The sequence below is a fragment of the Xylocopa sonorina genome, chromosome 4 (genome assembly GCF_050948175.1).
Source record: "Xylocopa sonorina isolate GNS202 chromosome 4, iyXylSono1_principal, whole genome shotgun sequence".
Taxonomy (NCBI): domain Eukaryota; kingdom Metazoa; phylum Arthropoda; class Insecta; order Hymenoptera; family Apidae; genus Xylocopa; species Xylocopa sonorina.
The window spans coordinates 10,421,296-10,524,549 of NC_135196.1; the positions used below are offsets into that span (position 1 = coordinate 10,421,296).

General features: G+C 44.1%; 2 protein-coding genes across 2 annotated transcripts; both read left to right on the forward strand.

Annotated features, from left to right (window-relative positions):
• The first annotated feature begins 11,547 nt into the window (after positions 1–11,547).
• On the forward strand, positions 11,548–95,927 carry LOC143423164 (uncharacterized). The gene is made up of 15 exons (XM_076894287.1): positions 11,548–11,664; positions 11,824–12,250; positions 49,766–50,043; positions 50,849–51,087; positions 52,315–52,529; positions 52,780–53,035; positions 54,520–54,774; positions 55,081–55,211; positions 87,490–87,630; positions 88,023–88,175; positions 90,583–90,732; positions 93,745–93,912; positions 94,918–95,239; positions 95,347–95,709; positions 95,790–95,927. Exons 2-14 carry the CDS (start codon positions 11,908–11,910, stop codon positions 95,627–95,629), a joined length of 2,934 nt encoding a protein of 977 aa, XP_076750402.1. The 5' UTR covers positions 11,548–11,664; positions 11,824–11,907; the 3' UTR covers positions 95,630–95,709; positions 95,790–95,927.
• On the forward strand, positions 95,782–96,834 carry LOC143422660 (uncharacterized; the record flags this gene model as incomplete). Its single annotated transcript, XM_076893461.1, has 1 exon — positions 95,782–96,834. A coding segment is annotated over one exon (969 nt), but the record flags the coding sequence as incomplete, so codon positions are not given.
• Positions 96,835–103,254: the final 6,420 nt, after the last annotated feature.

Below are 103,254 nucleotides of genomic sequence, written 5' to 3' on the forward strand. Positions count from 1 at the left end.
ATTTTTTTATAAAACGATCGCCAGTTTCCCAGCACAGCTCGAACGACGTTAACCCCGCATTGTCCTCTGGATAATGGCGTAGCTCAAATTGATGTCACGTTTGGAATACTCTGCCAAGTTTCCCTTGTAGTTTACACCCCCTAACCGCTTTGAGTGAACTACACGATGGATTATGCTTTGGTCGGCTAGCGCCACATGTACTTTCGATACACGCGACCCTATATTCAAGTGGGCTCGCACTGGAATAGTTGATCGTTAAAAACGAACAAATTCCAGGTGCTCGCAGATATTTTTCGCGATTTTGTCACAATTTCGTAAAATAATAAATGCTCTTTAACTAACTTTCACGTCGTAATCCATCGCGATAACTGGCTTGATCTATTCGATACAATGTACTCAGGCGCAATGGCAGCAGCGATATTAACCGACGAGAATTACTGGACGAGCTTTGTAGTATTTGGATTATAAAATACAGCGGTCAGTGTATATTCGGTTACATTAGAGTTAATATGCTGGAAACGATATTATTTCCATGCATCCCCCGCGCGTAGTGTGTTTATAGCTTGCTAAACTTTCTCGTTGCTTATAACTTGTTTGAATAATTATTGTTTCAACAGAATTCCACTTGGCATTCTCGTTGCCCGTTACACGTTTTGTCCCTATAACGTCCTATTGGACGTTGTTATCGTCCGTTGGTCCTTGCGTATACGTGCGCCATCGCACGTGCGTCCTGTGCACGGTCGTTGTATGTTTCAGAGTGCCAGTGCAACGTTCGCCAGCTACATTTCGTTCAAACATCGAGAGGAAGCCGTACGCGATGCTCGAATAGAAGAAAATTAAAGTTTTTTCATTAATTCCCCGCGCGTATAGAAAATTGAGAAGTTGGGTAGAGATTTAACTTGCTATGAATATTCTCGTATAACTTGATGAAAGAATAATAGTCAAGCTCGCGGGGATATTTGATTAATGGATATAAGTTAATGAAAGTGAAGACTTAAAGTAATCTGCCGCCCCTCTATCGCGATTCGAATTGCTCCATTCTAAAGTTCTCGAGTTCTATCCAAACTTTCATCCCTTTTTATATTTTCTATTTTCACTCGAGTCACGCTGTTTTTATACGAATCAGAGAGTCGATGATATTATCGTTCAAAGTATCTGTTACTACAATTTCTCGAAGGGGGTTGAACGGGTCTCGCAGCGTCAGCTACCCTCCACTGTTAATCGATTTCGTTTCGCGTGCCCTTTCGCCGACAGAATTTCAGTACCACCGAGCGGTTATCCCGATTAAATTCTGATTAGCCGTTACCGTAACGAAAACTCGCCGTGAAAAAAGGAACAGTGGAACGCTGGCTTCGTTTCCGTAGCGGCGGTTGCCGTGCGACGATCGATACAGAAGCTGCGGCGTTTCCGCTTCCGCGGAAAACTTGGTACGTCGATTCGAGCGATTCGCTGACAACGGCGTGTCTTCCGATATTCACGTCGAGAGACTCTTGCGGAACTCGAAACGCGAATCTCCACGTTCGATTCCGCGTCTGCCTCGCCCGTTTCACCCGTCCCGACTGCCGCCGGACCGACTACGCAGAAATAGGGGAAACTTGATACATATGGGAGACCCGGAAATTGCCAGGCGAAAAGTTTCAAAGGACGTGTTTCGTAACACGTGATCAGTCGATAGCTCGAGGCTGTTGCTGTCGCGTTGCGAGATGCGCGGCATGGTTCGAAATATGAAAGCTTGAACCGCGCGGACTGCGAGGTAGGCGACAAGGGGCGGTCGAAGAAAAGGAAGGACGTTCTTGGATCCACTAGCGGAGTCATTAAAGCTAGCTAAGTAGCAGGTCCGTAATTTAGACGCGAGAATAATGGAGCCAGCGAGGAACGTTGATACGTGGCAAGTGAACGGTCAAGTGAGGGCTCGCGAGGAAACTATTGTGATGCGATCCCTCTAGTGGGCAAGTATAAATAGGAAGGTCGCCACGAGGGCCAATTTTGATGAACCTTACACGAGTGCGGCTGTACTCGAGCAAATTTCCGACGCGCATTTCTTCAGACCTCTCGCTTTAGAAATTTTCCACGCGAAATTTCCTCGCGTGCCACGATCGCAAAAAATGTCCCCAGACGTGGGAACGTGTCGCTTGACGTACGAGTCTCAGCTCCGACGGAATTCTAAATTGCATTTTTTTTTCGTCCGACAAATATCACCAACGATCAAACGGGCGGAGGAGGGTTTTCTTCATAAAGTCGGATGGAGGTATTCATACGCGAGACGCGAATCAACGGGCGTCGTAGGCGTCGGTGGGACGCGTCAAGGTGATAGGACGGTTTCCGGTGGGGGTCCAGTGAATAATTCGGCCAATATTGTCTGGCATTTCGAGCGGGTGTTACGCGGCGACGTCTCTCGAGGCGTCGCAGAAGCGTCTGTTCCTGCACGGCGACGTCTCCGGTTGCCATAGCGACTCCAGCCGGAGCGTATAGTCCCGTTGGGCTCCGATATATTCTGGAACAGACTGTGCCCGCGTACCAACCCCGTCTCGAACAATATGACGTCCCGTGCCGTTCCAGCTATCGTTGTCTTAATGTATTGTTTGCGATTTATTGTGTAGCCGCGATGCGATTCGATTTATTCGCGAGCGCGGCGCTCCGAGGCGAGCCGGAACGCCAGGCGGAAATCAGACGCGAAACGTTCCAAGGACAGATACGATTTGTCCGCGCGCAGGAAGTTGCGTGGCGCGAGGCTGCGATCCAGATATTACGCGTATGTGGCGGTGAACGTTCGGTTTCGGACGTTTCCGTTCGCCTGGCAATCTTGCAAATCTAAAATCAATAGCTCGCAAGAGTTCTGAAAAGTGGAATGCAACTAGATTAGGCGGTGCATAGTTTTTTTATGTAATTAAAGTTGGAAAAGATGAAAAAAATGGTTCAAAAAGGGCCACGTTTTTAACGGAAGCGATACACTATGTTTCGAGTGAGTATTCGCTATTGGAAAGAAGTTCGAAGCGTTTCTGTACTCGATTCCGAATGGAGAGGGTGTGTTTAATGGAGCGTGGAGTCGGATTGTCCAATAGTGCATGGACACGGAATATTTAACGGAATATAGACTGTTAAAGGGAGCGTGGGAATTCTCGATGCGGAGCATGTAGTTTCAGCAAGTTTCAGAGGAATCTTGACCCATCAGGGGTGTTGCTAAGCGCCTCGAACAATGTTACCGGACAGAAGTTACACGCGTCGTTGTTCGAGAGTTCCATTCTGCAGATATGAATTTTCCTGCGAATGTATGTCCTAACGATACACATCTCTACCACCAGCTGCCACTTTTCACGATGTCGTTTCTAATTCTTCCAAATTTCTCGTTTTACGAGATCGAGTTCAGCCTCGAGGGGAAGCGGAACCGCGAAACCCCCGAGGAACGCGTCCAAAGGATTTTCAATTCACAGCGGATCCATGCATTCTGATTCGTCTCAGAACGCAACCACGACCCTCTCGCGAGATGCCTGTTTAATTAGAGTTGAACGAACAACGACCTGTTCCACGGAGGACTTTACGAGCTCCAATATCGTTCGAAGCGGCGGGTGCTCGGAACGGAAACCGCTCGAGACGTTCCTCGCGCGAGTTCCGGTATAAAGTGCTGCGAGGAGCAGGACTCGCGAAGTGGCGCGGAATCGATGGTCCCTATCCGTGAACGTGAAACGATGCGCTCGAATCATAATCGCCTCTGCTCGATACGTCGAACGGGTCCTCTCTATAACTTCTGTATGGCCGCGTGTGCACGCCGCCGTTGAATAGGGAATCCCCGTGTCATCGGAATACGAGCATCCCCCGAACGGCTTCATATTTGATGGCAACGGGGCGCACACGCAGTCAGAGCCGCTGGGAACGGTGATTGTATTTGCGACAATGAAGAGTGATCCCCGGCGAGTCGAACGCCGATGAATCTGTTTCGAGAACCCGTTAGACCGATATTGCGGCTCCCAATAAACGACGCCGGCATCGCTGGCTCCTTTGTCATCGCGCGTACGAGATTTCGGGGTAAAACGACCGCCTGTTTAGTTAAGTAGACCATTGCCTCGAGTCGCAGCTGCGCTCGCGGTATTCGTGGCGGCTGCTGCTGGGACAACGCGATCCGGGAACCCGGAACTTTCTTAATCGCGCGTTAACCAATGGGAAATTGTATCGTTTATTGGAACGTGGAATGGTATTTTTATCTGCAACATGCTATCTGATATAAATTTCAATTTCGTTTCTCTTCTGATAGCAGTTGAACGCGATCCTCTCACGGAGACAGTGGTGCGAAGTGAATTTAGTCAGACGCAGTGTCGATGTCTCGTTTCTCGATGAATAGCACGTATTTCATTGACGATGTGCTGTCTGATGCATAAATTTAAGTTCGTGTTTCTTTTAATAATATTTGGACGCGATCTTGCGACGGTGGTAGTGGAGTAAAGTGACTTTAGTCGAACAGAGCAAAGAGTAGGGCGTTCCGCTAATAGCTGAGAATCTTTGCGCCAACAGTGGCCAAGTTTATTTCGCTCGAGCGACCAACAGCGTCTCCCATAAATTTGATCTCACTTGGGAACTTTCGTATTCGCATAGAACGTGGCTCATTAGTACGTTCCGCGTCGCATCGGTACCACCGCACCGATCCACCACTAGCTTGGGTAGTTCGCGACGTTTTATGGATGTTTATACTTTCGTCGGGGTCGACGAACGAGCCAAAAGCAAAATCTCGTCCAATCATGGAGTCCGTGCGCGCGATATTTCCGGTGATCGCGTTAACCCCGTTCAGCTCTCGGATTCGAATTTTTCCCGCCGTTACGGTTTAACAACGGGATTACTGTTCCGGCTGGTTTATATTCTAACGGCGTTCAACGACCGCAGCTAGATTTATAAACGGGTCCACGGTCGATTTGGGTCGCTGAAGTTATAAAATAGCGAACACTGGGACGATAGAATTACATGAGAAAGGTATTTAACATGAGAAAGTGGAGTTCTAGTTTTGATACGTCGAAGGAATGCCACGCGATTTGAGATCGCACTATTTGAGATGCTTCTTCTCGAGTTTTTCAATGCGTGTTCCTTTCATCAGCCGAATAAATCCTATCGTTTCTATATACGTATTAAATTCACAAATATCCGTGACCATTTGCGTTAATGCGTTGAAAGTTCGCGTCGCTCGCGTCCGTTTCTGAATGGAGCGATACGCGCTACGAGTTCACACGAATATTAAATTCGAAACAAACTTGATGTATGGAACCGTGTTGTTTTCAAAATTAAGAGAATGCACACGCTCCAATTATAGTCGCGCGCCTGTGTCGAGTATTGTAAATGAAACGCAACGCGTACGCGGTATACAGGGAACAATGCGAAAGCTGTTCGTTAATGTCCGTATATCTCGATTCTATTCAGAAATGGCGTTTAAAAATTTTGCAGCTCTGACAGATTAACAAATGTCAATTGTCGCGTGTTATTACTTTTATCCAACGATGATTAGTATCACCACCAACGAGGAACATCGTTCAAAAATACGACTATTGCCCGCATTTAGCGAACGCGTTCTTACTTTGATAGAAAGCAGCAATTAAAGCGTCCGATGCTTTCGCGACCCATGTTTTTAGCAATAGCTATTAGGAACGTTCAGCTGCAAACCTTTTGAAAAATGATTCACCTTTTTTGCCAACGTTGCATCAGGTGCAGCACTATGTTCGAGGATCCAGTATGTCTAATAGATGTCTTTAGAGTTTGTTTGGTTGGTATCGTTCTTCTACCACAATAATTGTAACGCAGCCATCGTTTCTTTTGTAAACGAATAAAAGTTGGATCGAATGCCTCGACGAATCGACCGATCCTTTCCATTGTGGAATTAAAAATGCCGCCAAACAGCGAATATTTACAGCGACCGAGAGAGTTTCGAACGCTCGAGTTGCGAGGGATGACTGCATACCCCGACTTCCGGAAACTAGGCTGCGGACGGAGAACTGCGAGGTTGCTCCAGGTTTTAGCTAGCCGTAGCTGCGAACGTCGTCTGAGAATGTTCATAGAATTTCCCTGAAATGAGCGCGAGAAAAAGTAAGCCTGGCAGATATGAGGTAAGGAAAAGAGGACGCATGAGAGGGGAAGGCGCGAGGATATATGGCGTGAAAGATGCGTGCACAAGTTGAGAAATATGGCCTTTAAACCGGCGACTTTTCGTCGGCCAACAGTTTCATGCGGGAAGCGAACGCGTTACGAAAGTACTTACACACGAGTACACAACCGTGCGACGCGATTAACGCCAGACAAACCAGTTTTCGGACTGACACGGACAATGGCTTTTTGTAAGTAAAAACGTAAAAGGATGGTCGTCTAACGTCTGTGATCATCGTGGCGAACACGTGACGAGGCTACTAAGGCTTGCGCTTCGAGGTTTTACTATTATGGAGCCGCGAAAGAAATGAAGAAAAGCGTCTGTGTATATAGTAAGACAGTAACCAGTAGGTAGCAGGTAACAAATGGATGGTAACTGTGAAAACAAACGAGAAGCCTCTCTCTCAGTAGGTACAAATCAACGAACAAGCTAGAAATGCTAAACAGCTGACAAACTGCAGATTTTAGATATCTTCTGGGGCTGAGAAAGTGAAACACAAAGCTTTCGTACGTATTTAAAAATCGCCGCGAACATCTCGAGCGGTCGAACGCGGCTGAAATTCCATTGGACGTGAAAATTTTCGGAATTCTCTCTTCCGAATCGCGCGAGTCGACAGCCATTTTCCGCGTCTCGAGCAGATTGAGAATATCCGGTTCTTCCGTCGAGAAATAACTCAGACAAAGCGGCGGCGGTTCCCCGACGCTTTCCCGCTGTCTGCGCCGAGATATTCGCCTCCCTTTGTCCGCGGAATAATTCGATATATCGCGTGCTTTTGCTCGTATCACGATTGTCGAGTGTCAACTCGGCTGTCAAAGTGCCCACTCCCCTCCTCCATTTCTTTTTTTTTTTTATAGGTAATCGGAGAATAATAGGTAGAAATAATACGTCAAGTGAACCGAACGCGACAGCTGAATGCCCTGATGTATAGCGCGCTTGTCCGTCCTCTGTTTCCGCGCTTACGATCGCGAGAGGCGAGAATAATGGTACCGTGGTTCGCCTGCGAATAGTTTTGCGATATACATTCGCTCGTCTGAAGGATATTAATGCGCACCTTCGCCCCCAAAATATATCGGGTCTAATGTATTCCGTTTTAATGAACGCCTCGATCGACGAGCAACGGTTTCATCGCGCGATCGTTACGTGCGACTTCCTCCGCGATCGGAGAACACGGCTCGACGCGGATATAATCCAGCGCGCGTCTCGAGGATAGCCAAATTTCCAAATCGCAAAATAGCTGAGCGTGGAATCCTCTGTGAAATTAGTTTCAGGCTTTTAATTTGGAATGTCAGTATCGGTAACGCTAAAGCGCTTTGCGTCCTGTTGGCGGTCGGTCTATTCTATTGGGTTTCGAGCTATTTACCGCTACCAGTTCTGAGTGATCCACCGCAGGTTCTAGTTCGATTTGATTTCCCCTGGTTTCGGCTCGCACGGTGATATCGTGCTCCGGTTCTCAGTCTGAATTCGTTTCTATCTCGGATATCACCTGGACTGTTGCTGGCAACTCGTTCAGAATGATCTTCCTAACGATCGACTGGGTTTTTGTCCACGGTTTTCCCTGTTAGAGACACAATGCTGCTCGCTGAGCTTGTTAGTCGGCATTTCGTCGGATCTGATTATCCGTTGTTTCATTCGATCGTAATTATAGCAGAGTCGAATGTCTAATTATAATTGTTGTTACATTAGCCAATTCGACGGTGGTTATTTGAGTCTATTGTTCAAATGATAGCGAGGAAACCGTAGGAAATATCTCGTTGAAACGCTTCATAATTGAATCCATGGTTGTTTCAAGTATAATATGATATGCGATGATTATTAAGCATCTTTCAGTTCAAAATGGATCGAATGTATCTGGTAACACGGTTAAAAAGTGCAACACGATTTAACTCTCGACGTCCCTATTGTTTCTTCTCACTTAAGTTTGTTCTTAAGTCTACTTTTTACCACGGTGATCCCCAAGCAACCTTCACGCACGATGACTAGCGTTCCACTTTGTAGAGAGCTGGGGATTACGAGAACAAGAGGTCTGTCAGCTCAAGACTTATAGCTAATACACGTGTATCCAACACATTTTCAAAATTGCTGCTCTCTATCGAGGAAGCGTTCGATCTTTTAAGCGTATCGAAATTTTGTTAGACAGACGACACAAGCGACGCGAGAGAAAATGAAATGCAAAGAAGCATCGAATGATATATTCGAATTTAAACTTGGTTAACGGGTTAAAATTGAATCTGATTTTTTAAATTATTCGATATAAATATCATTCGTACGTGACGCGCGACACTGCATTCCTATCTCTTTCACGGCCGACGTTGCGTGCTCGCAACGCTGTATTTAAGTAAATAAAAATAAACGATAAATGCGTTTTATTCCGTGGGACTGGTTTCACGTTTGAATGTATTGTGTTTCGCTTAGTCAGTTGAGTGTAAAATGCAGTTAAAAGCGAATAAGTCCAGCGCGGTGTTCTACAAGCGCTGTTTTGACCGTCGAGGATTTTTGGTACGATTCCCGTGAAAAGGGGTAACGTGATATTTACGCGGTAAAATTCCGTTTAAATAAATATTGCGTGTACGCAACTTCGAGTTCGTTAATCGGGTCATTTGGCTTGTTAGTTCGAAATTTGTTAAATGGAGCATGAATAATTTAGCGACTGCTTCTGGTTGATCAACTTAACTTTATTCAATAAACTGGGCTTACTGATCAAGTTTGTGGATTTACTTTAAACATGGCCGATACAATAGTTTCACTGATGAAATTTGGATGCTTTCAATCCTTTTCGCAATTAACTTAAATTGTTAATCTTGAAAAATTTGTCTCTTTCCTGTGTTACTTTCACTTCGTTTTGATATTTTTCGTACAAAACACGACACTCAACGCTACGTGGACTTTAATCATATTTTCAACCTTTTATTTCAATGAAGAATTTAAACATTCCCACGGACAGAATTTTTTTTTTAACATATGTAAGTGAATGAAAGGGAGTACACGAAAAAGGAGATAAATAATACGACGCAGACGTAAGTCGAGTAAATAACCCGGTCGTGCGGGCGATATCTGAAAAGCTTTGCATTCTGCTGAATGAAATTCAACGGAATATGTAACGAAATTCTGACTGCTTGAGAAAGGCGAGTCAGCAATCTCACCGTGTGACTGAAAATTTTACATTATTCACAAGGTGAAAGTATTGCGTGCCAATATTGACGGGGGATCTCGTACGGCTCAGATGAAAAGGTTCGTATGAAAACTTACCAGATGAATTCTGTGGCAACAATTTCACGTCTCACTTATTTTCAACAATTTTATCGCGAATTTTTTTTTACATCTTCGTATCACCTCTGAACCTAATAAAAGTTAAATGTCCCCCTTAAAGGCGGAGGAGTACAAAATTGAATCGTGGAACTTGAACGAGGTACGAGGAGCTTTAACACATTAGATTGTTCGATTTTCATTGATACCGTGATACGGAGGTAATTGAATAGAGCAGTAAAGGGAAGTGCAGCGAGTAAATTTCATAAAGTGTACGTGATCATCTTAAACTGAGAAATAAAACTCGATACGACCGAGACATTCCGATCTAAGCGACAAATTTTGAAGAAGTACCTGAATTTTCGATCGAACGAGCGACTATACCCTAATTTATCACCAAACTTTGTATTAATTCAACACAGCCACTTATTCTTTATTATTCATTGCGATCTTAAGAATTTTATAATTTCTTCGCGAAACTAAAATGAGAAATTTTTCAAAAGAAAAAGTTGAAATCCTTCGAGGACCATTTAGTATTTAGAGAGTATTTAATATTTATTGTAGGAAATGTCTGCTACCGTGAATTGACGAACGATTATGTTTACGTTTGTGTCTTCGAACGAGGTTCTTGGAATTTTTGCGAACGATGTTTCGAACGTGACGTAGTTGCTCTGCGATCGCTTACAGCAGTCAGTCTGAAGGAGGAATCCGACCAAGGTGGTTCGTACGCGTATATAAAGCGCATTTCATTTTAAAACAGGCAAATCCCTATATTTTTGAGGGCTTATCTGGGATTGGTGTTACGAGGGACGTGAGTGCATCCGCTATTTGCTGCGTGCGTGTGTGCAAAGTGCGCGAACTTGTGACTCGTGCAAACGGTAGCCATGTGCGAGATCGTTGTTTCACGCTGCCCAGTATTAAAGGTAACAAATCCATTCCATATATACATAGAGCGTGTTTCATTGGAATAGAATGAATCTTTCTTTCTTGATTAACGCGAATTCGTATATTATGAGTGATTCGATAGTGTGATTGCCAGCAATGAAAATGTTTACGTCCTTCTAGAAGAGCGTGTGGGATACACTCGGAAATTTAATGGCGGGACGTCAAGCTTACAATCCCTCTGTAAATATGAAGCAATTCGGTCGAAATTAGTCCGTGGAGAGAGGCGAAATTGCTGAATTTCCGAGCGGACTTAATTGATCGACTTATTAATGCGTTCGGGGGTGACTCTTGAATTCATCCGCCCCCGGAGCGGCATCCCCCTCTAAACGAGCGCAACCGAAGCTTTTGTTTTGTTAATATCGAATCACATAATTCCCTCTGCCGGCTCCAATTCACCTACGAGTGTTCCTGACACGCGAGCCTTACTCTTGTCAGATCGAGGCCAGGGGTAATTGATACCAGTCATTTTCCTAAGGCTTCTTCCAATTCCGTGCCAACTGCTTGCTCATCGGTATCTTGTTGGTGCGATTGCTTTGAAATCCAGCCACCTAAATCCTCAAGCTGTACAATATTGTACTTGTATACTTTTAATGACTCTGCGAGTGTGAATCAAATAACGAATATTCCCAAAAACGAACGATTTCCTTCGCCGTTCGATTCGATTGAACTTGACCGATCTTCACTATTTTCAGGTGCCCTCGTACGACACACCGTTCCGGCGGAAGTTAAGCGTCTTGACCGGTGTCAAGCGGACAGAAGTCGAAGGGGGTGCCATCGAGTACGTCGCAGCGGCTCGTCGAAGGAGAAGTGCAGGCAGGCACGTGACACGAGTGCCGTGGCCTGAGACACTTGTTGCACGACTGCTCTATCTCGAGGAGTCTGCCGCAGGATTAGCGAAATAACGAGAAAGTCGAAAATAAAGGGCAGCAGAGAACGTAACGGAGGGAAAAGGAAAGAATCGCGCGCGTGTCGTGGATCGTTTCAACCGAACCTCGCGGTTCCTCCGACGAACTCGTGGCATGTCGATCGCGCGTCCTAGGACGACGCTAGGGATGATCGCTCGCGACTCGTCGCGGGGCCACCTCGTCGTGTGATGCTGCCACGGTCATCGCCGTCGATTCGTCAGCTCGCGAGTGTTCGCCTGTCGCGCGGTTCCCTCTGGCTCCAGTGAAGTCCGTTCCAGGAGTTCTGTCACGAAACGCGATCCAACGAGTCGATACCAGGGCGAACGGGGAATATGAGCGTGATCGTGCGTACCAACCGGTGACACCGGTTGCGATCGCTTGTGCGTGGCTATCGTCGCTGGTAACTCGTAGTCGGCGGACGACTATCATTGGGACGACGGATATCCTCATTTGGTGAGATTCTATTCCAACACTTACGAGTTTCGAGCCAATCCCTAAGATTACCATTGAAAAATGACGCTTCACAATCACGCTTCGTTAATACTCGACCCTATGTCTTGCGACTGGACCCTCGACAGATCTAACCTGGAACGCGTGATTTAAAATCCGCAGGCGGATACCGTCAGGCGCGTAGACCGGTGGGTTCGACGAGGCCAGGAAGTAGAGAAGACCGGAAGGCTGGATCACCTCCGTGGAATGTCTTCAGGCGCCAAGCGGCTGGTGCAGTCGCTTCGTGGCCGCAGCGGTGGTGGCAGGGGCAGTGGCGGTGGCCGTGGCGATGCTGGCGGCGGGGAAGGCAGCGGCGGCGGTGGCGGCGGTGCGAGCACCAGCGCTACCAGATTGTGCCATTACGATAGCGGTCACGAGCTGGACGAGATCTCGGTGGTTGGCGCCGCCATCAGGGGTAGCGAGGGCCTTCCCACTCCCACGACGCCCTGCCATTGCGGAGGCCTCAAGTACGGCAGCGGGCAAACCCTTTACAGCATCGCCGGCCTGGTGCCCCCTGCGCCCGCTGCACCTGCGCATGGAGCCCAGTCAGGTGAGTGTTTTAGTTATGCACGCGAACGTTTTGCCTAGCCTGAACAACACACCGGGCAAGCTCGAGGACAAGAAACGAGGAGCACTTTCGCGCTCCGAAGAACGCGTTGCCAGGGCTGACGTGGCGCAACGCGAGCCTGAGGATATGATTCTACCTAGCGAAGTGCGATGCACTGTTCTATTGTCTCGTGATTTGGTATTTTTTACTGCGATAAATCTTTAGTTTCTTCGTATCGAGCTAGTTGGAGGTGATAGGAACATCTTTGCCAAGCAGATTTTCTAGGAAAAATCTTGGCGTAAATGTATGCGGTGGAAAAAGTTAAACGCCATTGTTGCGCTCTTCAAATGCGACGTTGTATCACTTTGCGTGCAACGTGCGGCCTCGGCTTCGAGTTGTTGTTTTATGCTTCGAAGTAGTTCAACCATTGAATTTCAAAGTTTAAATTCTTTAAAGAGTTTCGAAGTGGCTGTTAAAATCCTCCGCAAATTTCATTTAAACTCGTTTTACATATTTATCGTTTACTTTTTAAATGTTACCGCGATGATACATAAATACGCGAACGTCCCGCAATTTTTCAACTATCTCCGAATGCCAGTTGATGGCATGCAAATCGCAGATTGAGTTAAGAGAATGGTAGGGAAACAGGTACTTGTGACGGAAATACTCGCGCAATGCATCACGTGGCAAGTAAGCCCCTTGAGTACTTTGCAATTCCCAGACGTCATTCCCATAGATCGATCGGTCCATATTTCCTTTTAAAATAGTTATAACCCCGCGTAACCTGTTTTTCCAGTTCTTAAAATAAAGGGAACCGTGGAAAAACTGTGACGCGTTTTCCAATTTGCATCGAGATTGAGATTTCCGTGAAACAAGTACTTTCTCACCAGATCGCAGCTGTTGAGTTCGTAGAATCGATAATTTTCCACGTTAAAAATACTCGTCCTTGAAAAATTTCGTTAAACCTGATCTCAGATAATATTCGATCACGTTGAAACGCAATACGTCATTCGCAAGTTCCTGGTCAGCAACTACCAAAAAATTTTTCCGCCGCTGTTTGCACAAAGGTATTTCTTGTCCAACAATTTCGCTGAAAAGAAATATGCACCATTGTGGCGGTGCATGCATGCTGTTCCTGACTGTCTCTGCACGGTGTTACGTGTAAGAGTATAAAGGATAGGGATTTATTTCAATTCCTGTCCAAGTCCGCGCAGATTTTTATTTTTTCGGTTGAATAATTCATGGAACCGTCATCCTTGCGTGCGATACGCTAGGAATTCTTTTAATATTTGAGGAATAGCTTTTTGCGGTCTTTAATGGCGCCTCCTTTTGTCGTGCAGCGTGTCGCGAAACTGGAGCACACGTGTACGTCTACGCACATCCTCCAGATTTTAGGTCTCATTATTTTAACTTTAATTAAATTTTTTGTACCCGACGTGGTAATAATTTTATTAATTCAAAGGACGAGATGGAATTTGTGTTTATAATAGATTCCAGTTTGTGCGGCGATGAACGAAATTTAATTTATAATAATAATGACTAGCAATTTCGATGTGACTGACAAGCAAAGTACTGCGGAAATCCTTGATATTCAGGGTACAGTAGCTGATAACTGAATTTCGATTGTAGCTGGTCTGTGCTTTTGGAATTTCTCGGAATTAATTTAAATCCATGAATGAAAATTTGTTTCGACGCTATTATCGTCTCAGATTAAAATTTAAAGTCTATGGGAAATTTTCGTTCAATTGATTATTCGTAAATTATTTTCTCGTTCCCTAGAATCCGTAGAAATGATTTCCCATAGAAACTTTCGATAGAGTATCGAGGCGATCATTTCTTTTTTTAGACGCCTTTATTACGTGGACGCTAAAATATTCAAAGCGTATGAAAAGCGGATGTTCTCGGTTCAGACGAGTTTCCGTTGACCATTCTCAGGGAACGTTGCTGTAACACTTGCAGAGTTCGCCTTCCTACTTCTAAAAGTTTTAAGCGCGACGGGCCGAGCAAGAAAGTTCACGTAGGCAAGTGTTCTGTCGTAAGACATTTCCTGAAATGGTCGTCCATGGTCGAACAAGGAACTCCATTTCTAACTGGACCAATTTTCTTCCGTCGATCTCAGAGAATTTACGCCACTCGCCGTACAAATCTCTTGATATGAAAACCGTTCATTCAAGCGCAAACAAATTATTTTTAAGCGTCGTCTTCTCTTCAGTTCTCCATATCGTTTCGTATTCCTAACCGATCGAAGCTCTGACGTGTACAGACATGTTATATACATTTTCTAAAACAGTAAAACGCTACTGTTATGTGGCAAATGTATCATAATTGCGTACTCAGAGCCTCGGTTTCTCGATTAGAGAGTTCATAACTGGATTTCGGGGGTGCGATCACAGTCAGTCGCATCGCGCGTGGGGATGGTTCTCAAGAGGTTCGCGCTCTTAACGAGTCTATCGACTGGCGTGATTTCACGTTTATGATTCATCACTGGTATTGAGTAGAATAGTTAAGATGCTGGAAGCGTAAGACCCTAATTCTCAATCGAAACGTAGAACAGGATTCTTGGTCGAGAGTTGATCAGAAATGGCGCGGTGCAAGTGTTCATCGCAGAAACATCGCAGTGGAAAGCTCGACTTCCTTATAGACATATATCTTCGAATAAAAAAAAAAAGATCGCACATCTCGCGCAGACTTTGGAGGAACTAACGAAGTAAAGTAACCTCTATCGTCGTCCGTTCCAAGGAATTGTTTAATTCCCAATACTTAAAGGAACATCCATTTAATCAAGCGGCTCCAGAGAAAGGTAACGCGTCGGAAGCGAGCATTTTCCTGCAGAAAAGTGTGCATACGAAGTACGTGCGGCCAGCGGCATCTGCTTATGCTGAAACATTCAACGGAAGGCTGGCGTGCTCGTTGCTCGGTATCAGGGGGAAAAAAAGCTGCAGTTTGCGTTGCTGAGTGTGCACGTATACATAATACAGGCAGGGTAATGTCTCTCGCGGGGATCCAGCAAGCGCCTACGATACGGGGCTAGCACTTTTCTCTGCAATTTGCCTTTAGATGTTATCCGCAAATTATTCGCCGTGATTTGCTCGCTGCTACGACGTTAAGTGCGTGCATTTCCGGGCGATAGCCCGCCGCGTAAAGGTTTTTGCACCGCCGAAAGCTATCTCGTTCGGCCAGCTATACGGAACCCGTCCGAGCGGAAATTTCTTCTGATGCACTTTCCGTCGATGCACACGCGACTTCGGTTACCTAGAACGCTTCTCTGTAATTTTTCACGATTCTCCGTTAAAAATCACCGTCTACGACGCTTCTCTGTTCGAGATGCAAACGTAGAAGTGGAAATAAATGTTGCGACACTTTAGAGAAAAAGTTCGAGGTGCACGCAACGACGAAACGAGCGCGTGGAGTTCGTTAAACTTTTCGCTGTTCATACGTCACGTTTTAAACTACTCTCTCTCAGTCGTACCTCGAGCACTCTGGGAAATTTCGAAATACCGCACGCGGGAACGTGGAAACCGTATAAAACTGACGTCGCCGCTTCGTAATTAGCGATATCAAGTCGAATAGTTTCGTTGTATAAACGCCTTCGAAGGGCGGCGCGGCGGCTGGCCGCACCGGCAAAACCCAGATGTGATATTTCAGCGACGTAATTAAACCCGGCCACGGCTCTGGGCATCGCCGGGAAGTTACGAAATAATTTGCGAATTCGCGCGTTAGCACCCTTCGCCGGTCGAGCGGAAAACCGTGGCGAACTTTTCATCGCTTCCGGTTTCTTGTACCAGCCCCGCGCCTCTTCCATTCCTATCGCTGTTGTTAACTTATAACGACCAACGTTTTCTTTCGTACTCGCGCTTTCAATTTGCGATTAATTATTTATGGGATTCGTCCTCTGCGAGCGCGAACGGATGCACGCAAGTATATATATCGTGCGATCAGAATATGCGCGTGTCTACAGCTGAACAATTTTGTTACAACGTAACGTAAAGCTTGGAAGCCGGGAAATTCCACGGCATGGAATTTCGTGCAAGGTTTCTCCAGCGACATTTACGACTTCCTGAACAATAGATGTGTGAGGAACCATAAACATTTCCCGGAATTTTTCAATGCGCATACCTTGGAGGGGATGATTTCGTAGCTATACCGCATAGTTTGCGAGGGAAAAACGTTGATCTATATTCATTAATCAAATCTGGGAAAGTATTCGAAGGTAAAATTGTAAGTCTACGTGTTACAGACATTTGCAGCGATAGATAGCCGTCAAAATGAAATTAGGGCGAGACGCGTACGATCATTGGAAACGCATTTCATTGAAAAATCTCTCGTGACGCAGAACAAACGCGGAGAAGTTCGAATCGATCGCAGGTGCGTTCTGTTCGCGATATAACGTCGGTCCGTGATCCATTAGCGAAATTAATTTTTCTCTCCTCGCTAATAACGTTCGATCGAGACTGCAGACACGCGGAATAATTAGTGCAAGGTTCGATGGTTCTTGAAAAATTTTGCACGCCAAGTAGACCGCTAGAGCGTGAAAACTGCAGGTGAAACAAACGTAGAAACCAACAGGAACGAACGCACAGGCACTGTCGTGGAATTAACGCGGTATCTAGCCGCGAGTCGAGCGACGAAACACGAGTCGAGGCATGAAAGAGCACGTCAGCTCTGAGAGCGATCGGAATGCAAAATGGGCAGGATAACCACGCGAGTTAGATAACGTACAATCAAAGCCAGGCCTGCTAATGATCTTATCGGTGAATCTGCCAACCGGCCGTTACTGTTAACGGCGCATTCGGAATGAGAAATCGTGGACGTTAATGCGATTTTGCGACAGCCGTGCATCGATCCTGCCCAATGGATACGGGCGTCCATATGCATGACGCGATCCACGGAAGTAAACTGGACCAATTAAATTGCCAATTGGATAATCGGCTCTCGTTCATTTTCCACTTTTCCCTCGCACGCTTCTCGTCACGTTTGTTACTCGTCGCTGGCGTCATCTTGCACTTATCTGTTTCTAGAATTGCATTTTAAATTTGACACAAATTAATTAGCACATCTTGCAATAAGATTCTGATCTGTTACGGAAAGGAAGATCACGCTTGCGTCGTTTACACATGGTTACAAGGTTAATCGTCAATCGAGCTAGATGTTCTGCACTTTCTTTCGTACTCTACTGCATGATAGATGTTAGAACAGAGATGATGGGAATCGAAAAGCACTTTATTACCCGTCGTACGATATCACGAAGGATTTTTCAATTATACTCGCGGATAACATGCAAACTTCGTGTACCTCGGAAAGATTCAGTAGTAATAATGGAACACGGGAAATCGGCTTAGGTTCCGCGCCACAGAGAACTCGACTGTATCCAGCTGGCGTACATCCAACGTCCTTTCATCGCTTGCTCGTGTTTGAATTTTAAATCGCTACAAAGCGAACCCCTACATTCATAAATCTATTTTGTAACCTGATTGAAAGGTGTGGGGGTTGATGCGGCGAGTTAAGACGGTTTCGGAATGCGGATTGATTCTAGCTGACTTAAGATATTTTCCTTACACTTTAACTAGACGAATTACAAAATTTGCAACTCTTCTATGCGACCAGATAAGTTCTTAAGTCACTGCATAACTTCCTCCAGTTCCATTCGAAGCTAAGAATTTTTTCAACGAAGGAATACACGAGTGATCGAAAGAGATCCAAACGTTTAAACAGCTTTAATTACAGTATACGTCGCGTCGTATAATTGGTGCAATTTTGTAACTTGGTTAAACAACGGTGAACGAAACGACAGGAAGAACGTGGCGAGTGAAACGAGTATAGACAACTGGAACGAGGCGGAACGCAGTTGCGATTGCACCCACGATGTCTTTCCGTCCTCGATTTTATGGTGCCCGGGAAATTCTTGCTGTCGAGTTGTCAACGAGTTGTTAACTTCCTCCGTCAGCAGGATTTTCGTCCGCCTGTCTGACTGTTTACGCTTGCTCCATTTGTATCGTAACACAGTGGCTTCGAGCACCGCCGACACCGCCGTGAAAACATTTCCTCTCAGGTGGAATTTAGACCGCGTGCCGTCACTCCTCTTTCAAATCGTTGTTGGCACGAATTTTTGTCCACCCTTCAAGCGCAGACACAAAGGACGAGCCGGCATTGTCGTCAGCCTGAATGTAACCAGAGTAATGACAGTTATTCCATAACGATAGTTGCGTCCAGAGCCGCGATCTCGCTGGAACGATCAACATATCGCCGATAGATTTCGATGTTCGGCTAATTGATCAGGTTCGAAAGTGTCTCGAAATATTTCGTAGACGTACGATTTACTGTGACCCATTTCGCGCGATGCCTGAGCGATATCGGTGTTGTATAATTAGCATAAGAGCTATCGATTAATCGATAAGTTAATTATACTTTTAATCACGCGATACCGATGTTACAAGAATGCCAGCACGCAACACGTACAACATTTCATCTCGCTGTCACCTGTATTTTATCCAGAATATCGAGCGACACTGTACAGCTCCAATTACAGAAAATTGGTACCGCTATATTGTATATCACGAAAATTGCCGCATGAACGCTTCTATTGATGCGCATGCACATTCAGTGCTACAATAGATGTATCGTGATACGCGTACCTCTGTGAAAGAACCTTTTCACTCTGTATCGCCGTAAAAAAAAAGGGAAGAAAGAAACAGGTTGCGTAGTATCGCTCAAAAAAAGAAGACTCGAGGGTGTCCATCTACCACCGAATTGCAGCAACGGGTGATACTCGCACAGACGCAGAGGAGTGGTTGTCCTTGAAACGATAGATCCTTTGACCTGAGCCTCAGCAATCTTCCGTTCGCTCTCGAAAGAAGTTCTTGGTTCTCGCCTCGATTACAGGCGATAGTCTCGTCGTTCATTCTACCGTACAAACGATACTCTTATCGCAGGGTTACAAGTGTCTCGCGATTTCTTTCGCCTCGGACAATTTACTCGTCGCACGCGATCCGACCACTTGTGTAAGGATATCAGGTGAAATCTCGATTAGTCGGCTGGTTGAATCAAACGAGACGCGAACATCGTGGATTAAACGCTCGGAAACTAAAGAGTTTCCGCTTGATCCGCGGCATCGCCGGAGACCGTCTCGTTCAGACGATGGGGGAGTTGTGTAACCAGGTTACACTCACCTCGAGACGTTGCGAGTCGTATCGATAAAAGTGCTTCCTCGGAAGCTGCTCGAATGGCTGCTCGATGTACTCGATCTAAGTATCTTTCTCTCTGTCTCTGTTAATTACAGCACGCGGTGTGCAAAAAGAAAAAGTAAATCGAACGACAAATATTAGATTTGCAATGCGCGTTCGAATAAAAAACCTGTCCGTTTCAACGATATTTCTCATTCGATTCACTTTTACAAGTATCAAGGTAAATGGCCAGTCTCGTTTCTCCATTTTTCTCGATTTTCGGAAGCCGACCTCTCCGAAGCCGCTCGATTTATCCACGAACAAACTGGCTTCTGTGACAGGAGTATTTTCGTGGACGTGTCGAAGAAACGATAGACGTGAAAGTCAGCGTGAATCGTGTGCAATTTGGAAGGTATTTAAACAAACAATCGTACAAATTTAATTGCACCCTTGAGGTTCGCAGGGTAATTAGTCGAGCCGATCGAGACGATCGGTTCTCGTTAAACTGTACTCTAGACGAAGAAAGAATCTTTCAGCGAGTCCACACGGGACTGGCAAAATTCCGTCGCCTATTCCTTCGAGCTTTTCCTCCTCGCAGCGAGAGCAGACGTTTTTACGGCACCTTTACCGATCCTTTCTTTCCTCCCCGTGGAAGCGGACGATTGCCTACGTGGCGCACACCTTCTCCAGCTCCTTAAGACCTCTAAATTTAACTCTAACCTTATCCAACTTCTTGGCTTCCGTTACGATCTCTGTACATATTCTCAGCAGACCTGTGGGATCTAAACTCTCGCCGTTGCTACGTCTTCATCGCGAACTTCCACTGTACGCTGCTACTCCAAGTGTCTATACAGATTTAAGTTTTCCTCCTTCGAATCGTTCGAACGAACAGACGGAAAAGAAAATGTCTAATCTCCATCGGAACGAGTAAATGATATGATTCCATATAATTCGATATTCGAAATACCCTTATCACTCTCGCTTCGCACAGTTTTAGTTAACGCGAATTAATTCGATCAGGCCAATTTTCAGCCGGAGATAATTCGCGGACACGCTAGGTTGGGAAGAAGGTCGCAGCTCGTATAACCGATCCCATGGAAATTTCTCAAAGCCTTCGTCGTCAGATAGACACCTGCTGCGTGTCGATTCGATTTAACGGTAACGAAGTGACGCCCTGGGAGCTGCATTAACGCCGCTAGCTCGTAGCGGGATCCAAAGTGAGGCTCGATGGGCCACGGTGTCTAGCGGATGGAAAGTATGTACCAACGACGCTTTAAGAAACGAACAGATGGGCTCCGGCTGAGACCCGTTTCCGGACGGGCGTTCACAGTGGATTTACTTACCTCCGCTCCATTGCAACCTCGTTTCCGCCGTCCCTCATGAAATTTTGCTTCAACCAGCGCGCGACGCGAACGTGCAAACGCCTGCTTTCAATTATATTTTAATGCCATAAACAACGCCAGAACTATGAACGCGAAATGCCAGAGGCGCGACGATTGTTCGCTGCGGAATCGCGTGAGGCTGTTTTATTGCAGCTGCTCCTTTGGGATACCATTCAGGAATGTATTGATTCAAGAAGGGGAGCTCTTTTTCCTTCTCTCATCGCTCATGCGATCCTATAAGACACAGCAATAGGGAAATCGAGTCTCATCGATGATTCTTTATATCCAAAGATGTTTCGTAGAACGTGAACACGAATGAAATAAATAGTATTCGTCACGATCGCATCGCACCGCGTTAATTGCAAATAAAGTAACCACAGAGTTGCTCAGGAATTCTCGCATGTCGCACGCTGATCGACCGCGAAATAAGCATCCCAAATGGATCACGAGATTCCGTTTAAAAGGATCGCGTAAAGTGATCTGACCCGCCTAGCGAAACGCGGAGCAGCCTCGAACGTGGGCAACGTTACATCGATTAGACCCTTGCGGAAGATTAATGAAGGAGCTTGATCCTTTCACACGGCGACGGTGCTCCTCGTTGGCTGGCCGTTTGTCCGCGGTAATGTAATTGAGGATCGAGCAGTGCTTTCTTTGTACCGCGTCTCATTGGGAGGAAACCGAGTCTGAAAGATAGGGTGGCTGGCATAAAGGGACCCGAGGAGTGGATCTATGAAATGTTAAACGGCTGGCGGGGCCTCAAATGGGATTGCGCGATCATGTGTACGCGTGATTAACGAGAGCTTCAAAGTTTCCTGCGGATCAACCGAGCGTACGTTCGTAATTCACCTGACCCGTCCTCCTGCCCTCCAACGGAGTTCGATGATCGATTAACGTCCGTGGCGAACCGTCATCGTCTCGCGCCCCTTTGTTCCGTCTTTTCTACGTCACTGTGGAGCATCGAGGGACCCATACGTGGACCCCAGTGCTCGTAATTATTCCAACGATCAACTCGTTTACTGCTTTTCGCTTCAACCTCGTCCATTTTTGTTCTACTCCGATGTGCTGGTTTTTTCTTTTAATAATATCAGCGTTTTTTATACGTTACAAATAACGCGCTCGTGTCTGAAAGCTTTCGCACGAGAGTAGAATAGAAGAGAAGAGTGGTACGTTATTTACAGGACTCGACGTTTGGATGTAACTGTGCACAATGTTCCTTCTCTCTCGCGCGAAGGAGGTCCTGTACATTTTGTTTATTATTATACGCGTTAAAATGGAAATTCTATGCGGAGATAGAGGTATTTAAACTGAAACTAAAAAGTCCTTTTAGCATAAATCTACATCGTTAAAGAGGTGGGGCAGGGGGATTCCGGGGCGAAAATAATGCTCTCGTTGGGATTAGCTTTTTAAAGGGCACAAGATGTGCTAACGCATCTCTGTTTTGCTTTCGTTGTAAAGTGGAATGAAGGCACATTATAAAGCATAAAATGCTATCAAGGGACTAGTACACGAAATCTAATTAAACAACGTTTACCTTCCTAGTACCGTTTTACTCGGTCGGTTCTAAACATTTTCTCGTAAGCATCGTGCGTTTACAGCAAGGGAGAAGACGAAAAGGGCCTCCGTTTTACGCGGAACGTTCGAAGCTCTGTCTGGATTCTAATTCAAGGAATTGGATCGATGTTTGACTAGTTGGTTTTGGGCAGACTCGGACAGTGACTGATGTTATCTGGGCAATCGATCTTACCGCTCAAACGTTTCGCAGGAGCGTCCAGGGTTTTGATATTTGTCAGAGGCAATCTCTTGGATCCTGGCAGATTATCGTGGCACCCATACAAACGCATCTGATCAATGAGAAGTAGTGCCAGCATATGGAGCTACTTTCTATTGGGCCATCGTCAGCCTACGGTTGCGTCTGTGTCGTAAGAGGCGCCAGGATATCCGAGATATTGCCTCTGTACTTTTACGTACGACGAGAACTCGAGCATTTAACGCAATTTACATTCTCACACCGCGATTTATCGATGCGAATCGGTGCACTTGGCATCGACAGCAGCGAAGGAACGGTTCCTCGGAGTCGTATATCTCCCGATCGATTCGTGATCGAGAGAGAAGAGACTCAGCCCTGTGCATTTGTTGCGGTGCCGGGGGAGACAAAGGTTTTATAGGCCGAGCAGTTGGCAAGCGAATGGACTTCGCTTGCGAGAGTTTCGAGCGTTTTAAATTCGTCCAAGCCTCTCGTCTTGTTCAACTTTGCGAACTGTATTTTCGCTCGAATAGCAAAATTATGGTCTCGTATGATATTTTACTAAAGTAGACAGAGGATCGTCTGAGTTCCAAGTCTATGATCTTTGGTTACTCTAGCTTGGTCCATCGTGGAGGTATTTCGGCTTCAAATTAGCCCTCCTTTGATTTCGAGTCGTGCAAAAGTGGAGTGGCTTTTCGTACGTACGCGCGATTAGACTTTTTGATGTACATCATTCTCGTATTTATAATCGTCGGTTGAAGATAAACTACGGTCAGCTGTATAAATCGCTATAATGGATGTGATAAATGAGGCGAAGTTGGAGTTAGGAATAAAAAGCAAGCGCGGAGCTCGTTTCTCTTTTTGAAGCGGCGCAATTTCCCAAGGAGTAAAAGGAAAGAATACGACAAAGCTGGAAGTTTGAACGCTGCTAATGGCCGGAGGTATCGTCAGAGGCAAGAAAATTTCATTGAAACGCCCAGTTTCTGAACACTATTCAATTACTTTAGTCGCAACTGCACGGGCGACCGTCTTGCCGCGCGCATTTGATCCCATCTTCGGGGGAAACTTTCGTGTATTGGATGTCAAGCTCGCGTTTCAAGTAAACGCGTGAACAATTTCAGGATAATTTGGGTCAGGTTGCACGCCTCAGGGATAAACGCAATCGTTACTCGCTGTGATGCACAGCGGCAATTAATGGAAAACATAAGTTGTATACGAATGACACTTTTCCTTCTTTCTTCCTCCTTTTTCTCCTATGTTACAATATTATTTTATTATCTACGAACGGCCATACCATTCGAAACCATACGAAAGCATCGTTATCTAAATTCCATTCTTCAAAGAAGCTTGCCCCTCTGCAAGCTCGGCTTATCTCAGCTTCGAGAAGTGTAAATGTGTCCCTAGCAGTTTCTGAAACTTCTCGATCGTGTTTGCAACTTCATTTTCTTGATGAGATAGTGTTCAGTCCTGTTAGCCGAAAAGATTGTCCAAACTTTAACCATTCCACCCATGGGTCCTGACTTGGGAAGAGTAATAAGACACAATAACGAAACAAAAAGGTCCGTTCCATCTATTTTAGATTTCGAATTTTCACCGTGCCTCAACTCAGTTTAAAAAGAAGCACATTTCTCTGGATAATCTCGAATTAATTAGCGGACCGTGTAATATATTCATACCTCGTCCTCTACCTTTTTCTTCTAAACTTGCCATTTCATTGAGTCGAGGATTTAAAGAGAAGATGATAAAACGCGAGGGATTAAAGTATATCCCTCGTGAATCTCTCAGTTTTCCCTTTTATGCCAGGTCCAACACCCTCCCGCAAAATCGGTTACCTCCGCAACAGAGAGAGAGAGAGAGAGAGAGAGAGAGAGAGAGAGAGAGAGAGAGAGAGGCAGTTCTCGAACAAATTCTACTCCTCGACTCCACGAGTGATCCAGTTCCCTGGGTCTACATTTCGGTAGGGTTTGCTTGTGTATTTACCGAACAGTCAAATCTCCTAATCTCTTTCATCATTATTCTATTCGCTGCCAGCTGTTTAACGTTTGCTACACCCTCAATGGTCCCCGCTCGGTGTGCTCGCATTAATCCTCAGTACTCTATGCACACTCGAGACCAGCGGCTGCGATAACGGTCTCTGACTTGAAAGCAATCAACCTCATTAGTTGGCGCGCCAAAGGCATACACAATTCGCACTTTAGAGTCGGATACAATAGAGAGGCATCGATCGCAGCTAACCAGTGACAAATACGCTGTCATTTACGATACTTACTTTGCTACCAACACGCGCAAACCAAAAGTATTGCTCGTGCGTTCTAATTCTTTTTTTTTTTTTATCGTGCAAAAAGGACTCCTCTAAAATTCTAATGTCGTTGAAAAAGAAATCGCAGCTCTTTTTTCTCGTTGGAGAAAAAAAATAGCGGGAAAAATTGAGAGGAAAATACATTCTATTGTCGGCGTTGTTTTTCTCATTTGGAAATATTCGATATACAGAGGGAATCAAAGCGCGCGGAACACGTTATTGTTGTCGATTCTATTTTGGGACAATTTTGTCAGCGGTCGGAATAGTATCGAAAAATGGTTTCATATTTTCAGCGATTTTCAATTCAGCGTCCTTCTGGTGGGATACAACGGTTACGTGGTTCAACTATCAGTCATTTATGATTTTACCATTCAGTGGAATTTCATTGAATTCCATAGTTTTGCGAGTCTGCTGTTGTTAATTTGTCAATAACGTTGATGAATATATTTTTAAAGTCCAACAAAATTGTAGTAAATTTCGATACAATTTCCTGTTTATTGCACGTACGCGATTACATCTTGGGATATTAGAAAATTCTGACTTCACTACTCGCGCTGTCCATGTTCGAAAGCAGAGATAACACGCGGAAATTACACTCACGGGTTCGTTTTCTGTGATACGTCCCATAGGGGTAATTCCGCTTCAGCTATTACCTCTATCTGCGCAATCTAAGCGAGGCACACGAAATCCAAGAATTCGCAGCCTGCACTGCATTCGAATCGCGCATCACATTCTTGCACGCTGTTCTTCTGTTCTTCTAAGCAATTATTAACGACAGACATCGATGGAATACATACAGCAAATAAAGTTATTATTACCACGTCGAACGTTACTTAACGTATATTTAATGTTCATTCAAAAATAGAATATTAAAAACGAGAATCGATTATTTGTATGGCTCTCAAACGTGAGAGCTTTAATGAAATTTTCCCCGTTCTGCGTGTGCCAGCCAAAATTGTATTCGAATGTAATTACAGTGCATTTTCGCGGAGCAAATCGCGCGCGTGTGAATCGCGTGTGAATCGCAATGCATACACAGAGGATACCTTTCCTTTCGAAAATTCAGCTCGAATACGTGAACCAAAATGCCTGGCGTATATCCAGCCGGTTGAATCGGAACTGTACGCCGAGTTGCCCAAAACGCATTCTGTCTGACTCGCGCAAAGTAGTTCCTCCATCTATCTCTGCGAATAACAACCGCAATAATTGTTTCATTTTTCTCTTCTACATTTTATTCAATTCAATTATTTAACATTCATCCTCAGATTTGAAGACAACAATAATTGTTCGTTACACGTATCGTCCTTTGAGTACAATCAAATTACATATAACACAAAAAAAAAAAAAAATGACGACACGCAGTAGAAAATATAAAATTCGAAAAGCATCTCGATGCACGGTCTGTTAAAGTGATAAGAACCCTGAATGACGAAGGATAAGCAGTTCGAATTGAACCAAGCGGGATACGTGAACGGTGGCGATTAACAAGACTGAGAACGGATGATTATTAGAACCCGTCTGGTTACGCGCACGTCGCTTATAACTGTCAAAAGCACGAGAACATGATAACGGATGCTTGTACGCGGCTTCCTGCGTATTTCGAGCTACGAAACGCGCGACTCCTGCGCGTCTGTCTCGCTGAATCATCCCCTGCGAATTTCTCCTGCACGCGTTGGATCGAAATCCATCGGTTAACCGGGATACGGTCGACTGTGGTCGAGCGTCACCCTTCTATGCAGATCTCGAACAGTCTGTACTGGCCAGAAAGATCGGATGGCTCGTTTTAACGCGTCCTTTCGTTATTCTTTGCGCAACAAATCGTCGCCCCTCTTGTGTCTTGAATACACAGAAATAGGTCGAACACGTAGAACAACGTTGGCTTTGGATCGTTCTCTCATTCGTATTCGAAAAACTAGCGACAAGGGTTTCAAGCAAAAGCAGGCAAACAGATGTCACTCGACGTCGCCTGGGGTGCAACTTTGTCACCGAGTGAGCCAGCAATAAATCGCCCTCTTAGCAACCCGGGATACAAGCTCGAAGCCTCGCGATAGTTTCAGAAATTGTTATATAAATATGACAATACATTCGATCTGCTTTGTGGTAATATTGAAAAACGAGTCACGTTAAAATTCGCTGTTGAAAATAGGGTTATCCGTCGGAGCGATCTTAATTAGATACTCGTCTCCACTTATCGGCGACTATTGATCCAGTAACTACCGGACCCTTCCCAATCTATCATAGAACGCCGATAAAAGAGCAGCTTTCTCTGCTTGAACGTGGCTCGCGGTTCAAAGAGCGGCAGCTCTCATTATCGTCCGGTTTTCCCGTTCTTATCTCGAACCTCCTCGTTGCTTGGAACCCCCGATTTTTCCTCCACTTAATTGAATCCCGGTATCTTCGTGGTCGCGACGATTCGACAGAGGATTCCTGGCTGTGCTCGAAGAGAGCAGCTTCGCCGCGAGCTAGAAGAATTCGTGGAGAGGAAGTTCCGGCTGTTCCAGCGAAGCTTCGCCCGCGTAAACACGACTTTGCATTCTGTCCACGCGCGCCTCCCCCCGTGCATGATAGCGTATGTAGCTGGCTGCATCCTTGAATACCAAGTTATTGCTGAACAGACGCGATTCCGATGGTCGAAAGTTTGCCACCGGCTGTAAGTGCGTGTAGCATTGAAATAAAAATGGGTAATGTCGTAACGGTTGCTGAAAACGGACTTTGTCTCGCGTTCCTCTGCATTCTGTACATTTTAGGAAGTTCATAGAGGTCGCAGATTGGTCGTGAATTATGATTCTTGTCGAGGTATTTGGATTTACGCATGGCTAATCCTTTCATCTGCTATGAGAGTGCGATGATGATAGAATTAATCGATGTGGGAGCGAATGAAAATTATTATGGTCTTTGAGGAACTTAACTTAAGTTGCTAGAGTAATAAATTGCTCATACGTCGCTTGTGACACGAATTTTGTAGACAGAGTTTGATATCTCGTAAGCAATTCGTAGGTTCGCTGTGGTCGATGTTATTTAGTGCGGCTTGTGGATGCTAATCAGTTGTTCGATGACCACGATGGTCAATCGTGGCATTAAAGTGGCCATTAACTTTGTAACAAAAATATTATTCGCTGATTATCGAAACTTATTTCATTTAAATTTAATCAATCAGCCTTCTTTGCGACGATAAACGTATTGTAATTTATTCTCGAGGGCCATTTCGCTGATGCGATCATACAAAACGAATTCCCACGCTTTAGTTTCGCGCACAAATCCCATCCATATTCCTGGCACTGTTAAAAACCTGTTACAAGATCCGAAATCTGGCCACTGGTGAAACTTCAGCAGCATCGCGAGCACGTAAAGAAGTCAACGTTCACACGAGCGACCCCAAAAATCGCTCTCTTTCGTCCTCAGTCGTGCTTTCCCCTTGACAGTATCATTTTTTCCACCGTGGGCAGCTCGCAACGCGCCGCGAAACTAAACGGTCTCTAAATTTCTCACGACCCGTAAAGTCGTTACTGCAGCGCGAAATGTTCCCTCTAACGGTTTCAACGCCCGCTCGTTTAAGCCGTGGAGGGACAGGGGGGTGCCCGTTAAATCGGAAAAAGATTGATTCGGTCAGCTCGTTACGCCTCGCGGCTACTTCTTTCGCGCGAGAACCAAGATTTAGCCGTTCTTTGCGGATTTAACGATACACCCAACGGGGATCCACGGAGTGGTGGAACTCGAAAAGCACGCGGACGATCGATTTCCGTCGACGAGAGAGCGCTCGGACACGAGAAAGGAAGCCGCGAGAGTCGGAGGATAAAGATGATGGAACCACCGCTGATTTTGGCGAGCCGTATTTCAAAAGAAGAGTTCGAAGTACTCTACAGTCTACAGAGTGGTTGAAGAGAAGCGTGGAATAGAGGAGAGAAGTGTCGGATACCGGGAATGAGGTGGATGAGGAATTTAAAGAAACGTGTAAAGGGTAGCGCGGCGGACGGGGAACGAAGAAACGAGGCAAAGGGCAGGGGAGGGCGTTTAATGCTGAGCTTGCTAGCGAACTCATTAGTAAGTCCGCTAAGTCTACTTAGCGGACTGATGCATTAAACGCGAGGATATTCAAGCCAAGTTCGAGACCTGTGTGCGCGCGCGAGATGGAACAGTTGCGCGAGTGAAGACGCGCGATCGCCACGAGTGAAAAATTCCTGTAACGCGACTAAATAGACAGGACAATAGCGTGGATTCTGTTCTAGATCATCGATCATTAAGACGAGACTGCGCCACGATCTCTTCCTTCGTTTACACTTCTTCTATAACGCGATAAAAAGTTATGTAACTCGAAGTGTATTAGGTAACACCGGAAGCAGCTATCGAGACTATGCAGGGTAGGTTATAATGTCATTTATAGTTGGCAAAGTGGCTTCAAGGGGTCGATTGATTTTGGACATTGAGTGGCTGTTAGGGATAATCGCTTGGAAAAGGTTTACGATCAGCTTCTGGGGAAAGTATTGAAGAAGAGAAACAGAGAATATCCGCAAGATATCCTATCGTTAAATTGTTATCCTTTCTGATAACACACGAGACCTCAACGATAGAAATTAGAAACGTACAACTTTGATTTCACATATTGAAACATATCCACCAATTACTAACGCAGCGAACACTTTAACCAGCTTCGTGGCAAGAAGGCAAGAGAGATCGCATATAAGCACATTTCCTCGTAAATGGCTAGCCCGGAAGAGTGACGGGAAAAGGCCGTGCGAAGCGTGAAAGGACGTATGTGCCGAGGGATTCATTTAGCCGAACGCGTATTTCCTGCCAGGGTCGTATCTACGCCGGCGATCGTTCTCCCGTGGAACCAGCCCCTATAACGGATTATCCAATGAACGTCAGGTGGAAATCAAACGGCACGTACTCTCAGATCCGAGCGATAGCTCGCGCCCCTGATTGCTAGGGGGTTGGTATTGTTTGGGGCGGCGTGGCAACGATCGCGTCGATACGCCGCGGCTTCTAAGAATACCTCGAGCTCGATAAGTGGAGTTTGACGATGATACGGTTCTCTACTCGCATTGTACGAGAAAGATCAGGAAGTCGAGGGGGGGAAACCGCGCGAACTTTCCTGCTCGCGCGCGATACAGGAAGCGTGACTGAACGTTCCTTGAATTTACGGCAGATCGAAAAAATTGCAGCGACAGTGTAAGAACGCGTGCTTGGTAAACTCGGAGAGTCGTCATCGGGAAGTTTCGATGCACGGAAGGAATCGATCGCGAGACGATCGTGGTTTTTGCGAAACTTGATCGAGGACAATGGCGAGACGAAGCGGGCAAACGGCAGTTTGGTGTCGCGGATATTACACTGCAGAGGCTTGTGAAGTACCCGAGAGTAATAGCGACGAGGCGAACGAGTCGTTTACATGGCGTTGCGAGCGTTACGATTTGAGGAGTACCTGTTCTGCAGGTACTAGTGTTCCGACAGTGTACTCGGGGGTACAACTGGTAAATTGGAATGGTTTGCGGTTAGGCAGCCGCGGAGGCGCATTGCGAGCGTTGCATATGAAGACGGAAGCGTTACGACTCCCGTGGCTGCTCTTCTGAGGAGTATGCGCGATTAGAGACGCCTTCGAAGATGGAGAAATTGAAAATGAGGTTCGCAGTCTGTATCTATGTATTCGATGATTGTATAGGGTAGAGTTGGAAGGTAGTTACACACGCGTACCTATTCCTTTTTTTCCTAGAGAAGCTTTATATTACGATTAATGTAGTAGTTCTTCTTTCCGCACAAGTCGCAACAGCTGAATTCCGTACGATGCACGCATCGCATTAATCTTACGTAAAAGAAGCATGCACGTCTTCGTTTAAATCCACGTGATGCTTATATCGAGAAAAATATCGTCCCACGTACTTTATATTCTCGTATCTTCCGTCTGACCCATCCCACTTGTATAGAAGGCGATAAATTTCCATTATCACGCACTATATCCTATATCCGCAATAGTCCTTTGAATTTTTAATATAAATTCTCTCGTACACCATTAGATTTTTATCCATTTTGTCTTTTAGAGAATTCTACTCGGAAATGGATCGCTAAATCCGAACACTCCCTTTTCGTTGATCGTTTTTATCTTCCACGTTCGCGTTATTTTTACACGAAGCCCACTGGAAAAATCTGGGCTGGCCCATCGAACACCGTTGCAAGTCTGGAGGGCGCTTGCGAATCAATGTCCCTTCCGTCAGGACTCATAAAACACTCGCGAATGACGTCCTCGAGCGGAGCAGCCGCGCGTCCAACGGACGTTTACACCCTCGACGAACCGAGAGAGCTCGCCCCGCGTATGGACGGGCAGTTTTTCGTGCCCGGAACCCCGCATCCCCTGGAAAACCAGCCGCCGCGCGTTTGCCTGTTTCACTTGCAAATCTCCGCGCGGAGACGCGATGCGGGTAAATATTGGCACGCGGAAACGTTGACGCTGAGAATTCCGGAGAGAGGCGAGAGCACACAGGGGACTCTCGTTGGAGCCGGCTGCGTGTCAATACCGTCAAAGAGGTTGCACGCGCGACACTTTGAGTAACTCCCGCTTTTGTAACCCCTGCTGATTTATTTGACCCCCGCGCGGCGATACACGCGTCCACGCGCGCGCGTTTCCGCCCCGCTTCGTTCGTCGATGGTGGTCGATTACCGTGCAATATCGCGCCACGGTAATTTGACGTATGGCCCGCGCGATTCGAAATAAATTGATGGCGAGAAGCGTCGATGATAATAATTGCCGATATCGTGGATCGCGAGTAAATAACCGGTGGAAGAAATTCGCGGACACGAGGGCTAATGTACTCGGTCCCGTGGCAGGGGTTGAATGTCGATTAGCCGTGTTAATCGCGACACGCGCGCCAGTTCGTCCATAAAATTATACATTTCCAATAATCGTGTGTAACGCGATGTTTGATTTTGCATGGAACAAGTTGGTTCCGTGTGGATACGTTGGACTACGATCCGCAGGACGGTGCATTGTTTTAGAAAAATGGCGAAAATGGCGCGGCGCCATTTCTCTTCTTCATTGATCATCCGTAAGCAGACACGGCCCGACTCGACGCTCGATGGTGATTTAGATGGCATCCGTGCATGGTTCGCGGTCGGTGGACGTTGTTCCACTGACATGAATATTGCACCGTGACTCGCCAAAACCGACTTGGCACGTTCGCCAAAGTTGCATTCCGCGTGCATCCAGAAAATTGTTCCGAAAGTAGCCAACATAAACCTGAATATAGAGCGCCGCTATAAAATAGTTATTACCAGCGTTACAATTACTTATGTCGTGTAGACGTTTATTAACCGCGATAAAAATGTACGATAAGGTCATCGTTTGGACAAAATGGTAGCGAAGAACGTAAAAGAAAAAATGGATCGATACGGTTCGTTGTACGCTTGGATCTTTTTTTTCTTTTAATATTTGCTCGAAGTTTACTGAAAAATTTACGTATCGATCTTCTTAAAGCCTGTTTAAGTATAGATGTTGGATAAATGAAAGGAAATTGTGTTCGCGGAGGATCGTCCGCTCGAGCCGGTTCTCGAGTGGAAACCGTTGCTCGTTTGTCTCCGTTTATCCATTTATCGTGATCACTCCGATCAAAGGGTAACACGGTTTTCTGGGTTAAACAAGTTCGAATAAAGTTAGCCAAAGTTCCCAGGTGCCTCGAAGCCGAGCCGTGGCTGCAACTTTGCCGGAACTTCGTTCTGAAATTGTTGGGGAGCTTTGACCGCAAGGTGAGCTGTCAAAGAGGGGCGCGAGACCGGAAGCGCGAACCGCATTATTAGCTCGCGCCTCTGTTTCAGATAATTGCCACGTGCTCGTTGCGAGTATTTGGCCAAGTTTCGTTCGGCTGCAACGGAACAGAGAAAACTATAACGCTCCCCCTTTTTTCTGTTCCATTCGTTTTGCCAACTGCCGGCGGAAGTTGAACGTTCGTCATGTATCCCGTTGAAACGTACCACTCGAAACGACGCGTCTATTAACGTTTCACATCTGCAGCCTTGTTCGTGACGCTCAGATTTTGTATTCATTATTTGTGTCCCACGTTCCTGTCGTCGTTAATTTGTTTTTAAAATTCAGACACAATTGAATTTATATTCAATTTACCGTTTATCGTTTAATATTATATTCTGTTTCAAACATTAATAGACATTCGTAATTGTCCCTACTGAAATCGTCACGAAGCAGAGTTGATGACAAATTTAATTGCTGTTTTTTGAAATTTTTCTTTTAATCTTCTCACGGAAAATCTGACTACGTTCCTACTTAATTTTAATATAAACCCAGAGGGGCTTTAATCCTCTCAGGAGGAATCGTAGAGAAATTCGTAGTACCGCGTTTCTTAAGAGCAGGACCCTTTCTGGAATCCCTTTTCGAATATTTAGTTCCCTTTTTGCAGCCGTGAGAGTCCTCTTCAGGATCTACGAGTTCAATTTAAATTCTTTTCAGCGTTTCTTCTTATCCTCCTTTAATCGCTGCGTCAATGCTGACTCGTTTATGCCTCCTGATATAAACAGTGATCTATATAATCAAAGTAGAAAGGTTCCATATCGCGCGAGTTGCGTCAATCCGTAATACACCAGGCTGGTAGCTGTTCAGTTTCACATCCGGTTATCCACGCGAACTTAACTCTCCAACGGCCCTCTAACTCCGCGTTACGTTCGCGCGTATCCAATAGCACCCCTCGAACGTACTTTCTCCCTTCAAGTTTTCCAATCTCCTAGCAGCCTGTCGATTTGCATCGGGCTCGTTTGCGTATATTCCAGTGGCACCTCGAATTCACATCGGGTTCGTTCGCGGAGTTCCATCCCACCGTTGCATCCTGATCTCGCGTCACGTTCGTCCACGCGTGACGAATCGCGTCCCCATCGCTCCCAGATTTTACATCCAGTCTTCTCTCATCTGGAAATAGTAATTACAATAGGCTCAGTAAATATTGAACGATAATCTTACGGTAAATTAATACGATTCGAGATGAGAATTAACGCGCTGAGAACACAGGGAACGATCCTCTTTTCGTCCTTTGTGAGAATTTCGAACGCGAACCTGGTAGAAACTGCGAGCAGTAGATTAACGGAATCGAATACCAGAGTGCGAAGGTATCCCCGTTATTTTACAAGGATCAAACATTTCGCCTGCTTTTAGTTCAGCCGCAGACTCGTTGCACCGAAATTATCTTCAAAGCCAAGAAATTCCAGCGGCCCTCGCGCCGTTCGAAGGAAGAGTCTGCCGTTCTTCGTATTAATTATTGTTTAATCCGCATTGCTGCTCTCGCGTTTCAGCTTCTACGGCTCAGTGGTGTCTGGAAATATACATTTCGTTTTCTGGTTTACATCGTTTGAAGTGTGCAAGATATTCTAGTTAATATTGAAATTTTAAACGATAAAAATACGAATCAGCGATGCAGTAACGATGGCCTACACTCCACTATATATCGCAACATTCGTGGAGAGATTTTATATTCCGTCTGCGACAGATTCTACTTAGCTTCTACTTGCATTTTTTTCTCTCTCTCACGCTCGCAAACCGTCTTCCGCGAAAGCGATTATCCGTACGTTTACCTGTAATGGATGCGAGTGCACGAGATGCACTTTCTCCTTCGCACATCCACGGAAATAGACAAAAGTGTTCAGAGGAGTTACGATCTGCGACTAAGTCCACTTTGCAAATCTCGAAAAAATGGAAATTCGCTACGTTCCTTCGCGAGACACGAAAATGCGGACTCGCTGAAATTTTATTTACAGAGTTACATCTCTTCGCATTTGTTCGCAGATTTATTCACGTTTTGTAAACTCATTGATCAAATTTTGACATTACAGAGATTGAAATGGCTGATTTCATTTTATTTTATTTCGCAACGCGATCTTCTTTGGCTTTTATTCTGGAGATGGAACTTCGCTCAGTCCTCGAACGCATCTCGTACACCCGATACACACGCATAATGCGTTTATTTAACTTTAACGACCGCGCCCTCCTCGGAAAATCGTCTCTTCCGGATATTTAATTTATAGTCCGCGTAATAGCATCACCGTACCTCTCGTGGCCCGTTTCTTCTTTTATTCCAGAGGTAATTAATTAGCTCGTAAATCATCGGAGCTAATCAAACTCTGTCGAGGGTAAAGTTGCAATATCAGGTTCCCGTTCGCGTTTATTCGACGAGGCAGAGGCCTTCTTTCGCGATCGACCAATTTGAATTTCGTGCACTTACACCCAGACACGACCAGGAATATTCCTCGTGGCGGATTTAGAGAAGTTTCCATCCGATGCGACGAGGCTCGATCAATCGCGCAGCCGGAAATTACTTTTCGAATGGTCGAAACCAATTAAAAATATTCCCAACGTTATTTAACTCATTGCGACGAGGTAGTCGCGACGCGTGGCGTGGAAGCCGTGAAAAACTACGAACAAAGGCGTTACACGCTGGCAAATGTGTTTGGACATTCAAACAGCCGGAGATGCAATTTATCGCGCAGCGATGTGTGGCTTGGAAACGTTGTTATCGCGCTGAAAATGGTGTTAGCCCAACAGTTTGCTCCGTTTTATAGCAGAAATCTGATTTGAACTTTTAATCATTTCGGATTGATCGAGCAATTCGTTTTTAATTATTCATTTCGTTTCAGTACACAATAAACAATTAATCGAGACGTTAAGAAAATAGCATCACATTTTAGAGATGAACGGATCTATAAATATTTATTAGATATATTTGTACAAGTCTCTTGAAAAATGTCGTCGTCCATGAGTTCGTCGAGTGAAGTGAAATTCATTCATCTCTCGCTAACTTATCGCTCCACGCACAATTCTCGCGTTCAGAACACTCTCCGCAGCTTGAACCACAGAAACGATAGTCCGCTGTTCGACTGGTAGAGTTCAATTGGTACGTTGTACCGTTAAACGAACGGGAACATTAATTCGACTAATTGAAATTCGCGGATCCGAGGAGCGACGCGTTCGCCGCGAGCGTACCGCGCGCTTTCCGCTGCGCTTGTAATTGACGGCTAGGCGAGAAGAGAGAGGAGGAGGGGGAAAAAAATGAAAAACAAAATTTGCCTGCGAGACGAAGAGAAACGACGCCAATTAGTCCGCTCGTCGATAAATCAATGCCGACTTGGCCAGCTTCGGGCAGAAATTATTTTAAAACACCGGCCGCGCCAAGAAAAATGATCCTCGCCACGCTCTGGCTTTTATCAGGCTCTCCACCCGTTTGTGTTGGTATCTTCGACGTCAGCCAGCGGTGTGAATTGATCGCGAACCTGGCAGACGTTGAATTTCGCGATTGAATTATTCGGAAAAATCGAAGATCTGCCGTGGTGTTCTTTGCATTCGTCGAAGAGGAAAATGGAATTATCGGGACATGAAAATGTACATCGTCTGACGATTCGACCAGAAATTTTATCGTCTCCGTAGAAATGACTAAATCGTGTTAATTGTACGAACGGAATTAGTGTTCTGTCTAGGTCAGATAATGTGTTACTTAGCTAGCACGAGCTTGGACACGGTCATGGACTCTGACAAACTGCCCGCCATCCAATTTTTCGCCACCCCACTTACAGTCCTGGCCAAGACACCCATATGGCGTTCGAGCAATTCAAGCGTCGTGTACACCCTCGTTCAAAAGTACAGAGACATTTGTCTCGCTGTATTAAACACCTGAGGAACGTCGCGATGTCACGTTCAAGAATTTCGATTAGTACTGTGCACCCTAGATGTATACTTTGACAATTTGTTGAATAGTTGTTAGGATTTATTTTGAGAAACTGGAAATGGCACTACGTCTGTACAAGTAGATCTACTGTCTGTACTCTCCACTCTAGGCTCAGAGGTGTTTGCCTCTGACTAATACGGATGTGTTTTGGGCACGGTCCTCCGCAGCCACCCCTTTGAGATTGAATTAACCCACCACCTATTTAGCCCTGGGCACGGTGGCTTGTACTTTGCAGCCGATTGACCGTAGGGCCTTAGTATCACCTCGTGGTTTCTGTATCATAGTAGGTTAGTTATAATACCCACTGGCCGGGCCCTTCGTTAACCCTCCATTGTTCAGACTTCCATTCGAACTTCACAGCGTATCAAGTGCCCTGCGACTTGAGGGCATCCCTCTGTTGGTTTTGGTACCCATCGGTTACTGAAGCTCTGACGATGGGCTACTGACGATGTAACGCGAGACATGCACCAATACTCGATTTCAGAAATGGTATAATTAATTTACAATAGATGAACGCATCTGCGTTTGCAACAGTTTGGAACTAAATACGTTGTAATGGAATTCTTGATAAAATTGGAACGCATGTAACTTTGGAGAGGGTCTAATTTAAAAAAGGTACCTTTTTAGTTTGAGAAAGATTCGAACATAAATTGGAACGAATATTCAAAATGTCTCACGATTTCGCGCGAAGAACTGTATATACTACGATAATACACACGCATACATATTTGCTAATGGAGGGTTTTGAGAAGTATTCACCCGTTAAGGAATATTTACGGGCTTTCTACATAGAGGACACCCTGTATGCACGAACCACTTCGTTCGCATTGCACTTCCGGCAAAAGAGCAACAATGGTATCCGGAACAGCCGCCATTCTCGTCGCCTTTCATTCCTGCGAAAAAGCCTGGAATGCGATTACACCGTTCCCAAGAAAAGGATACCACTTTCGGTTCGTTTGACATTCCCACTTCGCGTTTGCCTTCTTTGAAGTATCAGAATAATGCTTCGTGTCGATTCTAAAATTCAAGTGTACAGTTCGAGACTTACTGTCTCACGTTTCGATCATTTTATACTGACAACCGTGTCGATCGCTCATAAATTTAACCCATCTGAGAAAAAATAAGTAGAAGCACTTGCAATTAGTCGTCCATGCCGTGAGTAGAAGTAACTTTTCTTGTTCGTGAGATAATCCTCGTGGATATATTGAGCTTTGGAAGCTCTCAAGGTTACGTCGAACTCCTACCAGCTAAAACCTCACGGTGGCCTTCCTCGCGCTCTGCAGCGGAGAACCGGAAACTCTGGCGAACGCTTCTGGTTCTCCACTTAAGTAGAAGTATCTGCGATTGATCAGCCGCGCTGGTAGATCGAGTTACTTCGCGCAAAGCTATTTGCCTGTACGAAATTTCTTTTCTTTTTTCTCACTCGCGAGACCTGTTACGTTCCCAAAGTAAATTAATTCCCACGGACGTTTCGTATTCGAAAGTTTCTGGTTCTCGAATCGTCTAACAAACAGCTGCAAGAATTGCAAACACGGCCGGCAAAATAAGATCCCGGCTGGCAATGAGATTATATCTTGGAACGCGGCATGATAAATGGACAATTTCGCGAGGGCGGTAGAATCCAATTGGACAAACTACGAAACCGAAGAAAAGCTTGAAACGTTATACCTCGCGGCTGGTGAGGCTGCGGGGCCGGAATTTAATCTTGGAAAAAAGCTGGCCACGGCTGTAAGCCGTGCGACATCGAACGAAACGCGAAAGAGAGGGGCTGCGACAGGATGTTTGTATAGAGAACGAAATTCGTTTTATTTTACGCAAGTTCGACCACTCTTTCCCTCTTCATTATCACGTTTTGTTAATTGATCGAAAATAGAGAGATGCTGGTGCAACTAATAATTTCTCGTTCTCGATATGCAAAATTATAATCGTTTAGTATAACATAAAGACACGCGTAGAATATTTGGAAATGTTTCTGTACGAATATAAACGTGACGGAGCACAATTCTTCGTATTGCCTCTAAGTCAATAAAAAGAGAACCGTATCGTTCGAAAGAGGAAGTATAATTGCAGCTAAAGTAACCGAACCATTGAAACGGCTCGATTAAACGCTGAAACGACTGGCAACTATAACCGCACCCGTGCGACACAATTATAAAGGATTACGACAAAATTGCAGTTCGCAATTACGTTTAATAAGGTTAAGCTGTTTCCAATTGCGGCAACCGCGGTTCAAGTTATAAGTGTACGACGGGGCGTTTCTAATAGAATCCCTAATGGCGATCTGCGATAATGGGGGCTGTCGTTGGAAGACAGATATTCGAACTCTTTTTGCTCGAACTTTGTAGGAATTTCTACAAATTTCTCGATTCGTAGAAAACTCTCCCCGTATCTTGTAAAAATTTATTACTAACAATTAAAAGTGTCCTCCCTCCATCAGTAAATAATTTAATTATATTCAATACATCTTTTTACTTTTCTTGACTAAAATTAATTGTTACTAAAGTCCAATACTCGCGTGTCAGTTGCTATTATTTCTCAACGCATTGGAAGGCTACCGTCGATCGTAAAATGTAAAATTGGGGTGGAATTTATGTCCCTCCGGTATGCGCGAGATAAATAATGGAGCCATTTTGTAATGCTGTTCAATATATCAGGAACCAATTTGTGGATTGCTTGGAGCAACCCACGAAACTCTAGAACCCGTTTCTTCGTTAGTAGTAACGTTACAACTAGTTCCCTTTTTGCGTGCACGAGCACCGCTTGTTCCGCGAAATAAATTTATAATCTGCTGAACCGTGGCTCCCGATGTTCGGTGATGTTCCCGTGAAAACATTTCTGCGTGCAGTTTACATGCTCGCGTTTCATTCCGGTTAACGTAAATAACTGTGCACGCCCCTGCCCTCGCCCCGCTCGTAACAGTGCTGCTCCTTGCTAATAAATTATCAAGCAATCTCGCGAAACCATTTTTCTAACGATTTCTCAGACTATCCGTACGGCACTGTTTCGTGAATTATTGAGATCTTGATCAAGAAAATCTCGCGAGGAGAATTGGGACTACCGAGCTCACCAATATCTTCGGATAAATGATATAGAAGTCCGAAGAACGTGCCAATCTCAAATAACCCAATTAAAAATTACACATTCCTCAACGATGACAGTAGTTAACAATGCAAAGTCAACTTTTATCGAAGAATACACCAAGAAGGCACGCGAATTTTTTTACAAACGATAGCTCAGGTGATAGCAGAAAGCGTCTCGATTATAACGCGCTTTGTTTCATCCCGATATCTCAAACGGTTTCAAAGATATAGGTGTTTAAAGATTGAGCGTCCTGGACGCGGCGAGGCCTCGAGCGCGCCGATTTATGAATGACGGTCAGCCATCTTTAAACCGCCGTGACCCACTTCTTTTCCTGGAATGCATAGTAAATAGTAAAGTACCGTTACGCTGTCACATGTAACTGACCAGCGCACAGCTGATCCGCTTGGGGTAGGTCAGTGAATGAACGTGCGAGCGAGACTTCCGAGTGCGTGACAAGGACGACAATAGGAAACTATTAGAAATTACCCCTGTCTTTACACGACGATATCTCGAGAACCGGAAGAGATATCGACGTGAAACAAAAACCGTTTTACAGAGGAAGGTTCCTCGTTTCCAACCACCTCAGTTTCATTGAAAAGTAATTGGAAACACAGAAATAGAGGCTCCTGAAAGTTTCATTAAATTTGATCCATATTAATGGTACGTTTAAAAATATATTAATTGCAAAAGCGTGTAGTTTTAAGCAAATATATTTTATAATAATTATGCTAGCTACTATTAACGTTGAATGAGAGAATAAGAAAGGTTATAGAACGTTTTGCTTGTCTGAGGTTGATTAGCAGATGTTAACGAACGTGCTCTAATTCAGAGAAAAATTGCGTGGAATTCAGTTTCTATTCCATCTTGTACGTCGGTCGGTTAGTTGTAGCAGAGTGTAGTGTTGTAGTTAGTATCAACTATTTCAACTTCGTTCGACCAGATTTCGGGTAACGCGACAAAGTTTTTTAATATACCATTTGGATCGCCACGAGTTCCGCGATAAAGGGAAGGTATTGCGTAGGAAAATCGTATCCTCTGATTTTTCAGATTCTAATTCAATCCCAGGAAAGCACCAGCCGGCTTTCACCGCGCCTCGTTCGAGCTGTTCCTCGCGAGGAACGCGTTAACGCGGCCCGACTCTTTTCTATGGATATTGCGCGATCCGTCAGCATATCGTACCGGAATTGATGTTGTTTCATTTCTGTTTAATTCCGTTGCCTTCAACCCCTGCCGGGGCTGGATTGAAAATTATTAGACGCGAGATTGCAGAGTTCTTTTATCTGTCCAGGCAGATTAGCTGGATGCGCAGTTCCGCGCTGATTCTTTCAACTTCAATTCGTTCCATAGTCGCAGCTCGTCCTCCACTCTTTTTTCTCTTCGTCGCAATATTTACGATCCTTCATAGAACTTTGTCACTTCGCGAGTAGAAAACGATACTGCCCTCGATTAAGCGGAAAGTGTTGCAGCGTTTATGCAGGAACACGTTTCATGTGAAATTATTACAATGTTCGTCTCTGAAGAAAAGATACATTTTACGCAACACTGTTCGAACTCTCGAGTTATCTCCTGATCGCCAGTTACCGTTTTATATGTGCAAAGTGCAATTGCAATCAACGATACCCGTTCATTTAATGATTTAGTAGCCTCGAACGTACTACACTTTCGTACGTTCGGTTTTCGGCCCAGCCGAATTCGTACGACCGCAAGTGAATCAGGAACGCAAAGCCGATTACGCGGTCAAGATAATTATTACCGCCGCTTGCGTAGATAATTATCGAACACCACGATATTATACTGCCGATCTAATGAACAGTCGTCGAAACGCGGCGAGCGCGTTAAGTATTCTAAGCGTAGGTACAATTCTGCGCCACGTTCATTTCATTCCATCGAAACAGCTGGAAATATCATAAACTCGTACTACTCGCTTTCAATTCTCGACACTTATCGCGCGCATATAAACATAATGATACGATCGTCGATCGTCTCGCCTCTATCTCTTCAATGATTAAAATAATCTCTGCCCATATCCTCGTACGTTTTGCTGCAGTTTAGGAAGAAATTTCAGTAAACACATCATCCAAGCAAGATATACAAAGCTTCTACAGAGCTAGACGAGAAACGACATTACTTATGGAACGATCTAATGAATCCTGGACATGCCTCTGCACTCGCTACCTCAGGGAGCCTAAGCAACGCTAAGTGCTAGTAATTAATCATCCTGTAACTGCAGGGACGTTACATTGTCTTGACTGTACAACTCTGCTGTCCTCGTGTCTGACGACGTGGCACAGTCTCACTGACAAGTTCTACCGCTTTCATCGTCTCTTCATTTCCCCTCCTTCCTTCTCTATCTTCCTTATTTTTCAAAGTACATTTCGCACGTTTTCGAGTATTTGGTGAAACATGCGTCCATCGTAGATGCCATGGATTCGTCACGCTAGTCGTGGATTTTTACGAGCAAAATTAGATTCACCTGCCTGGTTAGAGTCTGGTTTAATACACGGTTATACTACTAGCAACTACGATAACGTTTGTTACGTATAGTGGGTACAGTTCAGGGAACGTCTTACCCAGTATCCTCGCGAAGCTAAATTCCCCTCGTTCTCTCTCATAAAGGGCGGTAACTTCCGCGTTGACATTTTTCGCTTGCTCAGCCGGCACGTACGTCCAAGGATGAAAGCTTATCTTCTCCCGCGAAATATACTCTCCGCGGATCGATTTCGTCCCTCTAATTCGTTCGTTTTCTTTTCTGCTCCCTCGCGAGAGCGCGACGAGTTGGTCTCCATCCGAGTTTCCAACTGCGAAACTCGCAGAGGGACGATATTTACTTGAAACGGCCGACGATTTCGAGGTACGAAGGCTGGCCCTTCGGGGAAACGGGAGGCGCAAATGAAATTGCGCGAGATGCATAAATCGGACGTGGTACTCAGCGTTCCTGTAATCTTGCCAGGAACGCGACGGGGAAATAAAAGTGCTGCTGAGACGTGTCCGGCGGAAATACGTCCTGTTTTTCGAATTACGTTTAATATTCTATATACCCCGCTGTTTTGTCTCGTTACGGGCACTGGGTGTCGAATTAAATTTCATTTTCGTTAATCACGATACAAATCTGACGCGTGAACCGCGATCCTTACGTGTCTTCTTCTCTTTGTGGCATAGAAAACGTAATATCGAACTTTTGCAAAGTTTACCTCTGTATCCATCATCCTCGAGACTTGTTCGATTTCTGAATTACAAATTAGCGACAAGAATTTGTCGAAGCTCCGCGTGTTGAACGCGTCTCGGGAGAAGATGTTTCCTTAAGCCAGCTCTATACATGGCGCAGGACCTGCCAAGGGGTTCTAATTAAAGCAAACCTACCGGTTAATCCGCTACGGTCATCCGTACACACGTTCATCCGTTACTCTTGGAGATAAGCTTATGGTATGTTAATCATCTGCGAATTGGGTATACCAAATTCTGTTCAGAACGAAGTTTGGGTTCCCTCGGATCAGGAACTATATAATTCCTCCCCTACCATGCGAGGCTTTCCATTGTTCGCGTATCAGATTCGGTGGTAACCACGTTTTGACTGGCAATGGGATAATCGACGATCAGATTCCGTTAGTGTGCTCTTACGTGGCATTTGAAAAAGCAAACTGTGAATCTCGTTTCCGTTCCGTGTCGAGGACAATGCAACGGTGCACGTATAATACGTTCAATTGTGGCTAGTTTGCACGGTATTAATATCGAAGCCGTGGTGTACCGCGAGGCGGTTGATTTGTATTCGACCGTGAGTTCGGATCGCGGCAACTTTGACTAATTAATAGCGCGTCTAGAAATTGTAGAATGATTTCCACGGAAATTTCGCAACATTCAACGGCATTCATTCTTTGTCTAACAAAAATCGGCAACTTCTGCGTCAGGTTGTCGATTTACAAATCTGTTTCAAAGAGCATTGATTCGTCGCGGTTAGATTCGGCCTGCGATTGATCTCCTCTCCTCGTAGCTTCCTGCGCGGATCAAAGCGCGTGTTTTACGTTTATTTAAAGGAACAGCGTTCGCGTTGCGGGCGAAACGGAGAGTGTGATTGTTTTTACTGGACGTGGAGAATTAATTTAAAGGATTGGTCATGGAACAGTGAGGAATAGGAATGCTTTAGAGGAAGGATCGAGGGGCGGTCTTTTAAAATGGTTCACGCTCGAAGCAGCGGAAAAGTGTTTGTTTAAACATATGAAATAATAACACGGCACGCCACGATGCAATTCCGTTACTCCGACTCGTATATCTAGGTACACGAGTCCCCCATCCATTTGTTTGTTTGTTCGTTCAACGTGACCACACGTTGCACACGAACTCGTGTTTGATCGTCATTGTTTGCATTTATCCGAACGCACGTCGCACGCGCGTTATTAATTAATGTAATTAAAAAAGAGTCGAAGCCTCTCGTGCATTTCTAGCATTTCGTCGCGCGAGATATCTTCGTGATATCGTAGGATCGTGAAACCAGCGGCGAGTAGAGGATGCGATCGTTGCGATTAACATTTTCAATCGACAAGCTCTTCCGTTCAAATTTCACACTCGAGCATGCAAAAAAACTTGGAAACAGCAGCGCGATGACGCGTAAATTCAAAACACCGCTTGCCAGCTAAATTTCATCCTGCTCGGAACTTGTCTCGTTTATTAAAGATCCGGAAGCTCGTGAGCCGAGCGCGCGCACGACTTTCACAATCCATATCCCACTTTCGCCGCTTCCTCGGATACGAGGCCGCGTCGAAGCTTCTCTCGATCGATGCCGCTTCTGTTTTCAATTTCTACCCGGGAAAAGTTCTCGAGCGACGCGCGAACGCGAGCCACCCTTGTCGCGCCGGATGTGCCGCAAGAATTGCTGTTTCTCGCGGATTCGCGTCACTCCTGTTCGTCACTGCGTTTCGATGATTCGAACTGGCAGAGGTGCGAGTCAGTTTGGGGAAGCAGACGCAAAAATCAGGCCCACGGATTCACCTGAACGAGCAGCGGCTACGGAAAGCCGGATATCGGGAATACGATACTCTCATCGACGAAGTTCTCGAGGTGAATACACCCTTTGGAAAAGTTGTCTCGCTTCTGAGGGGTGCGCGTCGCGGAGATACGGGAAATGGAATGGCGCCGGACGTATCGAGGCGGGACGGATTTGAAAACGCGTTAACGAGATACCTTAAAGCGAATCGAACGGGAAAAGAGCTATTTTGTGGAAGTTCCTTCGAGAGGAAACTCGATGGCGCCGCTCGAACGCAGCGAATTCGAAGACTTCGCGCGGCAATTTCTGTAAAGAAATTCACCGCAACATGATTTTACTTCACGAATTCGTATTTACGGAATTTTTAGATGTAGTTGGAGTAACGCTTTTACCGTGTCTCTATTTTGCGCAAGATATATTCATCTATAAGATTGTATAAAAGGAACAGCTTACGTTTTGTTGGATCTATGGATTTGTGAAAAAGTAATGAAATTGAAAAACAGGGAATTTATTGCGTCATGTAGACGATAACTGTGTATCAAAGCAACGAAGGTACACGCATTCTAATTTCCCTTGCCGATAATAAAACAAGCACTGGAGTCAGCGAGTACCGTACGAGTTCTCCACATCGCATGCTATAAATCAAAGAGTGAAGAACGATTAACAAGCAATGAAAATAGATGTCGTCGCAAGGAAAAAAAGGATTCGAGCTGTAACGTGGCACAGCGAGGGAGAAAAGAAAGAGCCTCCTTCGTTGAGTGGTTTATTTTACAAAAGAGAGGTTCGTCGAGGTTTTCGCGTGTTTGGATTAGTCTGACACCGAAGCGACGACACCGATCTTGCTTTGAACTCGGACACCGCGAAGCCAGGCAAGAAAAAAAAAAAACAAAAAATAGGGGCGCAAAGTGAAACGCTGAGAGAAGAAATAGGAAAGTGGAAGAGTCTTCAGCGACCCGCGAAGGAGACGCCCGCGTCCACCAAAAAGTCAAAGAAAAGAGGGTAAACTGGAGGTGCCACCAGAACCGACGAAGGTAAAGCGTTCGCCTCTGCTTGGGGAAAGAGTGGCGAACGATGGGAAAAGGGAGAAAAATCCATCCATCGTCCCTCCTCTTCGTCCGTGGATCTCAAAATAATGAACGAATCCTGCGAGCCCTTGAAGCAGATACGAACTCTTCGCTTGACTTGAACTTTTTTCGTAATTCAAATTTTCGAGACCAAGGGGGTCTGTACATCGACCTCCGTGTTGGTTTTGTTTCGAACGCGCCAAGGCGCAGTTACCAGGGTGCATTTGTTACAGACGCGAGTTACCAGCGTCGAGTAATCTGTAAAATAAAGGGAAGTGCCCGTGGAAAAGTTGCGAAAAACTCCGCGGTAGCCGTGAACGAGGGAAAAGGGGCGAAGGGTGAGCCAGCTGCGTGGGTCGTGAGCGAGGGAGGCCAGGCTGAAAGACGGAATACGATCAGACGGGGGTGGCGAGATGAATGGGCGCGGAGAGCGCGAAGAAAACAAGTAAATGGTTAAACTTGGAGGGTGCGTCGGCGTGTGAATGCGGAGGAAATTACGGAGGCGTGAATGGTAGGAAGAGAGCGAACGGATGATAAGCAATACAGGGTGGTGTAAGGGGGTTAGACGCCTCGGGGATCCGCGAGTTTCCTTGGTCTGCGGTACAACGACGCCTCTGTACGGTGCAATGTCACGACTGACGCGAGGAAAACATGATTGCAACGAGTCCTGGGTGACCCAGAGAGCACTGATCTAAGGATATGCTAAAATTATCTATGTACTTGCGAAATGGAAAATCTTATCGAGGGTAGAAGAATGTGAAATATACCGAGAGACTGTTGGCTGCTTTGCATGGAACATGTTGCGAGTTAGTCTATGATGAACGAGTAACTTTTGTGCCTGATGTCCAGGATTTTAGTCGGATCGAAGCACGTTTCAGCGCGATGCGAAAATAGGGAAGTTTAAGTCGCCATTTTTGCCACTTCACTGGCCTCGAAATTGATAAAAAACAAATATAGAGCCTGGGGATGAGAGTGATCGGCAAGTTTTATGAGAACCAGGATTTTTGTTGGGATTGAAATACATTGTAGTCCAGGTGAAAATAGGAAAGTTTTCAGTCATTGTTTTAATGGTTCCAGTTGTTCGAGTTGTCTAGAACGTGTAGCCTCGAAAAATTGCCAATTTTCATCGAGACTTTTTGCAACCCACGTTCTCTTTCTCTCAGCGTGGAATTTTTAATTTCAATTTTAATTAACTAAATGAAAAGCAACGTTTATGGGGGGGGGGGGGGGACTCTGTGAAAATAAAACGAAAGCTCACCGTGCAGAGTAAACATTTTTCGATCCGAAACATTTTCACCGCAAAGGATAATTGTTAATTGGAAGCGTAACGCGGGATTTCGACACGTGCCCTCCGCTCCTGGATCCCGATTTTTCAATCGAATTTTTATGGATACCGTGCAACATCTACGACGGTCATTAATATTTCCCGGAATGGCAGCATTTGAACGCTGAGTTATGGTGGCGGTCATAAAAGGGAACTCAGCTTCGGGGATATCCGGTATGAAAAACTGGGATGGAACGTTTTACGATAATAAATGAAAGCTGTAAATTAAACGTTACGAGGGATGCCCTGAAATCTGGTTTTATTTCTGAACGGCGAGTAAAGTACGAGGCCATTCTCCCGAGTAGGAGTCAAGAATTCAAATGATCCTGGACGTTATATTACCTATTGTGCTGTCCAGAATTTCATTGTTCAAACCGCCGTTGTCGCCTGTGGCCTCTGTGAACCTGTCCTGCGCCAAGAATTAAAACACACTCGCACTGTGCGCATCTATAAACTCATTGCCATTGTAAAGAAGCGCGCAATAATTCTGACTTCAGACACTGGTCTTACCAGAACAAACGCAGTCGTCCGATTGGCTGACTCTATTCAACGTCATTATTTTTATCATCGCACAGAGGCAATCATACATTTGTATCTGTACTATACCAGGATCGTTGAGGAATATCGCACGCATTTACATTTCGCGCTATATAAAATCCAACGTTCGAACCATCATCGAAATGTGCACCCCTATTTCGTTCGTCATACTTTTCTCGCGTCTTCGTCCCCAACAATCTCCATCAATCTGTTGACACGCGCTGTAATATATCCAGATACTCGAGAATTTGTTCGTTACAGCACTTGTTCCTTTCCAACGACGAACAATTCGAAATGCAACAAAGCAATATAGCAAGACTGCCTCTCGAGGATTACTCTTAGTTTCATTAGTTCGATTCTCTTGGCTGCGGATGGAGAAAACGGACAGGGAGCCACGTGAGAACGCTATCGCCTTTATTTTTCATTCCCGCCGTTTCCGGTCTCTGTTTCGCCAGCCGGCGATCAATACGAAGCCAGAATCCAGCTTTGACACGAATTAACGCTTCCGTGGAATGTCAATGGGTTCGTATTTAATTGACGTACCGTCGCGAACAGCACGACGGCGGAGTGCAGTAATAAGGGTGCAACTTCATTATCATTTCTGGCTATTCACGATCGATGACAAAGCTCTGATGATTTCATAGGCGCGATTATTATATCGTGTCATTCGGTTATTATTTCTGGCCGTTTACGTACGGTGACAGTTACGAAAGCTTTAATGACGGCGCACGCGGAACTATTATTAATGTATAACTTCATTATTGTTTCTGAGTATTTATGGCCAATCGCAAAGCTTTGGTGATTATGTAGGCGTAATTGTATTGCCCTGCATTCACAGTAATAATATTAATAAATGTTGGATTATATCATATACATATACTGACTGTATAGTTGAACGTGTAAAGCTCGTTGCATAAATATTAAACCATTAGTAACTAACAATTAACCGTGCATCATACAGGACGTCTCTAAAGTGATCACTTAGTTTGATGAAATAGTGGAAATCTATATAATTGTTGCGTCGATCTAATTTTACATCTCTTGCTGTACAATACCCAAGTATTTTCAATTTTTATTGTCGTGTATATTTCGAATTGCAACGGAGATTGAAAAGATTTCTGTAAAATTTCGCATCACCATCGCAAATCTCCTCCCGTGTTTGTGCACAGATGTCGTGCATAAAATCTCGATTTTTTTTCATTGGTTAAACGATACTGCGCGTACACTGTGCTGCTCGAATCAAAGTGTTCGATTCTTGTTGTAAAATTTCAATTTAAATATCGCGTGCCTTCTTTCTCTGCTATTTGTATGCTTCAGTTTTGTAGCTGGGAATAGAAGAGGCCATTATGCAGATACCACAAAGTTTGACTTCGATATCCGTTCGATATCCTTCGATAACTTTATTAATTAGTTAACTTAAAATTCTCAAACGAGAGTAACGTTTTTTCATAAATTCGAAATAAAGCTACGAACGAAATTGGATCATAACGTTATACTACAAAAGACTAGTCACGCTGGTAAAAAATTCAACTTTGCACAATTCGAGCGATTGCTTTGTTCCGAACACGGTGAAACATTCTCTCGATCTTTAATTAGAAACGAACAATGAAGTTGAATTTTTTCACATCCCCTGAAAAGTAATTTTTTGACAGATGCGGCATTGTTCTTCCGAGCCAGGAAATATGTACGTGAATTCAGATACAATTTCTCTGAACTACATTTCTATACTTTTAATTTCCACCTTTGAATTGTTGAATAATGCTTTCACGTTAATAAGATTTAACATTAACTATTTCTAATAAAAACTGTCATTTCTAATAATTAATACGATAAACAATTCAGTAGAGAAATAACAAAAATTTCTCCATAGCCAAGAATAGTAACTCCTTCAAAAAAAAGAACTAAAAAATGGGATATCTATCCTCGAATACCTTCGTTTTCCACCAGCCACGCTGCAAACCACTCCTGACATCCTACGCGGCAACCTTGCTAATTATTACCTCATCCATCAAACCGAGAAATTCAACGCCCGAAATCGATCTCTTCGTGCGGTTATACGATATTCGACGACACTTTGTACGCGTTATTCGAGCGATAGCCGTCGAACGGATACTAATCGACAGCTCTTAATGGCTGGCTACCCTTCTTTCCTCGTTGGCAGCCTCTGAAAATAAAAAAAAAAGGCAAGACCAAAATAACAACGAGAACGAAAGAAGGAAAGAAAACGCTTGTTCTTCGATTTTTCAGGCGTGATCGCTGGGAGTGGCGGTGGAGGAAGGGATCGGTACAGCGATGGTTCCGCTTCCGCGTTGAGCTACGGGGGTGAGAAGCTTCGCGAGGACAAGCAGGCTAGGGTGCTCGACAGCAAGTCTCGAATCAGGAGGGAGAAAGAGGAGGACACGAAGAGCGCGGACAACGTTTCCAGGAGCGCGCTGCCCTCCAGGCAGAGTCTTCTAGAGCTGGTCAGCAGTAAATGCATGAGCCGCCACACGCCCACGCATCATTACTATCATCAACAACAGCAGGTTCGTTTTAATCTAATTATTACGTCCATCGATGAGACTAAGCTCGACGGAAGCGCGAAAGGGGGTTGAAAGCACATAATTTCATTATTTTCATCGGCCTCCTTCAGATTTTCACGCGCAACAGTTCGTTCGTTCGGTTGAAAGAATTACGACGGAAACATTTTGCTCGGATAAACGGTTGATCCGCGACGGTGTGCCCAGCAAACGGTATCCGTGATTTACTTCACATTATGAGAGCCATTTATGCACATGCCACCAAATCGCACCGCCTCGCGAGGACACGTAACAATCGCAGCTGCGTTCGAACAGTGCGAATTTGTAACGTGACACGGGACCAGCGGTTCATCCGTTAAAATGTCGATAAAACGTGTAAATTATTTACAAATTTTACGGACCTCGATACTTATCCTTCCCCGATTTACCAATCCACACATGCACGTGGCCGTACGTAACCGACGCAGCTCTCCAAAATTCTAAGAGCAATTTAGGGGATGAAGCATCGATGAAAGAATACTTGCACTGAATTATAAATCATTGTTCCATTCCATTGCCGAGTTACAATAAATTTGATCTCTAGGAAGTTCAAATAGTTCCGTACACACAGGCACGTACCACGTAATAAGAATTACGAAGCACGTAACAATAATCCCTCGCTACGAATTTTTCAATCGACCCGCCTCATCTCCCCCGCGTCGTATCGTTCCAACTATCGGTCCCATATAAACGGTATCGCCTCTCGAACTTGGAATGGACACCTGCGACGGGAATTTATCGGCTCGCAAAAACTGTTGGACGCTCGGTGCAGGTGTATTCAGTGCCGCAGCGATACTTCAGCTCGTCCCGCGACTCGCTCCAGGCTGCTTACGTGAACCGTGGCGCGAGCGAGCTCGACCTAAGCCGGAAGCCGAAGAGGAGGGACCAGCTCAGGGGTAGATTCAAGCTACCCTACACGGTCACGCTGACGCCTTCGCGCGACCAGTCGCACCTGCACACGCCAGCGTCCGTCAATCATCTTAACAACGCCAGCTGCAACGGCACGGAAACGTGAGTACACTCGTATCGATCCTCGATATTTATTTGACAAGTGCTCGGACACTTTAACCTGTTCGCTGTCGATCAAGATCGTACTCGCGTTAAGGCAAGGTTTCGTCGATTGCGAGCTTGTATCGTTGCGAATTTGAAATGCGTTAATTCTGTTGCATCGAGAAGCGAAAAGCAATAGCTTGGAACAGAAATGGAAATACGTGTATATTGAATACTCGTGTATTGAGGGACTTATGAGTGTATTCATTTTGAATGGAACAAAGTTTTAAGTTATTTGTGTGGAGAAATGGTTAGTTTAGGGGATCCTTTAATTTCGATATCGTGGAACGAAGGAAATATTAATATAGTTGTATCAGTATTCTCCTGAATGAAACGCGGTGCAATTGATATTGAAATGAAGCGATGTTTTGATATCGGATATCTGCAAATATGACGGATAATCCAAAGATCCGCGATCCGGAGTAATATGTATATAACTTCCGAGCAAACGCATTCACCTTCCGGTATCCGCATCGCGAGCTCAAATAAACCGTAAAATAAGTATTACCGACTCTTCGCGCCACCACCTGAGCTCCACACTTTTTCACTTCCGTCGATGGGGTCTTGCGTGAAAAATTTTATACGCTACTGATCCGTCGCAGTTACGTCGAAGGAAAAGTTTAATGGGAAAATCAATGAGAAACGGCGATATCAAGCACACTCGCTTACTGTTAAATTATTGCTCCGCCTGTGTTTGCGTTCGGTTCGCAACATCGATCAGAATCAATTGCGAATATCCCCGCACGGCTACGAACACAGCGAATAATTCGACGCAACGAAATAAACTCGATCCTCCGTCGTTCCGGCTAAGGCAAATTCGTTTCGATCGCGCGTTTCATCCGGCTTCAGCGTCTCCGATAGGAGGCACTGAATTTTGTGAAAAAAAAATTGCGATTTATTCGCCGCGATTCTGCTCCAGAATGACAAACGTCCGGTAAAATGGAACCTCGCATTGCTTCTTTCATTTTTAAATTCAATATCGTTCCGTAGGCTCGTTTATTTAAAACTATAGAAACTGGAGCCACGCTATACGCAAAAGAATTGATTAATGCAAGAGGGTAGACGAGAAACGAGACTTTCCGTCTACGAGACGGAATAGAAGAATTTTTGCAATTAGCGATAACAATACTTATATATCGTACGAGATTACTATCGTTTCTTATGAGTCGCATCGTTATTTTCCTGCAGCAGGTACACGGTGCAACAGCAGCAACAGCAACGCGGCAGCCGAGGCTATCCTGGACAAGCGGGGACGAAGGGTTTTCGTACGGGTGCTCCTAATTGGTCCTTCATATTCGATCCCGCGGGCCGTCTCTGTTACTATTGGTCGATGGTAGTGTCCCTTGCCTTTCTCTACAACTTCTGGGTCATCATCTACAGGTTCGCCTTCCAAGAAATAAACGGTTAGTCTGGTTCCCCATAACTCGATTGCGAACTCTGTCAAACACTTGCGACGCGAATCACTTTTCTCGCTACTTCTCCTCTCGTTCTCGACGAAATACTCGCGGCGCGTGTAAAATGTCCGCTTTCCGGATACCAGAATCGCACGATCGTCTGTATAAACGAGCAGTTGGCATTTTGTCGTGACATCTGAGGCCAGCAGGTACGTGTGTTTCATAATAACTTAACGATGCCCCGTTTTGTGTTGCGCAGGAGAAACGCGTTGGGTCTGGTTCTGTTTGGACTACTTCTCCGATTTTTTATACGTACTGGACATAGTATTTCACATCCGAACAGGATACCTAGAGGACGGCGTCTTGCAAACGGACGCGACGAAGCTACGGAATCACTATACAAACAGCACTACGTTTTACATGGACATCCTATGCCTGCTGCCCCTCGACTTTTTATACTTATCTATAGGATTCAACAGTATACTTCGAAGTTTTAGACTCGTAAAGATATACCGGTGAGTGGTGATCGTCGCGAACGATATTCCGTTTACAAATCGTTTAGCGATAACCATTGAAGATCTAAGGGATGATTCTGGAACCCGAACTAACGAGGTACCAAAATTTCTACGGTTACTGGTATTCGTTAATTGGCCATGGAATTTAATCTAGACGCCAGAGAGAGAGCCCGAATGCATAAATTTCACGTGCGTCCCCTCCGCATAAATTAATGTTACTCGATAAACGTCAACAATTAACCATAACAAATGACTCATTACCATTGCACATTTCCCGCTACGTACTTATGACGTACCCTTCGGATACTTCGTTTGCATATTTTCTCGTATTTCAAGCGCATGAATATGCGCAGTCTATTTATTAGTCGCTGATAAATACGCGGTTGATCAATCGTCGGTTATTATCAATGGCGTCGCGCGACGAAACCACCCCCCCGTTGCGAGTACGTTCCCGTGCAGACGCGTACACGTACCATGACCCAAGGGGCGCGTAAACGAACCCATAGACCGGTAATCCAACTCCATTCGCGCGATATCATGTTTTGTGGATTTTGTGGATAACCGTGCGAGGCTGTAGGAGCCTGGCGAACGTTCGCGGCGATGGGCACCAATCGACGGTCCCTCGCGTACGGTTCCAGCAATCATCGCTTGGTCACGCGCTGTCTCTCGCGATTATCAGTCGATGTAGCCGTGGTTATCGCGATAGATAGGCCATAGATCGTTGCCCGTTTAAGGCGCAGCGACCTATCGCGATTACCAGTCTGAAAGATTGGAGTGCCTCGACGGCGGCTGGACTTCGCTACTTCGAACAATACCTGGAGTAATGGCGGAGTAGCTGGATACTCCCTGGGATTCAATATCTGGGTGTTGTTCTTTCCACGGAGTGCGAAGTGGCTGAGTGTTAACGAGAACGCCAGTGTGACCGGGTGGTGGGTGTTGACCCGGCTCTGGTATAGCCAAGAGGACCAGGGTGGGTCGTTCAAGGTAGCGCGCACACGTTTGCCGTGCATTTGCGTTCAGACCTCGTGGATACCAGGTATCATCGGGTTTGAGAAGGTTTGGACATCTGAAGCGCATGGAAAGAGGATGGTTTTGATGGAATAGTCTACAGTGATGACTAGTATCAGCTTCATTTCTTTATTCTTCCAATGGGGTGTGAATATAATTGATTGTGGAAGGCAAAGTGGTTGAATGGTGACTTTGTTCACTCCTATATCGAAATTCAAGTCAAAGCCTCAAAGTTCCACAAATTAAATTGATACAGAGTTTATTAAAGCAAGGAGAAAGGTAGAAGACGAGGTAATAAAGAGACTACATAGTTCCGTTTAACGCGACACGCGGTCGCCGAACGAAAATTCCGCGGCAGCGATTGCGAACAAATTCTTAGCGCGATATTTTAATGGGAATTTCGAAACGATAGACGAAATTTCCCTGGTAATACTAGCGTAATCTGATGCAACTCCTTTCGTTCCATTGTTGTACAGGTTCTGGGCGTTCATGGACAGGACCGAGCGGCACACCAACTATCCGAATTTATTCCGCTCCACCTCCTTGATACATTATTTACTGGTGATCTTTCACTGGAACGGGTGCCTCTATCACATTATTTATAAGAACAACGGCTTCGGCAGTAAGAACTGGGTGTTCAGCGACTCGGAGACCGCGGACGTTGTGAAACAATATTTGCAGAGCTACTATTGGTGCACGCTGGCGCTCACCACCATCGGCGATCTGCCCAGGTAATTTCATTTTCTAGTTCACGTGCCCTCGTGTTAGTGTCCTTTCTCCGCGCGATACGGAAATGAAAACTTCTGAAAGAGTCGTAGATCTCGGAAGGAATAGAGAACTTCTCTTAGAACGATAAATGAAATTAATAATTCTGTGATAGACCAGGAAAAGAAGAATACAAAGATTGATGAACGATTTACCTAATTTATTTCAACTATTTACAGTACACGGTTGTACACAAGTACGAGACAGTCGAACAAATATACAAACTCTAATCGAGAAAATACACCTCTCCGTGCGCTCTCTTTGATTCCCAGGCCAAGAAGCAAGGGCGAGTATTTGTTCGTGATAGCTCAGCTGCTATTTGGTCTGCTGCTGTTCGCCACGGTACTAGGACACGTGGCCAATATCGTAACTTCCGTCAGCGCTGCCAGGAAGGAGTTTCAGGGTGAGTGAAAAGCAAATCCAATTATTTCTCCTGCACTCGATCGTTCCCGATCGGTGGAAAACGTAGTCCACCGACTGCCACGATTCCGGCCGTGATTGTTTCGTTTAGACGAACGTTCGTCGCGCGCGGCTAATCGGAAGCGTCGAGCAAAAGTCCGCTGGGCAACTTGGCCCGGATGATAAAGCAACGGAACAGCGAAAATACCTAGCAATTATTGGAGAAGACAGTCTCGCCTTCGTTTCGTAAAAAATTAGGCAATAACAGGAGAGAAATTGCCAGCATCCCTTACGATACTCATTAAAATTGCAAAGAGCGATTCTCGATTCTGTTCGCGCGTCGAAAGCCAACGACCGCCAAATGCTCTCAGACATTTTGCCAGCTGGCAATTAGAATTTCAATTAAAACTGATAACGAGCTCCGTGGAAAGTTCGCATTCGACGAGCTACGGATAGTTTTATATTCAATTACCATTGCTGGTAAACGGGACGCGTGATTTAGACGCGACATTATACAAACTTGCCTCGAGAAACGAGAAAGATTTCTCGACAGAGGCAAACGCTTATTAATAGAAGAAGCTCGAAGAAATAAGGAAACTCTCGTTAACTTCCTTCGCGATAATTCAACTATTCGACGAGGGGGTTCTGTCGATCGTACGGAATACGGCTGACGAGAGACCTAAATTTCATTGTCGCAAAGCAACGCGTGTTAACGTCTTCGACGATCCACGGTAGCGAGATTACGGGAAAACTGCAATGCCACGGTTCGAGTGGCGCGGCGAGATCAGCGGCACGTAGAGTTCGCGTAATACCTCGCGCAGCTGATGTTTCCTTCTACCGCGTTGGGTTTTCCGCATCGCGAGCACGGCTAAATATTTATCGAGTACACCAGTTATTCAGCTCCTAACGCAAGATTGAAGATCGGTTATCCTACCGTTGCGTCGATTCAGCGATACAACTTGCTGAGTTCTCGAAAAGCGCCACGACTGAGGGGAGGCTGGGATCTCCACATCGGAGTTTGTACAGGATGAATAACCGTCTCGATTATTCGCACGCATCCGAAATTACGGCTGAATGTGTCTTGAATAAAATGGAAGAGGACACGCGCATCGAATAATCGTGACACGACGAAGAGAAATAAAACCTGGAGAGATCCATTTAATATATACATGGATCGAGGGGGCACTTTTGTCTAGCCCTGTTCGTTCAATGTACGTATAATGCAGGAACGATACGCTGAGGGATCGTAACGTTAGCTACGATAAATTAATCGCTCACACTAGGAGTTATACGCCTGAATTAATTACGCTTTAATCCTGCCGTAATCCTACTTCGGGGAAGTGGCGACCACTGTGGTGGTGGAGGCTTCCCCTTGATCAGCGATGGCTCGCCGCTGTTGCATCGTTGCGGGGCGATACGTCGTCGAGTGGTTCGCAACATCTATTCCCGTTCACGCCTGCTTATTAAGTTCTAACGTTTCACTTGCACCGCGTGAAACACTTTACGCGAGTAGATCGACATGAAAAACGCGCACCACCCTCCTCCACCCTCTTAATACAACCGATAGAGCGTCGTCGACGGACGAAGATGAGCGAGGTTTTACGCAACAGCGTCGCTGAGCGATCCGCGGCCATAATCATTACGAGATACAGATTGCCCGACTTTTTTCCCCTCTTCCGTGATAAGAACTCATTAAGCAGCGTTCTAGCCAGGCGGGTGGAAAACACGAAAACAACGGGCTGCGCCCTTCGCCTCGCTCAGAGGATCATTTATATAACCCCGCGAAAACTTTGAAACGATGGATCGAGGGACGAACAACGAGGGACCAGTCGGTCGATATTTAATGACAAATTTCGGAAATTACTCGGATATCGAAAATCCCTTGGCTTCATTAATTTCGTTCCGTGGGAGAACGAACTGATTTCATTCTACCTCCCTTCTTCGTTATTCTCGTTTATTGTTTCAGGATAAAGCTTTCATAGGGGATAGAAGAGGTTGATTTATTATCGAGCGAAACTGTGGAATAATATTTCGTAGCTTCGTTTTCATTTTTCTATGAATTTAGTTGCGATTAGTTACTAGGAATAATATGGAAGACAATGGCGTGCGCTCCAAAGGGGGAATTTTCTCGAAGAGGAAGGGCAGTTTTCTAGTAAAGAGCTCGTTAGAGGGAAAGGTATTTGTTATAGAGGAGCTAACCCGCAAAAAGTATTTTATAGGAAAAGAGATAGTCTCCGGAAGAATATTTCCTCGAGGAATAAAACTTTTTAAGGGGGAAAGGTTTCGGTCGAGTTGGACATCCTTCCTACAAGAACGTTTTCGAAGATCTATTATTCTATGGAACGGAAACTTTCTATTCTCGATAAACGCATTCATTCTTCTAAATATATCATTCCTTCAAGAAAAAATTGAGCCAAGTGCCGCACGAGTACCACGTTAAGAATATTAAAAATAATTGGAAGACGAGAATGGAAGCAACTATCCAGTTCTAATAGAATCATATTTCACCCGCAATTTTACTGTACAAAATACTTTTTCGATACAGCTGAAACACTCTCGCGATTAATCCTTGAACCAACAACGAACAACCCCAGCCACCATGCTCTCGAGTCCCCTCACCTTGCGCAAGAGTTCTGGAATCGTGACGCGACGGGGTCCCAACTTTCCCGCGTATCGGTTCGATGAACAAACACTACACCAGCCAAGAGCGAATCCGATTTTGTAATACAATCATTGTCTAACTTGGAGAGGTAAACGGCTGCTTCCAAAGTGTGCCTACCAGGGTTCGCACCTATCATCTATCTTAGCCCCAGCGATATATCTTCCGCGTCCTTCTTCCCCTGACACCCTATCTCCTTTGTTCGGATGGAAAGATCCTATGGGGCGGCTATTAACAGCCAAATGGTACGAGTGGAACCGAAAACCGACAGAGGAGGATGATCATCACCGTCCTCTGTGTCTCTGGCCCCTGTTATGGCAAAGCTTAGCGCGCGCAGACAGCCGCCACGACTCTGGTACCTCGTGTGACATTAACACAAGCGCAGGGTATGCTGGAGGAAGCGGCCTCGTTTCTCATTGGCTGGCTGCGTTTCTGTTAACGTCACACGAACCGCCAGAACGGCTGGGAATACCTGTACGCGTACCTGCGACACACACCATCGCGCCGTTTTCCCCATTGTCTTCTTGGAAAAGTTGGCCCGCGCAGACGGGGATTGTCCGTGTCAGCGTTCAACTTTCTATCTCGGTTCCTTATTCGTGACTTTCATTCTCCGAGGAGGCATCATTTTCTTACTCGCGCGGCTCCTCTTCCTCCACTTTTATTTCCAAGCGTCGGACGTAAACGAAGGGTAACGACAATCGAGCGGTGCACCCATGGTCCGCGCTTTGTACTTCACGCCTGGTGCATCGTATTTCATGCATCGTGCCTCGCGGTTGATTACTCGTGCCTCGTGCCTAATGCCTCACGGTCCACGCCTCGCGCCTCACGATTCACGCGTCATATTTCACGCTCTATGCCTCGTCCTCCACGCTTCACGCTTCACGCACAGAACACTGACTGAACGTCGCGAGAGCCTGACACCCCCTGGACAGCGACGGAAATTTGATAAATCGTTAATCGAACGTCACTTAGTTCGACAAAAATTTGGATTTTTTAAAAATATTATTCTCGTTTGCAATCCCTCGTCTTTCTGTCTCTGTTCCTCGCGAGTGACGTCGAGAATTATTTGAAACTCGGCTAGGGCCAACGGTTTTATTTATAACGAGTCACGGGACAGTGGAGAAGTTAATATTGTAAACGCAATTTCGGGGAACCTCGAGGAGGGACGCGAAATAGTTGGCGGCGATCTCGTAATGGCTGGATTCCCGTTCTTAGGCTGCACAATTTCCTTTGGGGAATTGGACTGCCTCTTGTCGGGGCGACGTTGATGGGATATAAAATTTCATTTGGTACCAGCCCGCTTAAATCCACCCGTAACTCTCAATGCCAGTGGCTTTACTTTCGATAAGTCCTTTCATCTCTTTAATTGCTATTATCGTTATGCAGTCGACGTGAAACACGGCGACGTCTGTGTAATCATATTTAATGAAAACTGAAGACTATCAGCGATGCTGTGACGCATGATGTTCGTGTTATAAGTTATGGAAAAATTTGTTAAAATTAATTTACTCGTCTGAGGTTATTATAAATCTACATATTGTATCGTGTTTCATCATATGGAAATGAAACGTTAACAAGTACCATTATTAATCAGAACGTTAAATACCGTATCATGGTAGACTGTTGGAGGCACTTAACTCTTATTGCGAGCCACGATAGCGATTCTAAAGTTGACGCAACAGAAATATCGCTAAACGTGTAGCCACCAGCTGGAACAGCGGTGTAAGTTAGAATTTAATCACAATTTAATTCGTCGTTACAACTGCGGAATACAATTAGAAGTTGGCCCGCCGCTCGTAATGTAATCCGATGCTGGGAATTTCGGATAGGTTGAACTATCGGGTTAAAATTCGTACCGCAAGTCGAAACGTGGTCGTATATGCAAAACTAAACAATGGTTTGCATACACAAAACATCGAGCATGCATTCCTCTGCAACGTCCAACTTCGACATTTGCGTATCCGCGCGTTGAAAAAACTGTCGCGGGTAATGATGGAAAATTCATGGGCTCTCGGCGGACGAAAATATTTTACTTCGCACAGCATTTCTCCCTCGGATATTTTTTGCTGCCTGCTAATTTACTGTATCGACATTTTGATGATTTCAGCGGGACGGTAAAATATTACGGAATCTGTATTTTTGCTACGCTCCCGCCCGCTGTATCCGGCAGCATTTAGTTTTAAATTGTACACAAATATCGGTAATTCCTTTCAGTATTTAATTACTGATATTTATCTTCATATAGACAGAGAATACTTTAATTTTTCGTACATATTACACGAGTTTCATTTAGATTATATGAAGAGCAGAAAGAGTGCTTATCCTTATAGAAGAAATTTTTACCCCTTTATAAGACCTGCTGCATTCCGTGTCATTTTATCTAATAGCTAATCTTAAGGATCGTTAATGCTTAAACCTCTTCTTTTCACTGCGATCTTTACTTTATCTCCCTTAAACTTACATCCCTTCCAAGTCGTAGAGGGAACGAGATAAAACATTATCTATTCCGCGCGGTGTGTGTATTTTCATTACATGGAAAATTAAAGTCAAACAAAGAGCGCGATAAAGCATGTACACGTGGGTTAAATAGACTATAATAACATTGGCTCGAATCACTTTTGCCTCGTGAACGCTGCCTCCGATAAGCTCAAACATTAACAAAATTAATAGTTTATTATTTTTCATCTGATGCATAGAATCACAAAGGCAGCAAGAGAGAGAGAGAGAGGGTATCGCTACGTGGAGAAGCACAAAGTAAAGTTCAGAAATCAAAGAGAACGCGAAGCCCACTAATTGCGGACGAAGCAGCTCTGCAAGGGTGGCCGGACAAGACCAAGAACTAACCTACCTGTACAGCCGTTGGGACGTCCTTACTTTAGTTCCAGATATGCCCAGGTTACCTCCATTACGTCTTAAAGTCCTGAACATCGGTGATACCTTCTCTCTCTCTTTCTCCGTCTCTCTCTCTCTCTCTCTCTCGCTCACTCGCTCTCCGTCTGCGAGTAATTTACTTGTAAACTAGTTCGGACGTTTTGCCCGCTGTACGATCAAGCCGAGGCTTTGTGCGATAGGAATCTAAAGGCAGCCTGTTAAGGACATTGGGACGCAACTCGTGAAACTGGTCGGTTTCTTCTCCGCGGGTTTCCATCGTCGTGTGCAAGGCGAAACGAGTTCTGTCCTTTTTGTTGTTGGACCAAGTCGCGACAGGATAGTAATTGATACGTACGAGTCTCAATGTATTTTTCTACACATTTCTTACACTTATCGCAGCAATTGTAAATCGAAGAATTGAAGAAAAAAGAATAACACGCGGTAGACTTCATTAGTTGATTAATAATTATGTAAAGTCGTTCTTAGTAGTCGTATTTAACGCAGTTTTATACACGCGTACGCTCGCGCACGATAAATATATCGAGGCAAAGCAGTCGATACTCTGAAGTCGAGCAAAGTGAATTGGAATTATTTATCACAGCTGCAGATTCCAGTGTTCGTAAATCAAGGAATATGCTCGTCCCTTAATTTACTTTGCAGCGCAACGGAGGGCTCGCGAGTCAATCGGACCAATCGCGAAAAGACAAACGGCTTCGACGAATCGAGAACCCCGCGAATTGACGAAAAAGTACATCAAAGGTCCGTGTACGGCGCGATCAAATAGGAGAGGTAACCATGGTCCGTTGCGGGGTGGTTGATTTTACGTAATTAGCTGGAGAACGTAAACCCCTTCGGCTGGTGAACTCGTTAGGGGTAGAGTAACTCCGATAGTTCGTTGATCCACGGCTCGCGTTTTGCCGCGGTGTACCTCAGTACGCCAGCTGGCTGGCCTTGGTTCGCCCGATATTAATTTCATTAATTATGCACCGCCGTATTACGATATTAGCACTAGGCCAGCCATTTCGCTCAGCGGCATAATTTTCTCGGAGACCGCCGGAATTACCACGGCCTCTTTCTGGTTACATCGAGCAATCGGTGGGCAGAGGGATTCCGACGTTGGAAACTGTTGATTTTCCCGATAAAAGGTGATCGAACGATATCGTTTTACAAACACGCTGCTTCGAAATTAATGGTTTTTTCTTCTTTATTGAGCCAGATCGATAAAATCCGGTTCCATTTTAGGGGTGGGTTCTTCAAACGAATTTATTCCAGCCGGTACCAGTCAAATCCAGCGATCCTCTTGGTTTAAATTTTCACTTTTTCGAACAGTGATCGTTCAAAGTCTGAGAAACGAATGCTCTCCGCTCTTTCGTTCGTAACAGATCGAAACAGGCTAGTTACGAATCTCATGTATGCGCGCACAAGAAACAGGGAGGGTTCGATCCTCCACCTACCGCAGTCCGGCGTGTTCGAACGTGAACCGCAACGTCCGTGTTGTCCGCAAGGGAAACTGTTTTTCCAGCAACTTAAATTCACTCGCGCGGAAACCGCCTCCAACCGAAACTTTCCCGCGTTCCACGTTTGTTCGATAAACACGCCGCATCAGCTGTCTGAACTTTATTGCCGATACCGGAGGATACCGTTGCGAACGCGGATCCACCTAAATATGCGATATCTGAAAGGAAACTCTGGCTATAAAACGTATACGCGGGGAATATTACGTTTTGCGGGGCCAAGGAATAAAATGGACGCGAGTGCTTTTAGTCATGGGAAACGAAGAGCGCAAGCTCGTCTTACTTTTCCCTCGAACGTTGACGAACGCTTTTTCTGTGACTAACTGGCGCAGAATCTTTTCGTATAGCAAGTCAGATTAATCTGAATCGATCTAATTAAATTATAGTCTATTCTGGTTCGACAATTGCTATTTGTCAAGCTACAATATATAGATGCTGCATAGCGGTACGGCTCGAACTTGCTCTTGAAGCACCTCCAAGTTTATCTTGGGAAACTAATTATTACACTCCTGCCTTGTATTGTAATTAACTTCGTTAGACATCGGTTAACAACCTGTGATTATCTACGTGAGACTCTCGAATGCCATTGTTAGCCTAAATATTAATGACAATTTAATTTCCAGTTCAAATATTAGATTTTCTTCTACTCTTTGTCGTTCCTTATTTTTTCTTAGAATTGACAAACTTCTGCTGTGTAGCGAATAGAAAAAGCTGGCGTTGAAGCTTTCACTGGAGGTCTCATTTAGCGTCAACGTTCGTAGCTTTCGGCTTAATCGCTTTAGTCTATTGTTCGTTGATGCGACCCGAAATTGGTGACAGACCAAGTGTCCACGGTTACAAGAGGTGATTTCACCGTGCCGTCGGCTAACAGACGGTCAAAATCGCATGTGCCCCAGAGCTGTTGGTTATGTCGTTCCTGGTAGTGGCTCGGAAATGGTAACACGTACCTTGGAACCTGCGAGGAAATGATAGTGTAGCTTGTTCGAACCGAACTACGCGTAACAGAGTTAAATTACGGGAGACGTCGTATCTACTCGCGAGGATTACCGTTTACACGCGTCCCTGCGTACCTTCCTGCCTGCGATCGCTACTTTTGCACACCTGAATTTATGGCATCCGATAAACTATTACAATCGTTTATATATACTATCTAAATTCATTTGCTAAATAATCCAACGATTTGTGAACGAAGAATTTTATATTTTCGTAAATTTACTCTTTTAAATCTTATCGAGAACGAAAAGGGGTCGCGCATCCTCATCCCTCTTTCGATTCTATTAATATTCTATTCAAAATAAGAGTTTGTACGTTAGAAAATTATTTTTCACTATTTTCGTATTCATTTTTCGTTATTTTCTGCTCGTTTACCCTTCGTGGATTATCCTCTTCAGCATCGCACGCGTCACGCCCTCCAGATCGTACTGAAAACGTGCGCACAAAATGACCGTCGTCCGATCGTACGCGTTTCGAAGTATCCACCGAAAATATTATCCTTAATACGGTCGATGGTTGAAGGAGCAACGTTTTAATATTATGGGACAACGGTGGCCGACTGCGAAAACACTGTTCGTACCCTCTCGGCTGTTCGAGCATCTCGTTCACGCGGTGTTTCCCCACCGGCTCTCATTTGCCTCTTCCAACAAGCTTTTTCGAGCCGATCGCAAGCGCAGAAACGCGCTCGTTAACGGCTGAACGTAATTACCCCGAATGTAATTACCAACGAGCGCAATTACATTTCTATCGCGGCGGAGTCCATCGGTTATCGCCAGCAAAAAACGAACAGTCGTTATGCAAAATATTCTGGCCCGCGGGACCAGCGGCGAAGGAATCCGATGGCTAATGGCCGAGGTGGAGGTGTACTCGCGTATTTACATAATTAAAACGTGTTTGTTTTAATGAGCTGAGAACTTCTCTATTATTGATAGCGGTCGACGACGACTGGATACTCCAGCGAAACGTCACTCTTCGCTCGCCTCGTATTAACGTGTTTTCCGCGGTTAAACGATATCGTGAGAATCTTGTGTATTAGTTGTTGGTGTATCGTGGAACGTGCGAAACGTTTTCGAGGACTATGAATGGAGATGCACCTTAAAACGGTACGAATAGGTACGCTCTGAGAGTTCGATACTCGTTACCGCGAAGTAACGTGAAATTCGCATCGTCAAATTTACGTGGACGATCTCTTTCATTTTAATTCTGTTCTGCTGATGAAGTAACCGCGTCTCGAAAAAATGCGAAATTAATAATTAACGACGTTGATCATTAGTTAGCATTTCTTTCCCTTAATATCCGTTTTCATGGTGGACGTGTACAGGTTCTCTACTCGTGTACTCGTTAAGTCAGCTATTCAACGGTTTCTCTGCTGAAAATGTATAACGAGTAAAAAGATACAAATTAATCGTGGATTTTGTAACGGTAATTAAGCTTTCATAACGGGGAGGAAAGTATGAACCAAGATCGACGAACGGAAGAAGTTTTATTCAAAACGGAGTTGTTAATTAGCTTCCGCTTTTCGGAAAAATTCGCAACTTCCCTTGAGAGTAAAAGAGATTCGTTCGTATCGATCCATCCGGTTCATTGGCGATGAGAAACTCGTGGAAAAAATTGATATTTAATGTATATAAAAGTACGAAGGACTTTCTAAAATTTCCAATCGTACCCAGATAATCGCGTCAGGTCCGCGCGTTCATCTTTTCGTCCTCAATAAATTCGTTCCGCCCTAACAGCTTCGCGAAAATCGTATCGACGTACTCTGCACGAGAACTAATCCTCCAAGCGGCTCTCCGATCTCGCATCGCGTACGTTCGCGCACTTTCTAACCAGCCCCTCGACTTCAAGTTCGTCTGTACCTTCCAATGCCCCGACTTTGCGTCTAATTCGTCTACAACTTTCTATCCTAGCGATTCCCCAATCTCGCATTCGGATTTGTCCGTGAACTTTTTCCTCCATCGCTCCCCGATCTCGCATCAGGCTTATCCTCGAGCGAGTCGATTCCGTCAAAGTTGTTAGCGCGAGAATTTTTCAGCCCCTCGCTCCTATCGAATTTCATATAATTCATAAAAACAGAGAATGGAAAATGCGATGTGAATTCGAAATATGTCCGCAAAATAAGAATTTCAATATGTACGTATAATTTTTAACATCGGAAATATAATCTGCTCGGTGTGGTCGGTGCGTTTTGATTAAAACGGGAAAGATCAACAAAATTACAAATATCGCCGGTTTCCGATGTAAACGATCGAGGATACACGGTATTTTAACGGAAATAAACAAAAATGTAAAATGAATTGCCAATAGGTATTTTTCAAACAAATTCGATACACCCGTGAAATAATGATTTAACTCGAAGCTTTTCATTTCACGTGGATTGTATCGTATCCTATCTCAAATAAAATCCCAAACATCAGGGGAAAAGTTATCGATTTTCGCGTGGAATGACTCTTCGACGAATTCGAGCATTATAAAGCGAGGCCACCAGAATACCACTCGACTAGTGGCATTCGCGCGTGCATTTTCCGATTGCAACCTTATCCAAATTCTCTAATTCAAAAGAAAAAAAGACAAAAATTCACGAACTTTCAATTCGTTTCTTGAAATATTCCCACGTCCAGCTTCCTTCGACTACTCTCCGTAAAAAACGATTGAAACAGCGGTTACATACGCGCGTGATGGTCAAACGTAGGAATCTATGCGATTGCAGTTTTCATACTGTTAGTGCAACAGTGTGCATTGCATACAGGATGGAACAAAAATATACGCCTCGCGTATTGAAGCACACGTCACAGATATTGTACAAACCAATACATTGTGCACGAGCACTTTTAATCCGACAGATTTGCATCGTGGAAATTTATACAAAGCATGTGCGTCGGGCTTAACATTTAAAATTGAACAAAAGACGAACGTGTCTGTGACGCGACAACGTATGCAACATGGCGAGGTAAAAGTCGCTTCGCTGATTCTGTTCTATATTTTTTTTACTTAAAATTCCCGTCTCACGCTGCAGCCACTCAAAATAATGAATTAATAACATTGAATCTGAAAAGCAGAGAAAAGATTTCAGTAAGTGAGTTACTTTTCAAACGCATCCTTTCTTTTCGAAGTCTTTTTTAACTCTACAAAGCGTGTTAATGTATGCAGATATAGAATCCTTACAAACGTTTTTCTAAAAAGCATCAAAGACTTAATCCATCGATTAAATTCTGAAAACATCTAACACGTTAACATTCCTTGGCAAGGTGGAGCGATTTGTATGAAGAAGACTTCGAAAATGATTTACGGATAAGAAAATTCGCGGTACGCATCGCACTCACAAAATGGCCGACCGGAACACAACGAGCCGTGACGAGAGTCTCGTAACGGACGATACATCGATCCGTGAACTGAGTCATCGATCGAACCACGAACCGAATCAAATGTTAAACAATCGTAACAAAGCTATACCAGACAGTTTCGATTGCGATCCCAGCTGCGTGTCTCCTAGTTCACCGGATGATCCAACTTTGATCGTGCGTAACAATCGAGCCTTCACAGCCTTGATTGAATCGGTCACGTATATAGCATTTAATTAATTAACGTTACAATCATCGACGATTAAAGTACATTATATAAAAAAATGTGAAATTAGAAAATGATAATCATATGAAAGGTAATAGAAATATTTAGGACAATTGAAGGAAAGATGGCAGATGAAAGGAAATTCGATGCTTTTATTAGTTAACATTATGAATCTGCCATTTTCGATGGGATTATGCAGTTCTATGAAACACATTCCGTAGTTCGACCCGTTTCGGCTGGAATCAGTCATTTCTGTCCGGCTGATAAAAATGTGGAGCACGCTTTCGAAAGTATTTCTATTATGAAACAGGAGTTGGTCCCACGGACTGCGGCGTGCAGAATATTCGGGGCAGCACTTCGATACCCGAAGTAATTCGACGAATACCTGTTCCATCAAGTTCTTCGCCCTGTGCCAATGAGCTCTAGATAATACCGGATATTTCGAAAATTCTTGTGCACGCCTCTGGTCAATATTGCCCAAGCTCCGCGTCTCCATTTTATTCTTAAACAGATTTACCGTCGACCATGTTCATTACTGGTCACCCATTTATAAAAAAAAATTGTTGGACTAATCTGTATATCTATAAAAAGAAGAAAAGTCTCATTTTGAGAGCGTTAATGGTCTTTATCGAGTGGATAATAAGGCTTATAGTTATTGACATTGCTACTGAACAATGGAATTTATTTTTTGCAAAAGTCTTATTTCTTTGTAAGTCGTATTGATATATTTAATTACCATTATCAGCCAATTGAAACGTTTCGGACACCCGCCTGTGAAGGAAGATGTAAGTACGCTGATGATGCATCGGTGAAGAAGAAGAACAAGAAAGAATATTCTAAAGAGCACGGATACTGTTCTAAAAAGAAGAATAGTCGTTGATCCTTGTCGAAAGGAAGAAGTTCTGAGTGGCGAAGATAGATTTTAAATCGAACTGAAGCAAAGATTTCGCGTTTCTTCTTTTCACTAAAAAGTGAGTTCTTCTTTCGTTCAATAAAAAAAAAGATATTGATTTATGCTTTTATTACAAAAGGTTAATAACGATGCCTGTCATTGGTTGCACCAAAGAGAATAATTGCAAGAAACTTGCATTCCTAAGAAAAATGATGCTCGAAGAAGCTAAGGCTACAGGTTCGCTTTATCCGATAATAATCAGTTAAATATTCAGTTAAATTTTCACAAAAACTGCCACGTGAAGATTTGATCTGCTCAAACATAAAAGAAAAAGATAAGATACCTACCACAAGAAACATAATGTCACGAATTTGAACCTAGAGAAGCATAAGAACAGCGGAGAGGACACTAGCTCGCAGAATCCCGAGCAAACATCCGCAAATTTGGCTGGTGCTGAATTCGTTAGCCAGCCGAAGGGTGGTGAACAGCCGGAAGTTGAGCAAGGCCCGCTCGAGGGGGAAGAAGTCCCGGAACTTCATAAAACAGCTGTAGAAAATAAAGCCAACGGAACCGACGTTTAGAGAGGTTGAAAGTTCATCAACACCCCAGCGAAAGGATCCAAAAAACACAGACGAAGAACGCTCGTAACTACTCTTCGAAACGGTTCCTCTAAACCCCTTTAGGTAATAATCTCTTGCTCGCTTGAACTGTAACCCTTCGTTCTAACAATTACACTGAATTTCGTGAGCCACTCATCCACGTGGAGTAGTTTTAAAAATAAGTAGAAAAAGAATTCGTACACGTTTTGTTAGCCCATCGACTGTAGACTCGAAATTTACTTGAAAGCACCCGCGAACGCATTCGAACCCATCGCTACCTCACCCCTCCCCATCCCTCCACTTACCGCCTAAGATTATATCGTATCAAAAGCCCTTCTAACTCGCTCCTATATCCCTTTCGCCAGTGTCTTCTGATCCGAGAGCTTCACTTTCACCGGGCAACGACACCGTCGCGCCGCCCCCGACGTCGCCCCGCACTTATCATAAATTTGCATCGCTCGAGGAGGAAATCGCCCGAGGGAAGCGCCGCGGCACCCTCCAAGACCGAGAGACTCGTTTAGCCGCGTAATCACCGGAGGCGGATTAATTCGTCGGCATCGAGAAGTTCGAGCTCGCGAATCCCCGCTGCCGAGCGGTGAAGCGACGAGGGGGTGAGTCGAGGCAGGGGTGGACTGAAACCTTTTGTGCTTAACGATAGCTCGAACCGTGCCTAGGTAAATTTACCGACTCGTCCGCTAACTAAGGGCGTCCCAATTGCCGATTTCATCCCCGTGACCCGACTCTAAAAAGGACCGCGTGGATCGTTGTCCTCTCCCAAGTGGACACGAGCTCCTTTCGCTTCCTCGTGTTAGCTGTTGCCTCGCGATGACGGTTGAAAGACCAGGATCGAATTAGCGAGATCGTTGAAGCGCGATGCGACGACTTTGAGGGACGTGCAACGATCGGAGGAATTCTTCTCCAGAAGAGACGCAGCTGGGTTTACTTAAGAATATGGAGAACGAGTCGAACGAGCTAGAGGACGTGGAAGGTACTATACGGAGTAAAGTAACGAAGTAAATTGCTCGCGATAGAAATTGCTTTTCTTATGGTATCGCGAATTGAACAGTGGATAACGGTGGATAATGAAACTCGTCTGCGAATTGATTATGTGCATAGCTCATATTAAAGTGAATAAAATATATCGTAGAAACGTTCGAAGAAGCGATCGGGGAGGCAAAACAGAAAATCGAAGATGAACTAACAAAATCAGAGACTACGAACGAAACTGCGATGGGCAAAAGTGCAGGTTCGTCGTGGAGGGACGAGTCGATACAATCGTCGTTGGATCACCGATCCTCAGAAGCCGATCAGCGAGGGTGGGACGAGGACGCGAAAGAGAGTGAGAGACGGTTTCGGAAAATCTACCCCCTCGAGAAGTCAACGCGATAAGATCGTACAAATAGTTTAAAGTAGCGTCGAACGGTATTGGCGGGAGTCTGTAACCGGAATATTTCTTATCCCCTTCTGTGTCAGTTGTAATCGGCTTTATGAAATTTCGTAAGCAGTCGGGGATTTAAACTCGTGCGAAGATTCCCAAGGCGGGCTGCGTCTCCGTCGGGAAGCCGGTAGAAAAGATCGAACGGAATTTGAATTTCGCCGCGTGTAATCAGCTTCGAAAAATTTCATAAACGACTGGCTAACCGAGCTTCGAGCAGTCGTACTGGGATCCTGCGAGATACTTTGTTTCGCTAACATTTCCAAGGACTGTAAAATGTTATTATCACGGTCTGGCTCGTCGCAGTTCGAATTTAAATGAAATAATTTCCGCGCGAGATAGGGTCAATCATTAAAATCGCTGCGTTCGTGTAAACGTAATTTAATTGTAAATTAAATTAACCGTTAATAACAGACTATGAAATTTAACGAGCAATTAATGATAATAATTGATAAGTGATACTTGTATTTAAACAATATCTGATCTTCGATCCAGTTTACAGAGGAACGACTTCTTTCGCTGCTTAAAATAAAATTCGGTCTACGTAAATAGTTAATGTATCAACCCTCGCATCGTTCCACTTCTCGAGCTCGGTATAACGTACGATATTCTCTGGAGTCGAAATTCGTTTCGAAAGTTTTCAAGTTCGACGAACTTCAGCCGCGCGAAGTCGAGAATCCACCGGTCGCCGATGAAAAATGAAAAAAGGAGCGTTGTTTACAATCCCAGAGGCAGTTCTCAGATTCATTGAAATAAACTCGAAGTTATCTTCCCGGCACCGGTCTCGTGCTCCTCCGGCAAACGCGGCTAACGGGATGAAACAAAATGTCGCGGATCCCAGTGCGGCAAATTATATAACTTACGTATGACTTGGAGCACGGTGTATCGACTTTTTGTACAGTTTTGTCGAGCAAACTCGAGAGCTGTGGGACTACGTCACTGATCTTTATACACTGGATACAGAGTGTAAAGCTTATAAGCATAGAAAGCTTCAACAACGATTAAAGGGACCGCCATCTCTGAATATAAACCAACGGCACTCTGAATTGACGTTAAAGTAGTTATACATTGCACATTTACCTGCACAAAAGTTGAGTTACAGAAATCATAAATGCAGTACGTGTTTGCACTTGGAAGCTACTTCGCATTGCGTGTGCCTCCATTCAAACGGCATATGTAACGCATTCTGAAAGATGGAAGTCCTTATAATCGCGATAGGGACAAGAGACGCGTAATCCAGCGACTCTGCCCTCAATGGTTCAACTTCAATTTTGCCCTCACAGGGTTTGAAACGGCCGTCTTCACTTTGGCCACGTTCGCTGCGGTTTTCGCTGTCTACATTTACATCGTATACAGCTTGAGCAGTCCACCAACTGAGCTGCATCGAATATAAGAACGATTCGAACGATGAAACGATCGGGAAATCGACGAGTTCGAGCGAAAGGGTGAATTGTTCGCCATGCAAATGATGTACGCGTAATCGAGGCATCAAATATACACGTACGAAACTTTTGACGGAAATGAGATTCCATTTTATCGAAATTTGTATTATTGTAATAGGGGTAGATCGTTAATGGCCGCGGTTACTTTTATAAATGATCGATAAAATGACGGGATGGAAAAGTTTCCTCGTTTTCGGCTGAACGACGAGGAACACCGTCAAGTCACACATCGGCCGGTCGACACGTTCGCTCTGCCCTAGATTAATTACTGTTCCTGTCGCGTCGCGTCATTCAATTAGCGGAGCTAATTAAATGGTTAACAGGAATTTCGTATCGCCGGATTAAACGTCTTGATTCCACCGATGGGGAATTTGAAAAATGTCGATTACGTCGGGGAAATTGTAATTGAAAACGATATCGAACGAATCGATATTATTTCTCAACTAGAAATATTCCTTATACCGGGTAATTCGTGCGATTGGGATACTTCTGATTGATTCGATTCGTAGTCCGACTTCAATCGATAGGACAGTCCTCGATTGTAGGTGGTACTCTCTTTTTATTGATTTTCTCTATCATCAGATAGAAATTCTATAGAATTTCAGCCACAAATGTAATACGTTCAACTGAATACCACGTATGTACATCTCGTTTCCATCACCACCGCAGATTAATTAAATTTCTACGTTCCTTTGACAGAGAATGATGGCCCTACACCCTCTCCCGGCAGAGAGGACGCCCATCGTCTCTACCATTCTCCTCGAGATCGCTGAAACCTGCAGGAATACGTAAACATATCGCGAAATTTCAGAAACTCAACTTCGCTCGACCAAAACCAAAGTTTGTCCAACAAATTATGCTGTATCGCGATTATGCGCGTTTTATCGGCTTCGCCAATAACGAGGTGAAGAGATAAGTAAAAATGGGTTAACGGCAGGGAAGTTTCAAGATTTTATTTGCAATGGAATATTCCTCGGGAACTTGAAAACTTTTCAGGTAAAACAAAAAGGAGGGGAACAACTCTCGATGATAATTTCTGATTAACCGGACACTCGAAACTTTTCTCGGTTACTTCGTTGCCTGCCCGATCTTTCGAACTTTATTAACTCGCCGTCAGATCGGGAATTGGATCGCTCGAATTGGATCTCGACCACGTTCCCGAGACGAGATGCACCAAATCTGAATCGCGCGTGTATCCGCGCGCAGGGACGGGAGAGGAACGGAAGATCGACGCGGCACCGCCACTTTTTAACAATTACCCGACGTATCGGTGGGATTAATCGGACGATCGATTCTTCTACGAGCGCCACAATACGAACGGACGATATTGCGATCGCTGAACACGTCAGTTCACCAGGCTGGTTGAATAACTCCGTGCTCCCGTGCACGACAGCGGCGCATTATATCGAATAATGACAATGGCCCGCTTTCGTTCTCACCCATCTTCCAGTCTATTATCCTACCCCAGCAGTTCTGTACGGTTTAGGGCTCTCCAACGATCTATCCCGGCTACAGACTATTTTCCACCGTTGTAATTTATGTGTTTTCACGAGCGCATCGTGAAACGCAGCCCAAACGAATTTCAATCGGCCGCTTTCGCACGAATTACCCACGGTTAATCAAACGAAACGCGTTGAATCGTGCTCGTTTCGTCTAGCGTTCGTGGATTGGAAATAATGGCCGTTCTGATAGACGCTGCAACGTTGTCTGTCTCAATATTCATCGAGATGATACCAACACCCTCTCAGTATTTCAGTTATCGTACTGATTCCAAGAAACTGCTACGCGAGACCGTACGTATCAGCACTTTATTCCATCTCTATCGTATTCCTTCGAGCCACCCCTTCGCGAGCTTCCCTTTCACGAGAGCGTCAAGTCAGTCGTTCCGCGGGGAGGCACGGCGCTATCGAGACTTCGAAAAGAAGAGCTTCCCGTCGAAGCGTCATTGTACCCCGTCGCAACAATGTGCACCCCTGTGAAATAATACGAGCCGAAAGCAACAGCGCACCGTCGAGGAATAACCCCCTGGCCTCGACTCGTATTTTCATCTCGAGGAACAGCGAGATAGACCGAACCGAGGTCCCAGCCTCGTTATTCGAACGCTCTTTTCATCTTCGTCCGCCTTTGTTTGCCAAAGAGCAGATCGGCGGAATGTCAAGGAACGCTCGAAGATTGCTACCCCCCTCGAACGTGCCTCTCGAACGAACGCGGCGACTGTACAAACATCTGTACAAATAGAGCCGGATCTATCAGGGATTCCCTCCCTGGTTCTCGTCTGGACGACGCGGCTGGATTCGTTCTTACCCTCGCGATAATAATTAATCGACGCGGATCCCTGCGGAGGAGCGACGCGGCGCGAAACGCGGGGCAACGAAGCCTGGCGGGCGGGCGCGCCACGCGAGATTGCCACTTAGACCTGCCTCGGGATTGGGTTAAATTTCAATTTCTGGCATACGGCTATATCTGCCGGTGGGGAATTATTGGATTACTCGGAATGTTCGACGAGTCTGTTCGCGTGACGGAATATTTCGCGGCGTCTCATTACCCGAGCAATCGAGTTGCTGCCGACCGACTTGCACCGCGATGAATTTTCGCAACGCGAGCGCGCCGCGACCGAGCCGCCTGTTTTCGAGAGCCGCGTGAATTAGCGTGGTTCAAAGCTGTATTCAATTTTAATGAACCGCGGCACTCTTTGGAGCGACGTCGAATTTCGAATGCATTCGAACGAGCGGGCTGACGCCAGGGTGAGTCTCGATGAATGTCGTGCGCGTAGGTGTTCCTTTAAATGTCGATAAAATATTATCTGGAAAGTGAATAATTGATCACTGTGGTTTTAAAAAGATACTTATTTTTGCGATCATTTTCGCGGACGATAAAATTCGTAGGATATTTTAAAACAAATTGTGCTGTTTCATTTGATCGGCAACGAAATATTCCTCCCCGATGGCAGGGTTATGAACACAAAACGGGGAAATTTCCGCTCGAGAGCAGAGGTTTACTCCTCTCAGGCCAATGAGGGAGCCGCTGAGTTATCGACAAACGAACATTCCCACGTATCTGTCCCTGGGGATCAGAGATCAACCATGATAATATCGTGATAGGAGGCGGTCTCGTCGAGATTTTCGAGGGAACCCTCGCCGCTTCCACGCGATATCGAAACTGGTAACCGGGAGCTGGTCGTCCGAACACCGATTAATCGAAACACACGAAAAACCGAACGATCCGTGGCCTTCCATTCAGTCTAACAACGTTCCAGCGGCGTGGTCTTTTTTTTTTCTCGTTAACACTATTCATCACGCCGAGGAACAATTTTATCTCCCTGTTCGCTGTTTTCCTCTTTTTTCCCTCGTTTTATTTATATCGCGGCTTTATCGAGAATTAAATTTATTATTTCCACAGGCGATATAATTGTGAATGCTACTTCTGATAAGCTGGAAAAAGTGCTCTATTCTCATTTGATACGAAGCCTTTCAGGTTTCTCGTATATCGAGTGCTTCTTGTCGACGTGAAATTCTTTCGTTTCGATTGTTCGAATTAATTAGCGAACGTGGTTAACAAACGAGCGACAGATGAAACTGGAACAATTTGCAGGCTCATTTTCGCGATAATAGGGAACGCTCGAATAGTTTGCCGGCGTTTAACTGATTTCGTCGTTCGCCTACTGTGCAGCCGATCGGTCATATCGGACAAAGAGGCGAATAAATGAAAATTAATCGAATGTTTAGTGTATCTTTGTTCATACTGATATCCATTGGCTCGCAATTCTATCAATTTCAACGCAAAGTACCCGCGTCAGTCGCCGTGTCAATTATAAGGAGCTCGACTGGTTGTTGCACTGTGTGTATCTAACGTGACACGAAGGGAATGCCTCCGATTGGAAACGTGTCGTCTGGTCTGTCGAAGCTGAAATTAATAGAATTTCGTCTGGCGGACGTTTCTAGGCCTGGAATTCGGGCGGCGGTGTCTCCCTCGTCTGCGTCGCATTAAGCAAACATTGAAATACGAAATCAGATTTCCACCGCGGTTGAAACGCGTACGCGATGACTGACGTCGGTCCTTCGACTGAAATCCATGGAATTGCTTACCAGTGCGTGTAACCGCGAGACGACTAATTAAACAAGAGCCGTAAATCGCGTCCGCGGAAAAGCCGCGATTCTAAAAAAAACGATTTCTCGATCTCTCGATGTTACACGAGATATTATTAATCACGGTGTTAACGGATTTACGAGGAGCCTCGTCGGACAGTCAGGACAATTTGGATATCGGGAATAAATCCCGAACCGTGTAACCTGTTTGCGTTGCTGATTGAAAAGTACAGATGAACAGCAACGAGTGTATGAAAACGATAGGGCTGGTTCGTTAATCTACCTGCGATATTAAACTTGCCGTGCAATTGTTTCGCGTCTGTATGCACGGGCGCGGGTTTATCGGATTTGTGCACGTCAACGTCATAAAATTCAATTCGACGCGGGTTCATTAGGCAATAGTCACAACCGATCCATTGCTATCTGTACTGTGCCACCGATCAAACGTCCAGTGTAATTAGTATCGCGCTTTGAATCACGCTTAGAATAGGTAACCGGTGACTTTGGTTCTCGCTATCGAGCGATTTATGATCTCCACATTTTTTCCAATAAAGAAAACCACTGTGTGTCCTCGTAGACGTTCTGTAATTGCGATTAGATGATTAAAAGTCGACAGAGAACAAGGATCCGCGTTTTGAGTGATGGTAAATCTACCGTGCTGTTCAGTGTCACTGGTAACAGTACGGTTAGAACTGTTTAAACTTAGGGTAATCATACTTGATTACTTGTTACGTAGAAATTCGAACGTATCGCCGCAAATTGGTCCGCGACCATAACCGCAGGATACGTACCGGGTAAATCGGAAGTGTCGGTGTTAAATAAGGGGAAGAGAAACAGGACGGAGAGGACCAGAGGTACAATTATAGAAATGTCGTGTGCAGACGTACAAACTCCTCGACGGTCCGTGTTCACCTGTGCAAATCCGTTCAGTAGCGAGTGTTAATAAATGCCTGCGAAATTTTGGCGAGCCATTCTTAAAGCGTTCTGTTAGGAGGAAGTATGAAATTAAACGATATGAGAGGTAACGACAAAAAGTATTAGCATAAAGGTAATCGTCGTTTGCAAACACGTGAACAATGAAGCGCCGTCAATGCGGAAAAAAATAGTTTAAAATCAACGATGCGATGTGCGAGGGGGGATTTCGAAATTCCACTGGAATTGATAAAAATTGCGAGGATACGTTATGAATGTACACAATATTTCAGTGCGCCGTACAAAAGAATTATTATTTTTTTCGTCGGAAATTATAGTGTCCCGTTTTGCGGTGGTGGGATACGCGTTGTCTCGCAATATGGCCATAAATTGGCTATTTTCGGGCATTTTATACAGATTTCGAAAATAACACGGCAGCTGTAAATTATGAGCGACGTTACATGCCCCGCGACCCCATTTCCATCGAAACGTTTCGGTAAGAGCGAGAGTTAATTAACTCGGAGCGATGTTACATTTTTTTCTAACGCTCTGTTTACACCATAAAACAGAAACCGTGTACCGAACGCAACCCTCGTCGCTGCTAAAAATGATACACGTTCGTACACGTGTAAACCTTCGCGTTTTAAATCTTTCAAAACGAAGTTAATTTCATTTATGCGTCGGTCGGGAAATTTTCCAGCATTTCGCAGCTTTTTGTCAGCGAGAAATCGATTCCTACAAATATTTGTAAACGAAATAAAGGCCGTTCCCAGAGAATTTCGAAGCACTTTCCTGCGAAATTCACGGAACCGTTTCACCCTCGTCAACGATCAGAAGCATCGCGTGTTACGGCGCGACATCGCGTCAAACGGAAATCGGTCCACTTTGGCGATGCGGTCGCAAAGGGGCGAACGAGAACTAGCAAACCACCCGCCAATCGATGCATTCTTGTACTCCGCGAAATAAAACTGGAACTCCTTTATACGTCAATACGTGAATATCGAGGCTGAATGTATAATAAATAACGTTGTGCACGTGGACGTACATACGTCCCGTTTATTCCTGATTCTGTTTCATTACACTGTCGTCATTTAATATAAAAACAGAGATGAATGACTAAGAAAAAGCATTTATGTATTAAAAACTCTGGATTTCTATATAAAATTCTACGCGATTTTATATTTCTCGATGTTTGAGGTAGGAAGAGTAGAATTTAAAAGTTCTTGAATATCCCTGGACACGGAATTCGCGACGCGCGTTAGATTTTTTTTATTTAAAAGTTAGTTACCACTTGAAATTTTGGCTGCGAACACTTTTATCGGTGGAATTGTATTGAACGATAAAGTTACGGGGCCATACTAACAATTCTGGTAGCTAGCCACAGTTTAGTCGCAACTCTGTCCACGACATACCCCTTCCTGTGGTTACCAGTATTAACCAGGTGCTGGGTCGTCTGTTTAGTACTATAGTAAACTTCGAGAACGTCATTCCTCGACTCCACAACCGCTCAGTCCTGGCCAGCAATACATGCGCCATTCCCAGCATTGGAATGTCGCTGGAAACTTTTCGTATTAACGCATACGTGCATAAAAAATAGAGAAACACTTCGTTTGAAAAGTATAAACCTTCTAAACTCCTTACAACTTTGTTCAGACATTTTTGCTTGAAGAGAAACTCTGCCAATTTATAAAATTTGTGTTATTCTATATCGTCCAAGGAAATATTGAGGACAATTGTGGTGGGTGCCATAAACCGCGCAATTCTATACGCATCTTGAAACGGAGGATCTCTTGTTTTTTAAATTATCGTACTCGATCAACCAACGCCTGCTCGCGTGGTTCTCCTCTTCAGCGTCGAGCCGTAGACAATGATTTTCCTCACGTACCAACCTCGTCAGCCGAGCACAATACGGAAAATTGCAGTGATTACCGACTTTGTCCAACGAGGACCCTTTGTGTCAACCTTATCTAACGAACGTGGATCAAAGTAAAGAATTCCTGCAGAGGCGGCTCCGCCGCAATCGTTATTTGAAACGTCGCGTCCTCTCTCGCGACGATTCGAATCGATTTTGCAATCGTTGCAAATAGAAACGGAGATGTGTACCGTTCAATTTGGTTTTAGTAATATTTTTCACGCGCCGCGTGAGATATTTTTTTAAATCATCATTTTTTTTCTTCCAATACATGCGCGTATATTTTTCAAAACGACTTATTGGCCGTCGATGAAAAATCGTAGGGAATATATCATCGCTTAAACAGGTGAATACATCTACCCTTTTTTTCCGCTCCGTTTATGCTTTTCCTTCTTTCATCCAGCTTTGTTACCATCGATGGCCACGGATCACAGTAAAGGACCAGTGCAGCGTAATGTAAACAGTGAGCAGAAAAGAGCAATCAGTGGTAAAGATAAAACTGCTGAATCGTATCTGAACCGTTCATCGCAGAGGGTATCTTTTTGTTCCCAATGATAAAAAGAGCCAGTGAGCCGAACTTGTCACGGTAGCCTCTCGTTCACAAGTGAATTCACGTTTCACAGAAAATATTATTTAATCGCCAGCAGTGAACGATGGTCACGTTAATAAGCGATTTCTTGTTAAATACACCTCCCCTTTATTGTACTTCCCATGGTACTTCAATAATATTCCACGAGAGAAGTTCCAGGGGTAGTAATAATAATTTTAATAAGGACGCAATAGTTTCACAATTATATCCGGTATTTCCGCTGTTTTGTGCAGTAAATTTTCCAGACAAGAACATCGGGATTACAGTAAAAATTAAATAAAATTTAGCCTGATTAATGATTCGAGATTATACGAGCATTCTAAAATCAACCCCGTGATTAATGGCGCGTGGTTACTGAGTAATTTCTAATTAAGATTAATGAATAGGAGGAACAACCGAAATATTATCGAAAAACATGATTATCTCCATAATCATAGATCATTAAATCGATGTACTGTTTATTACGATTAGAAATTACTAATTTAATTTAATGACCATACCGGCTACTCCCAATTATTCTACATCCACCCCCAGGAATCCTTTGAACAAAATATCTCTGCAATCGAATAATCGAACGTACGAGATCACAGATCGCAGTAATTAGAGACACAGAGACGGTTGACAATTTCCGCTGTACCGGACCGTGTAAAGTACCAGAGGAACGATCGAGCGTCGCCACGTAAGATATCGGAAGTACGTCGAAGCGTAGACAGGATATTCCCTGCCACGCCTAAACCTTGTAACACCCGCATAAAGGGACGTGACCCACGTCTGTGATCCACACCGGGTTGCCCGTCATCGTTGCAGACACGGCGTACACCGAACAATTGTCTATCAGCAGAGGCAGCCGAAGCGAAACGATTCGAGCCGCTGGAATCCATCCGCAGAACAGATACGCGTATATCTCGGCCCCTGCTTGTCCATCGGCGTCGTTCAATTTTCCGTAATGGCTTCTTTCATCGAATGACGTTTCATGCCCCGCGACCATCGTCGCTCGATCCTTCGAGCATCCCGCAAACGAACTGTACGTTTGGAGCAGCCGCGTACGCTGTTATCTTAGGAAATTAATTTTTTTTTTTCGATGTTGTCCGTAGAATTACGATCGAAATCTCTGTTTTCGATGATAAGAATTGTATCGAGTAGGACATCATGACAGGATTCCTGGATATCATCGATTTTACAGTCTGTGAATTTGGTAACATCGTGAAAAATGTTGGTACGAAAAATTATGAGGCACCCTCGAAACCAATATTTATATGGCAAGTTATATAACAGTCACGTTCGCTGCTTCGGCAGTTCTAGTGTTAATAACGAATAGGATTTGAAAAAAGGAATGCCGACACGCTGCGACAACAATTTTCAACACGCGCTCCGGTGATAACTTACAATCAGCTCCAGCCTGCAGTTTCCGCGGCGAAGAGGCTTTTACAATATTTAGTCGGTCTCCCCTCTAATTTGGAACAGTATCCAGCAATGTAATCACGAGGAACAAACAATTTCCATCTGTGTCAATTAGTACACAACATCAGCCGTAGTTTGTCTCCATTCTAGCCTCGGCTTTGATCAATATGAAACGACAAGTAGATGCTCTATTCGTGTAAACTGCCTGTTTTCGTTAAACCGATTTAATTACGATTCTTTGCTTACTTCAATACGTATTGCGTACACAGATTCATAGAAATTTAAAGAGAAGTTTCGTTCATCTGAATCGTGTTATTGAGCACCGCACACGCGCGTGAAAATTACTTCGTCAGCCATATATGCTTACACGTATGGACTCTGTCATTTAAACTAGTACGTGATAGTAATCCCCTTTTTTCCACGGTGACGAGGGCACAGATGGAATAACAACTCGCCTCTTCCCCAGCCATTTATTACTTGATTCACGATTGTCAGATACCCTCGCATTATTTCATCGGGTACGTACATACGTGTTCATCACCCTCGGTGTACATATAACGCTGCGTATACACTGCGACAACGCGCAGGCGAAACCCGCTCGTCTTTATTAAGCGTTAGACGAAACTCAATGCGAATTTATGGGAAAATCCTCTGAGGGCGATTTATGGAGGCGAAAGCGCGGCAAGGACGCCCCTCGCCCCGAGGGGCGAAAATTTCCGATCGATAGAAACCACTTCGGAGTGATTTTTGAAGGCTACGAAACCGCGGATATTAACTTTAAACCCGGAATCGCAAGGTGATTGCGAGCTCAATGAATCTTGAGGGTGCATCGTACGCATCGATCATGGAATTCACTTTGCGACTCACCGACAAACCTCCAACCGTAAGTTCCCTTCTCTGATATTCATCACACTCGTATCAGATTCGTCGAGCACGGATCGTTTAACTCGAGCGAAAGATATGTGGTCCCATGCGCGAGGTCCACGTTGGTCAACGCGTCGAGCCACCCCCTTCGCCGCCCTTTTCCATTCCATTCTCCGGGCCGCGGGGATGAATGAGTCGAGTGGAGCGCACTCTGGGGATGTCACCGGCTTTACAATCCCTCCGACACCCCTTCTAAGCAGTCGGGGCGCAGACTAGTCGCGCCACCCCTTTCGCGGCTCTAAAAATAGCCAACTCCACTGACGTCATCGATCTGTCGCCCCTAGACCAAACTATTCCAACCTGCTCCACCTCTAAAAAGTGGTCTCCCGACATTAACCACGCCGTTCGTCGCCGTGAGCGATTAAATTGTCGAAGTCCCTCTGAAAATTACCGTTTACCTTCGGCTAACGATAATTGTCTCTTGATAAAATATTTTTCTTCGCCTTAAAGGGGTGCACTTCTTCGATGCCCACTCTCACGACTTCAAACGGATGGCATTTTACTGAAGCTTGTCAATAGATGACGGATTTTGTTCACGATGAACAGATTGCAAACGTGCGTCGATTAACACTGGAGCCTCTAATTACCCCTTTTCGGTCGTCATTGAAGAATTAGCTCGTCGAACGAGGACCTCTTCACCCGATTCCATCGCGAGGTTTCCGTTCTACTTCACGCGCGTATCCACCCCTTGGTCGTTCAAAAATGTATCGTTGAATTATTCATAACGCGGTTTCTTTTCGACTGCGTTAACGTCGACCAGCACCCTTGCCCATCGGGGCCTCTCGTCTCGTCGAGACGTTCGCGCGGCGAATACAAACGCCGCTCGCGGAAAAATAACCGCGATCATCGAGCACGGCTCGCACGCGCCACCGAGGGGTGTAATAAAACGCGCTCGTTCGCCACGTTTCTTCGTATAAATCAAGGAGTCACCTCGAAACTTGCCGCGTTAAATACGAGCCGTGAACGTCCCATCGGTGCACTTTTTATCCGCGATCGCGTTTCGGATTAGATTCGTTCGTAGAACGCCTAGGAACGAAGCAATCGTTGCGAATGTTCGATCGAGACATTTTTCGTTCACCTGTCTTCGTTTTTAGAAATTTATTACGTGCGTGCGTATGAGAACAGTGAAAGTGCGGTTTGCCTTCTGTGCGTTTAAGTGGATGATCGACTGGCGAAATTCCTGCGGGCTCTTTTAAACGGAATACGTTATAATATCCAGAGGAGCGTATCAGCTGGGCTTAATACAAATTTCCGCCACTTCCAGGTGACTTATGCGCATAAATCTTGTTCTATAATCAGAAATTTTTGCAGTTTGACAGATTTACGAGAAGCGAGTATCTCCGTGTTTTATGGTCCTAGTGAAACATTAAAGAAACTCCGGTGTAGATATTACTGGAGTATATTACAATAGCGAGAACGTAATGCACGTCACCTGTGCATCGATCACGCTTTATTTCCGAGATTATTTACGCTCCCACTTCGACGAATTGCTCGAGACAATAAATATCTATTACTTCTACCTGACACGTAAAAAAAAAGTAACAATTAAAAATGAGCTCGCGCCTCGAATGCCCCAGATTTATTCGAAAATACCGAGCTAACATTAATTACAATTTAACCAGGCACGCGAAACCACGGGAACTCATCGAATCTACGCGTGCATCCGGCAAAATCGCGCGTCTCATCCGAAACCACCCCCGTGACGCGTCGAGAAACGTTTGACGCGGAGGATCGCCGCCGGGCATCGATCCACGATCGCCCACGGATACGATCGTACGTGATGTTATCGCGTGAATCGGGATCCATCGTTGATATCAACCGTGCTGAACATCGGGAAACGAAGAAGCTCGTGCTAATTCTGGGAAGCTTTGTCCGGCGTCGATGCTCTAATACCTGATTACGTATGCGTGCGCCCGTGTACACGTAGGCCCGCCAGGATTAGAGACGATCCGGACAAACGGCACCGGTCTGTTCCACTCTGGTTTAACGCTGAGCCCGTAATCGGCCCCGTTACGCCTCTTACCTGGGCCAGCCAGGCCTTGGCATATCGAAAATTCACCACTGCCATTCATTACGGATTATCCGTGGTAACTAATCGCCGATCCGGAAGAGTATATATCGGTCCCGGGTACGGACGGTTCTGGGGCCGAGCATCGGGCTGTATACCTGGCTAATTGGACGGCCGTCCACCTACGGGAACGACAGTCGTCGATGTTTGTTAGGCGGCTGTAAAATCACGCGGTTAATTGGGTCGACGGTGTCGTTCGCTCTCTCGATTACTTGCTTAGAAAGGGACTCGATTAAGGGGACGATTGTCTCGCGACTTGCACCACGATTGGTTCGTTCGTTGGCTACCTGTGAATTGACTATTCGAGTTTACCGGATCGCTTCTAAACGGGATCAGAACCGAGTATCCAGCAAGAAATTCGTTTCCTTGAGTAAGGGAAGGGATAAACCGACAAATTTCTTTTTAAATCTGTAACACTGGATGTGTTTGTACAAAATGTTTCAATTGCTTATTTTGTTTTTAAGTAGCCTCTCGTTTTCCATCGCGATTTGCACACCGTAGTTGGAAAGCTTTATTTATAGCTGTACAATAAGATTCGATTAACGACGATAAGGGTGTCTTTAGGTACGCCCAACCGCTTGGAAGACAATCTCTGGACTCGTTAGATCGATATGTCCTCTCGTCGGTAGAGGAGACCGTCCTTTTAAATAGACTCAGACACCTTCACCTGAGCAAAGTATTTATAAAGCTACCCCCGTCCTTCGAGTCAACTGTTTCGAAACGCTCGAAAAATGGTACGCTTGCCCGTGAAATGGGTATTAGGAAGATTGATACTTACGCGGCTTTTTCTAGAGGATGTCTTGACATTCGTCCAAAATCTCAGGGGAAACACCCACGCGAAAACTCTGAGCAAGCCATGCTGTACACCATATACAATATCTCTCCCTTTGCGGTCTGCCGGAGCCCGCCGTCGCGCTACCCTCGCTCCTCCATTTGCATCTTGAATTTTCGCCGTTTCTTTCTTGGCAAACCTCCCGTTGAACCCGGCTAGGGAACCCAATGTACATCTCCAGCACGCCTGAGAATTCCCAGGCCAAATTCCTCTAACTAAACTGAGATTCACTGCTCTGCGGACACCGACGCCTTCGCCACGATTGTTCGACGTTTTAGACCGTGGAATTAATTTTGAAGATGCCTCGGACTCATTTCCGATGCATTCACCGTAGAAAATTGGTGTTCCAAGTTCAGATCTACAAGAGACGTTCACTTTAATGGTTCACACGATGAGATGAGTTATTAAGCAAAATTTATCTCAGCTGAGCAAGGACCTATGTTAAGTGGACAATTTTATAGAACAAACACGTGAAAAAGATTTTTTCCATAACGAGCGATACGTCATTCTGAATAATTACAATGTCCTTCATCGCTGCGTATTGAAATGATAAAAAATAATTGTTAAATATCAAATTGGCGGCGTGGAACTAACGCGCTCCATCAAAGTGTTATTGTGAATACGCACCAGCCACAACTGGGGATGCGAATAGAGGCCCAACTTTGAGGAACGCGAGGCGCCATTGCCGGGAAAGTTATGGACGTTCGAAACATAGGAAGAACCGATTCCGTCGAGCACTATAGGCGGAGGAAAGTTTCGCCCAGCGTGGACGAGGTTGGTTTCAATCGGAAATGGGCTTCCAACCAGCCGAATAAACGACAATCGAGCCGTGATAGACGACGGCGCAATTTAAACTTTCCCGTACTTGTCGGCTTATGGCCTTTTCGTTCTGCGAGATGGCCAAAAATTTTCGGGACGTCAGCTCCAGAGAATGATGGCAGAAAACGACGCTGGTGACACACGCGGAAACTCGAGATTCCGATGAAGACGATCAACGAATCGGTAAAACTTCTGGCGAACGTCCATCGAGGACATTTACTCATTTTTTTTGCGCAAATATCATCAGAATTAATAGTGTCAGGATATTAAACGAGTACATTATCCATTTAACCGCTGGATCCATTTAATTAGACGCGGTTGGTTATCAATTATCGAAATTCGAAATTATAACAAGAACAGCTAAATATGGTGCATCTATACAGCACGAACGCGTCCGCGTTGTTCCGGTGGAATTCAATATTCCAAATCGGCAACAGCGTTTAGAATAGCCTTTGATTCGCGACCGCTCGAATGACCGTTTCGACTGACTTAATTTCAAGTTTCACTCAGACGGCGCATATTAAGTTCCCGTCTACTTAGGCGAGCGAATCGAGGCAAACTTGCCTAATAAAATATCGACGAGATTGCACGTGTGCGTAGATGCAGCAACGAGGGCTGCAAAGAACCAGACAGTTTCACCCTAACGAAAGTTTTAAAGTAGCTTAACTTCTCGTGCCTTCGCGAGCTTGCTGATTCTCTTTCGACGACGAGTACACGTAAATTTCAGATCAGTTTTTTTAATTCAACGTGAAAAAGCTGAGAGATTCGAATTGAAATAGCGAACGGAATATTCACGGCGTTGCATCGGTCAGCCAGCACCGTCCGTCGTTATCAGAATAAAGACAATCGAAGGTGTTGAAACGTGACATCGCGTGCGAATCGATACTACTGGTTAAAACGTTCGGATGGAACGAATGGAACCGGGTCTGTTCGCACGCTAGGAGCTCTTTCAATCCGGTGCAGCCGGTTTTTACGAGCGCAACACCCGCAAAATTACATCCGACCACGAAGACCTCGGATTTCAGGTGTAAGTAATCACGTATCGGCCATTAGTACGCACCGCGTCGACTGCTATTTTCATTTCGCGCGAGTGACGCTGATATAAAACGATGGCCATTAAATATGCGAGCACGGTGAAAGAAATTTACATTTTGGGGAAACGAATGCACGGCTGACGAAAAACTGATGCTGGGAGAGAGCTGTAATAATTGCACGCGTCTGTCGTGGTTGCATTTTTTGCGAATAATGAGGAGGATACTTTAAGCTCGCACGAGACATTGCCGTTACTCTGAACGAAATAAAAACGAAACGAAGAGAATAGGGTATTCGTTAAAAGAATTAATATTCCATCCTGAAAGAAGTTCGGGGGTGCGATTAGTATTTAAATAGAGGGAGTCGCGCTGAGAACGCTAAGGGTTAGTTGCAGAGTCATTTAAAGTTCTAACTCGCTAGGTGTCTGACTACAGTTCAGCTGTTTGTCCACGAAAACTAGTCTTCCCAGAGTTTAATCGTAAGGTTATCCACAGCATCGCAGGGTCATCCTTCTTGCAGCCACCGCCGTAATCGGACATTGATTTGTTTGCCTGCTGAAATTCACCAGCGCGGTTGCTGTATAGGCTGTGATTTGCGACGAGCGCAAAATATAATTTGCACGAGCTTTAATATGTTATAACGATGAAAAATCTTTCTCAAGTGTAATGGCACAATATTTTTACGTTTGAAATTTTTTTTTCATTAACAGTAGCTTGTATCATAATTATTCAGATTGCAGCATGTAATTGGATTTTTCATCCCGTAATTAAATTCCTCCGTAAAACAATGCCACACAAGGCTGAAATTAAAACCTCATTTTCATAATTGGAATTATTGAATTGCAACAAAATGGAGAATTAACTCTCAGGTCGCGGGATTACAATGCTTTGGTGTGTGTATGCCATGAACGAAACAGTAGGAAGCTTCTGCTAATAAGTGTATATTGTGGAGTAATTTAAAAGAATATAGAACACTTCTCATTAGGAATAATGGTATATATTCGCATGCGTAGCGTTACTTATACTTATTCTCACTCTATTTCCATAGTTCTGGGTCGCACAGCACATCAACAATGGAAATGATAAATGTATAGAAAGCATTCGCGAAGCCAGGCTTACGACGTGCGATGCGTATCTAGAAAAATGTTGATAAATCTACGAACGGGTGGAAACGGCGTGCATTTAATCATTCTATTGTTTAATTTTCATAAACTGCGCTAAAAACATCTGGGCGAATCAGGTTTCAACGAGAATGCCACTGTGACACGTAACCGGTGATATTCTTCCAATCCGCAGCGTTCGGGGATTATTTTTCCATTTTGGCATCGTTAATTAATTCAAACATTAAATGTCAGTCGGTAGAACGTGATTCGCGTATGAAATTTTCAGTTAATCCCAATTTTGATGGAAAACGGGAATTATTTTCGTTTGAAACGCAACGTCACTGAGTAACTGTCGCCGGTGAACGCAGAATGTACAGACGCATTTTATCAGTGTTCACATTTTCTGAAAGCATACCTGAAATATTCAGGGAAACCACGGTTGCTCGAAAAAGTGGGAAAATTTCAGACACAGCGGGTGCTTGAAAATGGGTAAACGAGACATATTAAAATATTTCTCTATATATTAATGAAATCGTAGGTAATGGATATTAATACAGGTTTTCTATTTATATAAATGCATTGCATCTCGATGACATTGCATCCCATATACAATTGCGCATCGCTCTATTGATTGCAGCAAAGCTGGACGGCGTGAAAACGTACATGCGAATGAGAAGGGTGCCGAAGCACCTACAAGTGAAGGTGATCAAGTGGTTCGACTACCTTTGGTTAACGCAAAAATGTTCGGACGAGGAAAAAGCTGTCAGCTGTCTTCCCGGTAAACTTCTCCTAAGTTTCTACTTGAAAAAGCTCGCTTTCGTTTAGATCAAAAGCTATCCGTTTTCAAAGGCAGAGAAGAGACGTTTAAAACGAGCTAATTTACTTCCACAGCAAGTAGATGGTAACAGCATTCCATCTTGTTTCTAGTATAAACAGTGTCTTATTTTTTAAGTTCTTACTATATAAAAATGCAAACCATGAAATTTAAAAAGAAAAAGAAGACGATTTAACTTCGTTTCTTCCACGTTGGAATCACCTTTTTCGAAATCGTCGCCCCCTCCAATCCAATCGTCCAAATCTTTCCACTTCACTTAACAAAAATCAGATTCTCATAGCTACAGGAGTAAAAACGCGAGACCAACCACTGATAAAACAATTCTGTCGTTGCAGACAAACTGAAAGCGGAGATCGCGATAAACGTTCATCTGGACACGCTGAAGAGGGTGGAGATCTTCCAGAACACGGAGGCTGGCTTCCTGTGCGAGCTGGTGCTAAGACTGCGGCCCGTTCTCTTCTCACCTGGCGACTATATTTGTCGCAAAGGTACCTCTCTCGCGTTCCTTTTTCCGCCCTCTTCTTTTTCTCCCCTCCCCCGCCCCGTTTCTTCTTTTCTCTTTTTTTTACACATCGCGATACGCTTTCCCTGGACACGGTGCTTTTGAAACGAACAGCTGGAACCGGGCCAAGAAATATACGACCGTTCGCAGGGAGTTGAAAAGGGTTGCGTACCCTTTCCACTTGGCCTCGTTGCCAATAACGTTTCCGAAAAGTGCAGTTACGAGCGAAATACTTTATTTCGAGGAATAACTAACCGCGGCTGAAATTGAAAGTATCGCCAGCGTTGTCTGCAAGTTGCAAATCATTTTTTTGCACCCCCAGAAATCTGATTGATACGAGGAAGCAGCTTTATCTAGTAAATGAACTCTTTCCCTTTCTTTTTCTTTTTGAACAACAGTTGTTAAAAGGGGAAATCGTAAGAGGTTAGTTCTAAATCGCAAATTAGCAACAATAAGGGTAAAGTAGTTGAGTTATTGCGCGCGTGATCGGTTAAATTTAACAGAATTTAGGTACACGTGGAAATTCTCCTGATTGGGGTAGCATTCTCGATACTGTATAGGGGTTGACGCTCGGACAAATCGCTGGGGAAACAGGACATTTATTTACATAGAGATAGTCAGCGCTTGAAAGGATTACCACGCGTATACTGAATCACACAATGATAAAAGTTTCGAGGACTTGAACGTTTTCAAACAGGATTTCTGCGAGCGGTATACAGGAAGAAATTCCGTAACAAAATGTTTGATACTCGAGAAATTGATTTTTTTTTGGAATTTACTGAATAACAAATTTCGAACTTTAAAGCTGATCATATTTTAAATAAACGTTTGATTAATTAGACCAACACGAACGCGCGTATTAAAATATTTCATATATTTTTAACCAATATTTAACACGTGCATAAAATGCATATGCTTGCACAGAAATGTTGACATTAAACAGGAAGGTGATGCAAATTTACATTTTGTTTCCGTAGCCTATAAATCGGATCTGTGTTACCATTCTCGAAGCATATCTCAGAATCCAATTTATATAATATATTAAATACATTAAATCCGGCTAACGTTAACAATCAATCTTCGAACACCCTGAAATACCCAATCACTTTCAAATATTAAACGCACGAAAGCGAGGAGAAGAAATGTTGCACGAAAAGTATCGTAAATGGATCGAATCGTCGACTTAATCAAAACCAGTCGAGCGTGGAATAGTTTTCGACGGATACATCAACAATCGGTCAGTATTTCTCCAGTGGATCGCGAAAAAGGTCGTGAATAGCCGGGCAAATAATCTTCCCTCTCTTGGGAAGATGGGAATGGTGAGCGACAGGGGAGAACGAGAAGGTAGAAAAGGAACAGAAAAAGAAGTCATCGTTTTCCCGTCTCCCCGGTCCCTCCATCGTTCTGGCAACGACTACCGTATGGACCAAGGAACACGGTTCCCAACCACATTATACAGTTCTTCTGGTCCTCCTCCCGTCAGAAAAATTTTAAGGGTTGATTATGGAAGCCAAAATGACCGTAAGATTACACATCACAATGTACGTTGGTACATTAGGATGTTCCAACTTTAAGCAATGATTTTTCAATATTTTTGTAATAAGACGTGCTTTTTCAGTATTACGTTAACATAGCAAAGTAATAAGCAACGTACGACTACTTTAACGCTGTTTGGAAAGTAGAGATGAAAGAGAATATTGAGACGATCCAAGAAAGTAGTAGAAAATAGGAATATTCAGACTGAACTAGGCAGACGCCAGTTGTGCCGCAGTGATATAGTCTAAATAGAGTCAGACTAAACTTTTCTACAAGTTAGCTTCTATTCCTCTGAAAAGAATTATCTTGCGAACGTTGAAATCGTGATAAAATATAATCAAAATTCTCTCAATTGCTGTTATAAAAATTGTATAATATGCACGAAAGTTGCAAAAATATTTATTGTAATAGAAAATTAGTAGATATCGAAAACAGTGAAAATGAATTAATACGTAATGCAAACTATGTCCAATATAATTAATCCAACTGATATTCGTCTACTTGGCATTCACAATTAATCTCTCCACGATACCCAAAAACGATCAAACGTTAGAATCGTTTAGCTACTCAAACTAATACAGCGAGCCCTGTACAGGCAAACGTCTAACGTTCCACAATGATTGACAAAGTAAATGTACGTTCCCGAACGTGCATTGGAAATCACGTCGTGACATCACTTGATGTAGGTTCAATCCCCTTAAGTAGAGCAATGAACAGAGTACCGATCAGATGACGTGGCAGACAGGGAATAGCAGTTGTAGAGCAGAAGAAAGTGCGACGCGTGCACCCGTGCAACGCCTTCACCCCGCTGGATGTAAGGTTACAAATGAAATGAATTCCTGTGGATCCTGTTTCAGGTGAGGTAGGCAAGGAGATGTACATAGTGAACAGAGGCCGGCTCCAAGTGGTGGCTGATAACGGGAAGACGGTCCTCGCTACCCTTAAGGCGGGTTCTTACTTCGGGGAGATCAGCATTCTCAATATGGGGACTGCAGGTAAAGAGTGCGGTAAATATTCCAAGCGGACCAGGGGCCTGTGAGCTGTTCCCCTCGTATTTCACAATCACGTTATCACGTTTCACGTTCTTACCACTCTGTGAGAGGGCAAGCCGTCGAGCCGGTATGAGCTGATCTAAAACCGATCTTGCTAGTAACATTTGTTTTTTTTTTTCTCTCGTACTCTACTTCTGTCACCGACATTCCTATTGTCGAATTCCACTTGCCACCTGTATTCGACGATCGCGCAACGACTTCACACGTGGACTTCGTGTCGATCGACAACAAGACGCGGAGGTGTTTCAGAGTGTTCAATTAATTATCTACAACGTCTCGTTTCCATTTATTTTTACTTATTGGTGGAGAGAGGTATTGCATCGAACCGTGAATAATTTTTATAATTACTCGCAGCAAGATTTTGGGGAGGAAATATCGAAAGGTGCAGATTGATTGAAGCTGGCTCTGATCAATATTCACGCGTATGCGTTCGAATATAAAAGTTATTCCCTCCCCCATTGTCTCCACCGGGTATACACGGACAGTTTCGTGTATACGTACTTTTCATCCTGTTCCAATTTTAAGGATATTTTCGAGGGAATAATAGCTACGATCGAGCGAAAAAAAAAAAGGAAAATCGTTGCGAGATCGTCGATGCGTATTGGACGAGGCCCGTGACACGTATTGCCCTTTAGCCTTTGTCCCTCTGTTTTTTATCGATTACCCTCTCTCGGTCGATAAACTAACACGGTCTGCATTGAAAACGTAATGAATATCGCGCGAAAATGAACTGGTATTTTATCACGCGAAGCCGCGACTTCGGCTGTGATAAAAATACGGGCAGACAACGCCTCCGCGAGAGGAAATCAATCGCAGCTCGTGTCGGTCGATCGACGCGACCGGACAAAGGTATACTTTTAACGATTCTTGTTTTTTCTTTCCTTTATTCACGCCTTGGTAGTGATGTTAGAATACTTAGCTTAGAATTGACCCGTTTCGAAGTTAGACACGCTTCTCCAGCATTCTCTTCATCTCCCGTTTAATTCCATTCGCCCATCGATTTGCTTCTATGTCACGCTGAAACCTACGTTTCGCTTCGATTTCTCATTTCCAATACATACACGGCAAGAAATATTTGTGAGCTCGAATAAATTTGATACATTTGATTAATTAATTTAATTATTCGCGACGATTCAATTAGAATGGTAACGTTTCTGGGATAACAACGTGCACGGTTTTTTTTGCTGGAAATATAGGAGATATTAAATTTGTTGGATATTACAAATATTTCCCTTCGATTGCATTCATTTTTATCATTTCTTATTGTCCCTCAGTGCACTGTTCATGTTTCATTATATTTTTCACGATTCTCCATTTCTCCATTTCAATCTAATTGTAGTATTTAATAATTATTGTAACTTAATCGCTCACTCTCTTCACGAATGTGATTAATCTGCATTCGTGTTTGACAGTTATCTTTATATATTTATACGTTGGTTACCATAGTTCGACTAGGAGGAATAGTTAGAACTTGCGATCTTTGACAATAACTATGATCACCGCTAGAACGCATGACGTATTTAATGGTACATATCATATAAATGTAGAGATATTATTATTAATTAATTAATCGAATGGTAATTCGAAATTAACCAAAATTTGATACAAAAATGTTCGAACAAGTTTTCAAGGAGAGACCATAATGTGTCACAAATCGATTTTTATCAGTTGTCGAAGATTTCAAATGTATATTTACTTAATTGAATAGCATGTTGTAATTTCCCAACGACTTTTAATACAAAATTATTCTCATTGTTGAATAAGAAAGTGGAACTGCAAATTTTAACAGGTACCTATTCGAAACGATGTCGACTTATATCGGCGCAAAGTGGATAAATCCCTAAAGATAACATTTTCTCTTAAATATTAAACCAATATTCATGTGTACAAAAATACCGATTCTTTTGATACCTACGTCTTTAATATTATCGATAGCAGATTGAAATTTGCAGACATTTATCGATGCTATCGATACAGTATCACTTACGTATGTACATTTTACACACTTATAATGGAACGTTTGAGCGATCGACAGAATACATTGATTGAATTAATTATTAACTAAACACGTATTTCTTCCATACTTAACAACCGCTCAATATAAAATTTCTGCATGTTACAAACATTATTCACCCTCTAATAAATTAAATCTTACACTCTATCTGTATCGAATAAGCTGCAGTAAACTATTCCCTTTTACCACTTTGTCAATTGATTTGCACCATCAATAATTAATTAAATATGTACAGTTTCAATGTATCTTTTATACGTGTACGTTCAAACATATATTTCTATCCTTTAAATATAAATGTTTCAGTTAGCACTAACAGTAAACGGATCACGTGTATCAAGTTTCGAAAAAATTGGAAAACAGGCTGTTTAAAAAAATTGAAATGAGAGAGAGAGGCATATTTTAATGACGTTCTGAGATAGCAATCTAGCAGAGAAACAGAAAATTAAATTCAATAATTGACGACATTTAAATTAAACTTAATAAACCACTTTCGATACGCGATCGACATCAATTGCCTAAGGAAAGCAGCCTATTTTTGTTATATCTAAATCGTCCAGGATACTGCGAAACATATTAGCAGAAATTACGGTGCGGAATTTCCAAACCATCCGTTGTCTCACACTTTTTCATTACAAGTATACCACTCTCGTCTAAAGTGTCCATCAAAAGCGGAACGTTTTATCCAATTTAAGCGCACCAACACGACTGAAACTTTTCGTATTTTCCTAGTTCGCAATGAAATTTTCCTCGAGCATGATTTTGACGACCCATAAGCCAGGATTATGCTTTGATATGGTATTAAAGACGTACCGCTAGGTGACATCGACGTTTAAAGTAGGCCCGCGCGAACGGGCGCGGTGTCAAGGAAGGATCGATCGGTCGATCGATTCCGGGCGGATACCAAAGAAAGCTTGACGCATCTTGATAACCAATAAATGGCTACATCGACGCAGGTAACCGGCGAACAGCCAGCGTGCGCTCGGTGGGCTACTCGGACCTCTTCGTCCTCAGCAAGAAGGACATGTGGGACGTCCTCAAAGAGTACCCCGCGGCGAGAATCAGGCTGGAGGCCATTGCGGTTAAAAGGTTGGAGAAGTACAAGAGGACACCTGACGAAAAAGGTAAGAGCTTTCATCCACTGTTTAGATCTATAACAATACGATACAGCGACGAGTTCCATCCATCAACACGTTTGCATCCATATAGAAACCCTGTATGCTGTATAAATCAAAAAGTGGACCAAGCGAGACAATGCGTGTCAGAGACTCGAGGAGGTCCTGGTCCACGATGCGTCGATATTAAATGCGCCTGTTGAATTCTAATTAATTGACTCCGAAGTTGGACACGCGATAACAAACGCAACGTATCTTCCGCGCATTTCGAGGCCATACTTTGCGCTGGTCCGTGCCGCAGTAGTCGTGAAGTTCCAAACTGCATGGCGAACCGGCTACCCGCGTGTACTTGTCTACTTTGAAGCGGTAAAGTTACAGTAAACGGTATGCGCGTATGTTTATCAGGATGCGTGGGCGCGCCCAGCGACTGCATTGGCTAGACACGAGAGAGGCGGTAATTTAATTAAAGAAACTCACCGTGGTTAAAATGAGAGACGGTCCACCATTGTTGTCGAATCGCAGCCAAAGCCGCGTGGCCTGTTCGCGAACAAAGGACCCTGGCATTGAACAAACTGAGCAAGTTTCAAATGAATTTCCGCGGGGCAAACAAAAGGGGGTGAAGAAAAACGTACTCGCGGGGTAACCCGATATGAAATAACGAGACGGGGGTTATATAAATGCGTTTTAATTTTCTCGCCTACCAGCGGCAGCGTTATTATCGTGTTATTTAAACAGTTGCGATTGAAGATATACGCTGCGTTGTATAAATGTTTTAGTGAAATAAACAACGGAAGCGCCTGCGGTAGAGCAATCCTGTTATATCGCTGTATACAGAATGTCTAACGTCAGGCTAGCTGTCACATTGTTCTCCAATTAAATTCCAACGCAATTGCACAACATGAGATAAACTTTAAGAATCTAGCACAGACCCTGTAGAAACTAAGAACATTTCTTCGAGCATGAACTTCGCGCTCCTGATTCGACACGTTTTATATACTCGATACGAACTTTCAGCGTCGATAGGACGATGTCAGAGCACACCAGGGCTGGTGGAGTCGCGAGGTCGTATACCGCTGGAGGAGATGTGGATTTCGCCAATGGACACGAAGTCCGCACACGCGTACTCGGCTGGACACTCGTTGTTCTCGCCCAGTCCAAGTCCCGTGGCATCGCGCGGATTAGCCGGCACCGGAAACAACGTCGGCGCGAGTGTTGCAAGAAGCATGGATAGTCCAATGAGTGCCACCAGCAGCGGCCACAGCAGCGAGGATCAGACAGCCAGGGCGCCGCCGTCAGCGACTACGCAACCCTCCGCCATCAGACAATCCGCTCACCCTGGCAAGTGTTTCCGCCTCGCCTCGAAATTCTTTTCTTTCTTCCACCTTCTCGACCCTCCTCCTTGACTCGCGGACACGAGATCGATCGGTAACTCACATCGCGCGTCTCACTTTTTCCAGGCATTACCTCGAGCAGCATGACGCAGCTAGTCAGCGAGGGCACCACGCCGCTCTTGGGCACCAACGAAGCTCTGCTAGCCGAGATAAAACGTCTCCGCGAGCGACTGATCTGCTTGGAGTCCGAGAACGCGGCGATGAGCGCGAAACTGAACCAACAGCAATGGGAGGTGGAGAACCGATTGGCCGAGATCGAGATGCAGATCTGCGGCGCCAGCTCGTCCTCCAGTTTGGAGGACAACAACGAGAGGAATCGGGAGAGTATCATTTAACAAGAAACAAGGCCGCGAGAACGCGGCAAAACTAAGATCGCGCGGATACGACGCTATCTGACCGATGCTACCGACGACAGGTAGAGCGAATCGTACCTTATTCTATCTCGTCCAATTGGTTGTACGCATTTCAAATAAACGCGAGCGAATCCTGTTACAGATACGCGGCGGACGATCGAGAAGAATTAGAAGAAGCTAGAATCTCCGGTAGGTCCAGCGACACAAAATCGATTGGTAGCCTCAGTCAACATTTCTTCGAGAGCGACGAGGACGAGAAGTATTACGGCACTTGCAACGGCTACGCTTCCCACCCCGGCAGCAAGTCGAACTTATTGTTATGCAGTGAGTGCGACCAAAAGACTCGTACCTGTACGTATAGACCACAAACACCTGGCTCCTATTCGATTAGATACGTCGAAGAGCGTTTCGACGAGCGATACCAGGAACCGGGAACATCCCGCGCGTACAAAAGTCCAATCCATACGTCTTCACCCCGGTCATTGTATCACGATCAGGATTATAGCGGCCAATCGTCATCGCCTAGATCATTGTATCGCGAGCAGGACTATCAGAGTCGAAGAAGTTGGTCAAAGAAATACGAGCAGGAGGAGGACCGAAGGGAGTACGAGGATAGGGATCTGAAAGAGGACGACGACAGTCCTATCTGTGAACTCTGTCACGGGAATGGCCATATTGTTCATTGTGAACATTGCGATTTTTCTAGTGAAGGTGATTTAATATGCTTCCGATGCCAGAGCGACGAGGGTTCGTCGAACGGCCAGAGTTGCCCCCGTTGCGAGAAAAGCGAGAGGATACTATCCGGTAGGGTAGGCTCGCAAAGGGCGGCAGCGATGTCCAGTGACGAAGGGAAGTACCCGGTAGACGCTGTTGTAAAGATCCAGGTAAACGATCACATGATCGACGTAGACTCGGACGAGACACCGGAAAGTGACTTGTCGAGTAGTCACCATCACCAGAGGAGCACGATGGAACGTCTGGATACTATCGTTGAGGCAAAGGGAGACACTGCCAGTGAGAATGACGAGGAAAATGGCGGTACAAAGTTAAATGGAACTAGCAGCGCAAGATATCTTAATTATATGATCGTATTGTTTCTGTAAATAATCGTGGTTCAGAAAGCTGCGGTTGAGCTATGGATTCTGCTGGTAAATGGAGAGTATTGTTTCGTTGAAGTTAGCTGCTGAACGCTGCTACGAACGCGCAAACACCGTTCTTAACAATTCTGATTAGAACTTTTACACCCTTCGATGATTTTACGCTCGATGTTTCGTTTGCACGACATAATACCGCATTGAATTGCAACCAAATTAACATAATAGAGAGCAAGATATCCTTCGCTGATATATTACGCTACATTGAAATTAATGAATATTGTTTCTGAAGACATTAGACTATGCTCGTTCTGTTCGTAAGGGCTTACCGCACGCTTGGTAGTAGAAATTTGAAGGATCGACTTACCAATTACTCAACAACGACACTCTCCATCCAAGACGAAGCACCTTCGGAAGTGTTACTTCGCTGCACGAGGAGGGATCTATTGATCCGTACGTGTGAAACATTTTCGAAGTGCCCCGTACTTGACAGATTGTTAGACACCGGAATTCGTTGCCGTATGGTATTTTCGGCGCCGTGGCTCAACTCGCATGTAAATAAACTGCCAAAGGAACATTCATTCGTATATCGTAGGACCGTATAGGTTAATAGGTAAACTCGTAATGTTTCAAATGCTACATGAGAGAATGAGAGAGAAATATCATACGTGAGAGTGAAGAGGAGAGAAAGGAAATGAGAGAGGAAGAGATGTTATATTATGTTCGACACGCGCAGTGTTGCTATGAGCTGAGATCCGTAAATGCAACGATCGACACGATTCCATGCGCGACTTTTAGAATAGGTTTGTGCAGAAATCATGTTTCTCTTCATTTACACCTCTGTCTTCTTCAATTTTTCATTTTATCGTTTTATTTTTTAAAACAATTTTTCCAATTATCATAGAAGACATGGGTACTTGCTGCGTATACGTCAAGCAAAAGATACAAATTGTACGAGTATTAAGTGCGAACGCATGAAATAGGTTCTTCTTGTATTGCTTATTAACTGATGGAGATTTTTACACAAACCTGTACTAACTCATGTTCGGGACCAACTAAAGCCACCATCTGCATCACTGCTTCCAACTTTTGCTCTCATTTTCGGTCATTACCTTTCGTAGCCTTCTTTTCACGTTCGAAACATGAAGATAGTGTAGATAATACATAAGCAAACATCTATTAATACATTCCATTGATCGAATAGATGCTTAAATATTCGTTTCCGTATAATTTAACACTTTTTATCAACTCTTCATAAGAACCCCCTACTATTGTACGTGCAATCTCATTTTGTTATGTATCCTTCGTTTCAACGTACTAAAAGAAAAACGAGATACGAATCGTTTAATTATCATTCCTATCGGCGAAGTAACAGTTAATTACGGGGAAAGTAAACTTCAGACTCGCCCGTTTGCGTCGTAAAAAAGCAGCAACAGAAAAAAAAACCAAAAAAAAAAGAAAAAAAAATAGAAAAGCAACGGAGAACACAGAAAATTCCCCCGAGACTACAAAGTACGAAGTGATTTGTAATAAGAATAGCGACTTTTTTAGTATTTATAAGTAATCGGATAGACTTTAATAGTAAAATACATTTTTTTAATGTTCACCTCCCACTTTGTAAGCAGCCGCATTTCCCGCTTGAACAGAGGAGACGCCGATTTATTGAACGGGACGCGTCATTTTCAAGAACACCGGAGGAACAGTTGGGACGGAGGGAAGAGAAATGCGTACACGTCGCGTGCTCGCACTATTTAACCGAGAATACTATCAACGGACGTATTAAATGCGAAAGGTTTTGCGGGATTTGGATTGTATCATCCGCATGATACTGACAGCGATAGACATTATCAACAGATACACTAATAAGTCTAATAAGCGAATAATTGTAAGGCGTACCGATATCCAATGAAACTACCTTACTTTGAAGCAAGGGTGTAATAACTCGAAGGAATGAAGGAACTCCTACTGAATTATTAAAACGTTTACATTTTTAAACTAATTCCAATCAAACGCTTGTGCTATGTATATATCGCGATTCCAGATTATCTCTATCCCTGTATATTTCTGTAAACGAAGAAGAAGAAGAAGAAGAAGAGGAAGATTCAACTAGAGGAACACTAGTGGTCCGTTTTGTTAAAAATAACATTTGCTCGCCTTAGCGCCTTTCATTTTTACAGTTTGTATCGCGTGGCTGATTGTAAAAAATGTTCTAGCCGTTTAAAAGTGGTAATATACACGCATTCGCGCTTTCTCTCTCTCTTTCTCTCTCTCTCTCTTTCTCTCTCTCTCTCTCTCTCTCCCTTTCTCTATTAGTGGAATTATTCAGGGGATCGAAAAAGTTGGAAAGTTACCGCTCGAGTTACTCCATCTTTGCGACGAGGTATCGGGTATACTATTCTACTGCCACGTTCTAAAACTAGAAGGAACTTTGAAATCATTGAATACCTAGTCCTATACACATCATCGCGAGAAACATTGCATAGGAACCACTCTGGACGACTAAACTTTCTCTCCATTTATTACGCGCGATCCCATTTATCCCTGATCTTGATTATCGATTTGTTAGCATCGTGGGACGCTGTAAGAGAGTCCATCGTGATCGTGGACGCGACTCGGTATAGGATAGCGTCGTTTGTTAGCGATTTTAATAAAATGGGGAGAGAACATTCAGTGAGATTCGAATGGGAAACGGAGTGCGTTTAATCAAGCCTTACTTATACAATTATTATCTAGATTATTATAATAAATTTATAAGCATGATTTATGTACGTACATAATAAGTATGTCGGCGTACTTTTAATTATAGCTGAGAGGATGCTGTGGACAACGATTATCTCTGAGCAACGTATCACTTAATACGTATTGCATACTATATTTCAGAGTAATTATTCTTCTGTTAAACAAGGAATACTTTTAATCGTTGAAATTTATTTATTTCCGTTGAGCCAGCTTCGCGGTGTTATATAGATGTATCCATTGTTAACTATACTTCGATGATACGATTTATTTGCATTTTTTACTCGATCATCTGAACATTGTACAAAAGTTTGTTGACGAACCATAGTCCGTTGCTCTCAGCCATCTTATTTCATAGTATAAAATTCGAAAACAGAGCATTACAAGTGCTGAATCTATGAACTTATCCAATATTGTAAGCCTTCCAATATCTTATTATGTATTAAACATTGTTTCAGAGATGCTAGATTAGACGCCCCAAGCTCCGTCTTAAGCAAACATTTCTTATCTTTACACGAACGAGCAAAGTGCTTAAACATAAAAATGACATCGATGTATGATTTTCAACCCCCAATCGAAACGTCAAATAACGTAAACCTTAATTTAGCGTCAATGTCACTTTTTCTTTTCCACGAAACAAAATCGTCACTATACAATTGATCATATGCAAAATTAAAAAAACAAAAATTCCAAACACACACACTCGAGTCTGATTGCGTTAGTGTCTCTGAAACTTTGGAACGCGAGTCAGGAGTAAATTCGACGATACGCAGGATCGAGCTCGCTCCGACTCGCCTTAGTTTTTATTCGATTTTGAGAAACTCGAATTTACACGATCGATACGATTAATGAAGTGATCTTCGCGGTATAAATCTCCTGACGACTGTTTGCATGATATTGATTTTATTGAGATGTTTATTGATGTTAAAAACGGGTGTGTACAGAGATCGTCGTCGACGTCTCGCATTATAGCGAAGGCGATTCGTGAAAGTTTGTTAAATAATCGAATGGCACGACGTTGTCCGAACGGCAACTCGATTCTCGTTAAAATATTCAATCGATATCCTGTGCACGGAAATCTTTGAATCGTATTATTAATATTGTTACTGTTATCGTTTATTTATGAGAACATTAAAAACGGAATGCACGGACATTCGATGGAACGACGCGCATTCGAGGTCGATGAATTCGGATCGTTCAAACACATTCGTCAAACAGTTGCTCCTGCGAGAATTTCCCTAATCATTTTGTGAATGATAACGACTTTGTGCCAAGAAATATATTTGTTAAACGTATTCGCGAGATTTTGTAAATAAGAGTATTAGTCAATTAAAGATATATCTGAGATTAATCCTTTAATTTACTTCGAGTGAATTTAATGCCAATCGTTCAGCTTCTATAATTTCACTTCTGTAGATCTGACAGATTTACGCGTTTTCAAACCAGGAGTATCTTTCTCATAAAAGTCATAGTGACGCAATGTAGATATCTCTGAAGTTCGTGAAGACTCAGAAAATTTGTTCTTACACTTATCGTGTTCGAATGTCGAAATTGTGTCTGCCTTTCGCGCGCAAAATGATTTAGAGAATTCTTGATACACGTTTCAATTGAAAGTTTACGCAATAGCTTTAGACGAATTTATGTCAAATAATTAATTATCTGTAAATACTTCAATTAACGCGAGGAATACGTTTACGTTCGTATCAAGGATTAGTGTAAATGTTTGCAATTTGAGTATTTGCATAGATTATTCATTCGTTTGTTAAATATATTCAGCTCACAATTTGTCTCTGTAAGTTTTAAAAAATACCCTGGATGATCACAATGGCCGTTCTGTAACCATTGAGCAGTATAATGTAATACTAAAATTTTCAAATCAAATTTATTAGCATTGAAGTCTCCAATCTTTTATGAACATTTTTATTTCTCGAGCTGAGTATGTTTTCAAAGCACCGATATGTTTGAGAGTAATTAATTCTTCGACAGATTCGAGGGAAAACGTAGCAGCGATCGATTTCGTCCTCGTTAATCAACTTTTTTAGTTTACGCATCAAGGAACTGTAACATTAAAGACTACATAATCCGGTTTCAATATTCGTCATCTCGCTATCTCGGTTTCTTATCACGACGCTTTGGCGTTTAAATAAGCTATCCGATAAAAGTAAAAGAAGAAAAAAAAAATGAAAAAGAAAAGAAGAAACAAGAGGCGAGTCTCTTAATGAATGGTCACTCAGGAATAATGTTATAATGCGATAATTGAATATTAACATTTAACGAACAACTTTTTGTAAATAGAAATATAATTATAAGTATAGATATAACGATAAATACAATATATATATATATGATAATAGTATGAGTATAAAAAAATACTTGAAACTCTGTGCAGGATGGTACAAAAGGTGCCGCGCGATCGGAGGGAGCATTGTTTCTTTACATAAACAAAACGTACAACAACGGTGTGTAAAAAAGACGGAAGTATGGAAATCAGTTGCGAACAATGAGATGAAAGAGATCGCGCATGCCAACGAAGGTAACGATCATTATTAGAGAACCGACCAGCGAAGCAGTATTGGCGTACTTGCTCGAATTTAATTGGACCGTTTCCTTTTCTTTATTGTACCGTTTTCTCCGATCAACCGCCTGAACGACGTCACCCTGTACAACTTTACGATTGCCCCAATAAAAGATAACAAGCCAACGAGATGGCAATGCGTGTATGGAGAGATATATGTGCACATGAGAAACAAGGCGAGAAAGAGTGCGAGTAAGGGATTATAGGAGAGAATGCAAACGAATGGAAGATGTGCTATGTGAGAATCTACTTCCGATTACAAAGAATTGACCAAAACTTCGGCATTAAGGTATAACGCGACACGTGTTGATGATCGTGACTGTCAAAAGGGGAGGCATCAACTAAGCAAAAAAAAAAAAAACGGGAATCATATGTATAAACAAAATGTTAAACAAAAACATATAAAAAAAAAGACAAGCGAAAGAGAAAACACGGTGAAAAAAGGGAGAGAAGAAAATATCACGGTGAAACATAACTGCAACCACACAATTATCAATTACACACGTAACAAGCATACATACATACATACATACATTGCGTGCATCATCGACTACGTACTTGAACATAAATTATGTCTACCCACGCGAGTATGCGCGGATTTTTGTCCATTTCTACACGTATATCCGTTTCCTCCTCGACGATAGAAGTTATTTTTAAATTTTCGAAACTTAGCTGCGCCGCTCCCACGTGCGAGTGTCTGTACGATCGGATGTCAGTAGGAATTCAGAAATATAAATAGACAGATTGAAATTGGCGAAATGTTTTCTTTAAGAACTACTCCTGTAATCACGTTTAGAACTATTTCTTCCTTTTATTTCTCCTTTTCTTTTTTGTGCCTCAGTTGCGTCCACGCGATACGTCTCATTCATCGAAACCGTTTGGAGAAGCTGAGGCTTCCGGTACGAATAAATGACAGTTTCATATACCAAATTTCTTTCTTTATGTCAATCACGTGTTACTTTCGAAATGAATTGTTAACTCCCCTTTCCTTTTCTGTATATTCGATGTATGTATGCCTAAAGAAACGTATACGAGTTTGGTTCACATATTAATGCTCGATGACGCCATATTGGCGTCATTTGAATTACGATTGTTACGTCTGTCTAATGGTTCATATATGTAATCAATGTGTATAGTGATTCTGTCTTCTTAGTTATCAGATCAAAGTTATCAAATTACTTTGCAGATATTACGAATATCAT

What these genes read in the sequence shown, in the direction of transcription:
- LOC143423164 (XM_076894287.1), top strand. Translation starts at nt 11,908, where the DNA reads ATGTCTTCAGGCGCCAAGCGGCTGGTGCAGTCGCTTCGTGGCCGCAGC. An exon ending in AGCTGCAACGGCACGGAAAC is followed by an intron (nt 51,088 to 52,314) that starts GTGAGTACACTC and finishes ATTTTCCTGCAG; the next exon opens with CAGGTACACGGTGCAACAGC. An exon ending in ATCAGACAATCCGCTCACCC is followed by an intron (nt 95,240 to 95,346) that starts TGGCAAGTGTTT and finishes CACATCGCGCGT; the next exon opens with CTCACTTTTTCCAGGCATTA.